This window comes from Lithobates pipiens, unplaced genomic scaffold, assembly GCF_037356315.1.
Source record: "Lithobates pipiens isolate NorthernLeopardFrog02 unplaced genomic scaffold, aLitPip1_a1.2 Scaffold_16, whole genome shotgun sequence".
Classification (NCBI taxonomy): Eukaryota; Metazoa; Chordata; class Amphibia; order Anura; family Ranidae; genus Lithobates; species Lithobates pipiens.
This window is the reverse complement of record NW_027507748.1, coordinates 443,878,091-444,022,269: the sequence shown is the minus strand read 5'-3', so window position 1 is coordinate 444,022,269 and position 144,179 is coordinate 443,878,091. Positions and strand designations below refer to the sequence as shown.

Sequence of the window (144,179 nt, the reverse complement as noted above, 5' to 3'; positions counted from 1 at the left end):
GGCTGTGCTGCTAGGGACACAGATGTGAGAAGGACTCTGCTGCACTGCTGATGAGGACACAGATGTGAGGAGGACTCTGCTGCTCTGCTGATGGGGACACAGATGTAAGAACGGGCTCCGCTGACAGGGACACAGATGTAAGGAGGGGCCCCTCTGACAGGGACACGGATGTAAGGAGGGGCTCCTCTGATGGGGACACGGATGTAAGGAGGGGCTCCGCTGACAGGGACACAGATGTAAGGAGGGGCTCCGCTGACAGGGACACAGATGTAAGGAGGGGCTCCGCTGACAGGGACACATATGTATGGAGGGGCTCCACTGACGGAGACACAGATGTAAGAAGGGGCTTTGCTGACAGGGTCACAAATGTAAGGAGGGGCTCCACTGACAGGGACACAGATGTAAAGAGGGGCTCCGCTGATGGGGACACAGATGTAAGGAGAGACTCCGCTGACAGGGACACAAATGCAAGGAGGGACTCCACTGACAGGGACACAGATGTAAGGAGGGGCTCTGCTGATGGGGACACAGATGTAAGGAGGGACTCCGCTGATGGGGGCACCTCATGTAAGGAGGGACTCTGCTTCTGGGGGCACCTCATGTAAGGAGGGACTCTGCTTCTGGGGGCACCTGATTTAAGGAGGAACTGCGCTGCTGGGGGCACCTAATGTAAGGAGGGACTCTACTGCTGGGGGCACCAGATGTCAGGAGGAACTCTGCTGCTGGGGGCACCAGATGTCAGGAGGGACTCCGCTGCTGGGGGCACGTGATGTAAGGAGGAACTCCACGGCTGGGGGCACCTGATGTAAGAAGGGACTCTGCTGGGGGCACCCGATGTAAGGACGGACTCCACTAGGGGCACCTGATGTACGGACGGATTCTAACACCAGGTATTTGGAGTATCTTTAACTGATGATTGTTAAAATTTCTAGAATACACATATTTCTATTGTTGTGTAGGATCTGGGCCTGCTGTCCCTCCCTCTCTCTCCCTCCATCCCTCATTCATCTCAAATGCTAACCACACCCCCTTAGAGCCATACCCTTTAAGCGACGCCCACTATTTCGCTGAAACCACGCCCCCTTTTCACCAAGAGGGAGGGGTCAAAATGAAGGGCGGGGTCTGGCGCCCCATCCTAAAACTTCACCAGCCGCCACTGCTCAGTTCTCAGTTCTTGGTCTTAGCCCAGGTTCAGCTGAACTTGTACAATTTCCTCCCCCCCCCACATCAAAGTTGCTCTTGCTGCAGAGTCCCCCATTACTTTAGAATCCCCCTAGCATTACATTAGTGTCCCCCCTTATATCAGTGCCCCACCTTACATTAGTATAGCACCCTTGTCCTAAACAGGGCTGCTAATAAATTTAGTTGTGCTAGGTGATAGTTAGCCTGACTAATTTGTAATTGGATGCTGGAAGAAGGTATTTATTCAGAGGAGGTCAGCTGATGTGTGTGTGTGTGTGTGTGTGTGTGTGTGTGTGTGTGTGTGTGTGTGTGTAGCAGCTGCTGTGATCTAGGCCTGAGGCCTAGCCATGTGTTCAGAGGCTCTGCCGGGGGGAGCCTGACCGATGCTTGGAGGCATGGGAGAGGAAGTTTCCAGAGGATCAACACCTCTTGTTGCCTGTGGCATGCTGAGAGGGATGGAGTTCTGAGGAAGTACTAGAGGAGACTCTTAAGCCGTGGACTATGAAGTGGCTGGAGAAGCTTCAAGAGAGAACTTATCCCAGGAAATTCAGTGACATGCTGTGATTTGAGTATGTTGCTATAGGAGATAGCTGTTGCTGCAAAATACAGATCACTGGGTCCAGCTTAAAGGCACTTCTTCTGTATTGCTGCCTACCTTTTTCTACATTTTGCCTGAGGAGACTGTCAGTCTGCTAATTTGCAATTACATTTGCCTAAAGGTGTCCTGTGCCCTACGCCTCTCTCCCACATTTTTCCTGTTAAGAGAAAAAAACTTCTCTCTAAAGTGACCCACCATTTCTAGTAACCTGCACTCCGAGGAGGAATGTCGGCTCTCTGGGGATCACCACTAGTCCTCTTGAGGTTGGGGAGAGGGCTACATTAGAACCCCCCCCCCCCCCCACATCAATATCCCAACTTACATCAGTGTTTAGATCAGTGTTTCCTTTTACATCAATGCCCCCTTACAATAGTACCTTCCTTGTATCAAAGCTTCCCCCTTACATTAGTGCCCTCTTACATAAAAGTCCCTCAGTGTGCCCCCTTTTAATTAGTGTACCCCTCTCTCTTACATCATTGTTCCCCACTACCTTAACCAGCATGGTGTAGCAAGTGTGAACGGAGAAGTTGTGACCTCCTCTGGGAGCTGGGTGGTCTAGCATGCAAGGACTGGGGAGAGGCATGCAGAGTTTTTGAGCCTTCTCTTAGGCAGTGCAGTAGTGGTGGTGGGGGGGGCTTGTCCAAGATGGGAGCCAGACATATAATTACAGAGCTCCTCAGGACAGATCACTAATGCTGGGTATTGGCACTAGGAGCTGCTCAAGGAAGAGAAGGGGTGCACATGTTCTCCTCCATACTCTGTACCAACCCTACTCTTTGAGAAACCTGCTGCTATAACCTGGTGCCCTGCACCCCATGAGCTGGGCATACAAGGCGCATTGCTTTCAGCAACTCAGCCTCTGTTGGTAGTGTAAGCGATGGGCTGATAGCCCGCTCACCTGCCCCCAGGGTACAGCTGTAGATGTCCGCAACAGAAGGGGCCCCTTCAGTCTCTTCCTGAAGTCTCCGGCAAAAAACGGTGTGAGCAGGTGGTAGATGAATAAACAGCCTCTCTGGATTTGAGTTGCAGTTGCTGCCTGTGTGGCCAACAATGCATTTTATTTTGTGCCTTTAACTTGAGGTAGCAGGATCAGGTCCCCTCTCTCCAACCTGCTTATATGGTGAAAAGAGCGAATGGACAGAGGTCTTCACTCATTTGGATTCTGAGTGCAAAATCCCTAAACTTTCCCAAGCAGAACAGTTAAAATCAATCTCTACTCCGCCTGAATCTCTTAGCCCTTGTACACACGGTCGGACATTCCGACAACCAAATTTGTCGGATTTTGTCCGAAACTGTTGCATACACACAGTCGGACAAAGTTGTCAGAAAATCTGATCGTACTTAACGTGATGACGTTATTTCGTTAGGACGGGATTACGTTCAGGCTAGTAGCCAATAGCTTTGGTCTAGGAATTTGATCTGAGCATGCGTGGCACTTTGTCCGATCGGAATTCTCTACACATGATCGGACAAAGTCCGATCGGATCATGTTGTTGGAAAATTTTCTAGCCCAGCTGGAAGACTTGGTCCGTCGGATACTCCGACGGAAACAGTTCGATGGAGCCCACACACATGTCCTACAGGGTCCTACCGGACATTGTCCATCGGAATGTCCGACCGTGTGTACAAGGGTTTAGACCCATGGGATGTGTAATTTTGTCAGTGTCTCTCCCACTGCAGTGGTCTCCAGCTGAAACTACATGTCCCAGTTGGCAATTTCGGCAGCTCAGTGTCCTGCTCTTGCTACTAATTGGATAAAATTATATCTGCCAGGGGGAGGGATGGAGAACTCCAAGCGAGCTGTAGAAGAGGAAAAATGTTCCTTAACATTGACCTAAACTGATGAATACTTTTTTTTGGGGGGGATATGTATTATAGCAGAAAGTAAAAAATATTGTTTTTTTTCAAAATTGACGATCTGTTTTTGTTTATAGCACAAAAAATAAAAACCGCAGAGTTGATTAAATACCACCAAAAGTATGCTATATTTGTGGGGGAAAAAAGGACGCCAATTATGTTTGGGTACAATGTTGCATTACCGTGCAATTGTCAGTTAAAATAACACAGTGCTGTATCGCAAAAAATGGTCATTAAGGGGGTAAAGTGGGCTGAAGTGGTTAAGGTAGAAATTAAGGTAAAAAACACTTTCTTATTTTATTTTTGATTTAGAAATGGCAGGTTATTATAACCCATCAGTTAATTTGTCAGCACCTAGTAGCCAGCTCTTTAACCACTTGCTTACTGGGCACTTATACACCCTTCCTGCCCAGGCCAATTTTCATCTTTCCCTGCTATTTATTTACTACTGTTTTTTTTTTTTTCCTTAACAATTATTTTTTTGATCCTGTTATAAAATTTAGCAAAAAGGTAATTTTCCTCCTTCACTGGTGTGCGCTGATGAGGGTTCACTGATGGGCACTGATAGGCTGCAATGATGAGGTGGCACTGATGGGCAGCACTGATGAGCACTGATGGGGCTGCACAGATGATCAGGGCACTAGACTGCTGCTCAGCCACCTGCTTTTACCTCCCCCTGTCCACAGGTGTAAACAAGCCCATATACTGTATATGTTTAATTAAAGTATGGCATTAGGTTAACGATATGTTTCTTGTAGAACCACTTCCATTTTTAATGCATTCCCCACTCCTAATTAAAGTAGTTCTCCACCTACAATGGCTTACTGGATAGACAGCAAAACTGGTGTCCCTGTAATTTTTTTTTACAAATCTTGGCACCTATGGAAGAAGCAGAGGCGCTAGGTTCCAGTGTTACCAATGAGGAGGTATGGAGAGCAGCTGGCTATCAGTCACCTAACAGGTGAAAAAGACTGTCACCAGAGAGAGAGAAAGACACCCAATTCACTGACCACCATTTTACAAGGGGACTAAGCACAAATATGCAGGAACACTGACCACCACTGTGCAGATGCACACTGACCATCAATGTAAGGTGCACACTGAGTATTGACCACCAATGTAAAAGGGCACACTAAATGTATGTAGTCCTGACCCTTATACTCCATACGCTATATAGTGCTGAGCTATTCACTGTATATGCTGTGTTGTTTGTTACATAATGAAGGGGGCACATTGACTGCTATACTGCTGGGGGGTTATTATTGTGCAATATATTACATGTTTGCTTTTGGGTTTAATACTACTTTATACAAGTACATGGCAATACAGACACATATCAGAAATATGAAGTGTTGGGGGTAAAATACACCTTTTAACCACTCTCCATGAATGTAAAATATCTGGGAGAGGTTCTTACTTTGATATATGATTTTACCTAATTGCCTCCCATTTGAATTTGAAATGAGTGATGGATTGGTGCCAACATTTTGACCCTTGCTTTTGCATATAGCTCTGACCTAACATATTTGTAAGTATGCATTTCTAGATCCTAAGGAATTTTAACCCTACCCTTACACCACCACCAGTTTATCCCCATCCCCTCTTTTCCATATCCTAGGGAATCCTAATTTCCCTTTTGGATTGCAGCATAATCATTCCACCTCTTCTGCTGCAGAAACCAATATTCTGCTGTTATGCTATGCAGTTTCTCAAACTCTACCTAAATAACTGACCAGATGTTGCATATACTAGGTTTCTCTTCTTTAGGTCCACTACACATCCTCAAAGTAGCTTATTAACTTAAATCCTTGCCAACTGCTTCACATTCATTTTGAAAAGAGTGCTGGTCTCCTGGACTGGTGGGACATTCTTTCTCTAACAACTATAAACTACTGATCACAAGGAGACTTCCCAGACCCCACTAAGTTTTCCGACACCTATGGGAGAAGGCCCTCTATTACTTGCCCCAGGGTCACACACCAAATCTTGGAGAGTCCTTCATCAGAAATAGGTATCAGGAACCCACTAAAGTTTCTGTAGACTTTTGCCACCCATTAATGAAGTGAAAAGAAATCTCCCACATTTGGACACAGCAATACCTTTTGCACTAACTAAGCAGCTTGGTTAAAGTGGAACTAATCCCTCCTATCTTTTACAGCCAGGGAAGCTGTCATCTTCTCTGTTTCATTTGCCATTGCTATGGTGCTGTACATGTGATCAGTTTAGAAAACAAACTATCTGACGACTTGACAGTTTGATTGAGAGCAGAAACAATTGGTATAGTTATCACCAGGGCCGCTGATAATGGGGCACAATTGGCCATCCTGTAGAGGGCCTGGCCCCCCTCTGCTCAAGAGCCCACCCGCTGCCACTAAGCCACATTCTTTTTTACAGCCTCCTCCCCGTCTCTCACAGAGAGACTCAGTGCTCTGAATGTTAGCTGTGCTCCCACTCATTCCAGAAAGATTTAACCTGGAGCAACCAATGACCACCATCGCCCTAAGGCAGCGATGGCGAACCTTGGCACCCCAGATGTTTTGGAACTACATTTCCCATGATACTTGACTACACTGCAGAGTGTATGAGCATCATGGGAAATGTAGTTCCAAAACATCTGGGGTGCCAAGGTTTGCCATCACTGCTCTAAGGGAACCTACCTGCTAAGGACTTTGCCGCTAATGGACTTCTACCTGTAAAGGTATGCTTGGGTAGCCTAGGAATAGCTAGTAAAACATAAATGTTGTGGACTGTACTATTGCAGCCTGCAAACATGCAGTAAAGTTTTGTTAACTGTTTCTGAGCCTGGTCTGATGTTATTCAAAGGGGTGCATGGTTGTACATGCGTAGTTAAAGAACAGGGCCTGTGAAGCACACACTGGGTACCGGAGAAAGGTCACTACAAAGAGTTTATTTGACCGGGGAGTCAGAGCAAGAGAGTAGATGCCACGAGTAACCATTGACAAGAATGGTCAGTGGCCATAAAGCAGGGAGTAGTACTAGTCCCAGGTTACAGGACCTCTGGTAGCAGGTGGGCTTGGTATACTGTCTCCCTCCCTATCGGTCGGTTGCCCATAGAGTAACTAAGACCAAACCCACAGTACAGATGCCCCATGAATCCAAAAGGTGATATGGGAGAGAGAAGAAGTTGATTATGCGCATGCAGGAGGTCCACACAAGTGCACAGTGGGACACTATTCTGTCACTGGGAATGAGGAGGCAGAGATATACTAGACTGGTGGAGAGGGCTCACCAGTGGCCCTCCTAATGCAACATTCATTGAGTAATGGTGTGTAGAAACTGGCCTGAACATCCTGTCTTCCATGTACTGTAGTGATCCATCCTTCCTTACTTCCCTGTACAGTAGTGATCCATTCTTCCTGTCTTCCATGTGTAGTACCGATCCACCCTTCCTGCCTTCCATGTCCCATAGTGTTCCTGTCTTCCATGTGCCATAGTGATCTATCCTTCCTGCCTTCCATGTCCTATAGTGTTCCTGTCTTCCATGTGCCATAGTGATCTATCCTTCCTGGCTTCCATGTGCCATAGTGATCCATCCTTACTGCCTTCCATGTGCCATAGTGATTCTCCCTCCCTTCCATGTACCATAGTTATCCTTTCTCCCTTCCAAGTACCATAGTGATTCTTCCTTCCTTTCTCCCATGTACCATAGTGCTCTTTCCTCCCTTCCATGTACCATAGTGATTGTTCCTTCCTTTCTCCCATGTACCACAATCTCTTTCCTCCCTTCCATGTACCATAGCAATCCTTTCTTCCTTTCTTCCATGCACCATATTGATCTTTGTTGACGTCTATGAAGCAAATCCTTTCAGCTACAGCATATGTACACCCTCGGCTGCTGCCTCTGCAGCTAAAAACCCTGTGGTTGAACTCCGGTTTTACCACCCCTACAACCACTAGTGTGAATGAGCCCTAAGTGCTATGTTGCATGTTTCTGACATATGAGATTTCCTTCTAATGATCAGTTGTTCAAGCAATGCTGCACTGTATACAGAAACTAGGCTCAGCTTCTATTTATTCATCCCTCTTTAGGCCACTCCCACTGTTAGGCCATCATTTGCTACTATGTGCTACACTTACTGCGGTACTTATTCTTTGGCTCCATCCCAAATTCCTCAGGTCCTTTATAATCCTGTATAATCTCTCTGTCTATTTTCAGTATATATGTAGCGCTGGTATTTCCAATACCAATGCTAGTATTTTTTTTCTAAATTTAAGTTTGTCTGAAACTGCAGTTTGGTTCAGATTATGTTAAGGTTCTGGCTTCTGTACCAGTTTGGCTGGTTTGTGCTAATTTCCACTTGACTGTGGGTGTCACTGTCATCACTGGTAAGTGTTGGAAATACAACAAGCCAAATGTATTGGGTACCCCTTTACTCAAAAACAGCCCGGTGGGAGGGGTCTACCCACTGTGCATTCTGAGTACTGAGTTCTGAGTACTTGAGGGTACTTAAGGTACTGACGCCATTTCCTGGGGTCTGTTTTTGGGGTTTGTTTTCCCTGTCCTCGTGGCCCTCCTGGCCTGAGGTGTGTGCTGCCTTAATCAACGTCTCAAGGCCGGCTGGACTGAGGCTCTGCAACTGATGGGTAGGCCTACTGATCCAGAGAGGAACCTGTGCTGTCTTGTCTGTGGAAGAAGCCAAGCAATTGGAGGATCCAGGGGACTACTTTTCTGAGGAGGACCGAGCAATAAGGCTGGTGCCTCATGGAGAAGCCTGGAGACTCAGTTGGAGGATGCATCCTGAGTTGCTTGTCAAAAATAAAGTGTAAGCGCCCAACTTATACATGTGTGACTCTTAAAGTATGTGTACACCTATGTGACAAAATATGTGTAAAGTGACCCCAAAAAGAAAATGGGGGTGATACTGTATTGAAACAATTAATAAGAAAAAAGGGGATAACCTGTGAATATGTGCATAAAACCAATTAGGGACTGTATGAATACTTATCCCAGTGAAGAGGGAAACAAAGCAAAAACCAGTCAATATAAACACATAAAAATATGACTAATAACAGTGATAAAGTCCATAATAAGACATGAAAAATATGAAGTCCATATAAAGACGTGCAGGATGTCAATCTCAACGTATTATGATATCAACCAGGATTCTGTGGTGTTGTGACCAAAAAAGATGATATTTCACCCTGTGACGATCCCACCACCTTATAGGGTACAGGCTTACCGAATCAGTATGACCCTAGCAGACATACGCCTCAGGGGTCAACCAGAGCTTGTGATCTCGGCCAAAGTAGTCCCAAAATTGGATGTTCCAATCGTGCCACATACGGTTCGCACAGACGACTAGATGTGATCACTGTTTTTCATATACATGAACAACTCCGACAACGACTCAGGCATGGAAGATGAAGAAACAAGGCCAACATGGCATAATAACGTTTTTTTTAAAAAAATCCTTTAATAAAAAAACTGCTCAAACTCACATTTCCAGGATGATCAATAAAGCATATCAGAGGAAAATTGGCAGTAGCGGAGTCCTCCCGACGCGTTTCGACCTACAGGTCATCATCTGGGGTGGGCTCCAACTACTGACATACTGCCTTATATAGATACTTACACAATAAAGTGATTCCATTCCCCCATGTGTCACAATCATGCCCACTTCCGGTGTATCCAAGATGGCGGATGGGCGTGCGTTCCACGCCTCCGTTTTTTGTGCGTTCCACCCATATGTCCAATATATTTGGACATAAGAGGCATGATTGGGGATAATAGCGGCCCCACTTCCGGTTAAAAAATGGCGGCCTAGCGTGCGTTCCACGCCTCCATAACAATGCGTTCCACCCATTCCTACCAATGCAAAGAGGAAGGGGCAAAGGCCTACTTAATGTGATAATACAATTACTGCAAGAGGGCCATCCCCCTACATGAACTTTCGTTCAATAGGCTTACCAGATGCGTGTAAAAGCACGCCCGTCTCTCCATCGGGTCGCAGCCCGAGACCGGAAGTGCGCATCTGCGATAGCACCGGAACCGGAAGTGGATGAACATCACTTCCGGTACGGAACAGAAATGAGAACGAGGCCTGGATATAGGATAAACATATTGCCTCATCTCCAGTACTACCAGAAAGGGTGCTACAATGACACCTAGTGGCCACAAATAAGATAGTCTTAATAATAGGAAACAATACATAAAATATATCATGTTATGGGTAATATATATCACATAGTTTAAAATTATTACCATATGATATAGATAAACTGTCTTATTAAATAAAATAAAATAAAATTAGTATCAAAATGGTCATTATGAACAAACATCTACCAGTGAAATAGACCTGCGGATAAACTTATATGATACCAAACTACATACTGCAAATACCAAAAAAGTCCAAAAAAATCCAAAAAAATCCACAAAGACTTGTCGAAACTTTTATGAATCATCTATGAAAGCATTAATGTCCCACTCCACATTCATACCGAATGGGGAGTGGGACTGAAGCTCATAGATCCAATAAGTCTCCAACCTGGAGACCCCTCGTGTGAGGGGCCCCCCTCTCCAGGGTGGAGTATATCTATCTATCGCAACAAATTGTGTGCCCCGTAAATCATTGTTGTGACATTCCCTATAATGTCTTGGCACCGTGTGTTTAGACAATTTGCTTTTGATCAAGGAAATATGTTCGCCAACCCTCGTGGAAAACGGTCTAGTGGTACGGCCGACGTACTGCTTCCCACAAGGGCAGGTTATTAGATAAACCACGTATTTAGTTTTACAGGTGCAGAAAGATTTGATTGAATATCTTCTCCCTGTCACTGTGGATGTAAATTCCAAAATTTTTCGTTGTGTCAATGTATTGTGCTGACACACACTGCATTTTTTGCACGGGAAATACCCTACCAGGTTGTGAAAAAGAGTAGGCCGAATTGGGGGATTAATGATGTTGGGGGCTATTTTGCTTTGCAGGGTTGGAGCGCCTCTGAACAAAACGTTCGCTTTTTCGGGGAGATTTGGACCCAACACAGGGTCTTTTTTTAGGACCCCCCAATATTTACTAAAGATCTTTTTTACTTGTCTATATTGCATGTTAAAGGTGGTTATTAAAGACCACTTGAATTTGTCGTTATCATTCCGGGGGGTTTTAGCCTGTAAAAGAGTACCCCTGTTTATATGTAAAACCTCTTGTAGTTGTTTCTCTAGGGTGGGCGCATGGTATCCCTTGTCCAAGAACTGTTGCTTTAAATAATTCGCCTGATCTAAAAAGATACGGTCATCAGTACAGTTACGACGTAATCGAATGAATTGACTACGGGGGACAGATGTAAGCCAGCTTTTATGGTGGCAGCTATCGATGGCAATATAGCTGTTGCGATCGGTAGACTTGAAGTGGGTTTTAAAACTAAAACCCCCTGATGTAATTCCAATTTCCAAATCCAGGAATTGTATTTTATCAGTACTGGTCTGATAGGTTAATGAAATCCCCCTATCATTGATATTCAGACCTCTAAAAAATTCACAAAGCGTGTCGGGGGTGCCTCCCCATAGGAGGAGGATGTCGTCTATGTATCGGACCCACAAAATCAATGATGGGCTCCGCTGGGCATAGACGACATCCTCCTCCCATTTGGCCATGAAAAGATTGGCCAAACTGGGCGCAAATTTGGCCCCCATGGCCACACCCCTTTGTTGTGAGTAATACTGGCCATCAAACCAAAAGTAACTATGGCTGGTAGCAAATTCTAATAGTTCGATGATGTAGTCGCGTTGGCAGGAGACTAACGATTGTTCTCTGTCTAGAAAACAACGCACCGCTTCGATTCCCTCTCCTGTGGTATACAGGTGTATAGGGATGCGACATCTGCGGTGGCTATGATACATTGTCCTTGGAACTGTTTACCTTCCAATTTTTTGATGGTGTCGCCTGTGTCCTGTATATATGAAGGCATTTTTCTAACAAGTGGTTGGAGATAGAAATCGATGTACCTGCCTATGCGTGCTGTGACGGAATTAATACCACTCACAATTGGTCTACCGGGGGGGGCCGTCAGACTCTTGTGGATTTTGGGAAGGTAGTAAATAGTAGGTATTCTAGGGGATACCGGAACCAAAAAAGCTCTTTCTTTTTTGTTCAAAATTTTTTGTTCAAAACCCTTATCAATGAGGGTTTTTAATTGTTTTTTATAAATATTAGTGGGGTTATTAGGTAATTTGCAATACGTGTCTGGCTCACTCAAAATATTCGCCATTTCTTCCTCATATTGTGTCTTATCGAGAATAACTATACCACCTCCCTTGTCCGCAGGGCGTATAATAACTTGTTTCTGGTCACAAAGAGACCTCAATGCTGCTTTCGGCAAGGAAGTAGGATAGTGATTTTTAACTGGTAATTTGGCTAGATCGCTGAGTACTAAATCTCTGAAGATTTTTACTGCAGGAGCAGTGGGTACTGGAGGAGAAAAGAGAGAGGGGTTAGATAACCCCGAATGGACAGTACCTGACGTACTGGCATGATAGTCTGTACGATACGGATTGGATGTAAGATATCTCTGGATATTCATCTTCCGTGTGAATTTGTGTATATCTATAAATGTGGAAAATTTGTTAAGTTTGTTAGGGGGTGCAAACTTTAGGCCCTTATCTAAAATTGACATCTCTTCGGGCATGAAAGATTTAGTGCTCAGATTGAAGACACCCTGGCCTATCAGAGCCTTCTTCGTTTTCCGCCTTTGTAATCTCCTTCCCCCTCTACAACCTCTCTTAGTTCTTGGCCCCTTTTTTTGGTATACGGGTCTTCGTAAAAACCCTGTTGTTCGTAATTGGTATTAGGAGGATTGTATGGATAGGGGGAAGGAGAGTGCCTGGTATATGTATTGTCGGAGTTTCTCATGTCGCGCAAGGGTGCAAACCTGTTCTGTGAAGAAGGTATGTCCTCATAATGTTGAACTCCCCGATTATAGTAATTAGGGGAGTTTATCTCTCGGGGGGGGGGGGTAGTTTTGGTGGTTGGAAGGATGTGTTTTTCGGTGGGAGGAATAATACGGAGAATTATTATAGTCACCAGGAACAGAAGTGTTCCTATGACGGGAATGACCCCTTTGGTGCCCACGTCCTCCTCTTTTGCCTCTTGGGCCACCCCTACCCCTTCTTTGGTTATTCGACATATATGGACTATAAATTGAATATATATAAAGGTTCATCGGAATACATCTCCCTTTCGTCCAATTTACTCAATCATTTGGAGAAAGAGGACCGTGAACAAAAAAACAAAAAACAGAAAAAATATTCCCGCGATACGAATGATTACAAAACAAATAACGTATTTGGGTGGCAAAAATTATTCATAGCACCGCCCCCTAATCAAACCATCCCTTCTGTGAATATAGGGAGTAGCCCGAATCCGGGAACTTCCTCCTCCCAGGACACATTGTTTCTGTTAGAAAAGTTTTAAATGTTTATTGTGTGACTATTAGAAAAACAATAGTCCTGAGACTGATTTGTTAAAAAGCTTACTTCTGAGCACATTATTGTATTAACTCATTGTGTTGTTTTGTCCTAATTAACTCCATAGTAAGTAGGATGATTAGATTTAACTAAATATGATAGCCTAAGAATGTACAGGGAACATGTATAGCTTATAAAGTGCAAGCCTGTGCCATGACACGTTATTTATGTTCTTTCAGCCAATAGAAGCACGGAGATGTTATTCTTGTGGGATATGTGAGGGCGGAACACTTTCTTTTGTTGAGACTTTTTCTTCAGCTTTCGTCCTGTAAGCATGTCTCCCTGTTGTGGGCCACATCAGAAATAAATTTTCCTGCTTCTCAGAACACCTGAAGTTTTTACTGATCACAAGGGAATTTCCTAACATTTTTGGTCTTTCGAGCCGGGAGCAACACGCTGGTTTTCAGATCAGACGGCCCGACAAATCTTCGGTGAGTATTGGACTTTGAAGCTCACCGAACCTTACAAGTCCCCCCAATCAATGTTATTTGGTGAAAAAGGGGCGGGGCCATAGATCTGAATTCCACTGTCTGTTTCCGAACCTTGTGTGATCCAGTCCAGGTGTTTGAGAGGTAAGATAATTTAAATTATTCTTAATTCTTTCTGAGTCTTTTCTTCTCTTTCTCTTGCTTCTGGTTTAATGTGTTGTAATTGCCGACATTGGTATTGATCGTATAATATCTAGATGATCCAGTGCTCGTAGACAGAGACACTTGGGGACGTTGTCTAAGGTAAAAAATTACGTCGCCCGCTGTCCGGACAGATAACAAAAAGATTTGAGGTATACCGAATGTCAGAGGTTGATTGATGACTATTTTAAGCGCTGTTTAGTTAAGTGATCTACAAAGATCGCAAGGCTAATTTTCTTCTGTGTGTGTTTACTTTATCTTTGTTGATGTTTTTTTTTTCTCTTGTATTGACATGGTTTTTGTGCTGGTATTTCTCAGCAGATAAGAAGGCAAATTCACTGAACTCTCTCCCCCTCCCCCTCCCCTCATGGAAGAATTTCTCCTGATCCTGCAAGACGTTGTAAAAGTTAACCCTTGATTAGCTATGACAATACAGAAGGGTTATATTGTATATATTGAAACTTAGCATAAAAGAAAAAGAAGGTAGATGGCATTTTGGAGTAAATAGAATGAATGTTGTAGAATTATCAGGTGGCTTGATGAATGTGAAAAGAAATGAAAAAAAAAAGGCTGAGGATTTTTTCATTGCTACGAAGGTCAAGAAGCTGTTTCTCAGAAACAAGAAAATGCAGATTGCCTGACAGAGGTTAATTTGTGCATCTGTGAAAATATTAGGACTTTTGGTGGGAAAAAGAGTTTGAAAAATAGTCTAAGTAAATATTTATATTGGATTGGAGTTATTTTTAGAATTCATAGACTTTCAACTGTGGAGTGTTAATGATGCAATGCTGTTTATATTTGGGTACATTTATAAAGTCAAAAGGCAAGTTCAAAAAAAGTATAGGTTAAAAATGGCGGCGTATTGGCTTCAGCATGCTAAAATTAGGGTAGAAGGACAAAGGACAAAGGAAAAATGCCAAGCCCAATTGCCCCTAGTGGACAAAGAGGATGATCTCATCTGCTATACCCAGAGACCACCTCCCTATGGTGGTCCTCCCCTCAGGTGCAAGTAACTGCTCAGAGTAACACCTTCCCTGTGACATCCACCCATCAAAGGAACCGCCTCTGAACAAAACCCCAATTCCACTTCCTCAATCTCTCCAGACAGTAGTTCAGTCTTGGAGATGAACAGATCGATCCTTGAAACATTAAATGACGCCATAACTCATGCACTGGGTGCCCCAGCAGGAGCCAAGAGACTAAGTAAACCTCCTATTAGGTATGGTGTGGAGGACGGTGAGGAATACCCCTTGATAGAGGTCCCAAACCCAAGGGGAGGACAGAATGATGCACTGGGCCAGCCATATCCCTTGACTATGACTGTTTTTCGACCATGGACTGACAGTGATATACAAAAGGCTACAGAACACATAAAACATCCAAAATTAGGTCCAGCTGAATTCATTGAAAACATAGAGGGATTACGGAACAGTTATAAATTGAATGGGGTGGAAGTAGAGAGAGCCCTGAGGAGAGTATTAGGGTCAGATTGGGCTTCGGTAAAGGGGGATTGGGACCCCTGCGCCCCAGCAAATGCACATGGACGGGGGGATCCATTGCTTCCAGAAAGCCCAGACTTAGGAAACAGGTTGACTGCCCTACTGAACAGATGCCAGCTTAGATGGGTATAACGGACTGATTGGCAAAAAATAAATAAATATGACAGTACAAGAAGACAAAGAACGTGTCAGTGACTACCTAAATAAATTACAAGAGATTTTTAGAGTGTTCTCCGGGCTCCCCGAAGCTGAAGATGTGAATAGTGCATATTAGCAACAGCTAAAGATTGCTTTTTTAAATGGATTGAAACAGGATCATAAGGATTACATTGTTAAAAACATGGTTACTTACCGAACTGCATCAGTTTTAGATGTTTTACAATATGCTAAGCATTCTGAGAAGTATTTGAAAGCAAAAGCAAAAAAGAATGTGAAAGTAAAGGTTCTTATGCAAGGTGATGAAAGGGAGGAGGATGCAGAAGAGTACACTGCTGAGGCAGAACCAGAGGGGTCTCATAGAGGAAGGATTACTCTACAGAAATAAACAGTGCAACGAGAGTACTTCCACCCTGTGTACAAGCACTGGTAGCATCAGCGGTGTAGTGGTTAGCACTCTCGCCTAGCAGTGAAGGGGGTCACTGGTTTCGAATTCCAATCATGACGCTGCCTGCCTGGAGTTTGCATGTACTCCCTGTGCCTGTGTGGATTTCCTCCGGGTGCTCTGGTTTCCTCCCGCACTCCGGGGACATGCAGGTGGGTTGATTGGCTTCTGTTCCGGTTTGGCCCTGGTATATGAATGGGGACGTTGGATCCTTGGGGGTGGAGAACGATGTGGGTGTACAGGGGTAGAGGCTAGACACTCACTCAGGCTGAACCGGATGGACTGGTGTCTTTATTCAACTTTACTAACTGAAAAGGTACCACATGCAGTGTTTGTTATCCTGTTACAGCAAAAGATATCACATTTGAGCCCAGCACGACACCTTTCCTGTATGACAATACTCTTGACACAACCTCACTTAACAATACAGAGGTGTACTACATTAAACCCATCCACACTACCACTTCCTACTGACGGGTATAAACATGACTGCACTGTTGCCATCGCTGAAAAGGTACTGCCACGAAGTGATCTGAAAGATATACCATTATCTAACCCTGACATGATACTTTTTGTTGATGGTTCTAGTAAGAAAAATGCAGATGGCACAAATGCAACAGGATATGCAGTAGTGACACAGGATGAGATTTTGGAAGCGGGGCCACTACCAAAACATTATTCAGCACAAGTTGCAGAACTTGTAGCACTGACAAGAGCATGTATACTGTCAGAAGGAAATCTGTAACCACATACACTGACAGTCAATATGCCTTTTCAACAGTGCATGTTTATGCACAACAATGGAAAAACAGGGGGATGGTCACCTCCAGTGGTAAACCAATTTCACATACGGACTTCATTTTAGAACTCCTAGATGCAATACAGTTACCAAAAAAGCTTGCAATCTGTAAATGTCAAGCACACACAAAATATACGGACCCCATCTCAAAGGGAAATAAAAGGGCAGATGAAGCTGCACATAAAATAATGACAAGAAATCATAGTGATAGATCATACAGTCCTTACTGATATGCAGCAAAATGCCCCCCCTGGGGAAAACAATATTGGAAAACAAAGGGTTACACAATAATTGATGATATTTACACATCACCTGAAGGGAAACCGGTATTACCAAAATCTTTATTTGGGTATGCAGCAGTATTGACACATGGAGTAACGCATGTGTCAAACAGGGGGATGACTGAGATGTTAAATAAAGTATGTACAGCCTATGGATTCACAAATTATTAAAAAAAAAAAAAAAAAAAAACTTTTTGCTCTCAATGTCTTATATGTGCAAGACACAATGCTCAGGGAGGTATAAGACCACAGAAAGGGAAGTTCCCTACACCACAATATCCATTCCAACACATTTGCATGGATTTTATTGAATTAGACAAATGTGAAAGGAAGAAATATTGTTTGGTACCCAGGCACCCTGACCAAATGGGAGGAGATATTCCCGACAGGAAGTGCAGATGCACAGACTGTAGCCAAAGCATTACTAAGAGATATTATTCCTAGATTTGGAATCCCTGAAAGGATTTACAGTGATAATGGACCCCATTTTGTAATTAAAAAATATACAACATTTGATAGAAGTGATGAGAATTAAAGGGAAATACCATTGTGCCTATCATTCCCAATCAGCTGGATTGGTAGAAAGACATAATGGCATTCTAAAAAGCAAACTGAGAAAAGTTATGGAAGAAATAGGTAAAAATAATTGGATGTATTGCTTACTAGTAGCTGTGACCAGTATGTATATCGCACCCCCAAAAGAAGATGAAAAAGGTGCATGTGGGAGATTGGGTCTCAATAAAAAGTAATAAGAAAAAAGCAGTGGTACTCCCCAAGGTGGGATGGTCCTTTCAAAGTCCTTTTAACTACCCCTACTGTGATAAGGATTGCAGAGAGGTCTACCTGGATTCACCAGTCCCATTGTAAAAACGTTTTACAGGCAGAGTAGGGCCAGTTGGCTACAAGAGGTCCAGAAAGTCCGGCTACAAAGGGAGGTCTCACACAAGGTGGGACTTGTCTCAAACCGGTGAAGTCTCCCTCCCCTTCCAACTCCCCTATCCTATCCGCTGGAACTCTGTAGCTGGTTAGAATGAAAGGGACAGTAATTATCCTTGGGTTACTGGTGACTCTAGGAGAGGCATCCATAAGAGGGGGTAGGCGCTATGGAAGAGTAGAGGAACTTTTGGATTGGGAAAGAACAGGAAAAGCATTAAATCTAACCTTTATAGAGGGAATAACTAGCACTATACTGGTAGACTTCTGTCAGATTGCAGATTGTGGGGATACAACTGGGGCTAGAGGACTTCTATGGGCAGATAAATATATCTGCTGGCTCTGGAATAAGGTAGGATGTCAAGCATGGGATCAGGCCCTGTGGACTACAGCGCATCAAGATTGGGGGTATAATCAACCAGGAGCTAAAAAGAGTGGTATAAAGGAGAGACTCGTAATCACAAAAGCGGCCAACTCCCCCTGCACAAATAGTAAGAACTGTAACCAACTATTAATAACATTAACGGAGCCGAGGAAGGAAGATCAGCGGTTGTATTCCATGGGAGCATGGGTGTCAGGAACTGACCCCTCAGGAACATTTTTCCTTGAGGTATTACCTCCTAATAAAATTAAACAACAGGAAAAAGTAGACTCAGAAGGGAGAGAAGAAGGCCATACTAAAATAGAAGTTCTGAGTAAAACTATAAGATTCACTAACCTAACAATAGAAGATGCCATAGCTTTGGAGACGGGCTACCAAGAAAAAAATGAGTGGTTAGAATGGTTGAGGTACACGGTTAGAACTCTGAAAAAGGAAAACTGTTTAGTTTGTGCCGGAGCCAGACCACATTTAGCAACAGTTCCTTTTCCTCTAGATCACAATACAGAACCAGAAGGTTTAAAATGTATGTTGCAATTGTATAATAAGAGCTATAAACCTGAAATAAATTCTACTTGTCACACATTGAGTTTGTTGTTTCCCCCCAGTACAGAGACCTCAGATACCTCCAGCGGTTACCGCTTATCCGGGCAACTTTACTTGTTTTGCACTCCCAGGGAACCGTAGTGCGGTGGATCTTGGGTCATTACCTGATGACTACTGTGTGGAGAGGATTAACACGGACAACGGTGACTGGGTTGAACATGACATTCAGAGAGCTGATGTCTGGTGGATGTTTGGGGATAAGAAACTGCGAGCTAGACTACCGGCCAATGCCCAAGGGGATTGCGCTATGGTCCAGCTGGCTATGCCCCTGAGAATCCTGTCAGAATACCCGTGGACTAAGAGTCACCGACAGTATCGTAGGGACACCTCTCCCTTGGGGTCATTTGACTCTCAGATCTACATAGATGAGATTGGGGTTCCTCGCGGGGTGCCGGACGAGTTTAAATCCAGGAATCAGGTGACAGCTGGGTTTGAGTCTCTTCTCTGGTGGGTGACTATAGATAAAAATGTTGACTGGATTAATTATATATATTATAACCAACAACGATTTGTAAACTATACTAGGGATGCTGTGAAGGGCCTAGCAGAACAGTTGGCCCCCACATCTCTAATGGCCTGGCAGAACCCAATGGCTTTAGATATGGTCTTAGCTGAAAGAGGAGGGTATGCAAAATGTTTGGTAGCATGTGTTGTACATTTATCCCCAACAATACAGCTCCTGGAGGGACCGTGACCAGAGCCTTGGAAGAACTGACTGCGCTATCGAATGAATTGGCGGAAAACTCAGGTATTAATGATCCATTCACAACTTGGCTTGAAGGATGGTTCGGTAAATGGACTGGATTTATCATATCATGTTTGATCTCAATCGCTGTGGCTTTGGCCGTTTTGGTCACTTGCGGATGCTGCTGCATTCCCTGTATTCGAGGACTTTCACAAAAACTCATTGAAACTGCAGTCTCAGGAACAATGTATCAAACCCTCTCTACCTCTGAGGAGACCTATGTGGACATTGAAGCTCAACTTAATGACATACAGTCCGAAAGTGTATAACACAGGGACTTTCATCGAAATATGTTGAGATAAAATAGTCACACAAAGAGGAGGGAATGTTAGAAAAGTTTTAAATGTTTATTGTGTGACTATTAGAAAAACAATAGTCCTGAGACTGATTTGTTAAAAAGCTTACTTCTGAGCACATTATTGTATTAACTCATTGTGTTGTTTTGTCCTAATTAACTCCATAGTAAGTAGGATGATTAGATTTAACTAAATATGATAGCCTAAGAATGTACAGGGAACATGTATAGCTTATAAAGTGCAAGCCTGTGCCATGACACGTTATTTATGTTCTTTCAGCCAATAGAAGCACGGAGATGTTATTCTTGTGGGATATGTGAGGGCGGAACACTTTCTTTTGTTGAGACTTTTTCTTCAGCTTTCGTCCTGTAAGCATGTCTCCCTGTTGTGGGCCACATCAGAAATAAATTTTCCTGCTTCTCAGAACACCTGAAGTTTTTACTGATCACAAGGGAATTTCCTAACAGTTTCCTAGATCATACAGTGAGGTTGCACAGAAGTGGTCTGACAAGGGAACACAAAACATTCAACATTATAGTCCATATATGTCGAATAACCAAAGAAGGGGTAGGGGTGGGGGTGGCCCAAGAGGCAAAAGAGGAGGACGTGGGCACCAAAGGGGTCATTCCCGTCATAGGAACACTTCTGTTCCTGGTGACTATAATAATTCTCCGTATTATTCCTCCCCACGAACAACACATCCTTCCAACCACCAAAACTACCCCCCCCCGAGAGATAAACTCCCCTAATTACTATAATCGGGGAGTTCAACATTATGAGGACATACCTTCTTCACAGAACAGGTTTGCACCCTTGCGCGACATGAGAAACTCCGACAATACATATACCAGGCACTCTCCTTATTCTCGATAAGACACAATATGAGGAAGAAATGGCGAATATTTTGAGTGAGCCAGACACGTATTGCAAATTACCTAATAACCCCACTAATATTTATAAAAAACAATTAAAAACCCTCATTGATAAGGGTTTTGAACAAAAAATTTTGAACAAAAAAGAAAGAGCTTTTTTGGTTCCGGTATCCCCTAGAATACCTACTATTTACTACCTTCCCAAAATCCACAAGAGTCTGATGGCCCCCCCCCGGTAGACCAATTGTGAGTGGTATTAATTCCGTCACAGCACGCATAGGCAGGTACATCGATTTCTATCTCCAACCACTTGTTAGAAAAATGCCTTCATATATACAGGACACAGGCGACACCATCAAAAAATTGGAAGGTATACAGTTCCAAGGACAATGTATCATAGCCACCGCAGATGTCGCATCCCTATACACCTGTATACCACAGGAGAAGGGAATCGAAGCGGTGCGTTGTTTTCTAGACAGAGAACAATCGTTAGTCTCCTGCCAACGCGACTACATCATCGAACTATTAGAATTTGCTACCAGCCATAGTTACTTTTGGTTTGATGGCCAGTATTACTCACAACAAAGGGGTGTGGCCATGGGGGCCAAATTTGCGCCCAGTCTGGCCAATCTTTTCATGGCCAAATGGGAGGAGGATGTCGTCTATGCCCAGCGGAGCCCATCATTGATTTTGTGTGTCCGATACATAGACGACATCCTCCTCCTATGGGGAGGCACCCCCGACACGCTTTGTGAATTTTTTAGAGGTCTGAATATCAATGATAGGGGGATTTCATTAACCTATCAGACCAGTACTGATAAAATACAATTCCTGGATTTGGAAATTGGAATTACATCAGGGGGTTTTAGTTTTAAAACCCACTTCAAGTCTACCGATCGCAACAGCTATATTGCCATCGATAGCTGCCACCATAAAAGCTGGCTTACATCTGTCCCCCGTAGTCAATTCATTCGATTACGTCGTAACTGTACTGATGACCGTATCTTTTTAGATCAGGCGAATTATTTAAAGCAACAGTTCTTGGACAAGGGATACCATGCGCCCACCCTAGAGAAACAACTACAAGAGGTTTTACATATAAACAGGGGTACTCTTTTACAGGCTAAAACCCCCCGGAATGATAACGACAAATTCAAGTGGTCTTTAATAACCACCTTTAACATGCAATATAGACAAGTAAAAAAGATCTTTAGTAAATATTGGGGGGTCCTAAAAAAAGACCCTGTGTTGGGTCCAAATCTCCCCGAAAAAGCGAACGTTTTGTTCAGAGGCGCTCCAACCCTGCAAAGCAAAATAGCCCCCAACATCATTAATCCCCCAATTCGGCCTACTCTTTTTCACAACCTGGTAGGGTATTTCCCGTGCAAAAAATGCAGTGTGTGTCAGCACAATACATTGACACAACGAAAAATTTTGGAATTTACATCCACAGTGACAGGGAGAAGATATTCAATCAAATCTTTCTGCACCTGTAAAACTAAATACGTGGTTTATCTAATAACCTGCCCTTGTGGGAAGCAGTACGTCGGCCGTACCACTAGACCGTTTTCCACGAGGGTTGGCGAACATATTTCCTTGATCAAAAGCAAATTGTCTAAACACACGGTGCCAAGACATTATAGGGAATGTCACAACAATGATTTACGGGGCACACAATTTGTTGCGATAGATAGATATACTCCACCCTGGAGAGGGGGGCCCCTCACACGAGGGGTCTCCAGGTTGGAGACTTATTGGATCTATGAGCTTCAGTCCCACTCCCCATTCGGTATGAATGTGGAGTGGGACATTAATGCTTTCATAGATGATTCATAAAAGTTTCGACAAGTCTTTGTGGATTTTTTTGGATTTTTTTGGACTTTTTTGGTATTTGCAGTATGTAGTTTGGTATCATATAAGTTTATCCGCAGGTCTATTTCACTGGTAGATGTTTGTTCATAATGACCATTTTGATACTAATTTTATTTTATTTTATTTAATAAGACAGTTTATCTATATCATATGGTAATAATTTTAAACTATGTGATATATATTACCCATAACATGATATATTTTATGTATTGTTTCCTATTATTAAGACTATCTTATTTGTGGCCACTAGGTGTCATTGTAGCACCCTTTCTGGTAGTACTGGAGATGAGGCAATATGTTTATCCTATATCCAGGCCTCGTTCTCATTTCTGTTCCGTACCGGAAGTGATGTTCATCCACTTCCGGTTCCGGTGCTATCGCAGATGCGCACTTCCGGTCTCGGGCTGCGACCCGATGGAGAGACGGGCGTGCTTTTACACGCATCTGGTAAGCCTATTGAACGAAAGTTCATGTAGGGGGATGGCCCTCTTGCAGTAATTGTATTATCACATTAAGTAGGCCTTTGCCCCTTCCTCTTTGCATTGGTAGGAATGGGTGGAACGCATTGTTATGGAGGCGTGGAACGCACGCTAGGCCGCCATTTTTTAACCGGAAGTGGGGCCACTATTATCCCCAATCATGCCTCTTATGTCCAAATATATTGGACATATGGGTGGAACGCACAAAAAACGGAGGCGTGGAACGCACGCCCGTCCGCCATCTTGGATACACCGGAAGTGGGCATGATTGTGACACATGGGGGAATGGAATCACTTTATTGTGTAAGTATCTATATAAGGCAGTATGTCAGTAGTTGGAGCCCACCCCAGATGATGACCTGTAGGTCTAAACACGTCGGGAGGACTCCGCTACTGCCAATTTTCCTCTGATATGCTTTATTGATCATCCTGGAAATGTGAGTTTGAGCAGTTTTTTTATTAAAGGATTTAAAAAAAAAAACGTTATTATGCCATGTTGGCCTTGTTTCTTCATCTTCCATGCCTGAGTCGTTGTCGGAGTTGTTCATGTATATGAAAAACAGTGATCACATCTAGTCGTCTGTGCGAACCGTATGTGGCACGATTGGAACATCCAATTTTGGGACTACTTTGGCCGAGATCACAAGCTCTGGTTGACCCCTGAGGCGTATGTCTGCTAGGGTCATACTGATTCGGTAAGCCTGTACCCTATAAGGTGGTGGGATCGTCACAGGGTGAAATATCATCTTTTTTGGTCACAACACCACAGAATCCTGGTTGATATCATAATACGTTGAGATTGACATCCTGCACGTCTTTATATGGACTTCATATTTTTCATGTCTTATTATGGACTTTATCACTGTTATTAGTCATATTTTTATGTGTTTATATTGACTGGTTTTTGCTTTGTTTCCCTCTTCACTGGGATAAGTATTCATACAGTCCCTAATTGGTTTTATGCACATATTCACAGGTTATCCCCTTTTTTCTTATTAATTGTTTCAATACAGCATCACCCCCATTTTCTTTTTGGGGTCACTTTACACATATTTTGTCACATAGGTGTACACATACTTTAAGAGTCACACATGTATAAGTTGGGCGCTTACACTTTATTTTTGACATTTTTTCCCAGCTAAAAAGTTCCTAATTTTAGCGTGTCAGCAGCCTTTAGCTTATTTTCAATTTTTTCCAATCGACCATTGCGCAGTATTGTTGTTATATAGTTTATCCTGAGTTGCTTACCATAAAGTATCGTCAGGTCGGCTGAAAGAATCAGGTACTGTGGGGAAACTCTTTAATCCTTGCAACCAGAAGCTTATCGTGCCTTCCTGTGGCAGAGGATTGCATGACAAGATCGCTAAACTTATCAAGTCTGTAGCAGAGACTTTGTTCGAGCATCTCGCCGGCTGCTAGGTCAGTGAGAGAGGCCTATCCAATGATTGCTAGATCCATTTTGTGGAAATTGTTGTCCTTTGGATTAAGGAAATACCTTTAACCCGCAAAACTATGAAGATACCTGAATTCCCCTTACCATCTACCCCTCTATTGCAAAAGTGTGTGTTTTTTTGCTAAATAAACACCCAGAAAAAAAGACTAAATGTCCAAGTCATACTCTTTTATCCACTCTACAATGGGACCCCTAAGACGGACACAGTGAGCAGGTGAGGTAACAGTAAGTCCAATAAAAACCAGTAGCTCCTTCGGGGGTTAGTGCTACATATACAAAACCAGATGTATTGAAAATAATTTTCTAAATGATTGTATTGAGGTTTATATGTATCCCTGAGAATCCAGCTTGTGGCAGAGCAATCAAAGCATATTTTCTTGATCATACATCACGGGACACAGGAGCTTCATTACATAGTGGGTTATATAGGCACCTCTGGTGATTGGACACTGGTTGACCCTAATTAAGGAGAATTCCTCCCCTATATAACCCCTCCCATCTGGGAGGCACCTCAGTTTTTTCGCCAGTGTCTGTGTGATGGTCACGTAAAACTTAGCTCTATGCAGGTCCCTGCGAGGGCCGAAGGGCTACAACAAACCGGATCCATACCTCGGGCCGATATTTGACTCCCAAGATGGTATGGTACCCGGGCCTCGTCTGCCGAAGAAGCGAGGTTTTGCCTGTAAGTCCTCTCCATTGGAAGACTGGGCTCTGGGAAAACCAGACTTGGGGTACTGTTTATACAGAGCGCCCGAAAGTTTCTGGCAGAGCTTTCTACATGGCCCAGGTGGGAGGTTCTTTTCGTAAGAGCCCCAGATATACCTGAAGGTTGGCTAGCAATACCCGCCGTGATGGGTGAACTCTGGAATTGGTCTGGTTCAGCAATTCCTGCGGCGGGGACAGGTAAGGGAAGTCATCCTGTATATTTAAATATATGAATGGATTTCTTCATTGTGAGTAGTTGTATGTCTTACCTGGTTTCCACCACTAGAGGGAGTAAGAGCAGCCTGATGCATACTTACATGCCTTTCAATACAACACGCTCAGTGAAAGCCTGGTTTCTCCAGCTACTCACGTCTCCATTGCAGTCCCTGCCACAGATGAAGGTAAACAGGGGTCCCACGCAGTTCAGGGGTCCCACGCTGCTCCGTTTTGGGTTCTCCCCCCCCCCCCCCGGATTCCGCGGTCCTCGTGCACGCGCGCGGGCGCGCTCCCGGCCTAATGGAGGAGGGGGGGTGTGGTTGCGAGCCGTGCCTGTCAGTGTGCACGGCGCTGTACTGCGCAGGCGCCAGGCGGCAGTTTTTAAAAGCCCAGAGCGTCAGGGGACTGTAACTGGAGACACAGGAGCTGTGGGCAGTAAGCATCCATGGGGATTGGATCCAGGCAAACCTTAAGACACCTACTCAGCATCAGGTTGTGCAGTTTAAGCATATATTGATTTATTGTGAGACTTTAAGCGCAACAGTGATCGCACTTGTACTAGTACCTCTGCTTTGTAGCTTAGTACTATGTCTCCTCGTAAGAGGGTCTCAGGGGGAGGTAATAAGAGCACTGGCAAGTCACCGCCTAGGTCCAGGGGTTCCAAAAGTGCCTGTAAATTACCATCCCCCTCTGCAAGACTGGAGCCAGCCTCTCAAGACGAGTCAGTGCACCTGTCAGGTTTTGCAGCCTCTCCTAATGTCGCAGCCCCGGTTTATGTCACTGAGGACTCCCTTAGGGCTAGTGATTAAGAAATGGTGTTGCGCTCCAGCTAAATAAATCTAATTAAACTAAAATAAACTAGCATGTACCTAGGTAACAGCCAAAAAATTAATAAAGAGAAAATGTGGGACTATGTGTTTAAATAAGCTCAGACGATGTACAAAAATTCTAAAGTGCAATACACCAAATCAAATTGTGCACTTAACATAAAAACCTTGGTATAATGGGTCTTCTATAAATAACAGTGAAACAGTGTTAGGTGCACGCAAATTCATAAATATTATAGTGCAAGAGACAAAAGACAATGTAAATTACCTACATTGATAAAAATCTTAAAAAAAAAAAAATTAAATTGAATGCTGGGTGTCGTTATAAAAATGCAATAAAAATCAATAAATGCACAAAATGCTAATAGTCCATGTACAGTGAAACATGTGTTTGAACAGAGGCTCCAAAACAAAAATAAGGTGAACTATAATTATGCAAAAAACATGTCCATTTAGTGGTAAACAAAACAGTATCCTGCGTGCTCCAAAAACAAGAAAACGGGAGGTGAATTCCACCAGTGTTCCTGTGCGTATTATATCCTCACACCATCCACTTCCCTGATGAAGTCACATGATGATACGCGTAGGAACACAATTGGCCAGTGAGGACACCGGAAGTGACGTCCGGAAGCACGAACGTGGCGCGCGTTCGTTTAGTTGTGCTTATTTTAACTGTTTTAAATGTGAGTACCTATACCTTCGTTTTATATCCAATAAACTGTGAATACTTACTTCACCATTGGAGTGTTCCCCTTGCTTTCTCTGCATGTTACAACGTGCCTACCGCGAACGAGTGTCTAGGATCACATCACCTATTGAACCTGCATCATTGGACAACAAGTGTTACTTTGGAAGTGCTGTTTACCTTACAGCAGTAAGGTAAGGTAATTACTGCACCTAGTGTGAGGATATAATACGCACAGGAACACTGGTGGAATTCACCTCCCGTTTTCTTGTTTTTGGAGCACGCAGGATACTGTTTTGTTTACCACTAAATGGACATGTTTTTTGCATAATTATAGTTCACCTTATTTTTGTTTTGGAGCCTCTGTTCAAACACATGTTTCACTGTACATGGACTATTAGCATTTTGTGCATTTATTGATTTTTATTGCATTTTTATAACGACACCCAGCATTCAATTTAATTTTTTTTTTTTTTTTAAGATTTTTATCAATGTAGGTAATTTACATTGTCTTTTGTCTCTTGCACTATATTATTTATGAATTTGCGTGCACCTAACACTGTTTCACTGTTATTTATAGAAGATACAGTTAAGGGGAAAACACTGCGCTACAATTTAGTATATGTGGAAAAAGGCCTCAACAGCCAAAAACAGCAGCCAACACCAAAAACAAACAAAGTTCAACAAACAAAATGATAAAAACAGTGTAGCGCTTCAATAAAAAATGTGGTCAGCATAAATTATAAAAATAAAGACAAAGGTCATATGAATATGAATGCCTAAAGGAAAGTCCAACATTGGCCGCACATTCCACTATGTCGCAGGCCCGAGGGTGACCGAACCGTCACAGAGGGGGGAAAACTGGACTAGGCGAGTGTATTCATGTGAGTCTGCTTGACTGTAACATCAGAGAGAAGTGGATAAAATACTTCTTACCGACTCAGTTGGACTCATACAGTCATATGACAGTTGAGTCTAGAAGGCTTTAGGTCACAGTCTGGGACCAAGGAGTCCAAAGAGGGAGGTCTGTTGAGCTGATGGATGAGCTCCAAACGATTGTAGGCCCTGTGATGGATCCTTTCAAATGGAACGTCAAGGTTGTATGTAGTCAAGCTCAGACGTAGCCCGTTGTACTGATGCTCCAATCTCACCCAAATGGGGAGGGAGATGTTGTAGAGGTTTAAGCCGGAGAAACAGAAAAAAGGAAAAAAGAAAAAAGGCTCCACATGGTGCAGGTCAGGCGGTATAAAAAAGGTTGATTTATTGAAGTCAAAAAATAATTAATGACTTAGTGATCACATAGAAAGTCTAAAATAGAAATTAAAAGCAATGTAGGGTGCCAACAGCTCGCCCAACGCGTTTCGACATATGTGTCTTCTACAGGGTCTTCTTCTGCCCCTGTAGAAGACACATATGTCGAAACGCGTTGGGCGAGCTGTTGGCACCCTACATTGCTTTTAATTTCTATTTTAGACTTTCTATGTGATCACTAAGTCATTAATTATTTTTTGACTTCAATAAATCAACCTTTTTTATACCGCCTGACCTGCACCATGTGGAGCCTTTTTTCTTTTTTCCTTTTTTCTGTTTCTCCGGCTTAAACCTCTACAACATCTCCCTCCCCATTTGGGTGAGATTGGAGCATCAGTACAACGGGCTACGTCTGAGCTTGACTACATACAACCTTGACGTTCCATTTGAAAGGATCCATCACAGGGCCTACAATCGTTTGGAGCTCATCCATCAGCTCAACAGACCTCCCTCTTTGGACTCCTTGGTCCCAGACTGTGACCTAAAGCCTTCTAGACTCAACTGTCATATGACTGTATGAGTCCAACTGAGTCGGTAAGAAGTATTTTATCCACTTTTCTCTGATGTTACAGTCAAGCAGACTCACATGAATACACTCGCCTAGTCCAGTTTTCCCCCCTCTGTGACGGTTCGGTCACCCTCGGGCCTGCGACATAGTGGAATGTGCGGCCAATGTTGGACTTTCCTTTAGGCATTCATATTCATATGACCTTTGTCTTTATTTTTATAATTTATGCTGACCACATTTTTTATTGAAGCGCTACACTGTTTTTATCATCATGTTATTTATAGAAGACCCATTATACCAAGGTTTTTATGTTAAGTGCACAATTTGATTTGGTGTATTGCACTTTAGAATTTTTGTACATCGTCTGAGCTTATTTAAACACATAGTCCCACATTTTCTCTTTATTAATTTTTTGGCTGTTACCTAGGTACATGCTAGTTTATTTTAGTTTAATTAGATTTATTTAGCTGGAGCGCAACACCATTTCTTAATCACTATCACTTATTCTGGGGAGGGTTTACACCCCTGCCGGTGTTTTGCTGCAACCACACTAGTTCTAGGACACATTGATAGGCGCGAGAATACCTTCACTCCCATCCCTTAGGGCTACATTGGAGGGTTTTGAAGGGAGAATCATGAATTTTATTTCTGCTTCCCTAAAAGATAGCAGGAAAAGGGGTAGATCCCCTCCCTCTGCTGAAATCCCTCTCTCGGATAGTTGTTCTGAAAATGAGGAGGGATCCCTATCTTTGGATAGGGATCATGAGCGGTCGGATGAGTCAGAGGAAGAGGAGATAGTCCCCTCCTCCCAGGCACTCAGAAAGCAGGTGCAATATTATACTGAATTGGTGCGTACCACATTCAGAATGCCTGCTGCTGAAGTCGCTACATCCTCTGTTTCTTCCCTGGGAGTCAGGAAAGCCCCACAGACTGCTTGTTCCTTTCCAATTCATCATTTAATGGATAAATTGATGTATGAGGATTGGGGACATCCCGATAAACTGTTTACTCCTCCCAAAAGGTTTTCCATGCATTATCCTGTGGAGGAAAGTTTCACCAAGAAGTGGGGGGTCCCATCTGTCGATGCGGCTGTTTCTTGTGTGAATAAAAACCTAACTTGTCCTTTGGATAATGCGCAGGTATTCAAGGATCCAGCTGATAAAAGGCTGGAGACCTTATTAAAAGCCTCCTTTTCCATGGCTGGCGCTGTGGTGCAACCTACAGTCGCAGCCGTGGGGTTGTGTCAGTTCCTCAAGGAACAGGTTAAACAGATGCTTGGGCTCCTTCCCAGTGAGGAAGTAGAAAATTATGCAGAATTGCCTCACATCCTGTGTTTCATAATTGATGCGATTTTGGATTCTGTCCAACAAGCATCACGTTTGTCCCTCATGTTGGTACACATGCGCAGGGCCCTATGGCTAAAGAATTGGGCTGCTGAGCTGTCATGCAAAAAGCATTTGACTGGGTTCCCGTTTGAAGGGGAGCGTTTGTTTGGGGAAGAATTAGATAAATTCGTCCAAAATATTTCAGGAGGTAAGTCTACTCTCCTTCCAGTCAAAAAGAGCAAACGTCCTTCATTTAGGCGTGCTCTCTCTCCCGAAGCATCAAGCTCCAAACAGTGGCGACGGCCTTCTCAGTCCTCCTCTGCTAGAAAGGCTCAAGGCCGAGCCCAGGGACAGAAAAAGACTTGGGGGCGAAAGCCTGCCAAGCAGAGCCCCAAAACCTCCTTGTGAAGGGGCGCCCCCGCTCGGCAGAGTGGGGGGAAGGCTCCTGCAGTTTGCAGGCGCCTGGCGGGAAGAGATTCAGGACAAGTGGGTGATCTCTTCAGTATCTCTGGGCTACAAGCTAGAGTTTCAGGAGATTCCACCTTCTCGTTTCCTAAGGTCAAGGATCCCCAGGGATCCAGTAAAGCAAAAACCGCTATTCCTGGCCTTAGATCAGTTACTATCCCAGGGTGTGATAGTAGAAGTGAGCCCGAAAGATCAGGGTTCAGGGTTTTATTCAAATCTCTTCACCGTTCCAAAACCAAATGGAAGTGTCAGACCTATCCTGGATCTGAGAGACCTAAACCGTTTTTTACACATCCAGACCTTCCGAATGCAGTCAATCCGCACTGTGGTCTCCTCCCTGCAAGGGGGAGAATTCATGGCATCAATAGATATCAAGGATGCATATCTCCATGTGCCAATTTTTCCCGCACACCAGAAATTTCTAAGGTTCGCGGTAGAGCGGCGCCATTTTCAATTTGTGGCCTTGCCGTTCGGGCTTGCTACAGCCCCTCGAGTCTTCACAAAGATTCTGGACCCTCTCTTAGCAATCTTAAGAGTTCAGGGTATAGCCGTCATGGCTTATCTAGACGACTTGCTTCTCGTGGAGAGAACTGCAGCGTTCCTAAGTCGCAGCGTCACCAAAACGCTAGAACATCTAGAACGCCTAGGTTGGATTATAAACCTAGAAAAGTCGTCCCTACAACCGACTACCAGGTTGGAATACCTAGGTATGATTATCGACACCGCTCAGGGCAGGGTGTTTCTTCCAAGGCTAAAGGCCTTGGCCATTGGAGATCTGGTGCGTCTGATTCTGGGCAGAAGATCTTCCTCCATTCGGTTGTGCATGAGACTATTGGGAAAGATGGTCGCCTCCTTCGAGGCCGTCCCATTCGCCCAGTTCCACTCAAGGCCTCTGCAAGGATGCATCCTTGCGGCTTGGAACAGGAAGCCCCAATCCCTGGATCTTCCTATGCGTTTATCCCCCGGGACACGCAAAAGTCTTGTCTGGTGGTTACAAACCAGGAATTTGCTGAAAGGCAAAACTTTTCTTCCTCTCTCATGGAAGATTGTCACAACCGATGCCAGCCTGACAGGCTGGGGAGCTGTATTGGAGGGAACGTGCTCGCAGGGGAAATGGTCTGTGACCGAAAGTCTACTACCCATAAATATCTTGGAGATTCGGGCAGTTTACATGGCACTCATAGAGTGGTCTTACAGACTGCGAGGTTTCCCGGTTCGGGTTCAGTCCGACAATGCCACCGCAGTGGCTTATATCAATCACCAGGGCGGTACCAGAAGTCTGGTGGCCCAAAAGGAGGTGAATCGCATACTTGTCTGGGCAGAAAAGCATGTTCCGTGTCTTTCTGCAGTCTTCATCCCAGGAGTGGAGAATTGGCAGGCGGATTTTCTCAGCCGCCAGCAATTGTGCCCAGGAGAATGGGCCCTGCACCCCGACCTGTTTCAGAACATATGTCACAAGTGGGGCACTCCAGACGTGGATCTGTTTGCATCCAGGTTCAACAGGAAACTGGACAAGTTTGTGTCAAGGACAAGAGATGCACTTGCTCAGGGGTCAGATGCTCTGACGGTTCCCTGGGATCAGTACAATCTGATCTATGCCTTCCCCCCGAGCCCGCTACTGTCGCGGTTCCTGGGAAGGGTCAAGAGGGAGACGAAGTCGGTCCTTTTGGTGGCCTCGGCTTGGCCCAGGCGACCATGGTTTGCAGAAATCATGAAGTTGGCAGTAGGCAGGCCATGGACCCTCCCTCTCCGACCAGATCTGCTCTCACAGGGTCCAATCTACCATCCTGCTTTACGCAGTCTGAATTTGATGGTTTGGCTGCTGAGACTCACATTCTGAGAGACCGTGGCCTTTCGGGGCCAATCCTTTCTACTCTGGTCAATGCCAGAAAGCCGGCCTCCAGGCGTATTTATTACAAAATCTGGAGGACATATGTTTCCTGGTGTGAACTCAGGAAGTGGCATCCTAGAAAGTATGTCATTAACAGAATCTTGGCCTTTCTCCAGTCAGGCCTAGAAATGAATTTGGCCATAAGCACTATCAAAGTGCAGATTTCGGCCCTGTCGGTATTTTTTCAAAAACCGCTTGCATCACATTCCCTGGTACGGGCTTTTATCCAGGGGGCTATGCGGACAAGACCGCCAGTTAAACCTCCGGTATGCCCATGGGATCTGAATTTGGTTCTCTCGGCCTTACAGGGGCAACCGTTTGAACCTTTGCACCTGGCTTCTTTAGCTCTCTTGACTAAAAAGCTGATCTTCTTAGTAGCCATATCCACGGCTAGAAGAGTATCAGAGTTGGCAGCTCTTTCCAGTAAAGTGCCGTATTTAATTATCCATAAGGACCGGGTGGTTATGCGCCCCAACAGGTCCTTTCTACCTAAAGTGGTTTCGGGTTTCCATTTGAATCAGGAGGTAATCCTACCATCCTTTTTTCCGGACCCTCAGTCCACAGAGGAAGAGTCTTTACACACTTTGGATGTGGTTAGAGCAATCAGTGTTTATCTTAAAGCAACTTCTCAGATAAGGAAAACTGATTGTTTATTTATTCTGCCGGAAGGCCCTAGAAAGGGTCAGGCAGCGTCAAGGTCCACTCTCTCAAGGTGGATCAGACAAGTTATTTCTCAGGCCTATGGCTTAAAGGGGAAGATTCCTCCTTTTCAGGTGAAAGCGCACTCTACTAGGGCTCCCTGGCTCAGATCTGTAAGGCTGCGACTTGGTCATCAGTCCACACATTCCACACAGTCCACACATTCACCAGATTCTATCAGGTGGATGTCAGAGGGCAAGAGGATATCGCCTTCGGGCGCAGTGTACTGCAGGCTGCAGTTTAGGTCCTCAGGTCCCTGGCGGTCTATGTTTATGATCTGTGTCTCCCTCCCCTCAATCTGAGCATTGCTATGGGACATCCCATTATGTAATGAAGCTCCTGTGTCCCGTGATGTATGATCAAGAAAATGGGATTTTTATATACAGCTTACCTGTAAAATCCTTTTCTTGAGAGTACATCACGGGACACAGGGCTCCCGCCCCTCTTGGGTTTTACGTGGTTTCTTATTGCTTTGCTACAAAACTGAGGTGCCTCCCAGATGGGAGGGGTTATAAAGGGGAGGAATTCTCCTTAATTAGGGTCAATCAGTGTCCAATCACCAGAGGTGCCTATATAACCCACTATGTAATGAAGCTCCTGTGTCCCGTGATGTACTCTCAAGAAAAGGATTTTACAGGTAAGCTGTATATAAAAATCCCATTTTTTAGGTACAAGGAAGACCAAGTTTTGTTTAACCACTGGCATTAAGCCCCTCCCACTACCATGTTTGACCACACCCAATTTTTGTCGCACATAGCGAGCTGCTAGTCACTATCTCGCTGAAATGTCCTTCATTCTGAAGTTCAAAAGTTGGGAGGTATGCTATTCCTCTATACAACTTTGCACACAGGGGCTCTGGCCTATACAACATAAATTAAATGGTTGTAGCTGGAAGTGTCTGTTACTGTATGAGGACGCAGCAGCTGCAGGTTTTGGGCTGGGTTCACACATATCCGTCTGCGGTTTGCAGTTCAGGTGCGGTGTGGTGCGGTTTTGTTCACTGGTTCAGGTGCAATTCAGATGCAAATTTTTACTTAAGTTCACATCTAAACCAGACCCAAAATCACATAGGACCCTTTTCAGAAATTAACCGTGGCCGTCTGGACATGTGTGAACCAGCTCCATTGAAAGGCAGTCCGATTTAAAATGTATATGTGAACCGGTCTGTTTAAAAACGCATCCAATTTGCATTTATGTGAAGTGAGCCTAAATTTGACAAGTGTGCAGGGTGAGTGGCCCTAAATGCACACTGTCTGTGTTTGGGGCTATACACCTGCAGCCGCACACCTGTGAAATTAGGACCTATTGTTGTGTTCGTACAGCTGCTGCACCCCCCCCCCCTCTCTCTTTCCCCTCTCTCTCTCATCTCCCTCTTTCTCTCACCCCCCTTTCTCTCTCTCATCAACCTCTTTCTCTCACCCCCTTCTCGCTCTCTCACTTCCCCTGCTCTCTCTCACTACCTTCTCTCTCACTCATCCCCCCATCTTTCTCTCACCCCTCTCTCTCACCCCCCTATTTCTCTCTCACTCCCCTTTTTCTCTCTCACTCCCCTTTCTCTTTCTCACCCCTTCTCTATCTCTCTCTCTCTATCCCCCACTCTCCTCCCTCTCTCTTATCCCCTCTCTCTTTCTTATTTCCCCTCTCTCATCCCCTCTCTCTCATCCCCTTTTTTTCTCACACCCTTACCCCTCTCTCTCTCATCCCCATCCTCTCTCCCACTCTCCTCTCTCCCATCCCTCTCTCACCTTCTTATCTCTTCCTCACTTCCCCTTTCTCTCTCACCCCACCTCACGCCCCCCTCTCTCTCTCCTACACCTTTTCCCTCTGTCTCTTACCCCCCTATCTGTCTCACCCCCCCCTTACCCTCTCTGTGTCCCACCACCTTTCACCCCCTCTCTGTCACATACCTCTCTCTCACCCCCCTCTCTTCCACCCAACTTTCTCTCTGTCTCTTACTCACTCTCTCTCTCCCCTTACCCCCTCTCTCTCTCACCTCCCTCTCTTTCTCACCCCCTCTCTTTCACACCCCACTCTCTTTCACACCCCATCTCTCCCATTATCCTTTCTTTCACCTCCCTCTCTTCCACCCCCTCTCTCTCACCCCTGTCCCTCTCTTTCACCCCTCTCTCTCTTCTACCCCTCCCTTTTCTCAGTCTCTCACTCCCCCCTCTCACCCATCTTTCTCGCTCTCCTCTCTCTCACCGCCCTCTCTCACCCCCTCCATCCCACCCACCCTCACCCACTCTCTTACTCCCTTTCTCACACCCCCTCTCTCACCCCTTCTATCTCCCACCCTCCCCTCTCTCTTTCCCCTCTTACACTCCTCTCATACATGCAGGCAGGGGGAACCAAGTGGACAGTGAGTGACAGATGACAATAAGTGAGTGTTACTGATCCCCCCCCCCCCCCAAGCACTGCCACTGATCCCATCCCACCACTCATCCCAATCCCCGTCCCCCACCATTGTCACTGACCCCATCAACCCCTCAGCACTGCCACTGATTACACACTCCCCCTTCCCCAGCACTGCCATTGTTTTTTGCCTCCAGCACTGCCACTGATCCCATTCCCCCCACAACTGCCACTGATCACCCCCCCCCCCCAGCTCCAGCAACCAATTTGTGAGTGGTAATGATGTGCACTAACATCTAGCAACCAATCAAAAAGCAGAAATTATATGTTGTAACCTCTAGCAACTAATCAGTGAGCCGCAATGTGTGCTGTAACCGCTGGCAAGCAGTCACAATCATTGCCCGATCTGCTGCATAAACTTTTCAGTCTATCTGCTAGTCATTGTATGTCACAGAGCAGGTGGAGAGCAAAATTTGCATGCAAGCAGGGGTTGGGAGGAGGGAAGCCCCAATAAAACGTTTGCCCAGGGTCCAGTCAATATTAAAGATCGCCCTGGGGTAGAGAGTAGGTGTATATTAGTGGAGGTTGATGTGGCTAAAATATGACAGAAGAACTGAGTAATCTGAAGATGACTCATTGGGCTTCTTATTTATTGTATTACTTTATATATACTCTGTTGGACCTGTCATCTGTGGCTGGGATTCAATAAATTATACATTCTCTAGAAAAGAACCAATGTTGCTTGAAATTCAAGAGGTTGCATTCCCCACTTGCGCTTCCTGTTTCCACAAAAATGATTATAATAATAATAAAAATTATTATTTATCACAGCTCTTCGGGAGCATCTCTGTGCCCTTAATTTGCCCACTCTCTTGACAGCTGATCTCAGATTCCTGGACAAAGATTTTGCGGTCTAGGAAATTAAGACAGCCATCTGATCCTTCCCTAGCTGAAAAACGCCAGGCCCTGATGGTCTACCTGGGGAGTGGTATCATATGTATGCATTGTTAATTGCACCTAGACTCTTAAAATTGTCCTTTAATTGTAAAGAGCAGATGTCCTTGGCCCCTACTATGTAACAGGTGCCTGTTCTTCTTATCCCCAAACCCAGTAAAGACCCAACTCAATGTGCCTCCTACAGGCCAATCTCCTTATTGAACTATGTTTTGAAAAATCTTGAAAAATGCTAGCGACTAGATTTCTGATGATTCTCTTGTCATTAGTTAATATAGACCAAACTGGCTTCATGCCAGGGAAGTCAACCAACATCAACTTGGGAAAGGTCTTCATTCACATGCAACTGTCCCCAGCCAACTCCTCCTAGAGTACTGGTGGCACTTGACAAGGCATCCGATACAGTAGCCTGGCCATATATGTTCACTGTCATGGAGGACTTGGGATTTGGGGTGGAATTCCGTGGGTAAATCACCACCATTATTTTTACAAACTGTCGCCAGTCAGTGTCCCCGGTCAGCACAGCACCAATTATATGACAACGCTGTACTGCACTGGTGACAGTATGTAAACATTTTTTTTAAAAGTTTTATTTTTTAATTTCTAAATTTTTCCCCAAAAAATTACAAAAAAATCCTTAAAAAAAATACGTCATGTGTCTAACTAAATAACTCGGACTGTCTACTTTCCAAAAGTGATCATTTTGGGGATATTTGTACTGTCCTGGCATTTTCAGGGTCTCAAGAAATTATATATACACATATATACATATACACACACACACCATAGTTTGTGAACATTTTCCTAGAGTAAATAAATATACACTGATTTGGGTTATTTTCACCAAAGAAATGTATCAGAATAAATTTTAGCCTAAATTTATGAAGACAGATTATTTATTTGCAAGATTTTATAACAGAAACAAGGAAAAATGCATGTTTTTGGCCTTTTTCATATATGTATCCATATATATGTAGGATGAGAAGCTCACAGTGCGCCGGTGAAATCAGAGCTCGTACAACTGTGCAAGACTAAGCATGAAGGCTGAAGTTCAGCTTTAATATCCATTATTTTTGAAGAACTGCGCTCGTGCAACAACATCGTTGCTATAATCTTTTCCAGTTGTGCGATGGTCAACATCATTTAGGTCCCTTACATTTCCAGCACCAGTATTGTATCCAGCAATAGCCCCTACGAGAAGTTTAAAACAGTTAAGTTATGCATACTGTTTTAGTGTTAATTACAGGTTATCAATTATAATAACAAGCAATGGGTCTGTGAGGCCAGAACTGATTCATTCCAGAAAAGACAAAGGAGAATTCTATACATATATAGCCTTAAAGCTGTACAAATAACAGATTAATGAGACTTAAGTGGGGATACCCTGCCATTCTGCTAATTCTGACAAGAACTTGTACATACCTCCCAACTTTTTGAGATGGAGATGGGGGGACACCTATTAACAAAAGTATGTACGCATAGGACACCCCCTGCCACGCCCCTCTGAGAATTATACAATAAAAAAATGATTAGTTAAACCCACAAGTGCTTGTTTTTACCACTACTATTTCTGTATATTGGCTTTTGAAATTTACAAATGCAGCAATTTAGAAATTGGATGAAAAAATTATGAAGATCAGACCAAAATGAGGGACAAATGAGGAGGAAAGAGGGATTTTGTTCCAAATCAGGGTCAGTCCCTTGAAATCAGGGACAGTTGGGATCTATGCTTGTATGGTTGTGCCCTGACCCTGTGTTTACCTATTGGACAGCAAATGTAATAAGCAGTCCCAATGAGCAACAAAGAGGTGCCAAGGGTAAGAGGGAGGCTAGAGCACAACTATGTGAATTCTGGTCAAAATTAGCATAATAAAGCAATCCTTGATTTTGAAGCTCTAGGGCAGGGGTAGGCAACCTGGGCCCTCCAGCTGTGGTGAAACTACAAATCTCATCATGCCTCTGCCTCTAGGAGTCATGCCTGTGATTAGGGTTAGGGTCTTGGGACTTGTAGTTTCAAAAAAGCTGGAGGACCGAGGTTGCCTACCCCTGCTCTAGGGGGTAAAATTATAAAACAAATGATGACGGACACTCCTGGATGTACCTGCTATACAAAAAAACAGATGAACTGTTAACGCTTGGGGCCCAAGTGAGAAATCCCCATCTTCCTTCTGCTGTGACCACAACAGCTAAGGCTGGCCATATACTATACAATTGTAGCGCTGGTATCCTTGTCTACTAATGTGTATTAGCATTTATAATGGAAGTTTATGGACGTTTCTATGGCTTAGTGTTTGGCTCCATCTAGCTGCCAAACACTGATAGTGAACTTAAAGGATTTTTGCTTTATCAAAGCATTGAATTTGGTACAGTAAGTGACTGTTATTTACACTGGAGAGTTGACCTTTTTACCCAGGATGCCGGGTGACCTACCCATGGACACCCTCTCTTGCACTGCATGCTGGGTAGGACATAAAAGGACCCAGAGCGGCCATCTTAGGTCTCTTGGGAACACATGGCCTGCCTGTGAGAACTTGTGAGGAGGCCTTTCTTTTTCTTTCTTTCTATTTCTATTTCTATTTCTTTCTTTCTATTTCTATTTCTATGCCACTACTGAACATTGGGCATAGATAAGGACATTAATTTTATGCGACTATTTGATTGGGCTATTTGTTAGATTTATATGCATAGAATATTCCTTACTCCCCATATTTCCCTCTACATACTAGAGAATGGTTATTACTATAGTTTCAGGTTAGGTACACAATTTAAAAAAAACTTTTCAGGTATACATTTTGAATCATCCTTAATGTACACATTATAGTTATGTGACATTAAATATGGGTATAAGTTTTTTACATCAATTCTTTTTAGGATTACATGCTGTTGATACCGCACTCGCGTTGAATCTTTTTTGTTTTCTGCGTGTTATGCGAGGCAACGTATGGATGGTGCACCGCCCATCTCATACTATTAGGGTATTAATATACACATATATCATTTTGATTTTTAATTTTATTTTTTACCTTTATCCTCGATTTTACCATTTGGAACATTTGTGGGATGAAGTTATTGCCCATGTGCCATATTGGTTCATATCATATGCGGGTTTGCTGCATATGTCAGTATGAGATAGACCGCACACGTTTCAGGGTTATTTGCCATCAATCAAAATGGCGTCTCGAGACTAAGTCTTGCATCTCAGAACGAGGCTTGGGTGTAATATTAGCTATATTAGGTGGAGCGTCACTGCGCTGCCCGTTCCCCATTGACAACGTCAGGTATGACGAAACGCGTCTGGAAAGGCACGCAGTGACGCCACCACGTTGTAGGAGAGGAGGACGGGCTCCTGTTTGCCGGCCGGCTTTTTAGGTTTTTTATACATGCTGTATACATTCGACTTACATGTAAGTGCGCTACTTTTTATCTATAATAAATTGTCTCAACATTATTACGCTATGTTGGTTCCTTCTATTCCCTGGGGGCCACTGAGTAACATCTTTGGGACCATGGAATAGAATATTCTCTTGGGAGTGCTGTTGTGATGCGGAGAGCTGACCCATTATAAGGAGGATTATTTTGGTGTGATCTACCATCTAATCATAACGCTCCAACTTATATACCCTCTGGTAAGCGCACTCACTATATGGTGACGGGCACTTGTGCGCATTCTGAGTGTGTTGAATCACTGTGGTGTCTTCATTTAAGAAAACAATTGCTGATCATATGGACACATTTATGAACTTTCTATGAACGGACCTTTTTTTTGCATTGTCATTTTTTATGCATTTTTTGATTTATATGCACTTGAGGTGTTTTGATTGCATCAATTATTTATATATCAATTAATTATATTTTATCTATATATAATTTTATTCCTTTTTTATAATTGGTTAGAGGGTTGGCGCAGCTTTTTGTATTTTTGTATTATTGTTGGGTGTTTGTATCACATTTATTGCTGCTGCCTATACTACACACTGTAAGTTTGCTTTTCACTATTTTTACCCAAGCGCGGTTTATACTTTTTTCCCGGAGGAAGCAGCCTATTGGATTGGGAATATCCAGAGGCACTCATTTTAGCATAGGAAGACCAGGTCCACCTATCAGAACAGAACGGAGTGACGGAGTCAGCTGACGTAGAAGCAATCTGCAAACACCGGACCAAAGTTACCATAGTGAGCTTCCAATCCATTTGGTGAGCGGGTTGCGCCCCACAATTTTCTAAACTTTGCGTCTAGTCAGACTCATATACAGGCCTCGCTGGGATCCATAGTCCCACGGAGGAGGAGTATAGCAACTCACACTAGGCAGGCATAAGGCCTACTTACTATCGCATCTCAAGTATTGTATTATAATTACGGAAGCAACACTAGGATTATCCTTAACTCAACCTTAATTACTTTAACCCTTGGATTACAAATTATAAGGAATTATCATTGCTAGCAAAGACAAGAAGACTAAAGACTGAGTACTTTAAGTGAGATCTCATGTATAGCTATAAAAAGTAAGGGGAGCTCATATTATTTATATAGTTTAGAACTGTTTTATCAAAATTCATTGTCCTGTCATTTTATGTTGGGATGACAGTACAATTGCTGTAATCACCTGTTTACCAATATATACAGTAAAATATACTTTGGTTAAGTACCCTGTTGTGTGGAGTATTGTTTTCTCCCAGCATGTGGAGCCAGTGGATCCTGAGAGGACAAAACAGGTATATTGTCTTATATTGTACTGTATTGTATTGCACTACAGCTGTGTTAAGGGGACCAAGGCAAGTTAGTGGGGTTTATTAGCAGTGTGCAGGCCCAAATCAAAACAGCAGCTCCTTCGGGGGTCAGTGCTACATGTGGGGGCTCGTCAGGGATCCTGTCACTCTGCAAACAAGCCCACCCCCTTAGTACCAGTATGGACCCCCTCACAGTGGTCCAGTGGTGCGAAGTGGAAGGCACATGCTCAGAAGCGAGCGTGGTCATTGAACTCCCAGGAAAAGACTGGAGAGAGAACCAGGTTAAAGAAATTGTACAGGCATTGTCCCCAGACAGAAAGGCCTATGTGATCGCAGTAAGACCAGACTATGGGACCGCCCACACTTACACACTAATAGAGTAGAAGAAAGGTGTCCCTAAGAATTTCCAAGGTACCAGTGTGAAACTGTCTGACAGAACCAAATTTTGCCTGACACACCGAGAGAGGCAAGGTGAAAGCCCTGTCAGTTCAAAACAAGGCGAAAGTTCCCTCTTGGTCACACTCAACCACGATTGAGCCAGAGCTTCTTACTACTCTAGGGAACTTTGTGGTGAAGTGCCAGAAGCGAAACCTTGGGAACTCCTACCAGAAACTTAGTATTTTCTCAGGAAGGCAATCCATATCCCCGGAGGAAAGCAACTTTGAGGAATGGTTGGAGCTGACCATACAAGCCCCGGATGAGTGGGACATCCCTGAAACGCATCAAAAACAAAGGATTGCAGAGAGCCTCAGAGGGCCTGCTTCGGAAGCTATCCAAATTTAATAAATTAAAATGAAAAATTAATAAAAGCTCGGCAAGCAGAACTCAGGACTAACTAGACATCCTGCAGGATGTGCTCAGACGGACAGAGAAGGTCTCCGACCTAATTTACCAAATGGAACACACCTATCAACAAGCTGGAGAAAAGTTATCAGATTATATGGGACGATTAGACAAAGTCCTACATCAAATCTTGTTAAAGAAAGGACTAGACCCCCGAGAAGTGGATGAGACAAGAGCAAAGCAAGTCCTGAATGGTGCACATCCAATAGAAACCTTCATGCTCCAGTTAAGGGCCCGTCAAGATGGTGGCATCCTGAAGTATCCAGATCTGATCAGAACTGTGCGTGAAGAGAAGGCCATTCTTGAGAGGAAAAAAAAAGTCCAAGGGCCAAAGTCAGTAGTTGAAATCAGGGTGGCTAGTGCCACTAGTGGTGACCCTCAGATCGAACTTCTCCGACACAGGTGGCACAGTTCATGGAAATGATGGCTCTGTTGACTGCCAAGCACACCACCCCCCCCCCCCCGCCCCCGATGGTGGGGTTCAAGTACCAAAAGAACTGACAAGTTCCACAGTGGTAAAATAACTCAGGACCTGTTTCAATTGTGGAGGGGTCGGACATCTCAGGCGAGAACGGGGAAAAAATCCCAAAAGCCGGCTTTAAATTTCCGAGAGCCCCAGTGAAGGAGTCAACTGGGTGCCCTACTACCATAGCTAACTCCAAATAAACCCGTATGCACCAGACCCCTGGGACTGCAGTCAAGGCAGAAGAAGGGGAGGCTACAAAAGCCAACTGTAAAGGTACAAGCCACTAAGCTGGCCAAGAGTGCCACTTCCCGTGGACTTCCTCCCAAGTTAGTGGGGCCCTCTCCAATTGTCCCCATCCAGACAGAGTGGATATACACAAAAGCCCTGCTGGACACCGGAGCTCAAGTGACATTGCTCTACAGGTACTTCTATGACAAACATCTCAAGCACCTGCCATTACAAAAGCTATAGGAGCTGGAGATATGGGGATTAGGGACCCAGAACTTCCCATATGATGGTTACCTGCTGGTCAAGCTCACTTTTGAACCAAGTACAGCAGGGAAGGCGGAAACCTTTGACACCTTGGCAGTGGTGTGCCCTCGCCCTCCAGGAGCGGACAAAAGTTCCCTTATCATTGGAACAAACACTGACTTGGTGAGAAGACTACTTGCACTGCTTGTACTGCAGGAAAGGATCCTCCCCACAAAAATACACCCAATGCTAGCTCAGGTGTGCCGAGACTAGGGATGAGCCGAACACCCCCCGGTTCGGTTCGCACCAGAACTTGCGAACGACCCCCGCGTTCGGTACGAACGTTAGAACCCCATTGAAGTCTATGGGACTCGAACGTTCGAATTGGAAAGTGCTAATTTTAACGGCTAATATGCAAGATAGTGTCCTAAAAAGGGTTTGGCGACCTGCCTCCTGCCTCAGGGGACATGGGTCACTGCAAAAAAAAGTTTTAAAAACTACCGTTTTGGTGGGAGTACTGATTTTAATGACGATTAAAGTGAAAAAAAAAAAGTGAAATATTCCTTTAAATATGGTGCCTGGTGGGTGTCTGTAGTATGCCTGTGAAGTGCCACGTGTTTCCCATGTTTAGAACAGTCCCTGCACAAAATGACATTAAGCGGAAATAACACCATTTAAAACTGCTTGCGGTTTTAATGTTATATCTGGTTCCTGCAATATGGTTGAAAATCATTCAGAAAAATGGCATGGGTAGCCCTCCCTGCCCATTACCAGCCTATTTGGGTCTTGTACGCATATTAAGGGGAACCCTGTACCCATATTAAAAAAAGGAAATGCGTGTGGCCCCCAGGCCCTATATACTCAGAACAGCAGTATACAGGCGGTGCAAACAAGACTGGGACTGTGTAGGTTTGTTGTGTTAAGTTGAATCTGTTTGTAATTTTCAACTGGTACATTTTTAAAGTGTAGCTCCAGTCAAAAAAAATATTTTTAAGCTTTTTGGAAAACATAGGGAAGGGTTATCACCCCTGTATAATTTGTTTTGTCGTCCATCTTTTTTCATCTCACTTGCTGTTGTCTCCTTCCGTTTGCAAGTAGGAGATGTTTGTAAGTTGGATGTTTGAAAGTAGGGGCCTGCCCTATATGCTCTGCAGAAATGGCGGAACAAGGTGTTGGTTTTGCAACAACATTGTAAGCCCTCAAAGTGACTCTTGGTGGGCGCTGGAGCGCCCTGCTGTGAACGATTATATCAAGAATTGTAATTACATGCCATTGTTGAACAGTGGTAGAAAAATTGACCTTTGGTGGTTGTGGTGCTGGTGCCACAACACTATAAGTCCTCACAGTTACTCTGGGTGGGCACAGGAAGGGGCCCTCCTGTGAAATATTATATCAAGAATTGTAATTACATGTCCCTGTTAAACAGGGGCAGAAAAATTGGGCCTTAGGCACTGGTGCCATCACACTGCAACCTCTGCCATACACTATAGTTTTATTGCAGGAATTAGCCCTGCTGCAAAGCATTGCATCAAAAATTGTACTTAAACGCCCCTGTTAAACAGGGGCAGAAAAATTGGGCCTTAGGCACTGGTGCCATCACACTGCAACCTCTGCCATACACTCTAGTTTTATTGTAGGAATTAGCCCTGCTGCAAAGCATTGCATCAAAAATTGTACTTAAACGCCCCTGTTAAACAGGGGCAGAAAAATTGGGCCTTAGGCACTGGTGCCATCACACTACAACCTCTGCCATACACTCTAGTTTTATTGCAGGAATTAGCCCTGCTGCAAAGCATTGCATCAAAAATTTTACTTAAACGCCCCTGTTAAACAGGGGCAGAAAAATTGGGCCTTAGGCACTGGTGCCATCACACTGCAACCTCTGCCATACACTCTAGTTTTTTTGCAGGAATTAGCCCTGCTGCAAAGCATTGCATCAAAAATTGTACTTAAACGCCCCTGTTAAACAGGGGCAGAAAAATTGGGCTGCTGGCATCACCCAGAACCAAAAATGTTCTTCCAACATATCAGCGGAGGAGGAAGAGGATAGACAATCAACATAACAGGACAGTCACTCAGCATCAGCATAGGCAGTCTTGAAGGGATGTGGTATTTCAAAAAAAATTATTCGGTTACATCAGCTTCAGGTGCTTGGTAGCTGTGGGTGATCCAAGACTGATTCATCTTGATGAAGGTCAGTCGATCAACTGATTCGGTGGACAGGCGCACCCTGTGATCGGTAACGAAGCCACCAGCAGCACTGAAGGTGCGTTCCGAAAGAACGCTGGATGCAGGACAGGCCAGTAGCTCAATTGCATACTGTGCAAGCTCTGGCCAGTGATCCATCCTCAAGACCCAGTAAGCCAGAGGATTTTCAGTGGGAAAGGTGTCCAAGTCTGACCTTGCCCCTAAGTATTCCTGCACCATGTAAATTAGACGCTGGCGATGGGTGCTGGAACCAATCATACCTTGGGGCTGCGGACTAAAAAATTGTCTGAAAGCATCAGTCAGACGGCCACCTTCTCCACCGCTCCTTCTGACTGATGCCTCAGCAACACGTTGTCCAGGACCAGGAGTTTGTGACCTCCCAGTCTCTGGGAACGCGTTGCACAGAGCTTTCTGCAAGGCCTCCCGGAGATGTCTCATCCTCTGCTCCCTCTGCGATGGCAAGATAAGGTCGGCAACCTTACCCTTGTACCGTGGATCAAGGAGAGTGGCCAGCCAGTAATGGTCCCTCTCCTTGATCCGAAGAATACGAGGATCCTTCCGCAGGCTTTGCAGGATCAGGGAGGCCATGCAGCGTAGGTTAGCTGAGGCATTCGGTCCGGAGTCCTCTGGGTCACTAAGGACAACATGATCCGCAGCTACCTCCTCCCAGCCACGTACAAGTCCACGTGTTTCTTGGGACTGTAAATCATCCCTATAAGACTGCTGCTGCTGATGCTGAGTGCCAGCCTCCACCTCCATGCTGACACAATCATCCTCCTCCTCCTCTTCCTCCTCCTCACCCTCTTCCTGTGTGATGGGTGGCACAGCAGGAACACTGTCTGGATAAAGGGGGCCTTGAGAGGCAAGGAAGTCCTCCTCTTCCTGCCTCTGTTCTGCCTCAAGTGCCCTGTCCATTATTCCACGCAGCGTATGCTCCAAGAGGTGGACAAGAGGTATAGTGTCACTGATGCATGCACTGTCACTGCTCACCATCCTTGTGGCCTCCTCAAACGGTGACAGGACAGTGCATGCATCCCTGATCATGCCCCACTGGCGTGGTGAGAAAAAACCAAGCTCTCCTGACCCTGTCCTGGTGCCGTAGTCACACAGGTACTCATTGATGGCCCTCTGCTGCGTGTGCAGCCGCTGCAGCATGGCCAATGTTGAGTTCCATCTGGTGGGCATGTCACATATAAGGCGGTTCTTGGGCAGGTTCAACTCCTTTTGGAGCTCAGCCAGCCGAGCACAGGCATTAAATGATCGGCGGAAATGCACACAGACTCTCCTGGCCTGTTTCAGGACATCCTGTAAGCCGGGGTACCTGCCCAAGAACCGCTGCACCACCAGGTTAAGGACGTGAGCTACACAGGGCACATGGGTCAGTTGTCCCTGTCGGAGGGCGGAGAGGAGGTTGGTGCCATTGTCGCAAACCACCATTCCTGGCTTAAGCTGGCGTGGCGTCAACCACCTCTCGGCCTGCCCCTGCAGAGCTGACAAAACATCCGCCCCAGTGTGGCTCCTGTCCCCCAAACAAACCAGCGCAAGCACGGCATGGCATCGTTTTGCCTGCGTACTTGCGTAGCCCCTGCAACGCCTACGGAGCACCGCTGGTTCTGAGGACAGAGCACTGGAAGAGGCCATGGAGGAAGAAGAAGAGGAGGGGGTGGAGGAGAGAGGTGTGTCACAACCAATAGTAGCATTTTGGAGGCGTGGTGGCGGAACAACCTCCAATACTACTGCACCTTGTCCTGCATCCTTCCCAGCAGCCAGAAGAGTGACCCAATGGGCCGTGAAAGACAGGTAACGTCCCTGTCCATGCCTGCTGGACCATGAGTCAGCGGTAATATGCACCTTACCGCTGACCGCCCTGTCCAGCGAGGCAAGGACATTGCCTTCCACATGCCGGTAGAGAGCCGGAATTGCCTTCCGTGAGAAAAAGTGGCGTTTGGGGACCTGCCACTGAGGAACCGCACATTGTACAAACTCACGGAAGGGGGCCGAGTCTACCAACTGAAAAGGCAGCAGTTGAAGTGCCAGCAATTTAGCCAAGCTAGCATTCAACCGCTGGGCATGTGGATGGCTGGGAGTAAATTTCTTCCGCCGGTCCAGCAGCTGGGGCAGGGACATTTGTCTGCTATAATCGGACGTGGATGTACCACTAGCAGAGTTCCCGGAAGCACTTGGCTGTGACACACCTAATTCTACACCTTCATTCCTCTCAGAGCAGGTTTCAGAGAGGACTGAAGGTCTAGTGGGGTTGGAGATGCCAGCTGATGAGGAGCAAGGAGAGGTCCGCTTTGTTCTTTGGTGTGGGTCTTTGAGGTATGCTTGCCAACGAGCTGCATGGCAGGTCAACATATGTCTGGTCAAGCATGTGGTGCCCAAGCGGCTGATGTTTTGGCCACGTGAGATACGCTTGAGACATATGTTGCAAATAGCAGCGATGCGATCTGATGCACTCGTCTCAAAAAAGGCCCACACCAAAGAACTTTTAGAATAACGCGCAGAGGAAGCGCTCTGCGCAGAGGAAGCGCTCTGCGCAGGCGGAGCTCTGCGGTGTGATTCAGTCGGTGTGCTGCCCCTAAGCTGGCCCCCGGAGGGCATCCTGCCTCGTTGGACATGTGCCTCCTCCTCCTCCTCCTCCTCCTCCCTCCTTCCAGGCACCCACGTGGAGTCAGTGCCCTCATTATCCCCTCCCTCTTCATCGCTGTAGCAAACCTGGCAGTATGCTGCAGCTTGTGGAACATGACTGCCAGATTGCTGTCCTTCTTGAGCATCCCCTCTCTCTGTGCTCACGCTACTGCCTTCCTCTAGCTGAGTGTCATCATCAGAGCCCACCAAACACTGAGCATCCTCCTGGAGCATGTACCCAACACTGTGCTCAAAGAGTTCAGGAGACTCCTCAGGAGGACGTGGTGGGTCTAGGGAAGGAGTCACTGATGATGACATTGAGAGGAGGGACGACGATGTGTTGGCAGCTGCTTTTCTACTACCCTGAGACTGGGTGAGAGAGGATGAGGAGGATGAAGAGGGCTTGGTCATCCACTCTACCAAGTCGTTGGCATGTTGCGGTTCAACATGTCCAGCTGCAGAAAAGAAGGACAAGCATGTCCCATGGCCACGTGCTGATGACAATGCACCGCGTCCACGACCAGCACTGTTGTCTCTAGACACAGAGCCTGCTTGCCCTCTTTTATCGGCTCGCGCCTGTCTGCCTCTCCTTGCTGGCCTTCCAGACATGGTAATGGCCTGAAGGGAGTTGGGTAAAACAGTAGTTGGGTAGTTTATATTGTGCTGGAGGCACACAACACCCACTAACTCCTGCAGATGCCTTTTTTATAGAACAGCAGAGTTAAAGGGGTATATACAGATGTATACTGTGCTGTGCTGGAAGCACACACAACTTCCAATAACTCCAGCAGATGCCAATCGGGCCCAAATAGAGAACAGCTATGTAGGTGGATAATAGCGGTATGTACTGGGTACAGAGCAGGCACACAGCACGCACTATCTCCTGAGTAGTGATGGCCGAACGGTTCGCCCGGCGGTCGTTTCGCGGCGAATTTCCGACATTCGCGGTCCGCACGTTCGAACGCCTTTTTCCGTCGTTCGCCGCGGCGGACTTACGTGTTTAATGTATACAAGAACTTTAACCTTTGGTGACACGTTTATCATGTGATACAGGACAGCCAATTGAGACATGACAGCACATGGACACTTGTACATTCCCCCTAACCTATAAATACACCCGATCCGGTGGCCATTTTACATTCTTTCTTCTGTTAAGATAGGGACAGGTTCCTGTGTGGAGTAGGGAGAGATAAACCACTAGCTATTTGGTACACAAAAGTTCTTTTCAGGACTGGTATAGGTGTTAGGTGTTGATAGGTTTGCTGTGCTGCTGATTCTTGCAGCAGCCTGAGTGTCTTTTGTTAGTTTAGAGAAAGGGAAAGGACGGTGTATGCTACAGGGACAGCCAGATTAGTCTTTCATCATCATCATCATCATCATCATCATTAGCTGTTACTATCAAGGTCCACAAAAGAGCTGTTCCAGTAACCACTAATCGTTCTCTTTTTTTGCCAATTTGTATAGGGACAGGAAGGAAGCAGTGTTGTCAGGCAGTGAGGGTAATTTTAAAGACTTGCTGTTATTATTAGTTCCACAAAGGTTCTTTTCAGGACTGGTATCAGTGGTACAGTAATAGGCTTGTACATGTATAATATTCTTTCTTCCAAATATAGAAAGGATATTATACTTGACTGCTGCCCTTCTGCTGCAGTCTGCTAAACATTCACAACTCACTTGTTCCACAAAAGTTCTTATAAGGACTGGTAACTTGGTATAGGGTGCTACGGTACATAGGCTTGAGTGCGGTACAGTCTGCTGTTCTGTAAGGACCGCTATCGGTCCACAATAGATAGGGTTGACGTGCACCACTGCTGACCGCTGCCCTATACTGCAGCAGTCCTTCAGCGGTATAGGGACTGACGTACAGTCTGCTAATCACTAACACACAACCTGCTTGTTCCACAAAAGTTCTTATAAGGACTGGTAACTTGGTATAGGGTGCTACGGTACATAGGCTTGAGTGCGGTACAGTCTGCTGTTCTGTAAGGACCGCTATCGGTCCACAATAGATAGGGTTGACGTGCACCACTGCTGACCGCTGCCCTATACTGCAGCAGTCCTTCAGCGGTATAGGGACTGACGTACAGTCTGCTAAACACTAATACACAACCTGCTTGGTCCACAAAAGTTCTTATAAGGACTGGTAACTTGGTATAGGGTGCTACGGTACATAGGCTTGAGTGCGGTACAGTCTGCTGTTCTGTAAGGACCGCTATCGGTCCACAATAGATAGGGTTGACGTGCACCACTGCTGACCGCTCACCTATACTGCAGCAGTCCTTCAGCGGTATAGGGACTGACGTACAGTCTGCTAAACACTAATACACAACCTGCTTGGTCCACAAAAGTTCTTATAAGGACTGGTAACTTGGTATAGGGTGCTACGGTACATAGGCTTGAGTGCGGTACAGTCTGCTGTTCTGTAAGGACCGCTATCGGTCCACAATAGATAGGGTTGACGTGCACCACTGCTGACCGCTCACCTATACTGCAGCAGTCCTTCAGCGGTATAGGGACTGACGTACAGTCTGCTAAACACTAATACACAACCTGCTTGGTCCACAAAAGTTCTTATAAGGACTGGTAACTTGGTATAGGGTGCTACGGTACATAGGCTTGAGTGCGGTACAGTCTGCTGTTCTGTAAGGACCGCTATCGGTCCACAATAGATAGGGTTGACGTGCACCACTGCTGACCGCTGCCCTATACTGCAGCAGTCCTTCAGCGGTATAGGGACTGACGTACAGTCTGCTAATCACTAACACACAACCTGCTTGTTCCACAAAAGTTCTTATAAGGACTGGTAACTTGGTATAGGGTGCTACGGTACATAGGCTTGAGTGCGGTACAGTCTGCTGTTCTGTAAGGACCGCTATCGGTCCACAATAGATAGGGTTGACGTGCACCACTGCTGACCGCTGCCCTATACTGCAGCAGTCCTTCAGCGGTATAGGGACTGACGTACAGTCTGCTAATCACTAACACACAACCTGCTTGTTCCACAAAAGTTCTTATAAGGACTGGTAACTTGGTATAGGGTGCTACGGTACATAGGCTTGAGTGCGGTACAGTCTGCTGTTCTGTAAGGACCGCTATCGGTCCACAATAGATAGGGTTGACGTGCACCACTGCTGACCGCTGCCCTATACTGCAGCAGTCCTTCAGCGGTATAGGGACTGACGTACAGTCTGCTAAACACTAATACACAACCTGCTTGTTCCACAAAAGTTCTTATAAGGACTGGTAACTTGGTATAGGGTGCTACGGTACATAGGCTTGAGTGCGGTACAGTCTGCTGTTCTGTAAGGACCGCTATCGGTCCACAATAGATAGGGTTGACGTGCACCACTGCTGACCGCTGCCCTATACTGCAGCAGTCCTTCAGCGGTATAGGGACTGACGTACAGTCTGCTAATCACTAACACACAACCTGCTTGTTCCACAAAAGTTCTTATAAGGACTGGTAACTTGGTATAGGGTGCTACGGTACATAGGCTTGAGTGCGGTACAGTCTGCTGTTCTGTAAGGACCGCTATCGGTCCACAATAGATAGGGTTGACGTGCACCACTGCTGACCGCTGCCCTATACTGCAGCAGTCCTTCAGCGGTATAGGGACTGACGTACAGTCTGCTAATCACTAACACACAACCTGCTTGTTCCACAAAAGTTCTTATAAGGACTGGTAACTTGGTATAGGGTGCTACGGTACATAGGCTTGAGTGCGGTACAGTCTGCTGTTCTGTAAGGACCGCTATCGGTCCACAATAGATAGGGTTGACGTGCACCACTGCTGACCGCTGCCCTATACTGCAGCAGTCCTTCAGCGGTATAGGGACTGACGTACAGTCTGCTAATCACTAACACACAACCTGCTTGTTCCACAAAAGTTCTTATAAGGACTGGTAACTTGGTATAGGGTGCTACGGTACATAGGCTTGAGTGCGGTACAGTCTGCTGTTCTGTAAGGACCGCTATCGGTCCACAATAGATAGGGTTGACGTGCACCACTGCTGACCGCTGCCCTATACTGCAGCAGTCCTTCAGCGGTATAGGGACTGACGTACAGTCTGCTAAACACTAATACACAACCTGCTTGGTCCACAAAAGTTCTTATAAGGACTGGTAACTTGGTATAGGGTGCTACGGTACATAGGCTTGAGTGCGGTACAGTCTGCTGTTCTGTAAGGACCGCTATCGGTCCACAATAGATAGGGTTGACGTGCACCACTGCTGACCGCTGCCCTATACTGCAGCAGTCCTTCAGCGGTATAGGGACTGACGTACAGTCTGCTAATCACTAACACACAACCTGCTTGTTCCACAAAAGTTCTTATAAGGACTGGTAACTTGGTATAGGGTGCTACGGTACATAGGCTTGAGTGCGGTACAGTCTGCTGTTCTGTAAGGACCGCTATCGGTCCACAATAGATAGGGTTGACGTGCACCACTGCTGACCGCTGCCCTATACTGCAGCAGTCCTTCAGCGGTATAGGGACTGACGTACAGTCTGCTAAACACTAATACACAACCTGCTTGGTCCACAAAAGTTCTTATAAGGACTGGTAACTTGGTATAGGGTGCTACGGTACATAGGCTTGAGTGCGGTACAGTCTGCTGTTCTGTAAGGACCGCTATCGGTCCACAATAGATAGGGTTGACGTGCACCACTGCTGACCGCTCACCTATACTGCAGCAGTCCTTCAGCGGTATAGGGACTGACGTACAGTCTGCTAATCACTAACACACAACCTGCTTGTTCCACAAAAGTTCTTATAAGGACTGGTAACTTGGTATAGGGTGCTACGGTACATAGGCTTGAGTGCGGTACAGTCTGCTGTTCTGTAAGGACCGCTATCGGTCCACAATAGATAGGGTTGACGTGCACCACTGCTGACCGCTGCCCTATACTGCAGCAGTCCTTCAGCGGTATAGGGACTGACGTACAGTCTGCTAAACACTAATACACAACCTGCTTGGTCCACAAAAGTTCTTATAAGGACTGGTAACTTGGTATAGGGTGCTACGGTACATAGGCTTGAGTGCGGTACAGTCTGCTGTTCTGTAAGGACCGCTATAGGTCCACAATAGATAGGGTTGACGTGCACCACTGCTGACCGCTCACCTATACTGCAGCAGTCCTTCAGCGGTATAGGGACTAAGAGTTTTGTCACAGGGTCATTTAAAAAATGACATGCAGAGGAAGAGGCAGGCCCTTCCGCAGGGGTGGTAGGGGTAGGGCAGGAGCAACAGGCTTGAGCCAAAGTGGGAAGTTGCAGAAGGTGCGTTCAATTACTTTAAAGGATGCACCAGACTTGGTTGAGTGGCTCGCTCAGCCTTACTCTTCTGCACCCTCCTCATCCTCTCGATCTGCACCCTCTTCTTCACTCTCTGCTATGTGCACCCCCAAAGACACTACCACCAACAACACGACCACCACCACCACCACCACATACCTTCCGCTTGAGTCACTGGAATTATTTTCCGATCCATATCAAGAGGACATTTCTGATGCGCAGCCACTCTTGGTATTGGATCAGGAAGAGGAGGTAGCAACAAGCGCTACTCAGCAGTCTGACGCCAGTACCCAGATCAGCCCAAGGAGGAGGTTGGTCCCCGGTGTTGCTGCCTACTCCGAGATCTCTACTTATAGCGGTGGGGAAGGTGACGTTGATGATGACGTGTCTAGTGATGTCACGTGGGTGCCCACAAGAGAGGAAGAGGAGGGGAGTTCAGAGGGAGATATGGACCAGCAGATAGGGAGGAGAAGCAGCAATGACTTACATTGCACAGCAGGGACAAAGCAGACTGCAAATGTATCAGGAGCGAGTCATCGACCATGTACGGTCACATCTGGCGCTCCCAGGACACCGGCACATGGCTCCGCAGTGTGGGCTTTTTTTAACGTGTCCGCTGCTGACAATAGCGTTGCCATCTGCAATCTTTGCAGTCAACGCGTTAGTCGCGGTAAGCCCAATACTCACCTAGGGACGACCGCCTTAAGAAGGCACATGAGCAGCCATCACCGAGCCCAGTGGGAGCAACGGAACACACAAAGCCACACTGCAGGCTCTCACCGTCCAGCCTCATCTTCTACTTCTCCTTCTCCTCTCTCCTCACAATTGTCCTCCACTCCACCTTCCATCACGCCAAGCTCACATTTTTCTGCAAAAAGGCAGGCTTCCGTGGGCCTAATGTTTGAGCGTAAAAAAATGATGATGCCGGATAACCCTCTTGCCCAACGGTTGGCGGCTGGCTTGTCAGAACTCATAGCCCGCCAACTACTGCCATATAAACTGGTGGACTCGGAGGCCTTTCGCAAATTTGTGGCCATTGGAACACCACAATGGAAGGTCCCAGGAAGGAAGTATTTCTCAGAGAAGGGCATCCCAGAGCTATATGGCCATGTTCAGCGGCAAGTGAATGTATCTCTGGCACACAGTGTCGGTGCCAAGATACATCTGACCACAGACACGTGGTCTAGCAAACACGGGCAGGGAAGGTATATCAGTTTTACTGCCCACTGGGTGAACCTTCTGACGGCCGTCAAGCATGTAACCCGTGGCACCCGTGTAGATTTGGTTTTACCGCCACGGATTGCATGCAGGCCTGACTCTTCTTCTCCTCCTCCTACTCCATCCTCCTCCCTCTCCTCCTCAGCTGCCTCCTCCTTTTCCGCTGCTAGCGTCTCTTCCACTGCACCGCCCAAGCTCCCCAGAACCTATTCCACATGCCAGGTGAGACGTTGCCATGCCGTGCTGCGTCTGTTGTGCCTGGAAGCAAAGAGCCACACTGGCCCGGCACTCCTTTCAGCTTTGCGTTCACAGGCAGATGAGTGGCTAACACCGCTCAATTTGACAGTTGGTAAAGTGGTGTGTGACAACGGTGCCAATCTGCTTAGCGCATTGAAACAGGGCAAAATCACGCACGTGCCGTGCATGGCACACGTCTTAAACTTGGTCGTGCAGCGATTCCTTGTCAAATACCCTGGGGTCCAGGACATCTTGCGGCAGGCAAGGAAAATCTCGGCCCATTTCAGAAGATCTTACACGGCCATGGCTCGCCTTGCTGACATTCAGCGGCGACACCATCTGCCGGTCAGACGTCTTATTTGCGATTGCCCGACGCGATGGAACTCAACCTTCTATATGCTTGATAGGCTGCTCCAGCAGAAACGTGCAGTTAACGTCTACCTGTATGAACTCTGCGAAAGAAACGGTTCTGGGGAGCTGGGTTTTTTTTCACCGCGCCAGTGGCTGCTCATGCGCGACACATGCAGACTTCTGCGGCCATTTGAGGAGATCACCAAACTGGTCAGTCGCAGCCATGGCGCCATCAGTGACATGGTACCTTATGCCTTCTTTCTGGAGCGTGCATTGCGTCGTGTCATTGATCAGGCTGTGGAGGAGCAGGAGCGGGAAGATGAGGAAGTCGCAATGCTGGATGAATTCCCAGGGGGGGCTACTCTATCTGAGACAAGTCAACAACAGGAGTCTGATGAGGAGTCAGAGGAGGATGGTGCCGGGGCGGATGAGCAGGAGCAAGAAGAGCATGCTTTAAACCTTTCTGGGATCCCTGTTGTGCGAGGATGGGGAGAGGAGAATGAAGAGGACGACATTATCCTGGATGATGAGCAGGAGCCAGGCCACCACACCGCTTCCACTTTAGTGCAAATGGGGGCCTTCATGCTCCAGTGTTTTAATAGGGACCCCCGTATAAAAAGCATGAGGGTCAAGGACCAGTACTGGGTGGCAACGTACTTAGACCCCCGGTACAAACACAAAATGGCGGAAATGTTACCGCCGTCGCAGAGGGCTGTCAGAATGCAGCACTTCCAGGCCTTGCTTCGAGAAATGCTGCATTCTGCTTTTGCGTGCGCTGGCAGAGGAGCAATTCCCACTCCCAGAGAAGGATTTGCGGGTACCAATCCAACAGCGCCTGCAAGAAGAGGCCGGTTTGAAGATGTGTTGGTGACTTCGGATATGAGGTCATTCTTTCAGCCGACCCATCGACAGGTGTCATCCGGATCCAGCATCAGGGAACGCCTAGACCGTCAGGTGTCCGACTACATTGGGTTAACGGCCGATGTGGACGCTCTGAGGAGTGATGAACCCCTAGACTACTGGGTGGGCAGGCTTGACCTCTGGCCAGAGCTTGCCCAATTTGCAATCGAACTGTTGGCTTGCCCCTCATCCAGTGTCCTGTCCGAAAGGACGTTCAGCGCAGCAGGGGGGATTGTGACCGATAAGCGTACTCGCCTAGCTCACCACAGTGTTAACTACCTCACATTTCTAAAAATGAATGAGGCATGGATCTCGGAGGAATTCAACACATGTGACCAGTAGACCATGTATATGTCTATAAACTATTTTTTTAATCAAGCACACAGACCTTCTTAATTCATTTGGCTCACTTCCTTGACCCAAAAAAGCACACCGTACTATATGCCCCTACCCTCCTCTTTGAAGAGGTTGAGCGGTGTCATATTTCTACTGGGGCTGCTTATGATATCCCTGTGCTGTGCTGACTTCCTCCTGGGGGTTCTTATTATGAAGGGATCACACTATCCCTGTGCTGTGCTGACTTCCTCCTGGGGGTTCTTATTATGAGGGGATCACACCATCCCTGTGCTGTGCTGACTTCCTCCTGGGGCTGCTTACGGTGCTGCTGTCAGTGCTGTATGTCACGGTGCTGCTGTCAGCGCTGTATGTCACGGTGCTGCTGTCAGCGCTGTATGTCACGGTGCTGCTGTCAGCGCTGTATGTCACGGTGCTGCTGTCAGCGCTGTATGTCACGGTGCTGCTGTCAGCGCTGTATGTCACGGTGCTGCTGTCAGCGCTGTATGTCACGGTGCTGCTGTCAGCGCTGTATGTCACGGTGCTGCTGTCAGCGCTGTATGTCACGGTGCTGCTGTCAGCGCTGTATGTCACGGTGCTGCTGTCAGCGCTGTATGTCACGGTGCTGCTGTCAGCGCTGTATGTCACGGTGCTGCTGTCAGCGCTGTATGTCACGGTGCTGCTGTCAGTGCTCTGTATTACGGTGCTGCTGTCAGATGCCTCTATCACGGTGCATGTGTCATTCCGGTATGTCACGCTGCTGGTGATCATCTCCTGCACCCTCTTCTTTGCCTACCCTGGTCCCTGACCTTCCCTCTCCTCCATTGCCTTCATTAGCTCCATAGTCCTGAATTGTTAGAACAATTTCCCAAATAAAATAAAAATGCTTGTAGTTATCGATCCCAAATTCACCTCATACATGTATTATGTCATTGTCCAGATGGTGGGACTACGTTTTACCCCCTAATAATTACCACGTGGCCGCAAATTCGACATGAAGGTTTGCAAAGTTCGCCTCCCATTGAAGTCAATGGGGCCCGCGGCGAACGGTCGGTTTCGCGAACGTTTGGGTCCGTTCGCATTTCGCGTTCGCGAAACGTCCCGTCGGAAGTTCGTCCATCACTACTCCTGAGTGACACTACTGACTGCAAGCTCTATTGTTAAAGATGGACCACTAGCTATATAGGTGAGGTGAATATCACGGTGTATACTGCGGTCAGGGCACGCAGACAATAACCAGAAAACAGCAGAGTTAAAGGGGTATATACAGATGTATACTGTGCTGTGCTGGAAGCACACACAACTTCCAATAACTCCAGCAGATGTCAATCGGGCCCAAATAGAGAACAGCTATGTAGGTGGATAATAGCGGTATGTACTGGGTACAGAGCAGGCACACAGCACGCACTATCTCCTGAGTGACACTGCTGACTGCAAGCTCTATTGTTAAAGATGGACCACTAGCTATATAGGTGAGGTGAATATCACGGTATATACTGCGTTCAGGGCACGCAGACAATAACAAGAAAACAGCAGAGTTAAAGGGGTATATACAGATGTATACTGTGCTGTGCTGGAAGCACACACAACTTCCAATAACTCCAGCAGATGTCAATTGGGCCCAAATAGAGAACAGCTATGTAGGTGGATAATAGCGGTATGTACTGGGTACAGAGCAGGCACACAGCACGCACTATCTCCTGAGTGACACTACTGACTGCAAGCTCTATTGTTAAAGATGGACCACTAGCTATATAGGTGAGGTGAATATCACGGTGTATACTGCGGTCAGGGCACGCAGACAATAACAAGAAAACAGCAGAGTTAAAGGGGTATATACAGATGTATACTGTGCTGTGCTGGAAGCACACACAACTTCCAATAACTCCAGCAGATGTCAATCGGGCCCAAATAGAGAACAGCTATGTAGGTGGATAATAGCGGTATGTACTGGGTACAGAGCAGGCACACAGCACGCACTATCTCCTGAGTGACACTACTGACTGCAAGCTCTATTGTTAAAGATGGACCACTAGCTATATAGGTGAGGTGAATATCACGGTGTATACTGCGGTCAGGGCAAGCAGACAATAACAAGAAAACAGCAGAGTTAAAGGGGTATATACAGATGTATACTGTGCTGTGCTGGAGGCACACACAACTTCCAATAACTCCAGCAAATGACAATCGGGCTCAAATAGAGAACAGCTTTGTAGGTGTATATAGTGGTATGTACTGGGTACAGAGCACGCAGACAGCACGCACTAACACTACTGACTGCAAGCTCTATTATTAAAGCTAGATCACTAGCTATATAGGTGAGGTGAATATAGTGGTGTATACTGCGGTCAGGGCACAGACAGTAACCACTACACAAGAGCAAAATAGTAAATCAGCCAAAAACGATTGGTGTGTAACTGTGTTGAAGGTACACAGAACACCCACTGCTTCAGATGCTAACAAACACTACACGAGGCCGCCTGAAAGGCAGCTTTATATAGTGTGGGGCGTGCACTACACAGTCTGAGCTATGATTGGCCACAGGCAGGATGCCTGTGGCCAACCATTGCTCTCCTCGCTACTGGCGCTGCGATTGGCCAAGCATGCGGGGTCACAGTGCATGCTTGGCCAATCGTGAGACAGCAATGCATTGCGCCATCGCAGTGCATTGTGGGCCACACGAATTTTGCCGCGAACAGCCCAAACGTTCGGAATTCGGCGAACGCACGAACGACCGATGTTCGAGTCGAACATGAAGCTCATCCCTAGCCGAGACCTTAAACAAGAAGAGAAGGCCACAGAAGAGGGAGGGGGAAAAATCTGGCTTCTGGACAAGAAAGAGAGACTGGTTCAGCCAGGTGAAGTAGTCTGCCTGAGAGCCTCCATCAAGTTAAGCTGAAAAAGACCGGGCCCTTTCATTGTTCTTGAGACTTCAAACCAAGAAGAACATAGAGGGTTAGAACTTATCCCTGAAGTATTGCCAACCAAGGCATTGAAGAGGAATCACGGCAAGATTTCAGTCAGTGTCCACAACATAGCAGCAGTGCCAGTGAGGGTACAAGCCAGAATACTGTTAGGACAGGCCAGCCAAGCAACTGTAGTCTCGACATGCAGCTCAATGGGAGAACAAGCTGGAGAGACTCTCCAGGAAGAATTCTCCCTGAAGAATAGTGATGGCCGAACGGTTCGCCCGGCGGTCGTTTCGCGGCGAATTTCCGACTTTCGCCGTCCGCGGGTTCGAACGCCTTTTTCCGTCGTTCGCCCCGGCGGACTTACGTGTTTAATGTATACAAGAACTTTAACCTTTCGTGACACGTTTATCATGTGTTACAGGACAACCAATTGAGACATGACAGCTCATGGACACTTGGACATTCCCCCTAACCTATAAATACACCCGATCCGGTGGCCATTTTACATTCTTTCTTCTGTCACTGTAGGGAAAGGATCCTGTGTGGAGTAGGGACAGAGAAAACGCTAGCTATTTGGTACACAAAAGTTCTTTTCAGGACTGGTATAGGTGTTAGGTCAGCAGCCTGAGTTTCTTTTGTCAGTTTAGATAAAGGGACAGAGCGCTGTATGCTGCTATTTTAGGGACAGCTCAGCCAGATTAGTCTTTCTTCATCATCATCATCATCATCATCATTAGCTGTTACTATCAGGTCCACAAAAGAGCTGTTCCAGCTAATCGTTCCAGCCTACTCTTTTTTGCCAATTTGTATAGGGACAGGCAGGAAGCAGTGTGTCAGGCAGTGAGGATAATTTTAAAGACTTGCTGTTACTATTAGTTCCACAAAGGTTCTTTTCAGGACTGGTATCAGTGGTACGGTAATAGGCTTGTACACGTATAATATTCTTTCTTCCAAATATAGAAAGAATATTATACTTGACTGCTGCCCTTCTGCTGCAGTCTGCTAATCATTCACAACTCACTTGTTCCACAAAGCTCTTTATCAGGACTGGTAACTTGGTCTGTCTAGGGTGCTACGGTACATAGGCTTGGGTGCGGTACAGTCTGCTGTTCTGTAAGGACCGCTATCGGTCCACAATAGATAGGGTTGCCGTGCACTACTGCTGACCGCTGCCCTATACTGCAGCAGTCCTTCAGCGGTATAGGGACTGACGCACAGTCTGCTAAACACTAATACACAACCTGCTTGGTCCACAAAAGTTCTTATAAGGACTGGTAACTTGGTATAGGGTGCTACGGTACATAGGCCTGAGTGCGTTACAGTCTGCTGTTCTGTAAGGACCGCTATCGGTCCACAATACATAGGGTTGACGTGCACTACTGCTGACCGCTGCCCTATACTGCAGCAGTCCTTCAGCGGTATAGGGACTGACGCACAGTCTGCTAAACACTAACACACAACCTGCTTGGTCCACAAAAGTTCTTATAAGGACTGGTAACTTGGTATAGGGTGCTACGGTACATAGGCCTGAGTGCAGTACAGTCTGCTGTTCTGTAAGGACCGCTATCGGTCCACAATACATAGGGTTGCCGTGCACTACTGCTGACCGCTGCCCTATACTGCAGCAGTCCTTCATTGGTATAGGGACTGACGTACAGTCTGCTAATCACTAACACACAACCTGCTTGGTCCACAAAAGTTCTTATAAGGACTGGTAACTTGGTATAGGGTGCTACGGTACATAGGCCTGAGTGCGTTACAGTCTGCTGTTCTGTAAGGACCGCTATCGGTCCACAATACATAGGGTTGCCGTGCACTACTGCTGACCGCTGCCCTATACTGCAGCAGTCCTTCATTGGTATAGGGACTGACGTACAGTCTGCTAATCACTAACACACAACCTGCTTGGTCCACAAAAGTTCTTATAAGGACTGGTAACTTGGTATAGGGTGCTACGGTACATAGGCCTGAGTGCGTTACAGTCTGCTGTTCTGTAAGGACCGCTATCGGTCCACAATACATAGGGTTGCCGTGCACTACTGCTGACCGCTGCCCTATACTGCAGCAGTCCTTCAGCGGTATAGGGACTGACGCACAGTCTGCTAAACACTAACACACAACCTGCTTGGTCCACAAAAGTTCTTATAAGGACTGGTAACTTGGTATAGGGTGCTACGGTACATAGGCCTGAGTGCAGTACAGTCTGCTGTTCTGTAAGGACCGCTATCGGTCCACAATACATAGGGTTGCCGTGCACTACTGCTGACCGCTGCCCTATACTGCAGCAGTCCTTCAGCGGTATAGGGACTGACGCACAGTCTGCTAAACACTAACACACAACCTGCTTGGTCCACAAAAGTTCTTATAAGGACTGGTAACTTGGTATAGGGTGCTACGGTACATAGGCCTGAGTGCGTTACAGTCTGCTGTTCTGTAAGGACCGCTATCGGTCCACAATACATAGGGTTGCCGTGCACTACTGCTGACCGCTGCCCTATACTGCAGCAGTCCTTCATTGGTATAGGGACTGACGTACAGTCTGCTAATCACTAACACACAACCTGCTTGGTCCACAAAAGTTCTTATAAGGACTGGTAACTTGGTATAGGGTGCTACGGTACATAGGCCTGAGTGCGTTACAGTCTGCTGTTCTGTAAGGACCGCTATCGGTCCACAATACATAGGGTTGCCGTGCACTACTGCTGACCGCTGCCCTATACTGCAGCAGTCCTTCATTGGTATAGGGACTGACGTACAGTCTGCTAATCACTAACACACAACCTGCTTGGTCCACAAAAGTTCTTATAAGGACTGGTAACTTGGTATAGGGTGCTACGGTACATAGGCCTGAGTGCGTTACAGTCTGCTGTTCTGTAAGGACCGCTATCGGTCCACAATACATAGGGTTGCCGTGCACTACTGCTGACCGCTGCCCTATACTGCAGCAGTCCTTCAGCGGTATAGGGACTGACGCACAGTCTGCTAAACACTAACACACAACCTGCTTGGTCCACAAAAGTTCTTATAAGGACTGGTAACTTGGTATAGGGTGCTACGGTACATAGGCCTGAGTGCAGTACAGTCTGCTGTTCTGTAAGGACCGCTATCGGTCCACAATACATAGGGTTGCCGTGCACTACTGCTGACCGCTGCCCTATACTGCAGCAGTCCTTCATTGGTATAGGGACTGACGTACAGTCTGCTAATCACTAACACACAACCTGCTTGGTCCACAAAAGTTCTTATAAGGACTGGTAACTTGGTATAGGGTGCTACGGTACATAGGCCTGAGTGCGTTACAGTCTGCTGTTCTGTAAGGACCGCTATCGGTCCACAATACATAGGGTTGCCGTGCACTACTGCTGACCGCTGCCCTATACTGCAGCAGTCCTTCATTGGTATAGGGACTGACGTACAGTCTGCTAATCACTAACACACAACCTGCTTGGTCCACAAAAGTTCTTATAAGGACTGGTAACTTGGTATAGGGTGCTACGGTACATAGGCCTGAGTGCGTTACAGTCTGCTGTTCTGTAAGGACCGCTATCGGTCCACAATACATAGGGTTGCCGTGCACTACTGCTGACCGCTGCCCTATACTGCAGCAGTCCTTCAGCGGTATAGGGACTGACGCACAGTCTGCTAAACACTAACACACAACCTGCTTGGTCCACAAAAGTTCTTATAAGGACTGGTAACTTGGTATAGGGTGCTACGGTACATAGGCCTGAGTGCAGTACAGTCTGCTGTTCTGTAAGGACCGCTATCGGTCCACAATACATAGGGTTGCCGTGCACTACTGCTGACCGCTGCCCTATACTGCAGCAGTCCTTCATTGGTATAGGGACTGACGTACAGTCTGCTAATCACTAACACACAACCTGCTTGGTCCACAAAAGTTTTTATAAGGACTGGTAACTTGGTATAGGGTGCTACGGTACATAGGCCTGAGTGCAGTACAGTCTGCTGTTCTGTAAGGACCGCTATCGGTCCACAATACATAGGGTTGACGTGCACTACTGCTGACCGCTGCCCTATACTGCAGCAGTCCTTCATTGGTATAGGGACTGACGTACAGTCTGCTAATCACTAACACACAACCTGCTTGGTCCACAAAAGTTCTTATAAGGACTGGTAACTTGGTATAGGGTGCTACGGTACATAGGCCTGAGTGCAGTACAGTCTGCTGTTCTGTAAGGACCGCTATCGGTCCACAATACATAGGGTTGCCGTGCACTACTGCTGACCGCTGCCCTATACTGCAGCAGTCCTTCATTGGTATAGGGACTGACGTACAGTCTGCTAATCACTAACACACAACCTGCTTGGTCCACAAAAGTTTTTATAAGGACTGGTAACTTGGTATAGGGTGCTACGGTACATAGGCCTGAGTGCAGTACAGTCTGCTGTTCTGTAAGGACCGCTATCGGTCCACAATACATAGGGTTGACGTGCACTACTGCTGACCGCTGCCCTATACTGCAGCAGTCCTTCAGCGGTATAGGGACTAAGAGTTTTGTCACAGGGTGATTTAAAAAATGACAGGCAGAGGAAGAGGCAGGCCCTTCCGCAGGGGTGGTAGGGGTAGGGCAGGAGCAACAGCCTTGAGCCAAAGTGGGAAGTTGCAGAAGGTGCGTTCAATTACTTTAAAGGACGCACCAGACTTGGTTGAGTGGCTCACTCAGCCTTATTCTTCTGCACCCTCCTCATCCTCTCGATCTGCACCCTCTTCTTCACTCTCTGCTATGTGCACCCCCAAAGACACTACCACCAACAACACCACCACCACCACATACCTTCCGCTTGAGTGCAAATGGGGGCCTTCATGCTCCAGTGTTTTAATAGGGACCCCCGTATAAAAAGCATGAGGGTCAAGGACCAGTACTGGGTGGCAACGTACTTAGATCCCCGGTACAAACACAAAATGGCGGAAATGTTACCGCCGTCGCAGAGGGCTGTCAGAATGCAGCACTTCCAGGCCTTGCTTCGAGAAATGCTGCATTCTGCTTTTGCGTGCGCTGGCAGAGGAGCAATTCCCACTCCCAGAGAAGGATTTGCGGGTACCAATCCAACAGCGCCTGCAAGAAGAGGCCGGTTTGAAGATGTGTTGGTGACTTCGGATATGAGGTCATTCTTTCAGCCGACCCATCGACAGGTGTCATCCGGATCCAGCATCAGGGAACGCCTAGACCGTCAGGTGTCCGACTACATTGGGTTAACGGCCGATGTGGACGCTCTGAGGAGTGATGAACCCCTAGACTACTGGGTGGGCAGGCTTGACCTCTGGCCAGAGCTTGCCCAATTTGCAATCGAACTGTTGGCTTGCCCCTCATCCAGTGTCCTGTCCGAAAGGACGTTCAGCGCAGCAGGGGGGATTGTGACCGATAAGCGTACTCGCCTAGCTCACGACAGTGTTAACTACCTCACATTTCTAAAAATGAATGAGGCATGGATCTCGGAGGAATTCAACACATGTGATCAGTAGACCATGTATATGTCTATAAACAATTTTTGGAATCAAGCACACAGACCTTCTTAATTCATTTGGCTCACTTCCCTGACCCAAAAAAGCACACCGTACTATATGCCCCTACCCTCCTCTTTGAAGAGGTTGAGCGGTGTCATATTTCTACTGGGGCTGCTTATTATGAGGGGTTCCCACCATCCCTGTGCTGTGCTGACTTCCTCCTGGGTGTTCTTATTATGAGGGGCTCCCACCATCCCTGTGCTGTGCTGACTTCCTCCTGGGGGTTCTTATTATGAGGGGCTCCCACCATCCCTGTGCTGTGCTGACTTCCTCCTGGGGGTTCTTATTATGAGGGGATCACACCATCCCTGTGCTGTGCTGACTTCCTCCTGGGGCTGCTTACGGTGCTGCTGTCAGCGCTGTATGTCACGGAGCTGCTGTCAGCGCTGTATGTCACGGAGCTGCTGTCAGCGCTGTATGTCACGGAGCTGCTGTCAGCGCTGTATGTCACGGAGCTGCTGTCAGCGCTGTATGTCACGGAGCTGCTGTCAGCGCTGTATGTCACGGAGCTGCTGTCAGCGCTGTATGTCACGGAGCTGCTGTCAGCGCTGTATGTCACGGAGCTGCTGTCAGCGCTGTATGTCACGGTGCTGCTGTCAGCGCTGTATGTCACGGAGCTGCTGTCAGCGCTGTATGTCACGGAGCTGCTGTCAGTGCTGTATGTCACGGAGCTGCTGTCAGCGCTGTATGTCACGGAGCTGCTGTCAGCGCTGTATGTCACGGAGCTGCTGTCAGCGCTGTATGTCACGGTGCTGCTGTCAGCGCTGTATGTCACGGAGCTGCTGTCAGCGCTGTATGTCACGGAGCTGCTGTCAGTGCTGTATGTCACGGAGCTGCTGTCAGCGCTGTATGTCACGGAGCTGCTGTCAGCGCTGTATGTCACGGAGCTGCTGTCAGCGCTGTATGTCACGGTGCTGCTGTCAGCGCTGTATGTCACGGAGCTGCTGTCAGCGCTGTATGTCACGGAGCTGCTGTCAGCGCTGTATGTCACGGAGCTGCTGTCAGCGCTGTATGTCACGGAGCTGCTGTCAGCGCTGTATGTCACGGAGCTGCTGTCAGCGCTGTATGTCACGGTGCTGATGTCAGTGCTCTGTATTACGGTGCTGCTGTCAGTGCTCTGTATCTCCTGCACCCTCTTGTTTGCCTACCCTGGTCCCTGACCTTCCCTCTCCTCCATTGCCTTCATTAGCTCCATAGTCCTGAATTGTCAGAACAATTTCCCAAATAAAAAAAAAATGCTTGTAGTTATCGATCCCAAATTCACCTCATACATGTATTATGCTATTGTCCAGGTGGTGGGACTACGTGCTACCCCCTAATAATTACCCCGTGGCCGCAAATTCGACCTAAAGGTTTGCGAAATTCGCCTCCCATTGAAGTCAATGGAGCCCGCGGCGAACGGTCGTTTTCGCGAACGTTTGTGCCCGTTCGCGTTTCGCGTTCGCGAAACGTCCCGTCGGAAGTTCGTCCATCACTACTGAAGAATGCACCTCTTACTCCTGCCTGGATGAAGCGAGCTAAAGCCCAACTCCTGAAGTGGAAGTCAGCTTTCTCTACAAGTGAGTTTGATGTGGGGCTGGCGAAGACTGCGACCCACCAAATTCGACTGGAAGAAGACAAGCCCTTTCGAGAGAGAGTGAGACTAATCCCACTGGGGGATCTTGAAGACTTGAGGGAACAGCTGGCTGAACTCAAAAGGATGGCATTATTAGAGAGTAGTGATGGACGAACTTCCGACGGGACGTTTCGCGAACGCGAAACGCGAACGGACACAAACGTTCGCGAAAACGACCGTTCGCCGCGGGCTCCATTGACTTCAATGGGAGGCGAATTTCGCAAACCTTTAGGTCGAATTTGCGGCCACGGGGTAATTATTAGGGGGTAGCACGTAGTCCCACCACCTGGACAATAGCATAATACATGTATGAGGTGAATTTGGGATCGATAACTACAAGCATTTTTTTTTTATTTGGGAAATTGTTCTGACAATTCAGGACTATGGAGCTAATGAAGGCAATGGAGGAGAGGGAAGGTCAGGGACCAGGGTAGGCAAACAAGAGGGTGCAGGAGATACAGAGCACTGACAGCAGCACCGTAATACAGAGCACTGACATCAGCACCGTGACATACAGCGCTGACAGCAGCTCCGTGACATACAGCGCTGACAGCAGCTCCGTGACATACAGCGCTGACAGCAGCTCCGTGACATACAGCGCTGACAGCAGCTCCGTGACATACAGCGCTGACAGCAGCTCCGTGACATACAGCGCTGACAGCAGCACCGTGACATACAGCGCTGACAGCAGCTCCGTGACATACAGCGCTGACAGCAGCTCCGTGACATACAGCGCTGACAGCAGCTCCGTGACATACAGCACTGACAGCAGCTCCGTGACATACAGCGCTGACAGCAGCTCCGTGACATACAGCGCTGACAGCAGCACCGTGACATACAGCGCTGACAGCAGCTCCGTGACATACAGCGCTGACAGCAGCTCCGTGACATACAGCGCTGACAGCAGCTCCGTGACATACAGCGCTGACAGCAGCTCCGTGACATACAGCGCTGACAGCAGCTCCGTGACATACAGCGCTGACAGCAGCTCCGTGACATACAGCGCTGACAGCAGCTCCGTGACATACAGCGCTGACAGCAGCTCCGTGACATACAGCGCTGACAGCAGCTCCGTGACATACAGCGCTGACAGCAGCTCCGTGACATACAGCGCTGACAGCAGCACCGTAAGCAGCCCCAGGAGGAAGTCAGCACAGCACAGGGATGGTGTGATCCCCTCATAATAAGAACCCCCAGGAGGAAGTCAGCACAGCACAGGGATGGTGGGAGCCCCTCATAATAAGAACACCCAGGAGGAAGTCAGCACAGCACAGGGATGGTGGGAACCCCTCATAATAAGCAGCCCCAGTAGAAATATGACACCGCTCAACCTCTTCAAAGAGGAGGGTAGGGGCATATAGTACGGTGTGCTTTTTTGGGTCAGGGAAGTGAGCCAAATGAATTAAGAAGGTCTGTGTGCTTGATTCCAAAAATTGTTTATAGACATATACATGGTCTACTGATCACATGTGTTGAATTCCTCCGAGATCCATGCCTCATTCATTTTTAGAAATGTGAGGTAGTTAACACTGTGGTGAGCTAGGCGAGTACGCTTATCGGTCACAATCCCCCCTGCTGCGCTGAACGTCCTTTCGGACAGGACACTGGATGAGGGGCAAGCCAACAGTTCGATTGCAAATTGGGCAAGCTCTGGCCAGAGGTCAAGCCTGCCCACCCAGTAGTCTAGGGGTTCATCACTCCTCAGAGCGTCCACATCGGCCGTTAACCCAATGTAGTCGGACACCTGACGGTCTAGGCGTTCCCTGATGCTGGATCCGGATGACACCTGTCGATGGGTCGGCTGAAAGAATGACCTCATATCCGAAGTCACCAACACATCTTCAAACCGGCCTCTTCTTGCAGGCGCTGTTGGATTGGTACCCGCAAATCCTTCTCTGGGAGTGGGAATTGCTCCTCTGCCAGCGCACGCAAAAGCAGAATGCAGCATTTCTCGAAGCAAGGCCTGGAAGTGCTGCATTCTGACAGCCCTCTGCGACGGCGGTAACATTTCCGCCATTTTGTGTTTGTACCGGGGGTCTAAGTACGTTGCCACCCAGTACTGGTCCTTGACCCTCATGCTTTTTATACGGGGGTCCCTATTAAAACACTGGAGCATGAAGGCCCCCATTTGCACTAAAGTGGAAGCGGTGTGGTGGCCTGGCTCCTGCTCATCATCCAGGATAATGTCGTCCTCTTCATTCTCCTCTCCCCATCCTCGCACAACAGGGATCCCAGAAAGGTTTAAAGCATGCTCTTCTTGCTCCTGCTCATCCGCCCCGGCACCATCCTCCTCTGACTCCTCATCAGACTCCTGTTGTTGACTTGTCTCAGATAGAGTAGCCCCCCCTGGGAATTCATCCAGCATTGCGACTTCCTCATCTTCCCGCTCCTGCTCCTCCACAGCCTGATCAATGACACGACGCAATGCACGCTCCAGAAAGAAGGCATAAGGTACCATGTCACTGATGGCGCCATGGCTGCGACTGACCAGTTTGGTGATCTCCTCAAATGGCCGCAGAAGTCTGCATGTGTCGCGCATGAGCAGCCACTGGCGCGGTGAAAAAAAACCCAGCTCCCCAGAACCGTTTCTTTCGCAGAGTTCATACAGGTAGACGTTAACTGCACGTTTCTGCTGGAGCAGCCTATCAAGCATATAGAAGGTTGAGTTCCATCGCGTCGGGCAATCGCAAATAAGACGTCTGACCGGCAGATGGTGTCGCCGCTGAATGTCAGCAAGGCGAGCCATGGCCGTGTAAGATCTTCTGAAATGGGCCGAGATTTTCCTTGCCTGCCGCAAGATGTCCTGGACCCCAGGGTATTTGACAAGGAATCGCTGCACGACCAAGTTTAAGACGTGTGCCATGCACGGCACGTGCGTGATTTTGCCCTGTTTCAATGCGCTAAGCAGATTGGCACCGTTGTCACACACCACTTTACCAACTGTCAAATTGAGCGGTGTTAGCCACTCATCTGCCTGTGAACGCAAAGCTGAAAGGAGTGCCGGGCCAGTGTGGCTCTTTGCTTCCAGGCACAACAGACGCAGCACGGCATGGCAACGTCTCACCTGGCATGTGGAATAGGTTCTGGGGAGCTTGGGCGGTGCAGTGGAAGAGACGCTAGCAGCGGAAAAGGAGGAGGCAGCTGAGGAGGAGAGGGAGGAGGATGGAGTAGGAGGAGGAGAAGAAGAGTCAGGCCTGCATGCAATCCGTGGCGGTAAAACCAAATCTACACGGGTGCCACGGGTTACATGCTTGACGGCCGTCAGAAGGTTCACCCAGTGGGCAGTAAAACTGATATACCTTCCCTGCCCGTGTTTGCTAGACCACGTGTCTGTGGTCAGATGTATCTTGGCACCGACACTGTGTGCCAGAGATACATTCACTTGCCGCTGAACATGGCCATATAGCTCTGGGATGCCCTTCTCTGAGAAATACTTCCTTCCTGGGACCTTCCATTGTGGTGTTCCAATGGCCACAAATTTGCGAAAGGCCTCCGAGTCCACCAGTTTATATGGCAGTAGTTGGCGGGCTATGAGTTCTGACAAGCCAGCCGCCAACCGTTGGGCAAGAGGGTTATCCGGCGTCATCATTTTTTTACGCTCAAACATTAGGCCCACGGAAGCCTGCCTTTTTGCAGAAAAATGTGAGCTTGGCGTGATGGAAGGTGGAGTGGAGGACAATTGTGAGGAGAGAGGAGAAGGAGAAGTAGAAGACGAGGCTGGACGGTGAGAGCCTGCAGTGTGGCTTTGTGTGTTCCGTTGCTCCCACTGGGCTCGGTGATGGCTGCTCATGTGCCTTCTTAAGGCGGTCGTCCCTAGGTGAGTATTGGGCTTACCGCGACTAACGCGTTGACTGCAAAGATTGCAGATGGCAACGCTATTGTCAGCAGCGGACACGTTAAAAAAAGCCCACACTGCGGAGCCATGTGCCGGTGTCCTGGGAGCGCCAGATGTGACCGTACATGGTCGATGACTCGCTCCTGATACATTTGCAGTCTGCTTTGTCCCTGCTGTGCAATGTAAGTCATTGCTGCTTCTCCTCCCTATCTGCTGGTCCATATCTCCCTCTGAACTCCCCTCCTCTTCCTCTCTTGTGGGCACCCACGTGACATCACTAGACACGTCATCATCAACGTCACCTTCCCCACCGCTATAAGTAGAGTAGGCAGCAACACCGGGGACCAACCTCCTCCTTGGGCTGATCTGGGTACTGGCGTCAGACTGCTGAGTAGCGCTTGTTGCTACCTCCTCTTCCTGATCCAATACCAAGAGTGGCTGCGCATCAGAAATGTCCTCTTGATATGGATCGGAAAATAATTCCAGTGACTCAAGCGGAAGGTATGTGGTGGTGGTGGTGGTGGTCGTGTTGTTGGTGGTAGTGTCTTTGGGGGTGCACATAGCAGAGAGTGAAGAAGAGGGTGCAGATCGAGAGGATGAGGAGGGTGCAGAAGAGTAAGGCTGAGCGAGCCACTCAACCAAGTCTGGTGCATCCTTTAAAGTAATTGAACGCACCTTCTGCAACTTCCCACTTTGGCTCAAGCCTGTTGCTCCTGCCCTACCCCTACCACCCCTGCGGAAGGGCCTGCCTCTTCCTCTGCATGTCATTTTTTAAATGACCCTGTGACAAAACTCTTAGTCCCTATACCGCTGAAGGACTGCTGCAGTATAGGTGAGCGGTCAGCAGTGGTGCACGTCAACCCTATCTATTGTGGACCTATAGCGGTCCTTACAGAACAGCAGACTGTACCGCACTCAAGCCTATGTACCGTAGCACCCTATACCAAGTTACCAGTCCTTATAAGAACTTTTGTGGACCAAGCAGGTTGTGTATTAGTGTTTAGCAGACTGTACGTCAGTCCCTATACCGCTGAAGGACTGCTGCAGTATAGGGCAGCGGTCAGCAGTGGTGCACGTCAACCCTATCTATTGTGGACCGATAGCGGTCCTTACAGAACAGCAGACTGTACCGCACTCAAGCCTATGTACCGTAGCACCCTATACCAAGTTACCAGTCCTTATAAGAACTTTTGTGGACCAAGCAGGTTGTGTGTTAGTGTTTAGCAGACTGTGCGTCAGTCCCTATACCGCTGAAGGACTGCTGCAGTATAGGGCAGCGGTCAGCAGTAGTGCACGGCAACCCTATGTATTGTGGACCGATAGCGGTCCTTACAGAACAGCAGACTGTAACGCACTCAGGCCTATGTACCGTAGCACCCTATACCAAGTTACCAGTCCTTATAAGAACTTTTGTGGACCAAGCAGGTTGTGTGTTAGTGATTAGCAGACTGTACGTCAGTCCCTATACCAATGAAGGACTGCTGCAGTATAGGGCAGCGGTCAGCAGTAGTGCACGGCAACCCTATGTATTGTGGACCGATAGCGGTCCTTACAGAACAGCAGACTGTAACGCACTCAGGCCTATGTACCGTAGCACCCTATACCAAGTTACCAGTCCTTATAAAAACTTTTGTGGACCAAGCAGGTTGTGTGTTAGTGTTTAGCAGACTGTGCGTCAGTCCCTATACCGCTGAAGGACTGCTGCAGTATAGGGCAGCGGTCAGCAGTAGTGCACGGCAACCCTATGTATTGTGGACCGATAGCGGTCCTTACAGAACAGCAGACTGTACTGCACTCAGGCCTATGTACCGTAGCACCCTATACCAAGTTACCAGTCCTTATAAGAACTTTTGTGGACCAAGCAGGTTGTGTGTTAGTGATTAGCAGACTGTACGTCAGTCCCTATACCAATGAAGGACTGCTGCAGTATAGGGCAGCGGTCAGCAGTAGTGCACGGCAACCCTATGTATTGTGGACCGATAGCGGTCCTTACAGAACAGCAGACTGTAACGCACTCAGGCCTATGTACCGTAGCACCCTATACCAAGTTACCAGTCCTTATAAAAACTTTTGTGGACCAAGCAGGTTGTGTGTTAGTGTTTAGCAGACTGTGCGTCAGTCCCTATACCGCTGAAGGACTGCTGCAGTATAGGGCAGCGGTCAGCAGTAGTGCACGGCAACCCTATGTATTGTGGACCGATAGCGGTCCTTACAGAACAGCAGACTGTAACGCACTCAGGCCTATGTACCGTAGCACCCTATACCAAGTTACCAGTCCTTATAAGAACTTTTGTGGACCAAGCAGGTTGTGTGTTAGTGATTAGCAGACTGTACGTCAGTCCCTATACCAATGAAGGACTGCTGCAGTATAGGGCAGCGGTCAGCAGTAGTGCACGGCAACCCTATGTATTGTGGACCGATAGCGGTCCTTACAGAACAGCAGACTGTAACGCACTCAGGCCTATGTACCGTAGCACCCTATACCAAGTTACCAGTCCTTATAAGAACTTTTGTGGAACAAGCAGGTTGTGTGTTAGTGATTAGCAGACTGTACGTCAGTCCCTATACCAATGAAGGACTGCTGCAGTATAGGGCAGCGGTCAGCAGTAGTGCACGGCAACCCTATGTATTGTGGACCGATAGCGGTCCTTACAGAACAGCAGACTGTAACGCACTCAGGCCTATGTACCGTAGCACCCTATACCAAGTTACCAGTCCTTATAAGAACTTTTGTGGACCAAGCAGGTTGTGTGTTAGTGATTAGCAGACTGTACGTCAGTCCCTATACCAATGAAGGACTGCTGCAGTATAGGGCAGCGGTCAGCAGTAGTGCACGGCAACCCTATGTATTGTGGACCGATAGCGGTCCTTACAGAACAGCAGACTGTAACGCACTCAGGCCTATGTACCGTAGCACCCTATACCAAGTTACCAGTCCTTATAAAAACTTTTGTGGACCAAGCAGGTTGTGTGTTAGTGTTTAGCAGACTGTGCGTCAGTCCCTATACCGCTGAAGGACTGCTGCAGTATAGGGCAGCGGTCAGCAGTAGTGCACGGCAACCCTATGTATTGTGGACCGATAGCGGTCCTTACAGAACAGCAGACTGTAACGCACTCAGGCCTATGTACCGTAGCACCCTATACCAAGTTACCAGTCCTTATAAGAACTTTTGTGGACCAAGCAGGTTGTGTGTTAGTGATTAGCAGACTGTACGTCAGTCCCTATACCAATGAAGGACTGCTGCAGTATAGGGCAGCGGTCAGCAGTAGTGCACGGCAACCCTATGTATTGTGGACCGATAGCGGTCCTTACAGAACAGCAGACTGTACCGCACCCAAGCCTATGTACCGTAGCACCCTAGACAGACCAAGTTACCAGTCCTGATAAAGAGCTTTGTGGAACAAGTGAGTTGTGAATGATTAGCAGACTGCAGCAGAAGGGCAGCAGTCAAGTATAATATTCTTTCTATATTTGGAAGAAAGAATATTATACGTGTACAAGCCTATTACCGTACCACTGATACCAGTCCTGAAAAGAACCTTTGTGGAACTAATAGTAACAGCAAGTCTTTAAAATTATCCTCACTGCCTGACACACTGCTTCCTGCCTGTCCCTATACAAATTGGCAAAAAAGAGTAGGCTGGAACGATTAGCTGGAACAGCTCTTTTGTGGACCTGATAGTAACAGCTAATGATGATGATGATGATGATGATGAAGAAAGACTAATCTGGCTGAGCTGTCCCTAAAATAGCAGCATACAGCGCTCTGTCCCTTTATCTAAACTGACAAAAGAAACTCAGGCTGCTGACCTAACACCTATACCAGTCCTGAAAAGAACTTTTGTGTACCAAATAGCTAGCGTTTTCTCTGTCCCTACTCCACACAGGATCCTTTCCCTACAGTGACAGAAGAAAGAATGTAAAATGGCCACCGGATCGGGTGTATTTATAGGTTAGGGGGAATGTCCAAGTGTCCATGAGCTGTCATGTCTCAATTGGTTGTCCTGTAACACATGATAAACGTGTCACGAAAGGTTAAAGTTCTTGTATACATTAAACACGTAAGTCCGCCGGGGCGAACGACGGAAAAAGGCGTTCGAACCCGCGGACGGCGAAAGTCGGAAATTCGCCGCGAAACGACCGCCGGGCGAACCGTTCGGCCATCACTATTAGAGAGTCCCGGAGTCCTTACGCCTCTCCAATAGTGGTGGTAAGGAAGAAGAACGGGTCCCTACGGCTGTGCATTGATTATAGGACCCTAAACCAGAGGACCATTCCTGACCAGTACACCACACCTTGGATAGAGGATGCCTTGCAGAGCCTGTCGGGTGCGAAGTGGTTCAGTGTGCTGGACCTAAAAAATGGGTACTGTCAGATTCCAATGTGTCCTGAAGATAGGGAAAACATTTTTTTTTATCACTCCTTCGAGTTCAATCAGATGCCGCAAGGTCTGTCTGGAGCCCCAGCAACCTTACAGAGATTAATGGAGAAGACAGTGGGTGACATGAACCTGATTGAAATGCTGGTATACCTGGATGATATCATAGTGTTTGGGAGAATGTTAGAAGAGCACAAAGAACGCCTGGAAGTCCTGAAGAGGCTTTATGATGAAGGCATGAAGCTCTCCATGGAAAAATGCCAATTCTACCAACCCTCAGTAAACTACCTAGGACACATTGGGGCTGATTTACAAAGCATTTGCGCCATGAGTTGCAGCGCACACCAATGCGCAACGGCCATTTTTATATTCACAGCGCATTTGCGCCTGTAACACAGCGCAAATCCTCATTTACTATGAGCATGCCGGTGCACGGACGGCCGCGATCTGTTCGCCGCTATAGACCTGGAGCACGGCATCTTTAACTCAGAATTAAAAGAAGCTGGAAGTGCCAATATTATGGGGGTGATGTGGGGTGATGTGAGGAAGTATAGATATGACTGTCCAAGTAACATCTATGCCCCAAATAGAACGGAAAATGAACTTTCTCTGAGCAAGCTTGCTGCGACTGCAAATACACTCGGAACTGCGCCAGGTCAAGTTATGCACTGTGCATGCGCAAGTGGCATTTGTGTCCGTTCAAGTGCTCTGGTTCACTGCGCCGGCAAAATCTTAGTAAATGTCGAGCCACGTAGGTTCATTTGCATAAGTTGAACAGGCGCACCTCTCAACTTGACTTTTTTTTTTGCACTGGTTCACTTCTATGGGTTTTTTTTAAAGCTATTTGCACACAGGTCATGTTAGCATTAAGAAAGAAAAAAAAAGAAGACAGTCCATACCAGGCCCTTCAGGTCTGGTATGGATATTAAGGGGAACCCCACGCCAAAAAAAATCCATACCAGACCCTTATCCGAGCATGCAACCTGGCAGGCTGCAGGAAAAGAGGGGGGGGGCGTGAGAGCACCCCCTCCCTCCTGAACTGTACCAGGCCACATGCCCTCAACATTGGGAGGATGCTTTTGGGTCCCCCCAAAGCATCTTGTCCCCATGTTGATGAGGACAAGGACCTCATCCCCACAACCCTGACCGGTGGTTGTGGGGGTCTGCGGCAGGGGGCTTATCGGAATCTGGAAGCCCCCTTTAACAAGGGGACCCCCAGATCCTGGGCCCCTTCTGTGTGAAATGGTAAGGGGTGCAAAAGTACCCCTACCATTTCACCAAAAAAGTGACAAAGGTGTTAAAAATGACAAGAGACAGTCTTTGACAAGTCCTTTATTAAAGTCTTCTTTCATCTTCTTTCTTCTGGTCTTCTTCTTTTCTTAATCCTTCTGTTTCTTCATCTTCTTCTTCTTCCTCCATCTTCTTCCTCCGATCCGCTTCTTCTTGCTCCAGTGTTCTCGTTAGGCATCTTCCTCCACGGCGTCTCTTCTTCGTTCTCGGGCCGTTGAGGGCATGTGGCCTAGTATGATTCAGGAGGGGGGCGCTCTCTCGTCCCCCCTCTTTTCCTGTGGCCTGCCAGGTTGCGTGCTCGGATCTGGTATGGATTTTGAAGTCGTGTTGTAAGTCGCCCCAAGTCGTTCTGTGATTCACACTCAAGTTGTGTCCAAGTTGTCTCCCAAAGTCACGCTGGAAGTCGTGTTGCCCCTGTGTGAATGGACTGTTAATGATACGGCGCGTGCTATTATGAATTGCGCCAGCATATTTTGTGTTGCGCTTATGCATGCACCGGTTCACACGCTCACTTGATAATTTATCTGGTGCACAAATGTAGGTATGAACCGGCACAGCGCATTCATCTTAGTAAATCAGCCCCATTGTGTCTGAAGAGGGAGTAGCAACAGATCCTGAGAAATTGGAAGCTGTCACTTCTTGGCCCAGGCCTACAAATGTGACCGAACTGAGATCATTCCTAGGTTTCTGCTCGTACTACAGGAGGTTCGTGGAAGGGTTTGCCAAAATAACCCACCCACTCACTGAGCTTCTGAAGAACCAGGAAGAAGCTGGTGCAGACTCAGATGAAGGGCCCAGGAAGAAGAAAGAATCCATCCAGGACCAGTGGACTGCACAATGTGAGGATGCCTTCAGACAATTGAAGTGGAGCCTTACCACTGCTCTGGTTCTGGCTCTGGTTCTGGCCTATGCAGACCCGGACAAACCTTAAGAGCTACATGTGGATGCCAGCCGAGACGGGCTAGGAGGAGTGCTCTATCAGGAATATGACGGACGTCTGCAGCCTATTGCCTATCTGCTGAAAGAAACTATCCCACTCACTGAATTTCTAGCTCTGAAGTGGGCAAGTTAAAGGATTATCTTTACGGGACAGAGTTCATAGTTAAGACAGATAACAACCCCCTCACATATTTGCTCACCACTGCGAAGCTGGACACCACCGGCCAACAGGTGGTTGGCTGCTCTCTCTGCGTTTACCTTCAGCCTGAAGTACAGACCAGGGGTTGGTAACCGAGATGCGGACGCCTTGTCAAGGAGGCCCCATGACTCCCAAAGCCTCTCAGAAGACTGGACTCAACTTACCCCTTAAGGAGTAAGAGCCCCCTGTGAAGGGACAGGCCAGCAAGGAAAAGGTGGGGCCCGAGCTGAAGAAGTGGGAGTGTCCTCAGTAGGGGTATCCAGGTGTTATTGTAACGTCTCCCAGATTATGCAAGAGGCTCTTTCCAGCTATCTAAAAAGGACCTCAGGTAAGACCTGGGATCGGTTACAGTTACAACAAGGGGTGGTCTACCAAAGGGGCCCCTCTGAAGATCCCCAAGAGAAGTGGCAACTTCTCCTGCTGGAACAACACAGAGAGAGGGCACTGATCACTCTGCATGACCACCATGGTCATTTGGGAGCTGAGAGGACTCTTCAACTCATAAGGGGCAGGTTCTACTGGTCTCACATGAGGACTGAAGTGGAGAGCTATTGTCCTTCCTGCATCAGGTGCATACAACAGAAGACTCTGCCCCAGAGGGCTGCCCCAATGGGCCAAGGGCCAATGGATCTGGTCTGCATAGATTTCCTATGTTTGGAACCCGACCTGAGTGGGCAAGGGGACATCTTAGTAGTTACAGATCACTTTACCCACTATGCCCAGGTGTTCCCTACTAGAGACCAGCAAGCAACCACAGTAGCAAAGACCTCGTAGAAAAGTTCTTCGTCCATTATGGTCTACCCTGACGGATACATTTGGACCAAGGAAGTGACTCTGGGAGCACACTGATAAAAAGACTGTTGGATCTACTAGGCATACAGAAGTCCAGGACTACTCCCTACTACCCACAAGGGGACCCTCAACCAGAAAGGTTCAACAGAACCCTCCTGAACATGTTGGGAACTTTGACTGCAGAGCAGAAGACCTATATATATATTTGCTTATAGTTTATAACAGATTATTTTGATTGAATAGTACTGCTGTATGATTTATTGCTATATATATATATATATATATATATTAGTAGATGAGTCGAAGATCTTTTTTTTTGATTATCCACTTCCCGACCAGCACACGACAATGTACGTCAGCAGAATGGCGCACGGACAGGCAAATTGGTGTACAGGTACGTTCATTTAAAATCGCCTCCATGCCATCGCATGCGTGCCGGTCGGGACTCTCGTGAGTTTGGTCGTGGGTCCCGCAGACTCGATTGCCGTGGGGATACACCAAAATACCTACAAAAGTGAGTACACCCCTCACATTGTAAATATTTTATTATATCTTTTCATGTGACAACACTGAACAAATGACACTTTGCTACAATGTAAAGTAGTGAGTGTGTCAGGAAAAGTTTCACCTGCTGATGGCACTATCACTCCCAGATCTATGGGCCACAGTTCCGGTGTCAACCAGCGGATGTCTTCCAGCAGTCTGGAGCCTTCATCATCTCCTGCATTCAGGCTTCACCTGAGACTGATTGCAGGAGGTGTACTTATACCTGGCAGATGCTTGCACACATTGCCTTGGTATTGGTGACTTGTGCCCTGACCTGTGTTTGCTAGCCTGTATCCTGTGACCCTGAACTGGTTCCTGGACCCTAGACCTGCAGCCCGATCCCTTCCGCCTGCTCTCCCTGACTCCTGTTATCTTTCTCTGTCCTGTCTTGCTCCCAGCCCTATCTGCTTGATCTCCCGTGTATGACCCTGGCTTGTTCACGATTATGATTGTATCTTATATATACGTTTGGTTTGGATAGTTATTATTGTGTGTCACCGTGGTTGGTTTATTTTATTGTTTGCCATATTAATAGTGTGTTTACTTTTGTTAATTACTTATCCATTAATAAATCATTTATACTTTACATGCTTTTGGTTCTCTCTATTGCAGTCCACACTTTTCTGGTTGCACCGATCCCTTACATAATACCAAGGCCATCCCTGACCAGAAGTGGCTGCACAGAAGAGCCATCTTGGTTCTGCTGTTTTTGCTAAAATGCATCCAGAAGAAGTTGTCTATTTTCTTTACTGTGGCAGAGGATAAGAATTATTGCAGTCAGATATTTAAGGAGTGGGCCTAGGGTTGCCACCTGTCCGGGATTTACCTGGACAGTACGGGTCATCATATGCCTGGGTTTTGTACTGCCTGTAACCCGGGCACATGATTCAGCCCAGAACAGTAAGAGACCATTCAGGTGGGGGGGTGGGGTCATCGGCACACCTGTCACTGTGAGGCAGCAGCAGCGGCATTGCTTTTAAATAAGTACACCGTGCCTGCGGTGCTTGAGAGAGAGGGGGTCTCAGAGAGAGAGAGGGGTGTCTGACAGAGAGAGCGAGAGAGAGAGAAGGGTCTGACAAAGAGAGAGAGAGAGAGTTGGGGTCTGACAGAGAGAGGGGGGTCTGACAGAGAGAGCGAGAGAGCGGGAGGTCTGACAGAGAGAGTGAGAGAGCGGGAGGTCTGACAGAGGGAGCAAGAGAGCGGGGGGTCTGACAGAGAGAGTGAGCAGGGGGGTCTGACAGAGAGAGAGAGAGCACGGGGGGGGGGGTCTGACAGAGAGAGAGAGAGGGGGGGGTCTGATAGAGAGAGAAGGGTGTTTGACAGAGAAAAGAGGGGGTCTGACAGAGCGAAAGGGGGGTCTGACAGAGCTAAAGGGGGGTTTGACAGAGCGAAAGGGGGGGGTGACAGAAAGGAGAGGGGGGTCTGACAGAGAGGTAGGTCTGACAGAGAGGAGAAAGTAGGTCTGACAGAGAGGAGAAGGGGGGCCGGCTGACAGGGCAGATGAAAGAGAGATGGACCTCATACACATCAGGTGTATGACATGCAGCATGAGTTAGGACTGCAGAGCATGCAGGGCTGGCGCGATTATCCAGGCACAGTGCAGCCCTACATCCACATGTGACCAGCAGCTACGGCTCCCAGGCGAATTATTCACAGACATTCATGCCCGCCATCCGGTCCGTCCCTAACATGACCTGCAGCCTGCTTGGCCAATCACAGAGCACCTGCCACTGCCCTTTGTGAACATTGATAGCAGGCATGGGACAGGATGATCATGCACCCCAGATGTTTGTTGCGCCCGGAGCCAGAGATCTGTCTGCCACAGGACGGTTGATATGTGTGCCCGGGTTTCCGATGGGTGGAATCCCGGGCACATGTGTCCAAACTTGAACTGTCCGGGTCAAAACTGGACAGGTGGCAATCCTAGTTGCACTCAGACTCAGTCAGATTGCAAAACTATTTGCAATAGCAGCTACGCCTCTTCAATGTGGACATTAAATGTCAGAATCATGCCATATAGGACAAGTATGACTTAAAGCGGGGTTCCACCCTAAAGTCGAACCTCCGCTAATCGGAACCCTCCCCCCCCCTCCGGTGTCACAATTGGCACCTTACAGGGGGGAGGGGGGTGGAGATACCTGTCAAAGACAGGTATTTACACCCACTTCCGGGCATAGACTCCTGTGGGAGTCTATGTCATTTCCTGTCCTGCCGCGCTGTCTGCTGGGACACACACGGGTCCCAGTGACAGCGCGGAGAATTCCTATTGCGATGCGCGACTCGCGCATGCGCAGTAGGGAACCGGGAAGTGAAGCCGATTCGCTTCACTTCCTGATTCCCTCACCTAGAATGGTGACGGCAGCAGCCGAGAGCCGAGCGATCGATCGGACTCGGCTGCCGGCATCGCTGGAACCCGGGACAGGTGAGTGTCCATTTATTAAAAGTCAGCAGCTGTAGTGTTTATAGCTGCTGGCTTTTAATATTTTTTTTTTTAGGTGGAATCCCTCTTTAAGTAGATAATGTTCACTAGAAGCTCATTGACTCTACATGTTTCGCTTCTTCAGGAGCTTGATGAGCATTCTAAGGAGAGAGAGGCAATCAATGATTGTAACAGTTTGTAATAGTCTATATATAAACACACAAAAATAATAAGGGTCTCAGCAGATGCGTGAAAGATTGCAGGATCACATCCAAGGGCGGACAGAGGGAATGCAGCCTTATGTACACATCCCAATCAGGAGTGTGGAAAGACTTTGCATTGGTTGTAATTGCACCCAGTGTGATTGTAATTGTTGCACAGCTGGGCTTTACTCAGATAACGAATAGGTCTACCCATTTTGTCCACCTGGCCTGAACTACCAGAAGAACCACCAGCCACCGGTTTGGAGGTCCCCGGTTGGCTGGAGGACTCACAGTTTGGACACCACGCTGTGGTGTGTGCTGATGACTGGCAGTTGGCACATACTGGAAACTTTTGGCTAGCGAAATGTCTGCAAAATACTTCCATGTCGATATTGCCCCAGCATGTCACCACCTGAAACTGAGCCCAAGTAGCCGCTACCTTTGCTGCAAATGAACGATGATAATCGTAAAACGTGAAGCCACTGTACTTGTGAGCCAAATCCACCACCTTATGCAGGTATAAGTCAAACTCTTCCCTCCTACCCGGACTGACTGAACATACAATGTCTCTGAAGATGCCAAACGCTAGTACAAATTCGGGCACACTGAGTTTGCGACTGAGCCTCGGATCCTTAGTCTTGAGCACCACCGACACCTCTCCACAAGCAAAAGATTTGTTCTCCGTAACATCTTGTGTCGCTATTAGTAGCGAGGCTAAGTTGACATCCTTTCCTTCTAAAATATCTTTTTTGATATTGGCAGGAATTAAATGGGCAGGGGATACAGAAGGCAATACTGCCAATGGTGAAGGAGCTGCCGAAGGTAATGATAGGACATTACCTGTAGCTGGGCTTGGAAGAACCGGAGCTGGGGGTGCAGCAGGCACCCCCATGCTGGCTGTTGCTGCCACACTGATAGAGTGGGCTTCAATAATCTCCATTCTATCCTGCAACTGCAGCATGGAGGTCGAGAGTGTATTTAATACTGCATGTATCTGCGTCAAGGAATTATGCACCAAAGCATGTTCCGTGCTGGTAGATGACAGCGGTTGAGAAGGAGCTGGAAACAATAACCTGAAAAGTTCTGCTTTCCTAGCCATGGTCGGGAAAGAAATACCCCTCTGACGAAGCTCCACTATCAGCCTAGGAACTGTCCAATTCCTCAATGAAGGTGAGCTGCCATGCTCTGAACCACTACGAGGGGTAGGTGGGATGAACGCGAATTCATCGCTCTCCGTTACGTGAGAGATAACAATATCTAAGAAGAAATTAACTGAGAGGAATGAGAATGAAACAACAGTACCACCAACAACACTCCTATGTGCCTCGCTAAATACGTGTGTAAAAAGATGACAGACCAACAGCGCGTGAAATGAGATAAGTGACCAACCATCCTAAGGTGTATGGACTGAGTAAGCCCGAGAAACCTGCAGCGCAAATACAGGCAATTATCAAACGAACACTCACAACCCACAGACCGTGGTGGGTAGATATGAATGAAATGAATGAATGCGACGTATGATGCGTGATGTACAGGCGAGAAGATTGTGGTCCAAACAATCAATTAAAAATGTAACCTCAGCCTGTATGGATCTGTAGACGTGACAGACCCCGACATGTAACTAAACTAGCTAGCACCCTTGATGAAAAGCATACCCACACACCTTGCTTGTAGCGGACTAAGTGGCGCTTGCATAGGACTTGGCCTGTAGGGTTGCTACAAGTGAATTCTCTGGGGCATAAGAACCCGTAGAAGGCCGGGTACATAGCTGCTTGTAGGACCATGCAAGGGAGGAGACCGAATGCAGATGTAGTCAGGATAGTTGACATACCTCTAATGATGTCTCCCGTTATGGGTAAGCGTTTGATGCTGACCACTGGTTGGAGCTTCTGAATGCCACGTAGAATGGCTCGTATTGCGTGAGATGTCAATAAGTAGGGTTTTGCGGGGTCCCGAAGGGACAAGAAATGTTGGATACCGGCTAGGTATAGCCGCATAGTGTTGTGGGATAGAGTCAGCTGGGTATGACAGTGTGAAATGAAGGCCAGTATGTGTTTGATGCCAGACGTTTCCTCGGAGTGATGTGTCAGGAATTTGTTGAAGGCCCTCCAGGCTGTCTGGTAGGCCTTGAGGGTATTGCGGGAGAGTGAGGAGTTGATAAGCAGAGTTGCTGTCTGCAGATGTTGAGCTAATCCAGGTTCAGCTGAGACCAGGCCGGGATATTGGCTGATACAGGATTGGCTCCGGGCATCTGTTCAAAAAAGGATGTGTAGTTAAAACAGGAGAGCGCATCTGCTGCAAGTTTGTGCTTGCCCGGAGCAAATGAACAATAAATATTAAACTGAAATTGTAATGACAGTTGTACCAGCCTATGCAGGAAGGACTGCAAGGGATTTGGACCTGCCTTTATTTATAATTTCTGCTGTGGCTAGGTTATCGGTAGTGAAGGCCATGGTTTGCCAAGTCCAGCCATGGCCCCAGAGCTGTGTGGCTGCCACTATAGGGTAAAGTTCGAAGAGGGAAGATGTGTTGGTGAAACTGGGTATTGCTAGTATCTGTGGCGGCCAGGGTGCTGCAAACCAGAGATGGCCAAAAATTGCTGCAAAGCCTGTGGATGCCGCTGCATCTGTCACTACCTGGGGTGACAGTGAAGACACGCTGGGAATGAATAATGATATACTGTTCCAGGTGGAAAGGAACTCCTCCCACATGGAGAGGCCCACTACTGCTGCGGTGTCGAGACTGAGGACTTAATTGGGATCTTGCATATGGGAAAGGTACACTAGTGGGCGGGACACAAAGGCACGACCCTGTGGGATGATGCGCATGGCAAAATTGAGCATCCCAAGAAGGGATTGCAGTTGTTTCTTGGTACACCCTCTGGTGCGAGTGAAGTCTCGGAGGACAGCCCTAATGCGGGTCAGTTTGTCTGGAGGGAGGCTGGCCTGCATGGTGCAAGTGTGCAGATTGATACCAAGAAACGTGATCGTCTGTGCTGGACCATCGACTTTGTGCTCAGTGATGGGAACATTGAGATTTCTAAACACAATTCTTAGCTTGTCGAGATCCCCTGGGGATGAGCTGGGTGGCTCTATTAGTAAGACGTCGTCTAGATAATGGATGACCTCTTGACACTGGGCTTTGTGTAAGAGGATCCATGTAAGTAATTGCGCAAATGTGTCAAATAGCCAGGGGCTACTCTTTGACCCGAAGGTCAACTTGGTAGCGAAGTAATACGCCTCCCTCCATCTGATGCCATGCCAGCACCAAAGGGACGGGTGGTTAGGTAGGAGTTTAAAGGCGTCCGATATATCGGCTTTGGAGAGCCAGGTACCTGTGCCTGTTTTGAGTATAGCCTGGATCACCATATCCACAGAGGCGTATTTGAGGGAAAATTCTTAGGAGGGGATAAGGGAATTAAGACTGGGGATGGGGGAAGAATGAGGCACTGACAAATCGTACACAAGACGTTGTTTATTGGAGAACTTGCCCTTGACAAGGCCAATAGGGCTGACTCTCCATGTTTTGAAGGGGGGCTGAGTGAAAGGGCCTATCATGAAGTCCGGGTCTATCTAGGTCTGTAGGAGCTGGTCTATGGCCTGCTCATCGGTGGCCACTGAACGAAGGTTCCTGCATTCATGGGTCATGTGATTCAGAGAAATGAGGCCAGTGTGGAAGTCTTCCGTGAAGCCTTGGATAAGATAAGTGGCAAGGGAGGGAGTGGGGTGTGTGGAAATATAGAAGCCGAGCCATGTGACATTGACCCGGCTTAGTCATGCCTTTTTCAGTTGCTTGACCTCGCAGTGGATCCTAGAATGTGCCCTCTGGCATAGGGTGCAGATGTGAAGCAGGCGACACTGGCTGAAGTTACAGGAACCATAATTAAAATTATTGCAGATGGCCTCTCCTCCCACGGTCTGGACTGGGCATCTGAGTTTTCTGCCTGGGGCATGGGTGCAGGGGCCTACTGGCCCTGAACTGCACCAGAGGTAGAAGGATTTTCAAAGGGGTGACTGGCTGTGGCATTGGCGCACCAAGTGGCGGTGTGGGTAGCCGTTTGGCAGATTGCACACAATGGTGAGCGTAGTCCAGCAAAGTGGTGACAGAAGAGCTCCGTGTCCATGACACTCCAGTTTGTGGCCGTTTGAAACTGTAGGAACCTGGCTGCTGCTTTGGCGGAGAAGGAGCGATGGTAGTCGTAAACCTGAACCCTCCATACTTGTAGCCCAGGTCTACCACAGTATGGAGGTATAGATCCAGCTCTTCCCTTCTGCTGGGAGAGGCTGAACATATCACATCCCTCATCATACCGAAGGCCAATGTGAACTCCCGTACTGACAATTTCCTATTGAGTCTGGGGTCCTTGGCTTTAAGGACTACTAAAATGTCCCCCCAAGTGTTGGCTTTGTTCTCTGCCAAATCATGCACAGAGATGAGCAAAGAGGCGAGGTTGACATCCCTGCCTTCCAGGATGTCCTTCCTGATGTTGGTCGGAAACCAAATGGGATGGGTACACAATGGAACTCCACCCTAGGGTACCTGCAGAAGGGTTTGTTATAGCCTGGACTACAGTAGGATCAGTGACAGCAACAGCCGGGCAGGACTCCAGGAGTTGCACTCTGCTCTGGACCTCTGAAACTGAAGAGATGAGGACAGAGATGACATTAAAGTGTGCAGCTGAGATATAGCCAACGAGATGGAATCTAGGGAGGCCTGCTAGGTGCTGGGTCCTGCTGTGGCTGGCGGAGGAAAGAGAGGCTTCAAGAGCTCGGCCTTCCTAGCTGTAGCGGGAAAAGGCACCCCTCTACGCCTCAGCTCTGCGGTCAGCTTTGGGATGATCCATCCCCTGACTGTACACTGGCACTCTCTGAGATCGGAGAGGGGGACAGAGGGGCCGTGAGATCTTCACTGCCGGCCTGGGACATGGTTCTGGTATACTAGCGCCCTAGGTGTGGTGAATTGTCCTCAGGGTTGAGTCTTGACTGAATGGAACCTAATGAGGGTGACATGAATTGTCTCGCTTGTACACCCTAACTGTATACGTACCTAAGCGGTGTGTATATTTACTCTCCTTTTTTTATTTATTTTTTTTATATTACCTGGGGGGGGGGGGGGCACCGTCCAAGCTGGTGCAGGGTGGGCCTACTGAACTCGACTGACCTGAAGAAAGACGAGAGGTGAAAAATCATGAAGAATTTGTTTACCTGTCTTGATAAAATGACTAGAACGGGGACTAAAACAGGCAGCAGTGAGTCAAAAAATGAAATGAATGAAATGTTTGCCTTGAATGAAAATAAAATATCTGCCATGACAGAGGTTCGACTCGGTCGTGTCGCCGTTGTGACTGACAGCGAACCGGATTCTGGAACATTCCACACATTCGCTTCATTCTCCGCATTGACCTTGTGTAGCGCTTTTCTGCATTGGCCAGGAATCAAACCCAGCATATCAGGCTGGATTCTCAGCTGCTCCCTGGTGCCCCACACACACAGTGTGACTTGCACTGCAGGAGAGGACACCCTCTCTCCCTGCTTGCTGTAGTGCCGCACACACACTGCCAGAGTCTGTGCCCCCACTCTGTCCTTACCAGCGATATCTCCTGATTCCCAAGTCCTGGTGGGTCTCTTTCACCTCAGTTTATTCCATTGTTGGCACTCACTGCAGGGCGGAAGCCGGGAGGCGGGGCACTTGGAGACAGAGCAGGGAGGAGAAAGTTACATCCTCCTCTTCTGTCTGGGACGGTCCTGGCAGTCAATGGTTTTCTTGGCGGTGGACAAAGGGCAGTGGTGGGCTGCAGAAGCCCCATCATGGCAGCGGGCAGGACTTGATGACAAAATCAGTGGGGTTAATCCAGCCCTGATTTTACTTCTATAATTCCAGCTACAGCATCCCTGGCAGCGGAGTGCTATTCAGGGATGCCGTAGCTGGAACTATAGAAGTAGCATCAAAAAATGCGGTCACTTGCCTGCTCATTCCCCAATCAGTGGCTTCACTCAGAAGAATTACACAGCCAAATAAATAATAGTCCCACTTGCAGAGTAGCAGCGCTGCCATTGTTCATTGTTCAGAGGTGCTGAAAATAAGATCCGTCACATTCTGCTGACAAAAAAGTCCTGGGATGTGTTGGATGTGCCTGGGCATTAGGGTGTGCCCAGGCACATCCGACACACCCCGTGCACACACCTTTGCCATCTGAGAAGATAAAGAGCCACATCCACAAAAGACTTTAAGCTGCCATTAATGCTAAAGGGGGGAATACACGGTATTAAGAACTGGGGTATGTAAACTTTTGATCAGGGTCATTTGGGTAGTTTCTGTTGTGATTATGTTTTAAAAAGAGTAAACACTGTTGATTGTTAATAAATGGCTTCAGCCAAACACTAAACATGAGTGAAAGAAAAGTTTTTGTGTTATTCATATTCTCTGAAAAAGAAATCATAAATTCTGCCCGGGTATGTAAACTTATGAGCACAACTGTATAGCTGTGAATTAGAGCCCCTTCATACCAGGTGTGTTGGGCCTGTGATGGCCAGCCTTGCTCAGCCCAGTCCTAATGCAAGACAAGGAAAAAGCCTTGTTCCATTTCATTCTAGTTCACACGACCGCAATTGCGGCCAATAGAACTTAATGAAATGTGACATTTCAATAGTGTTTGCCAAAAAAAAGCAGTTTACAGTACATCAGCACCTAATGCAGTTGTCGATGTGTGCACAGGCCCATAACCAAGAGTGTGATGCAGACAATGCATTTAACAGAGTTTTTTCTTTAATACAGGTTACATATGTTCTTACCTTTCAGTATACTTTCTTTGGATTGCCCTGGAAATTTCTTCTCAATCTGAATGAGTGTTGAATTAAAAATATCTACTGCCTGGGCAATATGCGTTTCACTATCCCAGGTTCCCTGAGGGGTGTGGTGCCTTTTATCAACCTGCCAAAGTGAATGCAAGTTATATAAGCAGATTTAATCAATGCCAGCAAATAGCAGTGATGATCTATAACATTGTTAATGCTAAAGCTAAACCTTATCATTTATGTTAACCACTTACCAACCAGGCCAATTCTGACATTTCTCCCATACATGTAAAAATCATAATTTTTTTTACTAGAAAAAAATGACATAGAACCCCCAAACATTATATATGTTTTTTTTTAGACCCTAGAGAATACAATGGTTGGCATTGCAACTTTTTATCTGGCACGGTATCTGTGCAGCAATTTTTCAAACGCATTTTCTTTTTGGAAAACAACTTCCCAGCCGAGGCAGCGCTATTTGTTTGAATGCAGAGGCCGGGCGTGACATAACCTCGTGCCTGGCTTCCGAACGATCATAGAGACTCCGGGGACCATCTGGTCCGCCGGAAATCAGTATGGTAAACAGCCGGCGGATCCTGTCTCTGTCTCACCAATGGAAGCGGTTAGTCGGTAAAAGCACCAGAGAGTGGCGGGACATCCCCTCTCGCCGCCCGAAAGAACGATCAAGCGGCAGAACCGTCGCTATGATCATTCTTATGGTGTAGGGCAGGGATATGCAATTAGAAAAAAATAAACCGCGCTGGGGAAAAAATAGTGAAAAAGCAAACTAACAATGTGTAATGTAGGCAGCAGCAATAAATGCGATATAAACACTCAACAATAATACAAGAATACAGAAAAGCTGCGCCAGCCCACTAACCAATTATGTAAAAGAAATAAAATAATAAAAATATAAATAATTAATATATAAATGATTGATGCAATCAAAAACACCTCAAGTGCATAAGAATCAAAAAAGTGCATAAAAAATGACAATGCAAAAAATCCATTCATGGAAAGTTCATGTGTAAGTCCATATGATTAACAATTATGTTCTTAAATGGAGACACCACAGTGATTCAACACACTCTGAATGCGCACGAAGTGCCTGTCACCGTATAGTGAGTGCGCTTACCAGAGGGTATATAGATTGGAGCGTTATAAATAGATGGTAGGTCACACCAAAGTAATCCTCCTTATAATGGGTCAGCTCTCTGCATCTCAACAGCACTCCCCAAAAAGTAATCTATTCCGTGGTCCCAAAAAGGTACTCAGTGGTCCACAGGAAAGAAAGGAACCAACATAGCGTAATAACGTTGAGACAATTTATTAAAAATAAAAAGTAGCGCACTTACATGTAAGTCGAAAGTATACAGCATATAAAAGTAACGTAAAAAGCCGGCCGGCAAACAGGAGCCCGTCCTCCTCTCCTACAACGTGGTGGCGTCACTGCGTGCCTTCCCAGACACGTTTCGTCATACCTGACGTTGTCAATGCCCATTTTAATTGCGGACAAGTGAGTTTCATAAAGTTTATTCGTGGGCGTATAGACCCCCAAATAAATTTTGTACATGCTGTGCGAAATGATGTGAAAAATGTGTTGGGGATTTGAATCGGAGCCGTTTGAAAGAGGTATAGCAATCTAGGTAAAATATTCATTTTGACTATGGCTGCTCTACCAAACCAGGAGAATAAATTATTTGACCATTTTTTAAAGTCAGAAATTATGGAGTGAAGTATGGGTATATAATTTGCCATATATAAATCTGAGATTTTGGAAGTTAAGTTAATACCCAGATATGTAATAGAGTGTGTATTCCATTTAAACGGGAAATATTTTTGGCAGTGTTTGCATTGTGTTGATGTAAGAGAAATATTCAGAGCAGTAGACTTTGCAAAGTTAATTTGGAGGTTGGATAGTTGTTGGAAATGTGTAAGTGATTTAAGGAGATTTGGTAGTGTTATACGAGGTGCAGAAAGGAATAAAAGGATGTCATCGGCGAAAGCTGCTAATTTGTATGAACGACCTTTTATATTTATTCCTTTAATGTCCGGGTTTTCTCTAATACACCTCAACATAGGTTCTAATGTAAGAATATAAATCAAGGGGGATAGAGGGCAACCTTGCCTCCTTCCATTTGAAATAGAGAAGGCGTTCGATAGGTGGCCATTTATCCTTACCGCTGCAGTGGGATTAGAATAGAGCATGTGTATAAAGTTAAGCATTTGCTGCGGGAGATCGATTGCTTGTAAAGCTTGCGTCATATAATCCCAGGCCACTCTATCGAACGCCTTCTCCGCGTCCAATGATAAGAGGAATCCCCTCTCCTTAGAAGTGGATAAATAGTGTTGAATGTTAAGAGCCTTAAGGGTATTATCCCTGGCCTCCCTACCAGGAACAAAACCCACCTGATCTAGGTGTATTAGTTGGGGAATTAATGGGAGAAGTCTATTAGCTAGAATTTTTGCATACCATTTGAGGTCTACATTCAATAGAGATATGGGTCTGTAGCTAGTGAGCAGAGTATCTTTCCCAGGTTTCGGGATAACCGTTATATGGGCAGATGTTAAGTCTCTGGGAGGAGTGATGGGTGTATCATAAGTATTAAAAGTTTTGAGAAAGATAGGTGTGAGAAGGTCACTAAAGGCTCTATAATAACCAACATTCAATCCATCTGGACCTGGGCTTTTTCCAGGTTTCATCATGGATAGTGCATATTTTGCTTCTTCCATATCTAGTGGTCTATCTAATTCTTGGTTTTGGGTAGCTGTGATGGGAGTGGGTCCAAATTTTGAAAGAAAATCCGCAATCATTTGTGATCTCGGCATAGCTTTCGAAGGCGAATTCGGGGTAGAAAGATTGTACAGTTGAGAATAGTAATTTTTGAACTGATCAGCTATATCATTAGTATTAAGTAATTTACGACCTTGGGTATCTGAAAGGGCATGAACTGTCGTTTTGGCTTTTTTTGATTGTAAAGCCCTTGCCAGAATTTTGCTAGCTTTATTACCAAATTCGTAGTATGTTTTTTGTGTCAATATAAATTTTCGCTTAGTTTGTTTATCTAGTAAGGTAAGAAGTTGCTTTCTAGTCTCAATTAATGAATTCAATACTGTTACAGCTTGCGAATGTTTATGGGCTTTCTCTAGTTGATGAATTCAGCTAGTTAACTCTTGGAAATGTTTTAATTTTTCTTTTTTCCGTTTAGCCGCTGCTGCAATGAATATACCCCTTATGACACATTTATGTGCCTCCCATATTATAGGGGGTGAGGTATCTTCTACCTCATTTTCCTTGAAGTATTGTTGCAATCTAAGTTTTACATGTTTGATAGTATCGGTGCCAGTCAAAAGCGATTGATCAAGTCTCCAAATGGGAGAGCGCGGATAGATTTCAGGGAAGGATAATTCAATAATTATTGGATGGTGATCTGAAAGATACATGGGACCAATAGATGCTTTTTGAAGGAAAGTTAGATCATTCTGAGATAGGAAAAAGTAATCTATCCTGGAGTATTTATCATGTGGTTTAGAATAAAACGTATAATCTTTACAATCAGGGTATAAGGATCTCCAGGTATCATGTAATAATAGGGATTGAATTTCACTTTTAATGCTTTTCAGAGCAGAATATGTGAGGGACGAAGTCCCATTTGAGGTATCCAAAAGGGGGTGTAGGGGAACATTAAAATCACCACCCAGGATTAGGGTTCCTTCTTGGAAGGAAGTGAGATCTTGAATGAGAGTCTTAAAGAAGGGTACTTATTATTTGGTGCATAAATATTTGCTATCGTTATTTTTCGTCCATTGCATGTTCCTTTCAGAAAAATAAATCTACCATTTTCATCAATCAGTTTATCTATTATTTGTAGAGGACAATTTTTGGCCAATAAGATCGATACACCTTTGGTTTTAGATTCAGGTGTCGTGGAATGATAAACCTCTGGATAATTTAGGTTTTCAAGTTTAGGTACCGATCCTGTACGGAAGTGAGTTTCTTGTAATAGGATGATATTCGCTTTGTCATGTTTCATAGTGTAGAGTAATTGGCTCCTTTTTTCCGGTAAATTGAAACCTTTTGCGTTTAAAGAAATTAATTTAAGGCAGGTGGGGGTAGACGAAGAATAGGTAGGTATCATTTCTGCTTTTTTGAAAAAAAAAGTGTAGCAGAGAAAAATCAGGCACAGTATAGAAAATTGTAGTATTAAACGAGAGAAATTCTACTGAAATTGATATGTTAATTATGACAATGAATGAGTATATAGACCTGAGTCGATCTTGAGTTTGAGTGACAGAAATCTATTATTATACAACTATTGTTACAAGTTATATTGAGATTAGATTAGAGTATAGGGGATTGTATGGAAATCCGGCTATAGGTGAGATCCCGCTCACCTATTTACAAGAAGGATATCTATTTGCCGGGGAAAGGTAGTGGATATTCACAGTTGGAATTGAAATAATAAAGTATGTAAAACTAATCCACTTTGTGGGGTACGTGATTACCTTTCGAGATCAATGAATCAGGGGGTACCATCAAACCATGAGCCTCAAACTGGCAAATTATATTGTGTATTGGGGGTATATAATTCGTATTAGGGGATATATATCTAAATTAATCATAAGAAGCGAGAGGTGCAAGACCATAACCATTATATATCTGTCTACCATTATATAATAAAGATGCATATTGGTTAACCATGAAGAAATGACTGTCTATGACAATAGATAAAAATGAATATCTACGTAAGTTGTCAATAAATGAGAGTCTAAGAAGAGAAAAATAAAAGAAAAAAGAAAAGAAAAATATTATCAGCTAAAATAAGACTATGTAAATCATATAGATTAATTAGGAGACTCTATAGGTTTAGAGTTTACCTATATATAAGAGAGCAAAAATACCCTAAAATAATATCTACTGTATTCATGTCCGATTGTATTCATCGGAGTATGTTCAAAGAAAATCTGTTCAATAACTAATAAAGAGTTAATTAATTAAACAATGGTTAATACAACTATATATGTTATATATCATTAAGAGAAAATCACTTAAAGGCGACATGCCTAACAATACACCTGGAAAAGAAAAAAAAAAAAAAAAAAAAGTACTTGGGGAGTATGGAGAGTAGTTGAGGTTTGTAAAATATTATTCGGATAGATATACTGGGATAGCTAGATATAAGAGAAGATAACTTATATGGTTTTTCCTTTAAATCAAACAATACTACGGGTATTTAAATATATCAGTTGAGTTCCGGGTACACCTCTATTTGTCATTTCAGAATATTAGGTAAAAATATAGCAACGAAATCTGATGATCTATAGTAGTTATCCATTATAGTTCACTGGCGATCTCTGCGTGCTCTCCGTGGCAGCGGGGCAGATGTTGGACTATAGGAATTATGTTGTTGAGTCGGATTTGTTCCCATTCGGACTATGGATGGTGATCTCTGGCGTCTAAAGTGCGTCGGTTGGGTCTCCATATGATCTTCCATATATGGTTGTCCCTGTATGTATTGTCTATTAAATTCAGCATACCAGTTAGGAACTTCAGTATATGGGATATCAAGGATTCTACAAAAAGAATCTAAATCTTCTGGTACCCGTAGCAACGCAGTGTGGCCATGGTTAGTTGCTGAAAGTGCAAATGGAAACTTCCAGCGATAAGGTATATTTCTGGCTTGTAATATCCCTAATAAAGGGCGCAGGTCTCTTCTGTTCTTAAGTGTAATTGCCGATAAATCTTGATATATTGAAATTGGCTTTCCTTCAAAATCTACTTTACCTTTAAGTCTGGCTTGTTTAAGAATGGACTCCTTTATTTGGTAATCATTGACATAGCAAATGATATCTCTGGGTAGTTCAGAATCCCTTCCTTTAGGTTTAAGTGCCCTATGAATTCTGTCCATTGTGATAAGTTCAGTTTCAGGCCTGTCTAGTAATTTGTTAAATAAAGAAGACACTGTAACAGTAAGCTGTGCATTTTCCACACTCTCTGGAATTCCTCTCACACGAAGATTATGTCTTCTGCCACGGTTATCTAAATCTTCAACGTGTCTTTGAGTCTCCCTCAGCTGAGCAGTATGAGTATCAACCGTGCGGGATATCCGAACGATCGAGTCGTGCTGTCTGTGGGATTGCTGTTCTATCTTCAGCACTCTGTTCGTAATTGCCTGTAGTTCTTGTTTGAGATCCGTTATGGCCGCGGTAAATGTATCCTTAATGTCCGTTGCAACCGCTCGGAGATCCTGTATAGTTGGTTGTTGTGTCGCTGACTGACTAGTTGCCATATTGACTTCAGTGGGCGCGAGAACGATGCCGTGAGGAGAATGTGAGGAGGCCGCGGTAGAAGCGGTCGTATTAGGCCTGAGAGACCTTGATAATTCCGGTAATTGACGAATATTTTGACCTCTGCAACCCCTCGGTGATCTGGAACGTGATGCCGAAGTATTCCGGGAGGCAGTCCCCATAATCGAAGATACTTTGCGTTCGATTAAAACCCCCTATAAGGTAAAATGAGGCGACGGTCTGACGGAGTGAAAGATTTAGGCGGCCATCTCCTCTCAAGGCAAGCCACGCCCCATTTTTATTATTTTATTTCTTTTACATAAAGGGATATGCAATTAGCGGACCTCCAGCTGTTGCAGAACTACAATTCCCATGAGGCATAGCAAGACTCTTAAAGCCACAAGCATGACACCCAGAAGCAGAGGCATGATGGGACTTGTAGTTTAGCAACAGCTGGAGGTCCGCTAATTGCATATCCCTAGTGTAGGGAATCACCTGCTGAAAAAGCCGATATCTGATTGATGCCCGTAGCTGCAGGCATCATTCAGATATACCCGCACAAAGTCAAGGACGTCATATGACAGCCGGCGGTGGGTAACATGAGTGATGTATTGGTCCACTATAAAATAAGAAACCACTTTGCTGCAATCTAGCACCCAAGTAATGGCAACATGAAAAGAACAGAATAAGATAAGATATGTCACCGTTTATAGTTATTACAAGATGGGTAAAGCAGGAACCCTTTTTCTAAAGTGTAATAAATACCTGCAAGGTGATTGGGTGTTTGTTGTGTATATTCCTTCATTGTTTAACTCCTACCCGCCCATCCCAGCAGTCCTTTAAAATCTTTGGAACGCCCAGGGGGCTGGAAGAATCAGTAATCAGGATCAGAGGCCGGTCCCACCAACTACTGGTTGGTAGCCCGGAGTGAGAACTGTCTCAGACAGCTTAGTTTTGTGCTGACAGCATGCTCTCAGCATATAAATAACAGTACCCAGTGACGCATATGTGTAGGGTTGCCACCTCATCCCTTTAAACTCGAACACATATTAATTACACAGGTTCTGTGGCTGATTAAGGTGGTAATTAACTAGTTTAAGACCAGCCGCCACAGTTATACTGCGGCAGGTTGGCTCCCCTGGGCGAGCCGTCGTAGCTGTACGCCAGGCACGCGCACACTCCCTGCCTACCCACGGCGATCGTATTAGGTGTAGAACCTATCAGTCTCCATGCCTAGGCCAATGATTTTTGACCTGGACATGGTGATTAGTTCTGGTGAATGGGAGACTGCCCTCTGCCTGTGTAATGCAAACACAGGCAGGGGAAGTGATGTCATCTCCCCTCGTGGAATCCTTTTTGGTTCCAGAGAGAGGAGAGAGAACATCCAAACATGAGTTGCACCAACACTACACTGATGCAGTACATGTAGGTACACATTTCACCCCCGATCGCCCCCATCCCCCAGTTAACCCCTTCATTCCCTGTCAGTGTGTCACCAAGTGAACCCGCCATAAATTACCAAATAAAGTTTTAACCCCTTGATCGCGCCTCCCTCCGCCCCCCCCAGTATAGGTTTTAGCGTCAGTTAGGGTCAGCGTCAATCCAGGCAGAATCAGATTAGTGCCGGCAGCAATAACACCCACACACGCACCATACATCTCCCTTACTTGTATAGTGTCTGAACAGATCAATATCTTTGATTTGATCAGAACTATATTAGCATTCCCAATAGTTTAGGGTTCCTAAAAACGCTGCCTTAGCGGGATCATCCCAGATACCTGCTAGCACCTGCCTTTAGCCCCTCCGCCCAGCCCAGCCCAACCCACCCAAGTGCAGTATCAAATCGATCACTGTCACAAAACACAAGACACATAACTTCAGCGTTCCCAGCGTCAGGCCTGATCCCTGCCAGCGCAAACAGGTTTTTTTGTAGCGATTGAAGCAGCCGCTGACAACCAGGTACTCTTTTGCCTGTGAGTCGCACTAGTTGTGCCTGTAAATTTAGAGGCCAAAATGTTAAAACAGAGGTACAATAGTGAAGAGGCCTACACGTTTCTGAGCATGACAGATGAGAGTGAAGAGGAAGTCGCCCATCTCAATAGATCTATTGTGGACCAAAGCAATTTGTATTCTGGTTAATTCATCACCGCTTATCCCCAGTTGACCCTTGCCAAAGGTTGGAAATGGGAATCTGAATTTAAGACCTTTCTGGGCCTATCCCTTCTCATGGGCATTACTAAAAAAAGTAAGTTGCAGTCATATTGGTCCACTGACCCAATTCATCATATGCCCGTGTTCTCTGCTTCCATGACCAGGAGCAGATCTTGCAGTTCATGCATTTCAATGATAATATACTTTGTCGTCCTCGGGGTGACCCTGGATACGATCGGCTCCACAAAACTCGGCCCCTTGTAAACCATTTTAACCAACAGTTTTCAGTCTTGTTTATTCCCAATCAAGTTGTCCGTGTTGATGAGTCCAAGATTACATTTTCTGGCCGTTTGTCTTTCAAGTAGTATCTTCCCAGCAAGCGTGCCAGATATGGGGTCAAGATGTATAAGCTCTGTGACAGGGCAACAGGCTATACATATAGTTTTTTTGGTTTATGAGGGAAGAGATAGTCATGTGGAGCCTGAGAACTATTCAGACTACATAGGGAGTCCTGGCAAGATTGTTTGGAACTTGGTGTCACCCTTATTCGGAAAGGGGTACCACTTGTACGTGGACAATTATTACACAAGTGTGCCACTCTTTATTCACCTTTTTGATTGTGGAATTGGCGCATGTGGCACCGAGCCATCTAATTACCGGGGCTTCCCCCAACAGCTTGTAGAATCCCGAATTAGATGGGGGGGGGGGAGCCTGCTTGAAATGTAATAATTTGCTCGCAGTGAAATGGAGGGATACACAGGATGTTTTCATTCTGTCCTCCTTTCCTGCAGATACGACAGTCGAAATTCCAACTCTGACTGGTGTTGTTGTGAAGCCCCTCTGTGTCCACGAATACAACCTTAACATGGCAGGGGTGGACTTCAATGATCATGTGAGAGACCTAGCCAGGACACAGGCTTTTTGAGAGGCCTGAATGAGAGCCTCTTGTCAACTGATTATGGGCCCTGGATTTTAAGGGGCACAAGGTGAATGAGAACCCCACTATAATCTGTGCCAATCAGATTCAATGCTGTATATATGTATATATAATGTGTGTTGCTTCATGCTGTTGGGATACACACTGTCAGATGCTAATTTCATGAACTCTAGCCACTTGTCTGTTGGCTTGTATAATGTAAATGAGTCTAGTCTGGCTTGTAATAGTATTCCACACATGTTGTTTGGGCTAATTAACCCTGTGTTGATGTTTATGGTAATGTTTATTGAATTGTTAGTGAGCTAGGAGCCGAAAAGTCTTATCCCTCAGTCAACTAGTCTAAGTGTTGATTTAGATAATTAGCTCATGCTAATTAGGTTAGGTTTTAGTCTTCTACTGTATTATAAATAGTTGGCATTTTGGTTCTAATAATAATAATAAATAATAATAATAATAATAATAAATAATAATAAATAATAATAAATAATAATAAATCAGTCCATGTTGAGCAGCTAAGAAAGTCTCGTCTTGTTTTGTGCTTGTGAGCGGTTGGAATATCTGATATCTATATTCAGAATTAGGAAGCAGTATACTGACGGAAGCACTCAATCGGAGTGTGAGATTGGTTCTGTCACATTGTTGGCAAGCAGTGGGATACTTCCTGCAGTCTGGGACATCCAAACCTCCACTGGGATCCAAGATCAGGATAGCAGACTTAGGTCACCCCAGCGGAGATATGGACCTGGCATCAGAGTTCCCAGGGCTGCTGCGGATCATCCTTTCAGCATACACCAGGACTGTGTCTGAGGATGAATACCTGGAGCTCAGGCAACAGATTCGGGTGGAGCTCTGGATTGCAGCCCTCCAGCTCGCTGGTATAAAACAGGGCAAGTGCTTTCCAACCCAAGAGCAATGGGCAAGTGACCAACAGGCATTGCGGATGGCATTCCTGAGAGAGCGGCCTCAGGAGCAATGGGTGACTGATTTGGACAGGCTGGTCCAGCAGGAGATAGAGCTGGACAATCATTATCGAGCTCTGCAATGGCACGCAGAGCAGGGATATTTAGGGGAGACAGCAGAATGCTCTCCGGAGGAATATGACTTTGGAGGCCCTGGATTGCTATGGGAGAGCCTTACAGATCGTTTTGTGTTTGGCGATGAAGGGGAACCTACCCTTGAGGACCTGCGAGAATATAGAGAGGCTATGCTCGGTCTTGCAGGGGTCTCAGAGCTTAAACCTGATCTGGACCATTTGTTAAGGAAGGAACAGCATCTGGAAAGGGCATACATGAAACTGCTAGAACACGTTCAGCAGCATGCCAGAGAATCGGCAGTGGAAACTCCGGAGATTGTCGTCCCCAAACCTGAAGTTCTGACAACAGGGCAGAGTTCTGCTAACTTCTGCCCAGCACCAACAGTGGCTTTGGCCTTCTTGAGAGAAGAGGTAGTCAGCCTTTCTCCCACAACACTGACAATGACATGTGATTTTATGCCAGCAGCATCTATAGAGTTGCAACAAACTTCTCCAGTTGAAGATCTGGTAACTGAACAGAGGGTCCAAGACCTCTGTCCCACACTTTTAGCAATTCCAGAGACTGGGGATTTAATAGACGTTTCTGTAGAGGAGGAACCACCTAGCAAACCCCCAGGAGAAGTGCTGGCAACCGGACAGAGGGTCCAAGACCTCTGCCACACACCTGCAGCAATTCTGGAGGCCGAGGGTGAGGAGGTGGCAGTCCATCACGAGCTGAAGATCAGGATCCAAGGAGAGAATGCAGTCGTCACCTCACAACTGCAGCTTGATCTGGTGTCAGTGGATGGGCCTGTGGTCTCCACTAACAGAACACCAGCAGAAGTGCTAGCAACCGGGCAGAGTGCTACCAACCTCTGCCCAGCACCGGCAACAACTGCGGAGTTCCAGGGAGCTGGCTCAGTCAGCCTCTCTCCCCAACATTTAGCTGGAGCAGATGATGTAGAGAAGCTCCTACACCCCGCTGAACTGCTGGCAACGGAACACAGTGCTGCTGGCCTCTGCCCACAACAAACAGAGGACAGATTTCCTGTAAAGGTGGATGGGACTTCAGTCTCCACCTGTATACCCCAGGTATTCTGGGCAGTTGGCCCAGATGCCCAACAGCATGGTGGACTGAGCCCAACCACCCTGTCTTCTCTCCAGTGGCTGAAAGGACTCCAGGGAGAAGGGGCGGTCCACACCTCTCCCCAGCATCAGGCATGTTCTCTGAGAGAGGCAGAGCTTGGCTGGGTGAGGAATACTCTGTTTGGGACAATTAGTTTGGGGTACTGTGTGGATACCAGCATTAGAGGACTGGAACCCCTGACTAACTTCGAAGTCAACCCGTCTGGGGCCTCCTCCTGTGTTAGTCTCCTGCCAAAAGGGGAGATGTGTGACAGACCTATCCGGGACACATGCTTTTTGAGAGGACTGAATGCGAGCCTCTTGCCGACTGATTATGGGCCCTGGATTTTAAGGGGCACAGGGTGAATGAGAGCCCCACTATAATCTGTGCTAGTCAGATTCAATGCTGTATATATGTATATATAATGTGTGTTGCCTCATGCTGTTGGGACACACACTGTCAGATGCTAATGTCTTCTACTGTATTATAAATACTTGGCATTTTGGTTCTAATAAATCAGTCCATGTTGCGCAGCTAAGCAAGTGTCATCTTGTTTTGTGCTTGTGAGCGGTTGGAATATCTGATATCTATATTCAGAATTAGTAAGCGGTATACTGACGGAAGCACTCAATCGGAGTGTGGGATTGGATCCGTCACAGGCCAGATATTGGCGCCGTACTTAATTGCACGTAAGACCAGACGCTGGTATAAAAAAGTGTCTGTATATTTATTCCAATTGCCTCTGCTGAAAGCTTATGTTCTATACAAAGCGTCAGGACGAACTGGATCCTTCCTAAAATTCCAGCAAGAGTTCATCACAGCCCTTCTGTTTCCAGATAGTGCTGTGCCCCACCTTCCCAATGCAAATGCAGTGAGCCGGCTGCATGAGAGGAATTTTTTGCATGTCCTCCCTGGTACCCCTGCCCAAAGAACACCCCAAAGAAGATGTTGTGTGTACAGAAAATGCGGATTTAGGCACGACACCCGCTTTTATTGTTCCTCCTGTCCTGACCAACCTGGCCTCTGCATCTGTGAATGTTTCCAATGTTACCACATACTAGTGGTGTATTAGCGTAGGGTACAGCACCGCACAGTCCTAGGGCACACATACACAGGGTTTTGATAGATGGATGGCCATCAAATTTTAGGAGACCCTAATCTGGAACTTTTACAGGAACGGTTTATAGTTTATATAAAAGTAAAAAAAAAAAAAAACAAACATTGCTTTTTTTTCTTCTCTCTCTATTGTCCGCTCTATTGTTTGCTCTGTATTGTTCTATATCTATTGTTCTCTCTCTATTGTAACTGTAGTTTATAACTAATGTTTTATTGTATTTGCTTTGCAGGTATGGTATGTGTTACTGTTATACTGTAATGTTGCTATGTTTTATTGTTAATCATTACAGTATTTGCTTTGCAGGTACTCCATTCAGCTGCAACACGAGTTTATTTTTTCTGACAGCAACAGCGTCTACTCCCACGATACATAAAGCCATGACTCCAAGGAGGTGATTTCACCACCACCGTTAAAAAAAGAGCATAAATGCTGAAGCATCGGGGCAGAGGTGAAGGGGCGATTTGCCCCTAAAATTAGGGGCGGATTGCCCCAATGCTTCGGAATATATTGTTTACTTTTTTTTTTTACACAGATTGTTTTATGTGGTTAATATTTTATGTTACCATTGTTTGCTTTTCAGGTACGCCATTCAGCTGCAGCACTGATTTATTTATCTTGACAGCAACAGCGTTTGCTCCCGCGATATGTAAATCAGCGACTCCAGCCCTGTAGGAGGTGATTTCACCACCACCATTAAAAAATGGTGCATGTATGCCCATCATTACAGGGGGCTGCACATACAATGGGTTCTTCCAAAGAAGTGGGGTTCTTTAAATAAGTGGCACTTCCGTTCCAGCACCATCCATCTGAACATTTTCTTCTCTCTTCACAGGTAAATCTGCGTTTATACTCCCATGTCCTTTAAACTAAACATTGACTGACTGAATGCATATTTGATAAATCTGTTTGTCACCGCTGTTTCAACTCCACCTGTAGCCATGCTCACATTATTTCAATGTTTATTTAGCTATTAGCTAAATTATGGGTTCTCTTATCTTTACAATTTTGGCCTTTTGGTCCTCTTGCTGTTTGATTGTGGTGTGAAAAGTTTTGCTCTGCTAGCTGTGTGCCTAATATTACCTCTTGATTGATTAATTGCCAGATTCAACTTACACCCAACACAGTATAAAAACAAGGCCTTCTTTATGGGGGGAACACATACAGGAGGTTCTTCCAAAGAAGTGGGGTTCTTTAAATAAGTGGCACTTCCGCTCTTGCACTTCAGCAATTTGCACAAAGCAAACCAGAGCAGACTGCAGGTGAACTCATTTCCAAATGATCTCACCTTCCTCTCTGAAACATGCACTCTTTACCTCTCTTCCTTTTCACAATTGCAGCCTCTCTCCTCAATCTTTTCTTCACCCCTCTTCCCCCCCCACAATCTGTACATATCACCCTCACTTCTCCCCTCTCACTATTACTGCACTCATCACCTCTTTCTAACTCTAAGCCCACTTGCTAACAAACCTCCCAAGATACTGAAGCATGTCCCCTCATACAAATCGTATTCTCATATTACCTCCCTTACTTTTCTGCTTCTCCTAACCGCTGGAGATATTTCCTCAAACCCTGGGCCTCCATTATTTAACTTTACCCAACACACCCATCACCTTACACCCTCTGGCAGTAGTCGCAATCTACGCAATTTAGTCTCAATCTCCCTTCTTCCCAACGCCAGCCTCCCTCTCTCCTGCACTTAAACCTTAAACCTCCCCAACTCTGCACTCAACACATAGCGCACCCCCAACCCTGCACTCAACACATAGCACACCCCCAACGCTGCACTCAACACATAGTGCACCCCCAACCCTGCACTCAACACATAATGCACTCCTCAAAGCTAGTGCAGTTTGGCCACACCTGCAATTTGCACTGAGAAGTTATGATGTGTAGTAACCTCTAGCAACTAATCAGTGATCAATAATGTTTTTCAGTAACCTCTAGAATCAGTAGTAATGAGTAGTAATGATGTTCTGTAACCTCTAGCAACTAATCTGTGAGCTGTAATGATGTGTTGTAATCTCTGGCAGCCAATCACAATCCTTGTCTGATCTTCTGCAGTAAACTCATTTTGATCCTAGCTGGGGAGTCCCCCAATAAAATCTTTGCCCAGAGTCCAATCAATATTAAAGACGGCCCTGACATCGCTCCTCCATCGCCCCTGCCATTGAAATCAATGGGCACCGCTGCTGAATCGCCTGCAAAGCTCTTTGGCAGCGGCACTTTGCACCCTTTATTTGGCTGCTAGTGGGGGTTAAAAGCACCCCACTAGTGGCCGTAAAACGGCACTATAGCAGCAGTAAACTAGAGGCGCTTTACATATAAAAATAGCATACAGTGAGCATAATGAATAAAGATGTCAGCACCACTTAATTTGTTCCAAAAGTAAACAAGTTCTTAGTACCTGCATCAGGCCAAAGCCATTGTTATGGTCACCCCAACCATCTTTCAGAACGCTTCCTCCACGTGATTCCCGAGACATAATAGCAGCAATTATAGATGGATCAGTATTTTTTTGTTTAGCCACTGAGAGAATGTTACTCTTGTATTTATTTATGCGTCCTAAGTCATTTTGGGCCAGCCTTCTTGAAGCCTCTACTCCTTTACAACAATTAAAAGATGAAAATATGTCAGTAGTGATCTTTGTATTGTTATTACAAAGTAGAATGTTATATTTTTAATACCAATAAAAGTAACGAAAACCTAATAAAGCAGAAGTTGGTAAAACATAGCAGACTGAATCAGAACCAGCCCTTTTAAGCACTTTTGTAGCAGTGGCAGTGACTGTGTATGTTGAACTGCTTGCAACCCTAAAAAAAAGTTTCCCGTAGAGTCCATTTTTTTTGGTATATATGCATGGTGTCATATAACGTGTGGTGTATTCTTTCTGAGGGAAGAATAAAAGGCACATTTGGGGTATTAGTGGGATCTTTCTGCCTGAAATTCGATCAATCATGAGATTAGAATTATGCCAAATGTTTTTTAGATGGGGGCAGTCCCAAAATATGTGTAGTAGTGTCTAATGAGTAGGGCAACCCCTGAAACAGAGTGGAGATGTTGATGGGTAGAATGAATTGAATTTGGCAGGGGAAAGATACCACCTATAGAGCAGTTTGGTGGCAGATTAACTAATGGTGGTAGTTTTGGTGCATTTGTGTAAGTTTTCAAATATGGTATCCCATTATTCGGTTTATAATGGCTGCTCAGCCCTGACACCATGGTCAGTTTACGTGCGTCTGTCATCTGCAGCTCTCCTATGTCTTCCTCTGCCTGTCAGCTCCAATCTGCTCATCGATTCTCCCCTCCTGCTTCTATCATAACAGTGTCATGTCCCTACAAACCAATTTCTATCTACCTTATTTCAGATTGTCTCCCGGCGCTCACGTGGCCGGCTGGCTCTCTCATCCTCTCCTCCCCTCCTCCGGGCTGACGTCAGCAGGAGTTCTTGGCCTCTCCCACTGTAGCTGTCAGACTGAGAGAGGCACGTCACGTGAGCTCCAGGAGGTACTCTGAAATATGGTAGAAATTGGCTTCTTTTATAAAGGACATACAGTGGGACACATATTGTTACCTAACAGTGGATTGTAGGGACATGACAAGTGGCTTTACAATCACTTTAAGTAACAGGATATTTCACTTCAAGTATAGTGTTTGCTATAATTTACATCATAGCAATACTGACAAAATATCATGGAATAACATTTAATATGCCTTTACAGGTAAAGTGTACCTCATGGTGCTACCTCACGTCAGCATACAATGGGTTAACACCTCTCCCCTCCCCCACTGAAGTGTTCTTTTTTTTGTTGGCGATGCTCCTGGGCACCTGTGGATGGCAGTTGGTAAGTACTTTGGCTGCTGCAAGTATATCCCCCCTACTGCACCGCCCCTCCATTTTCAGCCTCTCATGGAGCTGGAAGACCCTGAGGCTTGGTTTGTACTGCCGTGTGGAGCAGCTCACAGCAGGGGTCCGGTCCATCCCTGTTCACCGTTTCAGGTCCAAATTTTTTTTCTGAATTTGGACCTGAAACAGACCAGAAGACACCAATTAGTAATAACTTACCACAAACTTTCAATTTGTCTTGCTTGGCTGTTGCACAAGAAGCACCAGTCGTGGGAATGTCATTGATGTCCATATAGTTTCCAGATGTGTATACAGTGACTAGAAAAGAAAGCATATACAGAGTCAGATTTCCAAATTTGGCTGGTTCAGCAGGGACCAGCCGAATTTGGATCCATATATGGGCAGGCTGATTATACCAAAGGTACAATCAGCCTGTCGGATTTTTCTACATATGATTACTGCCAGTGGCTACATCTCTACTGCCAGTGACTCTAGCAGTAACCATTGTATTCTGCTGGCTAGGAGTGCTCCCTATACCTCTCTGCTGACAGAATAAAATAGCGTTGGGGGGGGGGGGGGGGGGGGGCATTCAAGCTATTTTCTTTCCTTCTATCTATGGCCCGCCTTAGTTATATAGTTAGTTAGGTTGAAAAAAAGACACAAGTCACAAACACTAGTTAAAAAAAATAGAAACAAAAATAGAAAACCTCCATATACACAAATCTATACGAACAGTTGTTCCAGAGAAAGGCAAAAAATATAATGAAGCATGATCCAATCTGCTCCTGTTGGAGGAAAAAATCCTATCTGATCCCCCATGAGTAGTGATGGCCAAACAGTTCGCCCGGCGGTCGTTTCACGGCGAATTTCGGCTGTTCGCGGTCCGCCAGTTCGGCGGACTATTGGCGTCGTTCGCCTGGCGGACTTCCGCGTTTTTACTGTGTAAAGGAACTTTGACCTAATGACACATCCATCATGGGGTACAGGACAGCCAATTGAGACATGACAGCACATGGACACTTGGACATTCCCCCTAACTTATTAATACACCCGATCCGGCGGCCATTTTAAATTCTTTCTTCTGTCACTATAGGGAAAGGTTGCTGTTTGGAGCAGGGACAGATAAACCACTAGCTATTTGGTACACAAAAGTTCTTTTCAGGACTGGTATAGGTGTTAGGTGTATATAGGTTTGCTGTGCTACTGATTGTTGAGTGTCTTTTGTCAGTTTAGATAAAGGGACAGAGCGCTGTGTCTGCTGCTATTTTAGGGACAGCCAGATTAGTCATCATCATCATCATCATCATCATTAGCTGTTACTATCAGGTCCACAAAAGTGCTATTCGAGTAACCAGTAATTGTTCCAGTCTCCTCTGTTTTGCCAGTTTGTATAGGGACAGGAAGGAAGCAGTGTGTCAGGCAGTGAGGGTCATTTTAAACAGTTGCTGTTACTATTAGTTCCACAGAGGTTCTTTTCAGGACTGGTATCAGTGGTATGGTAATAGGCTTGTACACGTATAATATTCTTTCTTCCAAATATAGAAAGAATATTATACTTGACTGCTGCCCTTCTGCTGCAGTCTGCTAATCATTCACAACTCACTTGCTCCACAAAGCTCTTTATCAGGACTGGTAACTTGGTCTGTGTAGGGTGCTACAGTACATAGGGTTGAGTGCGGTACAGTCTGCCGTTCTGTAAGGACTGGTATCGGTCCACAATAGATAGGGTTGAGGTGCACCACTGCTGACCGCTGCCCTATACTGCAGCAGTCCTTCAGCAGTATAGGGACTGACGTACAGTCTGCTAATCAGTCACACACAACCTACTGGGTCCACAAAGGTCCTTATAAGGACTAGTAACTTGGTGAAGGGTGCTACAGTACAAAGGGTTGAGTGAGGTACAGTCTGCTGTTCTGTAAGGACCGGTATCGGTCCACAATACATAGGGTTGAGGTGCACCACTGCTGACCGCTGCCCTATACTGCAGCAGTCCTTCAGCAGTATAGGGACTGACGTACAATCTGCTAATCAGTCACACCATCCCTGTGCTGTGCTGATTTACTCCTGGGGGTTCTTATTATGAGGGGATCACACCATTCCTGTCCTGTGCTGATTTACTCCTGGGCCTGCTTATTATGAGGGGATCACACCATCCCTGTCCTGTGCTGACTTACTCCTGGGGGTTCTTATTATGAGGGGATCACACCATCCCTGTCCTGTGCTGATTTACTCCTGGGCCTGCTTATTATGAGGGGATCACACCATCCCTGTGCTGTGCTGATTTTCACCTGGGGGTTCTTACTGTGAGGGGATCACACCATCCCTGTCCTGTGCTGATTTACTCCTGGGCCTGCCTATTATGAGGGGATCACACCATCCCTGTGCTGTGCTGACTTCCTCCTGGGGGTTCTTATTATGAGGGGATCACACCATCCCTGTGCTGTGCTGATTTTCTCCTGGGCCTGCTTATTATGAGGGGATCACACCATCCCTGTGCTGTGCTGACTTACTCCTGGGGGTTCTTATTATGAGGGGATCACACCATCCCTGTGCTGTGCTGAGTTTCTCCTGGGCCTGCTTATTATGAGGGGATCACACCATCCCTGTGCTGTGCTGATTTTCTCCTGGGCCTGCTTATTATGAGGGGATCACACCATCCCTGTGCTGTGCTGACTTACTCCTGGGGGTTCTTATTATGAGGGGATCACACCATCCCTGTGCTGTGCTGACTTCCTCCTGGGCCTGCTTATTATGAGGGGATCACACCATCCCTGTGCTGTGCTGACTTACTCCTGGGGGTTCTTATTATGAGGGGATCACACCATCCCTGTGCTGTGCTGACTTCCTCCTGGGGGTTCTTATTATGAGGGGATCACACCATCCCTGTGCTGTGCTGATTTTCTCCTGGGCCTGCTTATTATGAGGGGATCACACCATCCCTGTGCTGTGCTGACTTACTCCTGGGGGTTCTTATTATGAGGGGATCACACCATCCCTGTGCTGTGCTGATGTTCTCCTGGGCCTGCTTATTATGAGGGGATCACACCATCCCTGTGCTGTGCTGACTTACTCCTGGGGGTTCTTATTATGAGGGGATCACACCATCCCTGTGCTGTGCTGATGTTTTCCTGGGGGTTCTTATTATGAGGGGATCACACCATCCCTGTGCTGTGCTGATTTTCTCCTGGGCCTGCTTATTATGAGGGGATCACACCATCCCTGTGCTGTGCTGACTTACTCCTGGGGGTTCTTATTATGAGGGGATCACACCATCCCTGTGCTGTGCTGACTTCCTCCTGGGGGTTCTTATTATGAGGGGATCACACCATCCCTGTGCTGTGCTGATTTTCTCCTGGGCCTGCTTATTATGAGGGGATCACACCATCCCTGTGCTGTGCTGATTTTCTCCTGGGCCTGCTTATTATGAGGGGATCACACCATCCCTGTGCTGTGCTGACTTCCTCCTGGGGGTTCTTATTGAGGGGATCACACCATCCCTGTGCTGTGCTTATTTTCTCCTGGGCCTGCTTATTATGAGGGGATCACACCATCCCTGTGCTGTGCTGATTTTCTCCTGGGCCTGCTTATTATGAGGGGATCACACCATCCCTGTGCTGTGCTGACTTACTCCTGGGGGTTCTTATTATGAGGGGATCACACCATCCCTGTGCTGTGCTGATTTTCTCCTGGGGGTTCTTATTATGAGGGGATCACACCATCCCTGTGCTGTGCTGATTTTCTCCTGGGCCTGCTTATTATGAGGGGATCACACAACCCCTGTGCTGTGCTGACTTCCTCCTGGGGGTTCTTATTATGAGGGGATCACACCATCCCTGTGCTGTGCTGAGTTTCTCCTGGGCCTGCTTATTATGAGGGGATCACACCATCCCTGTGCTGTGCTGATTTTCTCCTGGGCCTGCTTATTATGAGGGGATCACACCATCCCTGTGCTGTGCTGGGTTTCTCCTGGGCCTGCTTATTATGAGGGGATCACACCATCCCTGTGATGTGCTGATTTTCTCCTGGGCCTGCTTATTCTGAGGGGATCACACCATCCCTGTGCTGTGCTGACTTACTCCTGGGGGTTCTTATTATGAGGGGATCACACCATCCCTGTGCTGTGCTGATTTTCTCCTGGGCCTGCTTATTATGAGGGGATCACACCATCCCTGTGCTGTACTGACTTCCTCCTGGGGGTTCTTATTATGAGGGGATCACACCATCCCTGTGCTGTGCTGATTTTCTCCTGGGGGTTCTTATTATGAGGGGATCACACCATCCCTGTGCTGTGCTGAGTTTCTCCTGGGCCTGCTTATTATGAGGGTATCACACCATCCCTGTGCTGTGCTGATTTTCTCCTGGGCCTGCTTATTATGAGGGGATCACACCATCCCTGTGCTGTGCTGACTTACTCCTGGGGGTTCTTATTATGAGGGGATCACACCATCCCTGTGCTGTGCTGATTTTCTCCTGGGCCTGCTTATTATGAGGGGATCACACCATCCCTGTGCTGTGCTGACTTCCTCCTGGGGGTTCTTATTATGAGGGGATCACACCATCCCTGTGCTGTGCTGATTTTCTCCTGGGGGTTCTTATTATGAGGGGATCACACCATCCCTGTGCTGTGCTGATTTTCTCCTGGGCCTGCTTATTATGAGGGGATCACACCATCCCTGTGCTGTGCTGATTTTCTCCTGGGGGTTCTTATTATGAGGGGATCACACCATCCCTGTGCTGTGCTGATTTTCTCCTGGGGGTTCTTATTATGAGGGGATCACACCATCCCTGTGCTGTGCTGAGTTTCTCCTGGGCCTGCTTATTATGAGGGTATCACACCATCCCTGTGCTGTGCTGATTTTCTCCTGGGCCTGCTTATTATGAGGGGATCACACCATCCCTGTGCTGTGCTGACTTACTCCTGGGGGTTCTTATTATGAGGGGATCACACCATCCCTGTGCTGTGCTGTGCTGATTTTCTCCTGGGCCTGCTTATTATGAGGGGATCACACCATCCCTGTGCTGTGCTGACTTCCTCCTGGGGGTTCTTATTATGAGGGGATCACACCATCCCTGTGCTGTGCTGATTTTCTCCTGGGGGTTCTTATTATGAGGGGATCACACCATCCCTGTGCTGTGCTGATTTTCTCCTGGGCCTGCTTATTATGAGGGGATCACACCATCCATGTGCTGTGCTGACTTACTCCTGGGGGTTCTTATTATGAGGGGATCACGCCATCCCTGTGCTGTGCTGAGTTTCTCCTGGGCCTTCTTATTATGAGGGGATCACACCATCCCTGTGCTGTGCTGATTTTCTCCTGGGCCTGCTTATTATGAGGGGATCACACCATCCCTGTGCTGTGCTGACTTACTCCTGGGGGTTCTTATTATGAGGGGATCACACCATCCCTGTGCTGTGCTAACTTCCTCCTGGGGCTGCTTACGGTGCTGCTGTCGGTGCTGTATATCACGATGCTGGTGTGAGTGCTTAATGTCACGCTGCTGATGTCAGTGCTCTCTATCACGGTGCTGCTGTCGGTGCTGTATATCACAGTGCTGGTGTGAGTGCTTAATGTCACGCTGCTGATGCCAGTGCTATCTATCACGGTGCTGCTGTCAGTGCTGTATATCACGGTGCTGATGTCAGTGCTGTATGTCACGCTTCTGATGTCAGTGCTCTCTATCACGGTGCTGCTGTCAGTGCTGTATATCACGGTGCTGATGTCAGTGCTGTATGTCTTGCTTCTGATGTCAGTGCTCTCTATCACGGTGCTGCTGTCAGTGCAGTATATCACGGTGCTGATGTCAGTGCTGTATGTCACGCTTCTGATGTCAGTGCTCTCTATCACGGTGCTGCTGTCAGTGCTGTATATCACGGTGCTGATGTCAGTGCTGTATGTCACGCTTCTGATGTCAGTGCTCTCTATCACGGTGCTGCTGTCAGTGCTGTATATCACGGTGCTGGTGTGAGTGATTTATGTCACGCTGCTGATGTCAGTGCTCTCTATCACGGTGCTGCTGTCAGTGCTGTATATCACGGTGCTGGTGTGAGTGATTTATGTCACGCTGCTGATGTCAGTGCTCTCTATCACGGTGCTGCTGTCAGTGCTGTATATCACGGTGCTGATGTCAGTGCTGTATGTCACGCTTCTGATGTCAGTGCTCTCTATCACGGTGCTGCTGTCAGTGCTGTATATCACGGTGCTGGTGTGAGTGATTTATGTCACGCTGCTGATGTCAGTGCTCTCTATCACGGTGTTGCTGTCAATGCTGTATGTCACGGTGCTGGTGTTAATTCTTTATGTCACGCTGCTGATGTCAGTGCTCTCTATCACGGTGCTGTTGTCAGATGACTCTATCAAGGTGCAGGTGTCATTGCTGTATGTCACACTGCTGGTGATCATCTCCTGCACCCTCTTCTTTGCCTACCCTGGTCCCTGACCTTCCCTCTCCTCCATTGCCTTCATGCGCTCCACAGTCCTGAATTGTCAGAACAATTTCCCATATAAAAAAAGAATGCTTGTAGTTATCGATCCCAAATTCACCTCATACATGTGTTATGTCATTGGCCATGTGGTGGGACTATGTTTGCCCAGCTAATAATTATTTTGTGGCTGCAAATTTGACCTAAAGGTTTGCGAAGTTCGCCTCCCATTGAAGTCAATGGGGCCCGCCACGAACGTTCCGTTTCGCGAACTATCGGCCGCGTTCGCGGTCCGCGTTCGCAAAACGTCCCGTCGGAAGTTCGTCCATCACTACCCATGAGACAATCAGATACTCCCTGAATCAACTAACCCTGGTTTTATTACCTATGATTTTTATTCTCCAGTTAGATTTTGTGCATTTTGAAGTAGTGTAATAAACACTAATGACCGCCCTGTTGAGTTTGATGTGCAGTGTCGCCAGCAATTGCGACATATTGCCTCCCAGCCATCTGTCAACTGCTCTCTGAAAAGCCATGCAGCGCATATTGCTTTTCATAGGGGTGGCAATGGCTGTCGCTAACTCTGCTAATGTGCACTATTCCTAGGTTTTGACTTTTCTAAAAAGTCATGATACACTTTATACTCTGATCCCTGGCAGACCTTAAAAGGTGGAAAACATCTTGAAGCTTATGTACTAAGATGATTAACATTAGGGATGAGCCGAACACCCCGGTTCGTTTCGCAGCAGAACATACAAACAGGCAAAATATTTGTGCGAACATCGTTAAAGTCTATGGGACGTGAATGTGAAAAATCAAAAGTGCTCATTTTAAAGGCTTATATGCATGCAAGGGACATGTATCAATACAAAAAAAGTTTTAAAAACAGCTGCTTTTTCAGGAGCAGTGATTTTAATAATGTTTAAAGTGAAACAATAAAAAGTAAATATTCCTTTAAAGATCGTGCCTGGGGGGTGTCCTTAGCATGCCTGTAAAGTACCACATCTTTCCCATGTTTATAACAGTGCCACAGCAAAATTATATTTCTAAAGGAAAAATTGAATTTAAAACTGCTTGCGGCTGTAATGTATTGTCGGATCCCGGCAATATAAATAAAAATACCAAAAATACAAAAAAAAGGGGGATGCCTGCCCCCCCAATCCAAACCCGGCCCTTCAGGTCTGGTGTGGATATTAAGGGGCACCCTGCACCAAATTTTTTAAAGAAAATGGTGTGGGGGTTCCACAGGCATTATGCACTCTGAATAGCAGTATATACTGTATACTATGCAGCCTGTCCTATATACGCTGCAGTAAATTGGGCCTTAGATGTTGGTGGTACCAGAACACTATAAGCCCTCACAGTTACTCTTGTTGGGCACAGAAATTGGCCCTGCTGTAAAATATTATATCAAAAATTGTAATTACATGTCCCTGTTAAACAGGGGCAGAAATAATTGGACCTTTGGTTTTGGTAGCCCCAGAACATTGTAAGCCCTCACAGTTACTCTTGATGGGTGCAGGAATGGGCCCTTCTGTGAAATATTATATTAAAAATTGTAATTACATGCCCCTGTTAAACAGGGGCAGAAAAATTGGTCCTTGGGCGGTCCTGGTGCCACAACACTGTAAGCCCTCAGTTATTTTTGTTGGGTGCAGGAATGGGCCCTGCGTTGAAATATTATATCAAAAACTGTAATTACATGCCCCTGTTAAACACACAGGTACTCATTCATGGCCCTCTGCTGTGTGTGCAGCCACTCTAGCATTGCCAATGTTGAGTTCCACTTGGTGTGCATGTCGCAAATGAGGCGGTTGGTAGGCCACGCTTGATCTGCTTCAGACATAGGTTGGAATCTGCTGCACATGTCGAAAAAGGCTGTCATGGATCTGCCACCTAGGGGTTAAAATAGTGCAGACTAATTTCAGTGATTGGTAACAGCCTGTTCCTGTGATCCGATCTGTTTCCTGTGTCTGACCCGGCTTGTTTGACTACGATTTGATCTCTGCTATCCTGACCTTGGCCTGCCTTGTAACCACTCTCTGCTCTACACTGCTTGATATCCTGTTGCCGAACTTTGCCTGTATCCTGACCATTCTCTGCCTGTCGTCTATATCTATATCTGATCACCTGTTACCAAACCCGGCTTGTCTGACTACGTATTTAGTGTCTCCCCAGCTTACCAGCCTGCTTCCTGTTTCCTGCTGCACCAGCTGAACTGACAAGACCAAAGATGAACTAGGCACCCAGACACCGCCAGGCTCTTGTGACCACTGTTGCAACATCGGTGGCCCTTGACTCGGGGTTGTACGAGACAGCATTCCCACTACATGTCGGGCTCATCCAGCAGGTACGTAACAAAGGCCCACACCAAGGAACTTCTAAAAGTCAGCAGGGAGTCAGCAGCATCCTGCACCTTCGGAGCTCTGCGGTGTGATACAATAGGGATGCTGCCCTTAAGCTGCCCCCTAGAGGACATCCTACATCGTTGGAGTTGTGCCTCCTCCTCACTTTTCTCCTCTCTTCTCTCAGGCACTCAAGTACAGTCAGTGACCTCATCATCCGCTTCCTCCCTGTCACTGGAGCAAAGTTGGCAGTATGCTAAAGCTAGGGGAACATAACTACCAGTTTATTGTCTTTCTGTGGCACCCTCTCTCTCTATGCTCATGTTATTACCTTCCTCAATCTGTAAACCAACATCAGAGCCTTCAAATCGCTGCGCATCCTCCAGCAGCATATAACCGACACTGTGGTAGAATAATTCTGGGGACTCTATGCATGATGGTGGGGCAATGGAAGGAGTGACTGTGGACAAGGAGACGGTGGAATAGGCTGCTTTGGCAGCTGCATTGGAAGGCACACTACTCTGAGCCTGGGTGACAGAAGATGAGGAGGATGAAGACAACTTTGTTATCCACTCTTCTGCATGTTGTGGCTCAATAGCATGGCCAGCAGCAGCAAAAAAGGACAAGCATGCCCCACGGCCACCTTCAAAGGATGCACCATGTCTACGACCACCACTATTGACTGTAGACACAGAAGCTGCTTGCCCTCTTTTGGTGGCCTGTGATCCTCTGCCTCTCCTTGGTGGCCTTCCGGACACAATGTATTTTTTGTTTTGCAACACCACACTACACTGTATTAGATACTGTGTACACTGCCTAAAGTGTATTAGCAAGTGTACAACGGCTGCACTGTATTGTATACTGTGTACACCACCAGAAGTGTAGTAGAAACTGTACACACTGTATTTGATACTGTGTACACTGCCTGTGCCTGCACTGTATTAGCAACTGTACAATGGCTGCACTGTATTGTATACTGTGTACACCACCAGAAGTGTAGTAGAAACTGTACACACTGTATTTGATACTGTGTACACTGCCTGTGTCTGCACTGTATTAGCAACTGTACAATGGCTGCACTGTATTGTATACTGTGTGCACCACCAGAAGTGTAGTACAAACTGTACACACTGTATTAGATACTGTGTACACCGCCTGAAGTGAATTAGAAACAGTACACCATGGAATGCATTGTAAATATGGGCTACACTGAATGCAGAGCATATACTGTGTGTGTGTGTGTGTGTGTGTGTGTGTGTGTGTGTGTGTGTGTGTATATATATATATATATATCTCAAATACACTGCAACTAACTGAATAACCTGCCTGCTTAATCTAACTCAAGCTATCTCTCTGTCCATGCCAACAACACTACACACGGCTGCTCTGTAAGCAGCCTTATATAGTGTGGGGGTGGACTTAGTACCCCTGAGCCATGATTGGGCAAAGGCACCCTGCCTTTGGCCAATTATGGCTCTCTCAGCAGAGCACACTGTGATTGGCCAAAGCATGCAGGTCAGGTGCATGTTCTGGCCAATCATCACGCAGCAATGCACTGCGAACTCACAGTGCATTATGAGGTGTTCATCGGCGCTCAAATTTTTCACGAGTGCCCCATAATGTTCGCTGTTCAGCAAACAGGTGAAAACCCAATGTTCGAGTCAAACTTATGTTCGACCCGAACATCGAGCTCATCCCTAATTAACATCATGCAGAAAGCAATAATGATTGGGTGTGCAGAACAAATACGCGATTCCTCACTTGCTAGAGGTTACTGCACCTTGTTAGTTGCTTTAGTAAAAGTTATATATATTTGTGTGTTTCTGTGTACCTAATGAATAAATGGATTAGAGATAAGGTGTGTGCCTCAAAAAAGCTATAGTATTACATATGTGGGGGAATCAACATCTTCAAACTATTAATGTTTAAAAAGGGGCACCTGGGACTTCCCCTATCATGCAAGAAATGAAAATTCCCAAATTCCAAGAAAGGAAAATACCCAGGAAATGACAATTCTTTTTATAAAACAAATAACATTTTATTTCTACAAATTCATTAAAAAAAAGATGCATATCCATGTATATGAATAAAACAGTAGTTACAACAGTGCATTTGTTCTGGTTGGCTCTTGCTGGTAATATGATGTACTTAGTGGGTATTGAGGGCACAGGATGTAATTAATCTTGATGTATGGTCCTCTACATGTTTTTCTTTCTCACCTCCTAGCGCCCTTTTGGATTCCCTCTTTTTGTTTCCTACCCTTTCTCTCATCATTCCTTCTGATCTTTTCCTGTTTTCCTTTGTCCCTCCCTGCCCATCTTTTATCATCCCCTTCTTGTTACCTCACCCCCTTTCCTGTCCCACCGCCTCCTTCTTCCCCCTCTTCCTCCTTTTGACTTCTCTCTTTCTTCTCCACCCAGGGAGCAAAAGAAAAGAGGGAATCCAAAAGGGCACTAGGAGGTGAGAAAGAAAAACATGTAGAGGATCATACATCAAGATTAATTACATTCTGGGCCGTCAATACGCACTGGGGACACCATATTACCAGCATATCACAGTTTTTTAAAGAATTTGTATTAATAAAATATTATATTTTTTATAAAAGCAATTGTCACTTCCTGGGTACTGAGGTAGTCCATTTCCCTTTCTTGCTAAGGGCATGATAGGGGCAGCCCCAGGCTCTCCTTTTTAAAATAAATGGATTAGGGTGGAATGGGTTGTATATAAGCCCAAGATGCATCTAGGCAGGCTATGTGAGTGCAGTGTTCTGCTAAGCTCTTCTGCTGAAGAAGTTCTATAGATAGGGAATATGGTCCCTTCACTGTGAGAGGAGAGAAGGTTGCAAGGGATTCCGGCATTCATACCATCACATAATTATGCTATGTGTGTATGTGATGGATTATTTGTGCCCAGACTAGAATTAATGTTTATTACCCCAGAAACCAAGACTGCAACAGTACATTACTACACCTGTTTCTTTTGTAATTATCAATATCAATGGTAATCAAGCATTTTCTTTAATTTTAAGGTTTGTAAACTTCACCATATTTGATTACAGATGAAGAATAAAACATACATTTATTGTATAATTTATTTTTTTAGTGTACTTACCGGCTAGAGTGTTAGTGTTCTTAAAATGCCTAAGAGAAACAAAAACATGAATTCAGCATTCCTATACCTGATCCAAGATACCTATTTAGAATCACTGGTTATTATACCTCTCAGTCGTCGTGCTGTGCAGAATGTGGAAGGAAGCTTGAGGTTTTTAGCCATTTAAAGTAGAGGTGTGGTTTCTGGCTGAGCTGTTTACAATGGATGCATCCGATTTCAGGAAATTGTTGAGATATTTTGTAAAATCCCCTTTCAAAATTATTTGCATAAATACTAAAGATGTGATGGCCTTTCACTTTCTGTATCTACATTCTCTTAGGTACAGAGCAGCTGTTTGTCCACCATTGATACAGAATTGTTCTTCCTCCTCCACTAATCCAGCGATAGCATTTATTTTTCTATTTGAATAACTTCTCAACCTAATTATTTTACTGGTTCTTTATACCATAATGGATATCGGTGCTATACACATCAAACTGAAAGAACAATGGCTGCACTGTATTGTATACTGTGTACACCACCAGAAGTGTGGTAGAAACTGTACACACTGTATTAGATATTGCGTACACCGCCTGAAGTATATTAGAAACAGTACACCATGGAATGCACTGTAGATATAGGCTACATTGAATGCAGATACTGTATACACCGCCTGCACTGTATTAGCAACTGTACAATAGCTGTGCTGTTTTGTATACTGTGTACACCACCAGAAGTGTAGTTGAAACTGTACACACTGTATTAGATACTGTGTACACTGCCCAGAGGCGGCTCTTTAATTAGGCAAATTAGGCAATTGCCTTAGGCCTCGCCCACAGAAAGGGCCTCGCCATCGCGCGATTGCCTAATTTGCCTCTGAGGTGTTATACTGCACTGCTGCTGTTGTGTACAGTGTGGGACAGACTCGCAAGTGGCGGGGTGAGTGGGCGCACTGCACACAGCTGTGGCGCAGAGTAAACTGAGCCACCACCACGGACGAGGGGGATAACACTAATATTCTCATCATCATGGTAGTGGATGGTGTATGGGCATGGCTCAGGCTGCCTACGTCCAATAGCAGGCTCCACTGCCACAGCGCCATCCTCCAAGTCCTAGCCCTTCCTCTAAAGTCGGCAACTGCGGCCCCAGTGTATGGCGGGAATTGTAGTTCCCCCATAGAGCACAGGCACACAGACTTCAACATGGCTGTCTGGTGCTTGTGCTCTGCAGAGACTACAACTCCCAGATTGCACTGCAGGGCAGAGATAGAACATCATGTGTTGCTTCTCCGACTGAGTCCTGCTGCCTTTAGTAAGGGACCAATTAGTCACCAAGGCGAGGAGCATATTATATATATATGAAAAACTAAAACAACAATGCACCCCCAAGTCAAAGAGTCCAAAGACCATATTATCTCTGCATGGGCTTTAGGTCATATTATGAATTATAGGAGGAGTTTCTTCATTCGTGGCAAAGTTCTTCTTTTCTCAAATTAATAATTTCAAAATGTTGACCTATTAGTCCATGTATCATTGACAAGACAGTTTTATTTTCCCACATTGTAAAAATAACATCTGTTTTACTGAGGTTTTGGTTTTCCTGGATCAATAGAATTAGAATAGTTCCACCATACTGAAGGTTGGTTCTCTTATTCTCTATGAACCTTAGTAGCGTTTGATGGCACAGTGACTGCAATTGATGGGCACAGTGGCTGCAATTGATGGCAGAGTGCCTGCAATTGATGGCACAGTGGCTGCGTTTAATGGCACAGTGGCTGCGTTTAATGGCACAGTGGCTGCAATTGATGGGCACAGTGGTTGCGTTTGATGGGCACAGTGGTTGCGTTTGATGGCACAGTGGCTGCAATTGATGGGCACAGTGGCTGTGTTTAATGGCACAGTGGCTGCGTTTGATGGCACAGTGGCTGCGTTTGATGGGCACAGTGGCTGCATTTGATGGGCACAGTGGCTGCGTTTGATGGCACAGTGGCTGCGTTTGATGGGCACAGTGGCTGCATTTGATGGGCACAGTGGCTGCATTTGATGGCACAGTGGCTGCAACTGATGGGCACAGTGGCTGCCTTTGATGGGCACAGTAAGGCTGCAATTAATGGGTTTTTTCTTCAGTTTGTTTGGGGCCCCCCAAAAATTTTGAGCACCAGCCGTCACTGGATGGGATCATCATTGTGCCCTTGTCCTTACTTGTTGAATGACAGGCTGAGGGCATGTACATTCCAGTTGAATGCCATTGAATGAGGCTGGCTGTCGTTCAAACTGGAGGACTTATTTTATTTTTAGTTTTAATTATTTATCTTGCTGCGGTTCTGCTTTCAAAATTAACGCCAGGCAAACATCTATGCACACACATATGTGAAATGTTTCCTCTACCAAAAGATTTATAATTCTGTGCAGCTATTTTTGTGATTCATATTCCTCTGCCAGGCAGTACACCCAGAATGGTGTTCCAGTACCACCTTCTCTATTACAATTAAGTAATAAATACAGCAGTGATATTTACCCTCTCCCTAAACCTGCTGACGATGCTTCTTGCATTACACTGTTAAGCTATCAATCATGCTCATTCTGTTGTTATCATGGCCGCACAGTCTTTGACCATTGCCTGTATCATTATCTGCACACAATCTCTGACCATTTCCTGTATCATTGTCCACACACAGTCTCCGACCGTCTCCTGTATCATTGTCCGCACAGTCTCTGACCATCCCCTGAATCATTGTCTGCACAGTCTTTGACCATCTCCTGTATCATGGCCGCACAGTCTCTGACCATCCCCTGTATCATTGTCTGCACAGTCTTTGACCATCTCCTGTATCATTGTCCACACAGTCTCTGACCGTCTCCTGTATCATTGGCTGCACAGTCTCTGACCATATCCTGTATCATTTTCTGCACAGTCTCTGATCATCTTCTGCATCTTTGTGGCGTGATTGTCTGTCAGCACCCTGTCTGTGCCTCCAACTTTTCATACCGTGTTAGCCAGGTAAGAGTTTGCTTGTCATTACCATAATAAAACCATCTCCTGTATCACTGTCGGCACAGTTTCTGACTGTCTCCTGTATCATGGCTGCACAGTCTCTGACCGTCTCCTGTATCATGGCCACACAGTCTCTGACCGTCTCCTGTGTCCTGGCCGCACAGTCTCTGACCGTCTCCTGTATTATTGACCATCTCCTGTATCAATGTCCACACACAGCCTCTGACCATCTCCTGTATCATGGCTGCGCAGTCTCTGACCATCTCCTGTATCATTTTCCGCAGTCTATGACCATGACCTGCATGATTGTCTGTCAGCACCCTGTCTGTGGCTCCAACATTTGATACCATGTTAGCCAGGTAAGAGTTTGCTTGTCATTACCATAATAAAACCATCTCCTGTATCATTGCCACACAGTCTCTTACCATCTCCTGTATCATGGCTGCACAGTCTCTGACCGTCTCCTGTATCATGGCCACACAGTCTCTGACCGTCTCCTGTGTCCTGGCCGCACAGTCTCTGACCGTCTCCTGTATTATTGACCATCTCCTGTATCAATGTCCACACACAGCCTCTGACCATCTCCTGTATCATGGCTGCGCAGTCTCTGACCATCTCCTGTATCATTTTCCGCAGTCTATGACCATGACCTGCATGATTGTCTGTCAGCACCCTGTCTGTGGCTCCAACATTTGATACCATGTTAGCCAGGTAAGAGTTTGCTTGTCATTACCATAATAAAACCATCTCCTGTATCATTGCCACACAGTCTCTTACCATCTCCTGTATCATGGCTGCACAGTCTCTGACCGTACTCCGGTATCATAGCCGCACAGTCTCTGACCGTCTACTGTATTATTGACCATCTCCTGTATCATTGTCCACACAGTCTCTGACCATCTCCTGTATCATGGCTGCGAAGTCTCTGACCATCTCCTGTATCATTTTCTGCAGTCTATGACCATCTCCTGCATGATTGTCTGTCAGCACCCTGTCTGTGGCTCTAACATTTGATACTGTGTTAGCCAGGTAAGAGTTTGCTTGTCATTACCATAATAAAAGCATCTCCTGTATCATTGTCTGCACAGTCTCTTACCATCGCCTGTATTAATGTCTGCACAGTCTCTGACCGTCTCCTGTATCATTGTCTGCATAGACTCTGACCGTCTCCTGTATCATTGTCCACACAGTCTCTGACCATCTCCTTTATCATTGTTCACACACAGTCTCTGACCATCTCCTGTATCATTGTCCATACACAGTCTCTGACCATCTCTTGTATCATGGATGTGAGGTCAGACTATATCCTTCAGCTGGGTCGGACTATGACTATATCCCTCAGCTGGGACTGTCCCTTAGCTGGATTGGACTGTCCCTTAGGTGGATTGGATTGTGGCAGTCCAATAGCTGAATTGGACTATCACACTCCTATAGCTGTATTGGGCTGTCCCTCAGGTGGGTTGGACCGTCCCTCAGCTGGGTTGGACCGTCCCTCAGCTGGGTTGGACTGTCTCTTAGCTGGTAATGTCCCTTAGCTGGATTGAACTGTCACACTCCCATAGCTGGATTGGACTATCCCTTAGTTGATTGGACTGTCCCTTAGCTGGATTGGACTGTCCCTTAGCTGGTTTGGACTGTCCCTTTGGTGGATTGGATTGTCACAGTCCCATAGCTGGATTGAACTGTCACACTCCCATAGCTGGATTGGACTGCCCCTCAGCAGGATTGGACTGCCCCTCAGGTGGATTAGACTGTCCCTCAGCTGGATTGGACTGTCCCTCAGCTGGGTCGGACTGTCCCTCAGCTGGGTCGGACTGTCCCTCAGCTGGGTCGGACTGTCCCTCAGCTGGGTCGGACTGTCCCTCAGCTGGGTCAGACTGTCCCTCAGCTGGGTCAGACTGTCCCTCAGCTGGGTCGGACTGTCCCTTAGCTGGGTCGGACTGTCCCTCATTTGATTGGACTGTCCCTCGACTGCATTGACCTGTCCCTCATCTAATTGGACTGTCCCTCAGCTGGATTGGACTGTCCCTCAGCTGGATTGGACTGTCCCTTAGCTGGGTCGGACTGTCCCTTAGCTAGGTCGGACTGTCCCTTAGCTGGGTCGGACTGTCTCTCATCTGATTGGACTGTCCCTCGACTGGATTGACCTGTCCCTCATCTGATTGGATTGTCCCTCAGCTGGATTGGACTGTCCCTTAGCTGTTTTGGACTGTCCCTTAGCTGTTTTGGACTGTCCCTTAGCTGTTTTGGACTGTCCCTTAGCTGTTTTGGACTGTCCCTTAGCTGTTTTGGACTGTCCCTTAGCTGGTTTGGACTGTCTCTCATCTGATTGGACTGTCCCTCGACTGGATTGACCTGTCCCTCATCTGATTGGATTGTCCCTCAGCTGGATTGGACTGTCCCTTAGCTGGTTTGGACTGTCCCTTTGGTGGATTGGATTGTCACAGTCCCATAGCTGGATTAGACTGTCTCTCAGCTGGATTGGACTGTCTCTCAGCTGGATTGGACTGTCTCTCAGCTGGGTTTGACTATTCCTCAGCTGGGTTTGACTGTCTCTCAGCTGGGTTTGACTGTCCCACAGATCGGACTACTTCTTAACTGGATTGGACTGCCTCTTAGCTTTTTGTCAGACATACACTGAAACACTCATTATACAAGTATCCATGTTAACCAGTGTACTTGTTTGCTTATAAAGGGTGTGACAACAGCAAGTGATTTAGCATGAAAACAGTTTGACCAATTGAGAGACCAGAAGCAGAAATCACTTCAATCAATTAAATTGTGTTCCAGCATTTGGTCTTTTTACCATTTTGTTTATTTTGTTCTAAAATTGTGTGTTACTACACTGTGTGTAATTACTAGATTAGCAGAATTTACATTAGTTTTCCATAAATTTAAAACAAATATGCATAAAAGTGGAAAAGAACGTGACAAAGGGTGAAAATTTGAATCTGGTCACCAAAAAAGAAAAAAAGAATATTGCTTTTGAGGAATGCAAACAATAATTACGTGGCTCTATGCATACGTTTTTGAAGACAGGCAAGATAAGTACAAGTCAAGAGGTGCCTGAGCATGAACATGAGACGATGGAATCCGTTTTGACTGAAAGAGAAGATGATTCACAGCCAAGCACTTCTGCTGAATCTGAATCGTATAATTCTAATTCAAGAAAAATCGATTGTTTCAGGTTCTGAGCAACCAGAGTCTACATATCAGCCTCTATGATCCTGGAGAATGGACTTTTCCAGTGGAAGATAAAGACAGAATCTGTTTTATACAGAAAGGACCAGTAAGGGAAGAAAAGGTAACGTTTCTATGGAAGAGCCCTGGGGCCATCAAAAAATAAATAAATACAGAATTATGTTTAAAAAAAAAAAAAACAGAATTCTGAGTTTGAAAGTCAGAGTTCTGAGATTAAAAGTCAGAATTCTGAGATTCAGAGTCAGAATTGTAAGTTTACATATTTTTTTTTACAGAATTCTGAGATTCAAAGTCAGAATTCTGAGTTTGTAAATCAGAATTCTGAGATTCAAAGTCAGAATTCTGAGTTTAAAAGTCAAAATTGTCAGAATTCTGAGATTCAAAGTCAGAATTCTGAGTTTCAAAGTCAAAATTCTGAGTTTGAAAGTCAGAATTCTGAGTTTATAAATATAACATAGTAGTCTCTATTGAGAAGATTTTAGGACCAATGAGCAATAATGTAGTAACACCCACAGACCATCATTCTGCAGACATACATACATGTCTTCTGCTCTATATATGGATATGTGGATATGTAAATCTATCTTGGTTACAGCACACAGTATAGGGAACCAGGCAGTGTTGGGTTCTCTGGTTCCTCTACTGTAAGAGTTTCCTCTTTTTGATGTCTTATTCTTCTTCTCTGTCATCTGCTCCAACAAGAAGAGCCATGCTGAAAACGTGTGTATTGTGTGTAAGTGGGGGGACATAGCTTCCATAGATAACAAAACACAATGGCCAGCACAGCTCTACACCCCAACTTGTCCCTACATGAGGGAATTGTGAATGGCTAGAAGGCAGCAGGACAATGTGTTTTATTGTCATAATGGATTGATAATGGCCATTACTTGTCTGAACTAACAGAGTTGCTTCACAAACAATTAACCTCATATTGAACATAAAGCAAGCTCAACCAACTGAGAGTTAGTATAGTGGTTAGAGCAGCAGGCTTATATAGCTGAAGTTAAAGAAGAAGTAAACCCTGATGAGTTTACCTCCTCTTTGATTCCCTGCAAAGGTAAAGCATAATGGACTACTATGCATCGCATAGTAGTCCGTTATGTGTCACTTACATGACACAGGAGCCAGCGAAGTCACCGCTGTCCCCCGTAGTCCGGAGCCTCCATCTTCTTGGTGGATCTCGCTGCCTGTCTTTCGGAAAATATCTATAGATATTTCTTGGACCTACAGGTGAGCCTTAATCTAGGTTTACCTGTAGGTCAAAGTGGTTTGTAAGGGTTTACAACCACTTTAAGGGTTCTAATCTAGGTGACAGTATATATATTAAAAAAATTTTAAATATGAGATAGCGAGGCCTTAAAGTGGGGTGCCCCCTAAAAAATTTTTTTTTTAAGTCAGCAGCTACAAATACGGCAGCTGTTGACTTTTAATAATCGGACACTTACCTGTCCCAGGGTCCAGCGATGCGGGGGAATGAAGCCCCCCCTCGTTCCCCGCTCCGCTCGCAGCACCGGCATTCTTACTGTGGGTACCCGGCTGTGGCTTCACAGCCGGGCACCCACTGCGCAAGCGGCGCCAGGTGCCGTGATACGCCACACAGTCATCTGGGACACGTGACAGGTCCCAGATGAATTTTTAGCAATTTTCTTTTTTTTGGGGGGCAACACCACTTTAAATTGTATTTTATGAATATATCCAAATTGATTTCAAGGTATATTAACAAAGACTCACTGATATATTGAGCGCACAAAGTTGTAGTATATGCTGGCTACTATAAATTGGAGAGTAGAGATTTCGAAGAAAAAACTGTGTATATATTAGGGTAATCAGATGGGAGCATTAGGCCGCGTACACACGAGAGGATTGTCCGTCCAACTTAGTCCACTGAAACGTGTTTCAGCGGACAATCCGCTCGTGTGTGGGCTTCAGCGGACTTTTTCAGCGGACAGTCTGACGGACTAAGTCTTTTGGAATTTCCGTAATTTTGTCCGTCCAAACTTGGTTTCAGCAGACAGTCCGCTCGTGAGTAGGCAAGTTGGACGGACTAAGTATGGCGCATGCTCAGAAAGGATTTACACGGCCGAAGGTTGCATTGCAGTGTATTGGACGTCGTATTTCTAGTCCCGTCGTACGTGCTATACACGTCATCGCACAAGCTTTCAGCGGACTGTCTGTTCATCGTGTGTGGTCAAGTCCGTTCATTCAAAAGTTGGACGGACTGTCTGTCGGATTGTCTGACGAACTTAGTTGGGCAGACAATCCGCCCGTGTGTACGCGGCCCTAGGGTGTCATCTTCAGTATCCCCGGGGGCAGGTCACAATTTCAGCAGACTGGTCATAACAGATTGATCATAGCAATTGCTTGTCTGGACTAGTACAGTGGTTTCACTGAGAATTAATCTCATATTAAACATAGTGGTGTGCTGGCAGGACGCTACAAAAAGTCCTGCTAGCAGCATCTTTGGAGTGGTGAAGGAGTGGTGTATACATCGCTCCTGCCCATTGAAATAAATGGGGCAGCACAGCTATACCACCGGCATAGCGCTGCAGCAGCAGCGCTTTGCTGTGGTTTTAACCCTTCCTCGGCCGCTCGTAAAAACGCCTTGCTAGCGGCCGAATAGCATCACCAAATTGGCGGTAAAGCGCCTCTAAAAATAGCAGGATTTTACTGCCGACACACCCACCTCCCCAGTGTGAAAGGGGCCTAAATTAGAGAGTAGGGATTTTTTTTACAAATCTGTGTATATATTAAGATGATTTTGGTGACATGGGGCCAGTTCTCAATTTCAGGAGACTGTCCCTGGAAGCTGCATGATAACCACCATGTCTCACGACTCAGCCCTGGGCTCTGCACTATAAGGTAATCTGTGTGTGTGTGTACTACAATCTACAGGCACGCGCCGATATCTCCCCTTCACTGATTGGCAGTAGTTTATCCCCACTGACACTGATGCAGCACCATTTTCCTCTTATCTACACCGTTGACACGGGGACATTTTTTCCAGCTAATGACACCACGATACAGGGTAATTTTTTCCATCCAGTGACACCACCGATGCAGGGTAATTTTTTCCATCCAGTGACACCACCGATGCAGGGTCATTTTTTCCATCCAGTGACACCACCAATGCAGGGTTATTTTTCTTCTTTACTCTGTTAGCCCCTTATGTGTACACCAGTTTTAAACTCTTACATATTGCAAATATACAGTATATGCATATACAGGTACAGTATCTTGCTTTGCATGCCACTATTTTCCCAAAATTCCCACATGAGGGGAGGGAGCAGGCACAGTTGGGTACTGGATGACCTTGTCCTGTCTCAGCTGGGGAGACTGAGGTGACAGTAGGCTATAGTCATCCTCACGGATACATTTTTGGGACTCAGTGCCATTACAATGATCACTGCCAGAGTCACTGAGAACTATATTGGTCATTGCTAGAGACAGAGCTGTATTTCAAAATCATAGGGTCCCATGTTGTGTACCTAATAACCCCCCTTCCCCCTCAGTGTTACTGTTGGTGCTAATGTACAGTATGTGCTATGCAGCCACGATATGTAGTCTCCATGCAGAATAGTATGCAGAGATTGTGCAACTGGGGAGGCAATTAGTGACATGCAGTGAGTTTTAATAGTAAAGATGTACAGGGCCATGCACAGTAACTAGTGTATCTAGTTAGGCAGCATTGAGAAGCACCGATAGGTGGCACTGATAGATGGCATTGATGAGCACTGAAAGGCGGCACAGATGGGCACTAATAGGCAGAATTGATGAGCACTGATAGGGGGCATTGATAAGCACTGACAAGTGGCACTGATAGGCGGCATTGAGGAACACTGATAGGTGGCATTGATGAGCACTGATAAGTGACACTGATAGACGGCATTGAGGAGCACTGATAGGTGGCATTGATGAGCAGTAAAAGGTGGCACTGATAGGCTGCACTGATGGACACTGAATTGTGGCATTGATGGGCACTGATAAGCAGCATTGATAGGCACTGATAGGCGGAATTGAGAAGCACTGATAGGCAGCACTGATGGGCACTAATGGGGATGCACGGATAATCAGGGCATTGATGATCAGTGCCCTGATTTTTTGTGTAAATAACGTACTGACAGTCTTGCCACTTAACGGCTCTCCTTTCCTCACACCAGACAGTCTGTTTATATGTGATTAGCTGATAACACGGTAAAAGGCCACTGTGATTGGTCCTTTACCATGATCTGTGATCAGCTGTGTCTGAAGGACACAGCAGTTACAGAGTGCTCTGGATACGTGCCCCAGAGGTCACACAGGAGGCAGGGCTCTGGGAGGGTGTCCAGGAACGCCCTCCCAGAACTGGAAGCTCAGGGCTTTAGGGGGGGTCAGGGGGGCCCTTCATATACAGACTCCTCATCTCTGCAGTCTGTATATAGTGCACTCCTAAAATCCTGGTATGTAACAATGCCTCACTGTTTAGTGCAGTTTAGCCACACCCACAAGTTGCTGCAGAGATGATGATGTGCAGTAACTTCTAACAACCAATCAGTGAACAGCCATACGACAAGTGTAACCACGCCAAGAGTCTTAGGAAGGCAGTCGGATCCTCCGTTGGCTATAGTAGCAGTGAGCGGTAGGGGACGCTGTATCTATCTGGTTCTTCGGACGTATTGTGAACAACGCTATGACATTATCCTTTGTTTGTGAGTGTACACTGTGAAGTTTTATAAATAGCATTAAACATGTTTTAAATGGGATTACGCTATGTACGCTGTTCTTCCGTTTTGAGGGGGATGAGCGCAGAGGTGAAAAAGAAAACGAAGATTGCTGACACTTTTTGATTGTATATTTATACGCCAGATTGAACCTTTTTTCTGGTAAGGGTTGTATCAAGGGGGGGTCTCTTCCACACACCCCCCTGTTTCTACCTGTGCACGTGTGAAGGTGGTGTCTGTCGATGTCAGCATTCTGCATTCATTAAGTTTTATGAATCTGCAATAGACTTTTTTATACAGTGTCCGATAGTGATTCCCATGATCTGATATATGGACTATATGTTTAGCTACACAGAGCATGGATTACAAAAAAGGCACTGATATTAAAATAATTGCTTTATTGTGGCAGTTATTTGTAATTAGTGCTGCTTGAATCTGTTTTTATAGATTTGTGTTAATTTAGTAATGATTTGCTGTAATCTCTAGCAAGCCATCAGTGAGCAATAATGATGTAAAAAAAAACAAAAAATATAAAGCTGCGCTAAAACTTATAAACGACAAAAATAATATTGTGACATATTAAATTCCAGTGTCAAATACTAGACAGTGTAAACTATCAGAGATTGTGCAAAAAATCATCAAACTAAAAACACATAAAAAGTCCAAGGGGAAGAGAAGCACAAAGAAATGAATTCAGTCCATTGAGGTGACTCTTTAAAAACACCATTCGGATGTATAGCAGGTGCGCCCAGAGAGAAAGTTTTATCCACCACCAAATTCAGTGAGGCTTACCAGCTGCCAAGATCACTTTTTAGGGAGATCATACAAGCTTAAAAGCAAAGCGATCGTTCCTGGTCTCTCCAATGGGTTCTGCTGGCGTCTCCAACTCTTATAACTCCTTCTTAGAGCGTCTCACATTCCACCATAATTGTTAGGTAAAAGAAAAAAGAAAGGCTCCCATAGCATAATTCCGTATTAAATTTTTAATCTGAACGTAATAAAAGCAAAACAAACTCACAGATTTCCAGCTGAGTACAAGCGTATGTATAATCACGAGCCGGCCGGCTCTCTCCTATTAACACTGCCCGCCCTTTCTGGTCAACGGGGAATGGCGGTGACGTCAGCACGCCGCTCACCCTACGTCGTTTCGTCAAAAATGACTTCTTCCTGGGGTATGGGCGGCGCGCTGATCCACCGCCTTAAATACTCACTGCCAAAGAACGTAACCGCCCACTTCCGAGCTCCTGGCTACAGCTCCTATTCAGCCATTTTAAAATAGGGCAAAAATGATCGTTCGCCCTAAACATTAAATAATAAAAAATAAAAATACATTTTTTTTTATTATTTAATGTTTAGGGCGAACGATCATTTTTGCCCTATTTTAAAATGGCTGATTAGGAGCTGTAGCCAGGAGCTCGGAAGTGGGCGGTTACGTTCTTTGGCAGTGAGTATTTAAGGATTTAATGGATCAGCGTGCCACCCGTACCCCAGGAAGAAGTCATTTTTGACGAAACGACGTAGGGTGAGCGGCGTGCTGACGTCACCGCCATTCCCCGTTGACCAGGAAGGGCGGGCAGTGTTAATAGGAGAGAGCCGGCCGGCTCGTTATTATACATACGCTTGTACTCAGCTGGAAATCTGTGAGTTTGTTTTGCTTTTATTACGTTCAGATTAAAAATTTAATACGGAATTATGCTATGGGAGCCTTTTTTTTTTTTCTTTTACCTAACAATTATGGTGGAATGTGAGACACTCTAAGAAGGAGTTATAAGAGTTGGAGACGCCAGCAGAACCCATTGGAGAGACCAGGAACGATCGCTTTGCTTTTAAGCTTGTATGATCTCCCTAAAAAGAGATCTTGGCAGCTGGTAAGCCTCACTGAATTTGGTGGTGGATAAAATTTTCTCTCTGGGCGCACCTGCTATACATCCGAATGGTGTTTTTAAAGAGTCACCTCAATGGACTGAATTCATTTCTTTGTGCTTCTCTTCCCCTTGGATTTTTTATGTGTTTTTAGTTTGATGATTTTTTGCACAATCTCTGATAGTTTACACTGTCTAGTATTTGACACTAGAATTTAATATGTCACAATATTATTTTTGTCGTTTATAAGTTTTAGCGCAGCTTTATATTTTTTGGTTTGTGTTTATTGTGGGTATCTCACATTGAGTTGCAGCAAGAATTTATATTGTTATTTTTTCATATTATTACCTTTAGAGTTTGCCTCACTGGTTTAGGCCTTTTTGATTAATCGAGTAACTTCTGGACAGCGCTGTTTTCCAAAGATTTTTTTAAGCAATAATGATGTGCAGTAACCTCTAGCAACCACTCAGCAAGCAGGAATGATGTGCAGTAACCTCTAGCAGCCATTTAATCAGTGGCAATGATGTGCTGCAACCTCTGGCAACCAATCACAATCGCTACCTGATCTCCTGCAGTAAACTGATTCTTGAGTCTAGCTGCTATCTATTGTATTTCTTAGGTGGGGGACCGAAGAAAATGTTTGTCCAGGGTCCAAAGAATAGTAGAGACAGCCCTGGTAGTGGCAGTGCAGAGCAGGCCATGAGCTGTATGTACTGGCAGTATCAGGACAGTCATTAAACACAATGTAGTGACAGGGTAGTAAGCAGTGTGTAATAGCATTTCTGTTCAATCAGCATTATATGATGGCAATGCAGACATCCCAAGTCTCCCGCATTTGACGGCGGGCTGACGGACACCCGCGAGTGCGGCATGATCTCCCGGCTGCCAACCGCAGCAGCCCAAGCCACCTCCTCCTCCGTTCCAGGGGTGGCAGCACCATCGCTATGGGGATCAATTATATGAAAGCAGGTGCAGCATGGTGACTTCCCATGTTTCCCAGACTGATACTCTGCCCTCCTCTCGTAACCCCCCAGCCCCCCCAATCACTGAGCACCCGCCCTCTGCCAGTCCAGCTCAGAGAAAGTTAGGAAGCCAGGGCAGCCAATGGAAGGTGAGCAGCAGCTGTGTGAAAATTGAACCTGCATCGGTGGTGTCACTGGATGGAAAAATGACCCTGCATTGGTGGTGTCACTGGATGGAAAAAATGACCCTGCATCGGCGGTGTCATTGTATGGAAAACAATTACCCTGCATCGGTGGTGTCATTGGATGGAAAAAAATTACCCTGCACTGGTGGTGTCACTGGATGGAAAAAATTACCCTGTATTTTGGTGTCATTAGCTGGAAAAACTTTCCCCATGTCAACGGTGTAGCTAAGAGGAAAATGGCGCTGCCTCAGTGTCAGTGGGGATAAACTACAGCCAATCAGTGAAGGGGAGATATCGGCGCGTGCATGTACATTTTAGTACACACGCACAGATTACCTTATAGTGCAGAGCCCAGGGCTGAGTTGTGAAACATGGTGGTTATCATGCAGCTTCTGAAATTGAGAACTGGCCCCATGTCAATAAAAATCATCCTAATATATACAGAGATTTGTGAAAAAATCCCTACTCTCTAATTTAAGCCCCTTTCACACTGGGGCGGTGGGTCTGTCGGCGGTAAAACACTGCTATTTTTAGCTGCGCTTTACCGCCAATTTTGTGGTGCTATTTGGCCACTGGCGTGGAGCTTTCACCGCCCACTAGCGGCTGAGACAGGGTTAAAACCACTGCAAAGCGCTGCTGCGGTATAGCCGTGCTGCCCTATTGATTTCAATGGGCAGGAGAGGTGAAGGAATGGTGTATACACCACTCCGAAGATGGTGCTAACAGGACTTTTTGTAGTGGACTGCCAGCGAACCACTCCAGTATGAAAGCCCTTGGGGCTTTCACATTGGAGACACAGCAGCGGCTCTTTCAAAATAGCGCCTGCAAAGCGCCCCAGTGTGAAAGGGGTCTTATAGTAGTCAGCATATACAACAATTTTATCAATATGTCTTTGTTAATATACCTTGAAATCAATTTGGATATATCAATAAAATACAATTTAAGCCCTCACTAACTCATACTTTAAAATAAGTTTAATATAAAATCAATATATATAACTATAAAATGTGTTCTGAACTGGAACCCACAACTTAAACAATATAAGCCTGTCACTCTAACCACAATGCTATCACTTAAAGACTCTTATTCACTGCTTTTTATGTTTAATATGAGATTAATTCTCAGTGAAACCACTGTACTAGTCCAGACAAGCAATTGCTATGACAGATCTGTTATGACCAGTCTCCTGAAATTGTGAACCACCCCTGGGGAAACTGAAGATGACACCCTAATGCTCCCATCTGATCACCCTAATATATACACCGTTTTTTCTTCTAAATCTCTACTCTCTCATTTATAGTAGCCAGCATATACTACAACTTTGTGTGCTCAATATATCAGTGTGTCTTTGTTAATATACCTTGAAATCAATTTGTATATATTGATAAAATACAATTTAAGTCCTCGCTATCTCATATTAAAAAAAAATATATATATATATATATATACTATCACCTGGATTAGAACCCTTAACTTCATCTATATAAGCCTGCTGCTCTAACTATACTAACTAACTATACTAACTTTAGGCAGGACAGAGGTGTAGTGGTTAGCACTCTCACCTAGCAGTAAGAAGGGTCGCTGGTTTGCATCCCAAACACGACACTACCTGCCTGGAGTTTGCATGTTCTCCCTGTGCCTGCGTGGGTTTCCTCTGGTTTCTTCCCACAATCCAAAGACATGCAGGTAGGTTAATTGGCTTCTGTCCAAAATTGGCCCTAGTATATGAATGGGGACCTTGTATTGTGGGCTCCTTGAGATGAGTGTGCAATGTACAGGGATAGGGACAATTGTAGACACTCACTCAGGATGGACTGGTGTCTTTATTTAACCTTACTATGAAACTATGAAACTCTCAGTTGGTTGAGCTTGCTTTTATGTTCAACATGAGGTTAATTGTTTGTGAAGCAACTCTGTTAGTTCAGACAAGTAATTGCCATTATAAATCCGTTATGACAATATAACGCATTGTCCTGCTGCCTTCTAGCCATTCACAATTCCATCATGTAGGGACTATAGTGCAATGTTTCCTACAAGTTGGGGTGCAGAGCTGTGCTGGCCATTGTGTTTTGTTATCTATGGAACTGTGTCCCCCCACTTACACACAATACACACATTTTCAGCATGGCTGTTCTTGTTGGAGCAGATGACAGAGAAGAAGGATAAGACAGCAAAAAGAGGAAGCTATTAATCAGGGGTCAAGTCCTGGGGAAAAAAGTGTGGGAACTCCCACCCAAGATCCACTTGCCCACCCAAAAAAATAAAAAATGATACGCTCATATGCACAAACACTTCAAAAGTGGTATTTTTCATCCAATTTTCGTATTGTGTGTATGCTTAACTGTTAGTACATAAAAAAAATCCTCAATAAACATAAATACGGTAATTCTCTAAATAATCAGTATTCATTCATTTGTGCTTCCATGCAAATGTGAACATCATGTTCTGATCTTTATTGGAGAAAGTTATTTTGTATATAGAGTGTTTATGTGGTGAGTTTACACTTTTCAGTTTGGATAACACAGGGTTAAATGGAAAGGTCATAAATTAACTGCACATTATCTGGACAGAATGCTTGGGGAGATAGTGATGTGTTCCTGCTTAGGAGATGTATGTTAGCTTGGGGGGCTGCAAACTCTGCAGGGCTCCAATACACACTCGCTGCTATTCCAACCCTTCAGATATTTTCCCATAAACTTCCCTCCTGGCATTAAACTTTGCCAGGTATAGTGCTCAGCTTACCACCCCAAACCGATGCTCCTCCCTCAGCTCACCTTTCTCCCTGCATGTCCTGTGAGCAGAATAGCTGTGCTCCTCCTCTGGGTTCTCTCATCATATGGCACTGAAGATAGAGGAGGGGGGGGGGGATTCAGTGGGACACACACAGCAAAGTATGCAGGAGACTGGGGGCGGGAAGATGAGGAGACAGAAATTCAGGAGGGGCTGGCGGGGAGGAGCGCATCAGGAGAGGTCTGACTAAATACAATCTCTTAGCAGCAGGCACCTGATCTACCCATCAGCTAGCTGTGATTGACAGGTAGATCGAAGCATAAGCTGTAATGGGGCCCTCTACTGGCAATGCCTGAATGGTCAGGTGTGTGGCACTTACTATTGCGAGCTGTGTTGGCAGCTGCTGGTGTAGCATCTGCCACACAGCTTGCATACTTCAAAGTCTTGCAGGACATGGCTGCTAATGGGAACTGAGTTCCTGTTGTGGAAAAAGTACAGGAACTCCGTTCCCATGCGTTCCCGCAGGACTTTTTTTTTAAACTTACAATTCTGACTTTGAATCTCAGAATTCTGACATTTAATCTCAGAATTCTGACTTTCAAACTCAGAATTCTGAATTTTTTTTTTTCAAAGACATAATTCTGTACTTTTTATTTTTTTTGATGGCCCCAGGGCTCTTCCATACGTTTCCATTAGACAGTGGAAAAATACATTTTCCTAACTTTCATTACACCAGCGTTCTAAGCAACAAGGAAACATGAGACAGGCGTTGGTTAGTTTATCCCAGAAGCAAGGACTGTGTTTTCTGTTTTGCCTGTCATTTATTCTCACCATTACGGAGCGCTTTAGTGTCTAAGGGCTGCAATGACTGGAAGAACAATCGTCTTGGTCTGCATGAAAACAGTTCTGACCACTTAGAGAACATCATCACATGGATGGAAACTGAGAAAAGATTTAGATGTGGGAAAACTATTGATGCATCGGTGGAAAAGCAACGTTGGCGTGAAATTTTGGAAAGGCTTATAGCCACTGTTCAGTTCTTGTCATGCCATAACTTACCATTTCGGGGGCACAGACATAATTTAGAGGAAGAGAGTAGTGGTAATTTTATCGATCTGATAAAGCTTTGTGCAAGGTTTGATCCCGTTCTTTTCGTGAACACTTGTAACGAATTGAAGAGAAACGTATTCACAACCATTACTTGGGAAAAAACATACAAAATTAACTAATTTCATTGATGGCCAAATTGTCAAGCGAAAAGTAATTGAAGAGATTCCTCACGCAAAATATTATTCCATAATTCTGGATTGCACTAGGGATGTGAGCCACGTTGAACAGATGACTGTGGTATTACAACCTGTTGATGAAAAATCAGGAGATGTTGAAGAGCATTTTATTGGATTTTGGAAAGGCTTATAGCTTATATATAACAATTTAACTGACGTTTATCCAAACATCTATGTTGCATTAAGAATCATCGTAACAATTCCAGTTACTGTTGCATCAGCTGAGAGGAGCTTTTCAAAACTAAAATTAATAAAAACATACTTGAGATCAACTATGAGCCAAGAGAGATTATCTGCCTTAGCAGTTTTGTCCATTGAACATGATCTGGCTTCAAAATTAAATTATTCATCTGTGATAGATGAATTTACAACTGCAAAATGTAGGCGAGTGTTTTGAAACTTCTGATATTGAAACATTAAAAAAAAATTTACTACTGTTAAAACTTCCCAGGGGGTTTGTGTATGGGCCCCAACTTTAGTTAGCACATATATTGTGGTATTGTATATTGAAACAAAGGTTGTTTTTTTTTTGTTTTTGTTTTGATTGGCTTTCAGTAAGTGCCTGAGAAAGGACCCTGGCATAAGTCTATTCTAATAGGGCACTCTTACACCAGGCTGTTTTCCTGCAGGCACCCTAAACAGACACCTGTTCAGAATTGACAGGCATTTGTTGGAGCAGCACCATAGTTGCAGTTGCAGATCAAACAGAAGCAGATTATGTGGCTGTACAGGATAGGAGAGTTTAATTTCAATTTAAGGCTGTTCAGCAGATTGGCCTCTACAAACTCGACAGTGTCTAAAAATGGAGAGCAACTAAAGATGTGCAAAGTGGGATGAGACAGTGTACTACTACATTTTAAACAATATAGACAGTTATTTGTAAAAATTTTCATAGCTATACCTGAAAAAGGGGCCTGAAGGGATTTAGCAGGACTTAATTTTCTGATTAAAGTTCCAATTTAAGTTTTTTTTTTTTTATTGATGTTTTGCTAAAGAATACAAGAAAGTTATTTTGTTACTTGAAAAATATTGCACTTTATACCTATTATGTTCCATGCACTACTGAGCAAATATGCAAAGTTTTTATGTTTTACATTTTTGTAAAAAATCACTTGTGGCATTAAACAGGTTATGTTTAAGAATATGTTGTCAAATTACTTTTTTTTGTTTTATACTTTGTTGACTAATTTATTTCACATTCACGAGACAGCACAGAGGATAATGAGTAGGCAGCTGCACAATTTGATCTATATCGGTATATACCTACCCACCCTATGTTTAACCACTTGCTTACTGGGCACTTAACCAGTTGCCGACCGCCGCACGACGATGTACGTCGATAGCATGGCACGGGCAGGCATATTGGCGTACATGTACGTCCCTTGCCTCCCGCGGGTCGGGGGCCCGATCGGGCCCCCGCCCGGTGCCTGCGGCGGTCGGTATTCGTGCGGGAGCGATCCCGGACGAGGGGACGGCCATTCGTTCATGGCCACCCCCTCGCGATCGCTCCCGACGAATAGGAATCCCCCGTGACATCACTTCCTCTCCTGTAATGTAAACACAGGAGAGGAAGTGATGTATTCTCTCCTCCGTGTCGGTATTTTTCGTTCCGACACGGAGGAGAGCGGATCGGTGAGTTGCACCAACACTCTACACACACAGTAGAACATGCCAGGCACACTCACACCCCCCCTTTACCCCCCGATCACCCCCCCAATTACCCCTGCCCCCCAGTCACAGTGACACCAATGTCATTTTTTTTTTTTTTTTTTTTTTTTTTTGCATTGGTGTCATTTGTGACTGTAATAACTGTTAGGGCAGTTAGAGTTAGCCCCCTTTAGTTCTAATGTACCCCCCTAACCCCCCCAATAAAGGTTTAACCCCGTGATCACCCCCCGTCGCCAGTGTCACTAAGGCTGGGTTCACATTGCAGCGGTTTATGAGAACGAATGTGATTCGCACCGCACTGCAGTGCAAATCACATCCGATCTCTGTGCGATTCGAGTTCAGCCATTCGCCGCACCCGCCGCACCCGCCACACCCGCCGCACCCACCGCAAATTCGCACGGGACCCTTTTTTTGGCCCGCAGCAGAATCGGATCGCATGGGTGTTCACACCATGCGATCCGAGTTTGCAGATCGCACTGCGATATGCGAACTGATCTGGGGGTGTCAGTAACATTTCACTGACACTCCCAGCAGTTCGCATAGGGCAGTGTGAACTGCCGCCGGGAGGCATGCGATGCGGGAACCCGCCGCGGATTTGCGGCGTTTCCGCATCGCTCCAGTGTGAACCCAGCCTAATAAGCGATCATTTTTCTGATCGCCGTATTAGTGTCACAGGTGACGCTAGTTAGGCAGGTAGGTATTTAGGTTCGCCGCAGCTTTTTATAGCGCCAGGGACCCCCATATACTACCGCATAAAGCCCCCTGATTGCCCCCTAGTTAACCCTTTCACCAGTGATCACCATATAACTGTTACAGGTGACGCTGGTTGGTTAGTTATTTTTTATAGTTTCAGGGCACCCGCCATTTATTACCTAATAAAGGTTTAACCCCCTGATCACCCGGCGGGTGTCATTTGTGACTAATAACTGTTAGGGCAGTTAGGGTTAGCCCCCTTTAGTTCTAAGGTACCCCCCTAACCCCCCCAATAAAGGTTTAACCCCGTGATCACCCCCCGTCGCCAGTGTCACTAAGGCTGGGTTCACATTGCAGCGGTTTATGAGAACGGATGTGATTCGCACCGCACTGCAGTGCAAATCACATCCGATCTCTGTGCGATTCGAGTTCAGCCATTCGCCGCACCCGCCGCACCCGCCGCACCCGCCACACCCGCCGCACCCGCCGCAAATTCGCACGGGACCCTTTTTTTGGCCCGCAGCAGAATCGGATCGCATGGGTGTTCACACCATGCGATCCGAGTTTGCAGATCGCACTGCGATATGCGAACTGATCTGGGGGTGTCAGTAACATTTCACTGACACTCCCAGCAGTTCGCATAGGGCAGTGTGAACTGCCGCCGGGAGGCATGCGATGCGGGAACCCGCCGCGCATTCGTGGCGTTCCCGCATCGCTCCAGTGTGAACCCAGCCTAATAAGCGATCGTTTTTCTGATCGCTGTATTAGTGTCACAGGTGACGCTAGTTAGGCAGGTAGGTATTTAGGTTCGCCGCAGCTTTTTATAGCGCCAGGGACCCCCATATACTACCGCATAAAGCCCCCTGATTGCCCCCTAGTTAACCCTTTCACCAGTGATCACCATATAACTGTTACAGGTGACGCTGGTTGGTTAGTTATTTTTTTATAGTTTCAGGGCACCCGCCATTTATTACCTAGTCTCACTAGTGTACCCCTAAATTTAGGGGTGTCTACTTTCCAAAATGGGGTCATTTGGGGGGGGTTTGTGCCATCTTGGCATTTTATGGCCTTCAAAACTGTAACGCCCTTAGAAAGCCTGAAGGCGGTGCTTGGTTTTCGGGGCCCCGTACGCGGCTAGGCTCCCAAAAAGTCCCACATATGTGGTATCCCCGTACTCAGGAGAAGCAGCAGAATTTATTTTGGGGTGTCATTTCACATATGCCCATGGCATGCGTGAGCAATATATCATTTAGTGACAACTTTGTGAAAAAAAAAAAAAAAAAAAAAAAGTTTGTAATTTTCCCGCAACTTGTGGCAAAATATAAAATATTCCATGGACTCAACATGCCTCTCAGCAAATAGCTTGGGGTGTCTACTTTCTAAAATGGGGTCATTTGTGGGGGTTTTGTGCCATCTTGGCATTTTATGGCCTTCAAAACTGTAATAGGTAGTGAGAAGTGAACTCAAAAATTTACGCCCTTAGAAAGCCTGAAGGCGGTGCTTGGTTTTCGGGGCCCCGTACGCGGCTAGGCTCCCAAAAAGTCCCACATATGTGGTATCCCCGTACTCAGGAGAAGCAGCAGAATTTATTTTGGGGTGTCATTTCACATATGCCCATGGCATGTGTGAGCAATATATCATTTAGTGACAACTTTGTGAAAAAAAAAAAAAAAAAAAAAAGTTTGTAATTTTCCCGCAACTTGTGGCAAAATATAAAATATTCCATGAACTCAACATGCCTCTCAGCAAATAGCTTGGGGTGTCTACTTTCTAAAATGGGGTCATTTGTGGGGGTTTTGTGCCATCTTGGCATTTTATGGCCTTCAAAACTGTAATAGGTAGTGAGAAGTGAACTCAAAAATGTACGCCCTTAGAAAGCCTGAAGGCGGTGCTTGGTTTTCGGGGCCCCGTACGCGGCTAGGCTCCCAAAAAGTCCCACATATGTGGTATCCCCGTACTCAGGAGAAGCAGCAGAATTTATTTTGGGGTGTTATTTCACATACGCCCATAGCATGTGTGAGCAATATATCATTTAGTGACAACTTTGTGTAAAAAAAAAAAAAAAATTTTTTTTTTTGTCATTATTCAATCGCTTGAGGCAAAAAAATAAAATATTCAATGGGCTCAACATGCCTCTTATCAATTTCCTTAGGGGGTCTACTTTCCAAAATGGGGTCATTTGGGGGGGTTTTGTACTGCCCTGCCATTTTAGCACCTCAAGAAATGAGATAGGCAGTCGTAAACTAAAAGCTGCGTAAATTGCAGAAAACGTACCTTAGTTTGTAGATGTGACAACTTTTGCGCAAACCAATAAATATACAATTATTGACTTTTTTTTTACCAAAGACATGTGGCTGAATACATTTTGGCCTAAATGTATGACTAAAATTGAGTTTATTGGATTTTTCTAATAACAAAAAGTAGAAAATATCATTTTTTTTCAAAATTTGCGGTCTTTTTACGTTTATATCGCAAAAAATAAAAATCGCAGAGGCAATCAAATACCATCAAAAGAAAGCTCTATTTGTGGGAAGAAAAGGACGCAAATTTTGTTTGGGTACAACATTGCATGACCGCGCAATTACCAGTTAAAGCAGCGCAGTGCCAAAGTGTAAAAAGACCTCTGGTCATTTACCAGCAAAATGGTCCGGTCTGAAAGTAGTTAAACACCCTTCCTGACCAGACCAATTTTCAGCTTTTGGTGCTCTCACACTTTGAATGACAATTACTCAGTCATGCAACACTGTACCCAAATTAATTTTGTGTCCTTTTTTTTCCCACAAATAGAGCTTTCTTTTGGTGGTATTTGATCACCTCTGGGGTTTTTATTTTTTGCGCTATAAATGAAAAAAGATCGAAAATTTTGAAAAAAAACGCATATTTCTTTGTTTCTGTGATAAAGTTTTGCAAATTATAATTTTTTTTTTCATAAATTTTGGCCACAATTTATACTGCTACATATCTTTGGTAAAAATAACCCAAATTAGTGGATATATTTGGTCTTTGTGAAAGTTAGAGAGTCTACAAGCTGTGGTGCGAATCATAAAAAATTGATCACACCTGATGTACTGGTGGCCTATATCATTTCTTGCGACCCGAACAAGTCAGGAAAGTACAAATACCCCCCAAATGACCCCTTTTTTGAAAGTAGACATTCCAAGGTATTTACTAAGATGCATGGTGAGGTTTTTGATGTTGTCATCTTTTTCCCACAATTCTTTGCAAAATGAAGATTTTTTTTTTTTTTTTCTCACAAAATTTTCAATGTAATAGGTTATTTCTCTCATATGGCATGTGTATACCACAAATGACACCCCAAAATACGTTCTGCTACTCCTTCTGAGTATTATGATACCAAATGTGTGAGACTTTTACACAGCCTGGCCACATACAGAGGCCCAATATTGAAATAGCACCATCAGGCGTTCTAGGAGCATAAATTACACATTTCATTTCTCAACCACCTATTACATTTTTGAAGGCCCTGGAGCACCAGGACAATGGAAATGCCCACAAAGTGAGCCTATTTTGGAAAGCTAACACCCCAACGTATAATCAATGAGGCATATTGAGTCATTTGAATGGTTCATTTTTTTTCCAGAAGTTTTGGGAAAATGTGGAAAAAAAATGAAAATGCATTTTTTTACGCAAAGTTGTCCATTTATAAGATATTTCCAACACATAGCATGTACATAGCAAAAATGACACCCCAAAATACATTCTACTACTCCTCCTGAGTATAACGATACCAAATGTGTGAGACTTTTACACAGCCTGGCCACATACAGAGGCCCAATATTGAAATAGCACCATCAGACGTTCTAGGAGCATAAATTACACATCTTATTTCTCAACCACCTATTAGGCCGCGTACACACGCGGGGACTGTTCGCCCAACTTTGTCCGTCAAACAGTTTCGGCAAACAGTCCGCTCAAAATTAGCATGGACGGACATGCCCACACACGACGAACGAACAGTTTGCTGAAACCGTGCGCGATGACGTGAACGGCACGTACGACGGGACGAAAAATACGACGTCCTATACACTGCATTATAACTTTCGGCGTGTAAATCCTTTCTGAGCATGCGCGGAACTTAGTTTGACGAACAAGCCTACACACGGGCGGATTGTTCGCTCAAACAAGGTTTCAGCGGACAGTTTTACGGAATTTCCGAAAAACCTTGTTCGTCAAACTGTCCGCTGAAACTGTCCGCTGAAAGCCCACACACGAGCGGACTGTCCGCCCAAACACTGTTCAGCGGACAAAGTTGGGCGAACAGTCCGCCCGTGTGTACGCGGCCTTACAGTTTTGAAGGCCCTGGAGCACCTGGACAATGGAAATGCTCACAAAGTGACCCTGTTTTGGAAAGCTAACACCCCAACGTATAATCTATGAGGCATATTGAGTCGTTTGAATGGTTCATGTTTTTTCCAGAAGTTTTGGAAAAATGTGGAAAAAAATGAAAACGCATTTTTTTTACGCAAAGTTTCCAACACATAGCATGTACATAGCAAAAATGACACCCCAAAATACGTTCTGCTACTCCTCCTGAGTATGGCAATACCAAATGTGTGAGACTTTTACACAGCTTGGCCACATACAGAGGCCCAACATGCAAGGAACACCATCAGGTGTTCCAGGGACACATAGCATGCACATACCAAGAATTACACCCCAAAATACATTCTCCTGAGAAAAGAGTAAACAAAAGATTACCTGTGGTTTTAGCAGCGCAGTTGTCCACAGGATGATAGCACTGGTCCAGGCAGCAGGCAGGGACTTGGTCAGCAAAAGTGAACACAATTTTCCAGGCAACAGGCAGGTATACTGTCCATAGTCAATATTGGCAGCAGGCAGGGATACTGTCCATATACAGTCCAAGGTCAGTGCAGGCAGAGATCATCAGCATTGCCAAAATATTGGTCCGGGTAGTAGGCAGGAACATGGTCCATCCATGTGGTGTGGTCAATTCATGCGACAGGCAGAGGCATGATGGTATAGGTCCTACAGGCAGCAGGCAGAAGTAGGGCCTTGTTCAGGACAGAATGGGGATAGGGGTAGAGGCTTCTCCCACCCAAATCTCTTTGAAGCCTCCGAGTCTCCAGACCCTAATCTAGGAATGAGAAAACAAAGGAAATTGTCTTCTTCATCCAAAAAAACTATTCTGGAGCCCCTCACATATGTGAGACCCCTGTTATGAATCCCACTAGTCCACTGAGAGGGTACAAGATCAGTCCAAGAGGCAGGCAAAAGGCATGGTCAAACAGTCCAGGGTCAGTTCCAGATCAGGCAGAGGTATGTACAGAATCAGTAGGCAGAAGCGTGGTCGAATAACAGTCCAGGGTCAGTTCCAGATCAGGCAGAGGCATAAACAGAATCAGTAGGCAGAAGCGTGGTCGAATAACAAGCCAGGGTCAGTTACAGAGCAAGCAGAGGCATAAGGGGTTTGAAGGTAAATGGCAGGAAGTGAGGGTTATGGTTACCATACTTCACTAATAATTCACTGAAGTATGGTAACGGCGGAAACAGTCACCTATGCAGAGGCCTGGTTGGGAAGGGCATTGGGCACAATGATAAGTGGTGTCTCTTCTCAATCCTCGTTTGCTGCACACCCGACATTTTTTCTGATGTCTTCGTCCTGTTGGTCTGGGAGGGATTTTATCAGGAAAGTGGCGTTCAGAAAGTCTGCTAATTACATCGGATCGAATGTTTTGTGGTGGACCGTTGGGGTATATAAGGGCAGTGGTGATTTCCTCCTGGTAGCCAAGGAAGGGTATGGGTCTTTCTGTGGATTTACGATAAATTACATACGTGTTGTATATGGCCAAATTAAAGAAATAAATTGCATTTTTTTTATACCACTTGTATGTTCTTCTCGTGGCAAGGTAGGGTTCGAGCATCTGGTCGTTCAAGTCGACACCCTCCATGAACATGTTGTACTCATGGATACAAGTGGGTTTTTGTATTGGGCCATCCCTCCTGGTGATCTCAACAAAAGTGTTGTTGTGGATCGAAGAAAGCATGTACACATCCCTTCTGTCCCTCCACTTCACAGCCAAAATTTCCTCGTTCCGTAAACTCGCCGCTTCGCCTTTTCTTAGCCTTTTGTTGACGAGGCTTTGTGGAAAGCCCTTCCGGTTCGTTCTTACGGTGCCACATGCTGGAGTTTGCTTTCTATGGAGGTTGCGGAACAGGGGTAAACTTATATAAAAATTATCCACATAAAGATGGTAGCCTTTCTCCAGGAGTGGGTTTATGAGTTACCAAACAAATTTCCCACTCGATCAGATGTATTCGGGGCAATTAGGGGGATGTAGCTGGGTGTTCTTCCCTTCGTATACAATGAAGGAATATGTATACCCTGTGGCTCGATCACACAATTTATACATTTTCACCCCATAGCAGGCCCTTTTGGAGGGAATAAATTGCTTTAGGCCCAGCCTGCCAGAAAATTTGATCAGGGATTCATCCACACATATGTGTTGGTCTGGGGTAAACAACTGGGGGGAGATCTCAGAAAAATAATTTATTAGCGGCCGAATTTTGTAAAGTTTATCAAAATTTGGGTCATTCCGGGGAAGGCACTGGGTATTGTCGTTAAAGTGTAGGAATCTCATTATCATTAGAGATCTTGTTCGGGACATTATTGAGGAAAATATGGGCATGTGATAGATGGGGCGGGATGACCAATATGCACATATTTCATTTTTATTGTTTAGTCCCATACAAAATGTGAGGCCCAAAAATTTTTTAAACTCCTCCACTGTTAGGGCTCTCCACTTGTAGGGACGGGCATAAGAGGACGTTGGGTTGCTTTCAATAAATCGTTGGGCATATAGGTTGGACTGGACCACAATGGATTCAAGCATGTACTCTGTAAAAATTAGGTGGAAAAAGTCCATCAGGGAAAAATTGTGTGTGTCCACCTGGACTCCTGGGTTGGCAGTGAAAGGGGGAACGTTAGCTTCTCCTGAGTTAGGAGGAAGCCACAAGGGGTTCTGGAGGGAATAGGGAAGGCGTGCATGGGACCTAACCCTTTGGGGCCGAGTTGACACCCCACTTGTACATGGCCTTTGCCGAGGTACTGTGGTGCCGGTGGATGGCACTGGGTTGCCGGTGGATGGCTCTGCGGTGCTGGTGGATGGTACCGCCTCCTCCCCAGTGTGCCTTCGTCTGACGGGCGGACTATCATCTTCCTCCTCTAAAGGTTGTCATGGTACCACTGCTGAGGACAGGCTCGTAGTCCACGTCTGAGTCACAATCTGAATATGAGGAGGAATCCGAAGCGGAAACCTCCCCGTTGCTCTCGTCGGCTGCAAGAATATCATATGCCTCCTCAGCTGAATATAATCTTTGTGACATTTTTATTGATCACAAATGGCACTGACAGGTGACGCTGATTTGGCAGATGACACTGACAGGTGACGCTGATTTGGCAGATGACACTGACAGGTGACGCTGATTTGGCAGATGACACTGACAGGTGACGCTGATTTGGCAGATGACACTGACAGGTGACGCTGATGTGGCAGGTGACACTGACAGGTGACGCTGATCACAGGTGACACTGACGTGGCAGGTGGCACTGGCGACACGTGGCACTGGAGGCAGATGGCACTGGAGGCAGATGGGGCTGACAGATGGGGCTGACAGATGGGGCTGACAGATGTCGCTGGCAGATGTCGCTGGCAGATGTCGCTGACAGATGGCACTGGGGCTGGCACTGGCAGATGGCACTGGCACTGGCAGATGGTGCTGGCTATTTTCTCTTGCTAATTGCTCTGGAAAATGGGGCTGGCAGATGGCACTGCGGCTGGCAGATGGCGCTGGCAGGTGGCACTGGCAGGTGGCACTGGCAGGTGGCACTGGCACTGACGGCACTGGGGCTGATGGCACTGGGGCTGACGGATGGCGCTGGCAGGTGGCACTGGCAGATG

At 46.0% G+C, this 144,179-nt stretch overlaps 1 protein-coding gene across 2 annotated transcripts; it reads right to left on the bottom strand.

Moving 5' to 3' along the window:
• Nucleotides 1-37,378: 37,378 nt before the first annotated feature.
• LOC143983254 (uncharacterized) lies at nt 37,379-116,193 on the bottom strand. 2 transcript variants are annotated; one of them, XM_077482726.1, is made up of 7 exons: nt 116,089-116,193; nt 115,982-116,010; nt 104,324-104,422; nt 102,665-102,861; nt 87,627-87,765; nt 82,667-83,086; nt 37,379-37,691 (listed from the first exon to the last, which is right to left on the bottom strand). In XM_077482726.1, the coding sequence occupies exons 3-7, from the start codon at nt 104,394-104,396 to the stop codon at nt 37,558-37,560; spliced, it is 963 nt and encodes a 320-aa protein (XP_077338852.1). In that variant the 5' UTR covers nt 104,397-104,422; nt 115,982-116,010; nt 116,089-116,193; the 3' UTR covers nt 37,379-37,557. The 2 variants fall into 2 exon arrangements, with proteins under 2 accessions (XP_077338852.1, XP_077338851.1); XM_077482725.1 differs by lacking the exon at nt 115,982-116,010 and having other exon boundaries at nt 116,089-116,160.
• Between the last annotated feature and the right edge of the window lie 27,986 nt (nt 116,194-144,179).

Excerpts from the sequence above, each read along its gene's own strand:
- LOC143983254 (XM_077482725.1), bottom strand. The coding sequence starts at position 116,143 with ATGGCTAAAAACCTCAAGCTTCCTTCCACATTCTGCACAGCACGACGA. Across the intron at positions 83,087-87,626 it reads CAAAGAAAGTATACTGAAAG|ATGCCCGGAGCCAATCCTGT; the intron begins GTAAGAACATAT and ends TTTTTTGAACAG. Across the intron at positions 37,692-82,666 it reads AACGGGAGACATCATTAGAG|GGGCTATTGCTGGATACAAT; the intron begins GTATGTCAACTA and ends AACTTCTCGTAG.